At 36.4% G+C, this 143,881-nt stretch overlaps 1 protein-coding gene, 2 long non-coding RNA genes and 1 pseudogene across 4 annotated transcripts in view; 2 read left to right on the top strand and 2 right to left on the bottom strand.

Moving 5' to 3' along the window:
• Nucleotides 1-42,000: 42,000 nt before the first annotated feature.
• LOC125080493 (tubulin beta chain-like) lies at nucleotides 42,001-46,600 on the top strand (annotated as a pseudogene).
• Nucleotides 46,601-60,766: 14,166 nt separating this feature from the next.
• LOC125080854 (uncharacterized) lies at nucleotides 60,767-100,180 on the bottom strand. The gene is made up of 5 exons (XR_007121516.1): nucleotides 100,107-100,180; nucleotides 80,995-81,048; nucleotides 67,468-67,670; nucleotides 60,965-61,050; nucleotides 60,767-60,846 (listed from the first exon to the last, which is right to left on the bottom strand). It is a non-coding gene; the product is annotated as an uncharacterized LOC125080854 (long non-coding RNA).
• A 50-nt stretch (nucleotides 100,181-100,230) lies between these two features.
• Nucleotides 100,231-121,536, top strand: TMEM106B (transmembrane protein 106B). 2 transcript variants are annotated; one of them, XM_047695001.1, is made up of 8 exons: nucleotides 100,231-100,539; nucleotides 104,069-104,290; nucleotides 107,492-107,555; nucleotides 112,133-112,292; nucleotides 116,456-116,596; nucleotides 116,852-116,901; nucleotides 117,863-117,916; nucleotides 118,885-121,536. In XM_047695001.1, the coding sequence occupies exons 2-8, from the start codon at nucleotides 104,071-104,073 to the stop codon at nucleotides 119,021-119,023; spliced, it is 828 nt and encodes a 275-aa protein (XP_047550957.1). In that variant the 5' UTR covers nucleotides 100,231-100,539; nucleotides 104,069-104,070; the 3' UTR covers nucleotides 119,024-121,536. The 2 variants fall into 2 exon arrangements, with proteins under 2 accessions (XP_047550957.1, XP_047550956.1); XM_047695000.1 differs by having other exon boundaries at nucleotides 100,231-100,458.
• An 11,466-nt stretch (nucleotides 121,537-133,002) lies between these two features.
• Nucleotides 133,003-143,881, bottom strand: part of LOC125080855 (uncharacterized) — a 17,897-nt gene continuing 7,018 nt past the window's right edge. The window contains exons 2-3 of the long non-coding RNA XR_007121517.1: nucleotides 139,523-139,620; nucleotides 133,003-133,430 (exon numbers count right to left, since the gene is read on the bottom strand). This is a non-coding gene — a long non-coding RNA (uncharacterized LOC125080855). The remainder of the gene's footprint in view (nucleotides 133,431-139,522; nucleotides 139,621-143,881) is intronic.

A 143,881-nucleotide genomic window follows, 5' to 3' on the forward strand; every position in this document is an offset into this window, starting at 1 on the left:
GAGAAAAAAAATAAAGAAAAAAAGAACCTCAATCCATACCTTGTATCACATATAAAAATTAACTCAAAATAGATCTTAAACCTAAATGTAAAACCTAGAAGTTTAAAACATCTAGAATAAAACAGTAGAAAACCTTTCTGACCTGAGTTAAGCAAAGATTGTTTAAATATAACACCAAGAGCATGATCCGCAAAAGAAGGAATTAAAAAAAAAAAAAAAATAGAGAGGGACACCTGGGTGGCTCAGTTGGTTAAGCATCTGTCTTCAGCTCAGGTTATGATCCCAGGGCCCTCGGATTAAGTTCCACATCAGGCTTCTTGCTCAGCAGGAAGCCTGCTTCTCCCACTGCCTGCTGCTCCCCCTCTTGTGCTCACTTTCTCTCTCCTGACAGATAAATAAAATCTTAAAAAAAAAAAGATAAACTGGATTTCATTAATTTAAGAAATTTTACTTTTCTAAGCACTGTGCCATAAATGGAAAGATCCATTCCAGAGTTAGAGAAAATATCTGCAAAACATATCTGCTAAAAGACATGTATCTAGAATATACAAAGAATTGCTAAAATTCAGTAATAAGAAAATCCAATAGAAAATGGGCAAGTGGCTTAAAGAGACACCTCACCAAAGAAGGTATTCAATAAACCTGGCAAAAACACACATGAAAAGACATTCAATATCATTAGTCATTAGGAAATGCAAATTAAAGCAACAGTGGGATACCACTAAACATGTATTATAATAGTGACAACTAAAAACTGACAGGGCCAAATATTGGTGAAAATGTGGGACTCTTGTCCAAAGATAGTGACATTGTAAAAATGCACATCCACTTTGTAGAACAGTCTGACACTCTTAAAAAAGCGAACACCCATTTACCATATGACCCAGCCATTCTACACCTATTTATACAAGAGAAAGGAAAACTAGGTCCACACAAAGATATATGTTATTACGCATAACAACTTTATTTGTAACAGACAAAAACTGGAAACTACCCAAAGGTTAATAGATGAATTGATAAATTCTGTACTGTGGAATACTACTCGGTAATAAAAGGAAGGAACTCCTGATACACACTGCAACATGAATGGGTCTCAAAACAATCATGCTGTGTGAAAGAAGGCAGACAGAAATGAATGAATACTGTATCGTTCCATTTATAGAACACTCTAGAAATTGCTAACCAATCTATAGCAACAGAAAACTGATCTCTGGTTGGGAGAGAGGTGAATGAGAGATCACAAAGAGGCAAAAGGAAGGTTTTGTGGCTGATGGACATGCTCATTATCTTCATTGTACTGATAGCTTCATAGGTGTATTCATATGTCATCTTAAATGAAAGGTCATCGTGGACTAAAAGATCTGCTTCATGCCTTCAATTATGGCTGCTCAGAACCAGAGATAATCTATTCCACAGTCATTCAGTGCTAGCTAACTTTGCTATGGTTATAGGAGAAGCAACCTTTGATATATTAGCGTTAAAACTACTAACTTAAAAAAAATTAGAAGAAATCACTGGTGTCGTGAAGAACTAATGTTTGGGAAAGATTTTAATAGTGTTTTAAGAACAAGATGTGGATTAGGCAAATTTGAATTTTGTTAGTTTATCTACCATGAACAAGCTGAATGGCTTTATCATAGTCTGGGAACCAGTCCTGTCTCCTCACTAACTACTTCGGGATTTTATTTATTTAGTGGCACCTGGGTGGCTCAGTTGTTAAGTGTCTGCCTTCAGCTTGGGTCATGATCCCGGGATCTTGGGATCGAGCCCCGCATCGGGCTCCTTGCTCAGTAGGAGGCCTGCTTCTCCTTCTCCCACTCCCCCTGCTTGTGTTCCCTCTCTTGCTGTGTCTTACTGTGTCAAATAAATAAAATCTAAAAAAAAAAAAAGATTTTATTTATTTAGTTATTTTGGAGAGAGAGCACGAGCAGGAGGAACAGAGGGAGAGAGAGAATCTCCATGCTGAGCATGGCGTCTGACTCAGTACTAGATCCCAGGACCCTGAAATCATGCCCTGAGCCAAAAGCCAAGAGTGAAACGGAGTGCACCACCCAGGCACCCCTACTCATTATCTACTTCAAAGGATTTTGACATCAACAAGTTAAGATTTCAAGATAGTTTTACTCCCCTTTGGAGTTAAGGGGTGGGGATGGGTGGAGGGGGGCAGGAGGCACATCTTGTCCAGGCTCTGTTATTTATTGAACGGTCTGTCACTATCTTATGTCGAAAGGAATCATGCTGTTTTAAGGATATTTACAAAAGAATGATATTCACACACAGACATCCCTAATGGGTATACCATATTAGAAGATTCTCTTAACACTCTTAGGATGGGGAAGACTTTGGAAAAGAGAATATGAACAAAGATGAACAAATCTATTTCCACACTTTTCATCAAATTTGAAGCTAAAATATGACATGCTAAGGATAATCAAGCCTAGGAGGTAACACTGTGAAAGAAAGCAGCAACTGAATTACCCTGCACATATCGAAGCATGCTCAGACGATGCCCGCAAAGAATGAAAGGGGAAATACAGCTCAATTTATGGCGGCACTCAAATTTACTCAGTAAAGCTCTTCAGAGACTCTTTCTTTGAAAGAGAAGGTTATTAATTTCAAGGTAACATTGAGTCTGGGTCAAACAGAAAAATGTTACTATTCCATAGCAAAATATCCTCCTAGAATGTTGTAAGTGATCATAGAATACCTAAAGTCTTTACAGAGAAGCAAAAAATACCTTGCAGACTGTGGAGCATGCATGATGGTGGTTTTCTTCCTGAAGCAAAAACAACAATCCATCACTCCTACTCTGATGCCTAAGAAATACCGGCGTTTCAAAGAGAATGACTTTTCATTTCAGCTTCGCTATGGCCTTTATAGACACCTTTGCTCCAATTTCAGGCCTGCTATATTGCTTGCTTTTTATAAAACTGCCGAAGTGGTCTTTGAAGATTAATACAAGCTGTAAGCTATTTTCTACGAAAATATGTTTAAAAGAATTTTAAACTCATAAAAAAAGAAATTATGTCAGTAGCTTTTAAACGATATAGCTAAAAAGATGTGACTCTAGATGAGAAAATTAAAATGATATATTTTTAGTATTCGTTGGACTGGGGCTGTTTGAAATTTGTAACTTGGTGTAAAAAAATAATCTTGAGTCACTGCAGCCTTACCCTGATTGACATGTCAAAAGCTCCATTGAATAAAGCCTTGTACGACTATCATCAAAAGATTGTAAAGTGACATGCTTTTCAAAGATGAGATCAAGCTGTCACACTGAGTACTATACTATGTATATAATACACCATGTATTATATGAGGTGGCATTATGGCATCTGTTTATGAAGTGGCACATGAAAAATATGACTTCAGTGAAGGTAGACCAAGATTTCCTACAAACTGTACTAAACCTAAGTGGATTTCACTGAACAGTAATCCTAATGATCTGTTTTTCATTCTGTAAGGAAAAAAAAAAATAAAGGATTGATTCTACAACAGGCCTTTTAAATTTACAGTTAGCTGCCTGAAGTGCATGCAAATGGAAATAAAACTGCAGCCCTGGGACACTCTAAAACATGACACAGAGGTTGCCAAGGTAACCCACCAGGAGGCTGTCTTGGCATCTTCTGGAATAAAATGGGAAGAAAACATTATAGTGAAAAGATGGGGGAGGGGGAATCTTCTGGGCCTGGTTATATAATAAAAGTGTTGCGAAAAACTACAGCCCCATGAAATTAGTTCCAAACAAAAAAGGAAAACCTATCTCTCACAATTCCAGTGTTGAAATTGGGCAAGGCTTATGATCCACAAGAGTGTAATCTTAAAAATTATGCTAAATATTATTTAAATGGTATAGTTACTTTGAAGCCACTGTACAACATTTATCAATTTTTGTACTTACAAAAAAATTCAACTGTGGTCTACAGCCGGGATTCAAGGTGCAAAAGTGATGTTCACTTCCTAGTATTTTACTGTTTCGGCAGGTCTTGGGGAAGCAGCAGAACTTGCCTAATATTCTCAAAATATAACATCCCAAGAGAACAATAAGAAAAAACAGATGACACTAAGAATCATTTCGCTTTAGTTCACTGTTAAATTTTACATTTATCTCCTACCTTCTTCTTTTAGAATTATGGAGTATTCCTTTGATTTAGGAGTTGTTTCCTTTTATTTCACAATGCTGCTGTTTCTTTTAAACACACACAAAAAGCTTTAGTTCCCTCTATTTGAAAAGCTGATTCTCTCTAACAGAAGGTTATTCTATAAATAGTCAGTGAATCTCCTTGGCCTGTCCTTAGGCTTTTTTCATTTCTCCTCTGTCCCTGAAGATTGAACAAGAACTCTGAGATGATGAAGGACAAACATGGAGACAGGCCACTTTTGGGTGGGATATGAGAGTTTTGGCTGTCACAGATGAGTTGCATTTAAGAATTCCACGTACAAACACAAAATTCAAATAGGAAAGAGGAGAATTTTAAAATAACACCACTTTATTCAGATGTTTATATACTTAATAACTGCATTTACTTTATATAATAACTGCTTACTTTATATAAAAACAGAATTTGTGTCATTTGGAACAGAATTTGTGTCATTTGGAACATTCCAAGATAAGTGGAATCTTTGTGTGTCTCAGATAGCGGTTATACAATCAATTCCATTTAAAAAATCAAAGCCGATTATTTTTTATTGTATATTCATTCAGAAAGCCAATGTTGTTTTGCTATTTTGATGCAGTGGAGATATTAAGGCAGACTGCCTTTTAAGAGATCACTTTCCTTTTCATGCATAAGCAGCTATAGCACTCCATCTAATCATATCACCACTTTCCTCAAAATCTTTCAGTACTTCTCATCACCTATAGATAGCAGAGTATCCTTAACTATAAGTCACAGAACCCTTCTCAATTAAGGCCCTGGATTTCTGCTTATGTATAGCAGGCTCCAGGAGAGCTCATTCTTTCTGAGCACACAGGGATATTTATTTTTCCCTGAGATATCTGTTTGCTCTCTGGGAAGTTGCTCCAACTTCCCAGATATGACATATGAGATATGAGATATGACAGCTCACATGTCATATCTTCTGTGAATTAACATACCCTCCTCTTCTCTCCTAAGGCAATTGGCTATTTTTTTCCTTTGTTCCTATTGCACCTTGAATTTATCTAATGCACCACGTTTCACATTGCGATGTGCTTTAGAACTCTATCTCCCATGTATGATATACTTCTTAAAGACAGACATATGTCTTGTTCATTTTGGGCCACTGGAAGGTAACAGTCCCCAGAACATAGTAGACAATCAACAGATGTTAGCTGAATACTGAATGAATATATCTGTCTTCAACTGCCAAGTAAAGAAGTGCTGGGGTGAGGAATGGGTCCACAACTAGCTGACTCCTAAGCTTGGTATTAGAGCAGAGTCACCTTATGAAGTAGGTTGAGGGTTAGACAAAGGCATCTGCTTTTTAAATAAGCATTGCAGGTAATTCTGACACCAAAATTTGGGAATTGAGACATAGACGCCTGAAGAATATTCTACATTCACCACAAAAGTTTTCTAACATAGAAAAGGTAGGTAAGCGGAGGGATAACCTACAACTGGAGACAATTTCCATTCAATAACTGATCTGATTCATTTTAACAAAGTGCAGTATATGGTTAACTCAGTTGGTTAAACAGAGTGCAGTATAATACAGTATAAATGCTTACCATTGAGTCTAAAATGTAATCTGTCTGCAGATTTACTTCCAAAGAGTGAAGCAAAAAAAAGTGGAAGCAAGTTACAAAGTCATAAACCTATAATCTTAATTAAATAGCTTGCTTCATCTTCTCAAGGTCAGAAGAATACCCATTATATCATCCAAATAGTCTCTAAACATGTTAGACCAAGGAACCCTAGAGTTCCTACAGTGAGAATCTTAGTATTCTTTGTATTTGAAAAAAATCAGAGAAGAGTTTACAGAATGAGTATCAAATATAGAAAACCATTGCAGAGCTCACATCATGGACTGGACTCTGCTGCTTGAAAAACAAACTGGACACCAACAGGTTAGCATAATTATTGGCCATATTTCTAATTTGAAATAATTTGATTAATTAAATCAAGCTTATTTGAAGAACTATAAAACTGATGCTTATATATTTCGGCTATCTTTTCCTAAAATTACTCATCTTATTACTGTGTTCCAAGGGTCCCTAAGAATCCCATGAAAGCATAGAAATGAGTTCTATGAAGGAGATGGTGGGTGGGCTTGTCTCCAATCTCCTTGGCTTACCGTTCTATGAGAATTATAACTGATTTCTCAGTGTAAATACATTATATGGTGTCCAGGCCAGCAGAGCCACAGAATGCATCAACTTCTCAGCAGGAATGAGCTAATAATGTATGCAAACCTGTAATTCTAATTCCAGTGCTGATCTGAGTTCCAGCTCTCAAATAGGGAAGGAACATTTACCTGAATCATACCTTCTTTGCTGGGTATTGATGTCCTATCTTCCTTACTTCTTGCTGTCACCTTAAGATGCTGAACAGAACCACTACATACCCCCACCTCAATCCCAATGGTCAGAATTCTTCCACAGTGGACAGATCATCAAGACCAGGAAGACACCGAATCTCACATTGTGCTAGCTAGACTTTCCATATTGCTAAACCTGAGAAAAGCATATGGCTCTATCCTTTGGACACAGTTTCTATATCCATAAATTTTCTGAGCCATTCAGATAATATGCAGAAGATTATTCGCTGCAAGATTTAGCTGTGTAACTGTATTCATATTCCGGCCCCCATCAAGCTACATCTAAATTTCCTCGTTTCATCAGCCTGAGATGTTAAGGCCTCAGTGTGTGTTACTATTAAACCTCTATGTGCTAGGACATGATTAAGTCCTGATTAAGTCATGAACTCACTGGGAAACTAATGCCATTATCTGTTACTAAGAGTCTAAAATCTCTAACTCTTTCTGGGAAATAAACAGTCATATTGTGTAAGCACAGAATCATTGAAGACAAAGCATTGCCCCTGTTAATCCCCTGGCACAAATTCTTTTAAAGGCAATCGTTAAAAACATTCATTCCCTCCTTTAGAAATTCGTAGATTATTTACCAAAAAGAGTATCATAGAGAAGTTTCTCCTCCTAGGGGAAGAAGCATTTTCTAAGAGAAAATATATATAGGAATTGATAGATAAGAGGGAAATTGTCCCAGTTTGGGTTGATTTGGGTTGATGATTGTTATCTTATACTTTTCTAAAACTTTGTTTATGCCATCCCCTTAGGATTTTCTAAGTTGAACTGGTTGGTTGAAGTAAGTTGTAATACTATCAGACTAAATTAGAAACAAGATGAATACAGGGGCAAGAGAAATGGTAGAAACAGAAGAGAGACAAGAAACAATGTCATAACTAAAACTAAAATTCTTCTAACAACTTTCTCCAAAAGCTTTTAAAATGTGAAAAATAAGACTGCCCAGGATCAGAGGACCCCCAGATACTCGAAAGTGTGATATTTCTTTATTTTATGGATTCAGGAAATCATGGGAGAAAAGTAGCCCTGAAAACAACACAGTAGCTTTATTTGCTTCCCTTCCTTGCTTTATTTCTATAGTGCTCTGAAGACTAATAATGCAAAATACTATCTCCTCCCCGTCTGCTTAGCTTCTAGAGCAATGATGCTAAAGGGTAAGCGTGCATATAAATTAACTCTATAGAACATAAATTTCTATTTGTAAATTTCACTAGAATTTGATAATTATTCCGGTAATTTGCTGAGGCCAGAAAAAAGATCTTGAATAACTTTGCCTACCAGAATTAAGTCCAATGTTATAAAATAAACATAGCTTTTGATATTATAACCAAATTACTTCTCCATAATAGCTACTTACATATATATCTAAGTGTTTGTTTAGTAATAAAAATATAAACAAAGGAAAATCAGGTATCTTCAGTTCTTAACTAAAAGCAATGTAAAAATTGCTTTCAAATACAATTACTAAGGAAAAATAAAAAGATGTTTGTGTTCAGTAGCAGTAATAGTAGCAGCAGCAGCTGCAACAGCAGGATGAATGAGCCAGTGACTACAGTTACAGATTTCACATCCTAAATGAAATCTGTTCAGATAAAACCTCAAAACCAAGTATTAATCTTGTATGTCAAACCTTGCAAATAAGAAGTGTTAACAAGTATGTATTAAATATTCTGTGCCATTCACTGTGCTAAACATTATAATTATAGGATTTCACTCAACTCTCATAAAATCCATATGGAGACACTGGAAGGGAAAAGTTAACAGCTGTATCTGTGGCTTTTTCTTTACCTTTAGGGATGCCTGAGGATTTGACCCTTTGGCTGAGTAGGTGAAGTCTCCTACTAATATGGTTCACAAAACTTGTAGAAAAATAGGACACCAGATAGAAGATAAGAGAGAACCAGCCAAGAACTACATGCTAAACCAAGCACTTGCTTTATGTCCAGAGAAAATAATGAATAATCTATATTGATTTAAAAAAAGCAACTTTTTTGAACATTGGGTTTAATTTTGAGCACCTGAGGTGATTGTGTGCCTAATTAAGAAAAAGTGAAAGGGATTACTGTGCTGACTACTCCCCTAAGTCTAGGTTGTCTAGCATCTTACCTCATGATTACATTGTCCCGAGTATGGAATGACTGGCAATCAAAAGCAATGCATGGTAGTCATGCAGAAGAATAGCCTTTGCCATGGTGTTGCTTTGTGTGCTGTGTTATTCCCCTCCTCTTCTTCCTGAAAGCTAAAAAAATTGGTGCTGGTCAAAAGATATTGTGTCTCATGAACGTGATGGCAGAAGACCTATCCACAGAGACCTGGCAGGCCAGAAAGGACTGGCATGATATATTCAGGGTGCTAAATAAGAAAAAATATGCAGCCAAGAATATTTTATCAGCAAGAAGATCATTCCAAACAGGAGAAATAAGAAGTTTCCAGGACAAAGAGAGACTAAAAAAATTTGTGATCGCTAAAGCAGCCCTGCAAGAAATATTAAAGGGGATCCTTAAGTGAAGACAGAGCCCAGAAGTAACATAGATCTGAAAGGAATAGAGTCAATACACAGAAACAGTGACTCTACAGGTAATACAATGGCACTAAATTCATATCTTTCAACAGTTATTCTGAATGTAAATAAGCTAAATGCCCCAATTAAAAGACACTCATACAGGAATGCAGCAGAGTGGAAGGATATAAAATCAATGCACAGAAATCAGTTGCATTCCTATACAGAAGAAAGAGAAATTAAGGAGTTGATTCCATTTACAATTGCTCCCAAAACCTAAGATACCTAGGAATAAACCTAACCAAAGCGGCAAAAGATTTGTACTCAGAAAACTACAGAACACTCATGAAAGAAATTGAGGAAGACACAAAGAAATAGGAAAACATTCCATGCTCATGGATTAGAAGAACAAATATTGTGAAAATGTCTTTGCTACCTAGAGCAATCTATACATTCAATGCAAACCCTATCAAAAAACCATCAACTTTTTTCACAGAGCAAGAACAAATAATCCTAAAATTTGTATGGGACCAGAAAAGACCCCAAATAGCCACAGGAATATTGAACAAGAAAACCAAAACTGGAGGCATCACAATTCTGGACTTCAAGCTCTATTACAAAGCTGTAATCATCAAGACAGTATGGTACTGGCACAAAAACAGACATATACATCAATGGAATTCTCCTTCTCAGAGTAGAGAACCCAGAAATGGACCCTCAACTCTATGGTCAACTAATTTTTGACAATGCAGAAAAGAATAACCAATGGAAAAAAGACAGTCTCTTCAACAAATGGTGCTGGGAAAATTGGACAACTACATGTAGAAGAATGAAACTTGACCACATCCTTACAACATACACAAAAATAAATTCAAAATGGATGAAAGACCTAAATGTGAGACAGGAATCCATCAAAATCCTAGAGGATTTTGTGACCTCTGTGACCTTAGCCATAGCACAAGGAAAACAAGGGCAAAAATGAACTATTGGGACTTCATCAAGATTAAAAGCTTTTGCACAGCAAAGGAAACAGTAGACAAAACCAAAAGACAACAGACAGAATGGGAGAAGATATTTGCAAATGTCTTTTTTTTTAAAGACTTTATTTATTTATTTGACATGCAGAGATCACAAGTAGGCAGAGAGGCAGGTGGGGGGGAGGGAGGATCAGGCTCCCGCTGAGCAGACAGGCAACCCGATATGGGGCTCGATCCTGGGACCCTGAGATCATGACCCGAGCTGAAGGCAGAGGCTTTAACCCACTGAGCCACCCAGGTACCCCAATATTTGCCAATGTTTTATCAAGTAAAGGGCTAGTATCCAAAATCTATTAAGAACTTATCAAACTCAACACCCAAAAAACAAATAATCCAATCAAGAAATGGGCAGAAGACATGAACAGACATTTCTCCATACAAATGGCTAACAGACACTGAAAAAAGTGTTCCACATCACTTAGCAACAGGGAAATACAAATCAAAACCACAATGAGATATCACCTCACATCAGTCAGAATGGCTAAAAATAGCCACTCAGGAAACAACAGATGTTGGCAAGGATGCAGAGAAAGAAGAATCTCTTACATTGTTGGTGGGAATGCAAACTGGTTCAGCCTCTCTGCAAAACAGTATGGAGATTTCTCAGAAAGTTGAAAATAGAGCTACTCTATGACCCAGAAATTGCACTAGCAGGGATCTACCCCACAGATACAAATGTAGTGATTCAAAGGGGCACCTGCACCCCAGTGTTTATAGAAGCAATGTCCACAATAGCCAAACTATGGAAAGAGTCCAGATGTCCATCTACAGATGAATGGATAAAGAAGAGTGAGATATATATATATATATATATATATATATATATATATGAATATCACTCAGCCATCAAAAAATGAAATCTTGCCATTTGCAATGACTGAATAGAACTAGAGGGTATTATGTCAAGCAAATAAGTCAATCAGAGAAAAACAATTACTATATGCTCTCACTCATGTGTAGAATTTAAGAAACAAAACAGGGGATCATAGGGGAAGAGAGGAAAAAATGAAACAAGATGAAACCAGATAGGGAGATTAAACCATTAGAGATTCTTAATCATAGGAAACAAACTGAGGGTTCCTGGAGGGGAGGGGGGTTGAGGGATGGGGTAACTGGGTAATGGACATTAAAAAGGGCATGTAATGTAATGACCACTGGGTATTATATAAGACTGATGAATCACTGACCTCTACCTTTGAAACTAATACTACATTATATGTTAATTAACTGAATTTAAATTAAAAATACACTTAAAAATAAAAATAGATAATAAAAATAAAACTCTTAATATAAAGAAAAAGAATGATATTTTTAAAAATATCAGATGTTGGGGCACCTGGGTGGCTCAGTCGTTAAATGTCTGCCTTCTGCTCAGATCAGGATCCCAGGGTCCTAGGATGGAGCCCTGCATCGGGCTCCCTGCTCAGCAGGAAGCCTGCTTCTCCCTCTCCTACTCCCCCTGCTTGGATTCCCTCTCCCTCTCTTGCTGCCTCAGTCTCTGTCAAATAAATAAATAAATAAAATCTTTTTTAAAAAATCAGATGTTTTATCGATAATGCTTCCTGCCATCTTAACAAGTCAAGTCATAGGACTCTCAATTTTTGGTTACTAATGACTTCATCATATTACTGCGTTTTTAGTTGATATATAATCTAATTATATTCTCAATGGATAAAATTCATCACTGTACTGCAAGAAATCTCTCTGATATCAAGTATATCTATCCCCTGGCTTTTTCTAACCTATTTCCTTTTACTATTTAAATTATCACTAAAGTCATATTTTCCTTGAATTTCTACCTAGGACCATAGAAGTAACAATTTTTAAATTTATTTAAATATGAATAACTATTTTGCTTCTTTCTTCCAAAATGCACCAAAACTTCAGTTTATTATTCTTAAGTTTCTTAGTTGATACTGTTATTATTTGCCCAAATATGCTTTATGTGACTGTTCTTATCCATGTTATCACAAACTACAACTACCTTAAGGGGAAGAACTATGTCTGCCAATATCTTCCTCCATGACCTAGAGATCATAGTTGTTGAATAGTAATAAATACTATAATAAAAGATCGTTAATGCACATGTGTGGTATGTAGAGATTTTTTTGTATAACTAGACATTTACTATACCCAACTTAGATTATCTTTTTATAGAAAGTCCAAACAGAAAGCTGAAATTTATGAATCTGAATTTATATTAGAGGGTACATGAAAGAGAAACTTCATCTGAGTTGCAATTTTATATTAGCCCTAGGTATAGAAAACTTTATTCCCTTTTGCTATTACTTTTAAGGAAGGGATAAATTTTACTATAACACCTACACAAACTTAATTGTGAGAAGAAAAGGAGTTAGTTTATCTTCTAACCTAACCTTAAAATAAAAACAAAAAGACCTGGATCTGCTTTTCATAAAGTCTTATAGGAAAATCCCCACTTTTCATTGTTGTGGGCCCAATTTGTAACTGCTCTTTGCTTTTTATTGTGTTAACCTTTTAAAGTCCTTCTATTCTCCAAATTCCAGAAGCACAATTATCTCTTGAGCATCTCAGTGTATCACATCTGGTTTCTATAGGATACATAAGCATATTTCAATGATGGAAATACTTAAAATGCAGAAAATTTTCAAAGGATATATATTATGGATGATAAAGATTTTCTCCTGTGGCACCTGGGTGGCTCAGTGAATTAAAGCCTCTGCCTTCCGCTCAGGTCATGATCTCGGGGTCCTGAGATCCAGTCCCACATTGGGCTCTCTGATCAGCAGGGAGCCTGCTTCCCCCGTCTCTCCCTGCCTGCCTCTCTGCCTACTTGTGATCTCTCTCTGTCCAATAAATAAATAAAAATCTTTTTTAAAAAAGGAGTAGAATTTAATGATTCATCACTTACATATAATTCCTAGTCATCACAAGTGCCTTCCTTAATAGCCATCACCCAGTTATCCCATCCCCACACCCACCTCCCCTCAGCAACCCTCAGTCTGTTCTCTATAGTTAACAATCTCTTACGGTTTGTCTTCCTCTCTGTTTTAATTTAATTAATCTGTTTAATTTCCCTTCCCTTCCCTTCCCTTATGTTCACCTGTTTTGTTTCTTAAATTCCACGTATTAGTGAAATCATAGGATATTTATCTTTCTCTGACTGACTTACTCTGCTTAATATAATACACTCTAGTTCCACCCATGTCATTGCAAAGGGCAAGATTTCATTATTTTTGATGGCTGAGTAATATTCTAATATATATATTATATATACATATATTATACATATAATATATGTATACATATATACATATATACATTCACACGCACACATACCACTTCTTTATCCATTCATGGGCATTTGGGCTTTTTCCATAAGTTGGGATTTGCAGATACTGCTATTATAAACATAGCTGTGCATGTGCCCTTTTGAATCAACATTTTTGTATCCTTTGGATAAATCCCTCATTGTACAATTTATAACTTTTTGAGGAACCTCCGTACTTTCTCAGAGTGGCTGCATCAGTTTGCATTCCCATCAACAGTGCAAAAGGGTTCCCCTTTGTTCACATCCTTGCCAACATCTGTTGTTTTCTGAGTTGTTGATTTTAGCCATTCTGACAGGTGTGAGGTGGTATCTCATTGTAGTTTTGATTTGTATTTCCCTGGTGATGAGTGATGAGCATCTTTTCATGTGTCTGTTAGCCATCTGGGTGTCTTCTTTGGAAAATGTCTATTCCTGTCTTCTGCCCCCCCCCCTTTTTTTTTTTTTTTTTTTTTTTAAAGATTTTATTTGTGAGAGAGACAGAGCATGAGTTGGGGGACAGATGGGGGTGGTGACAGAGAAAGAGAAAGGGAGAGAGAGACACAGAGAATCCTCAAACTCCCCAATTAGCATGGAGCCTGACACAGGGCTCCATCCCAGGATCCTGAGATTATGACCTGAGCTGAAGGCAAACGCTTAAACAACTGAGCCACCCAGGTGCCACATCTTCTGCCCCTTCTTAACTGGATTATTTGTTTTCTGGGTGTTAAGGTTGATAAGTTCTTAATAGATTTTGGAAAATAACCCTTTATCTTATATGTCATTTGAAAAATCTCTCTCCCAGGGGCACCTGGGTGGCTCAGTGGACTAAGCCTCTGCCTTCAGCTCAGGTCATGATCTCTGGGTCCTGGGATCGAGCCCCACATCAGGCTCTCTGCTCAGCAGGGAGCCTGCCTCCCCCTCTCTGCCAACTTGTGAACTCTCTCTCTGTCGAAAAATAAAAATCTAAAAGAAGAAGAAGAAAGAAAATATCTCTCCCATTCTTTCACTCGCCTTTTAGTTTTCTTGATTGTTTCCTTTGCTATGCAGGAGCTTTTATCTTCATGAGGTGCCAACAGTTCATTTTTGCTTTTGTTTCCCTTGCCGCCAGAGACATATCTAGTAAGAAGCTACTGCAGCTGAGGTCAAAGAGGCTACTACTGCCCGGGTTCTCCTCTAGGATTTTGATGGTTTCCTGTCTCACACTTAGGTCTTTCATACATTTTGAATTTATTTTTGTCTATGTTGTAAGTCAGTGGTCCAGTTTCATTCTCTTACATTGTTGCCCAGTTTTCCCAGCACCATTTGTTGAAGAGACTGTCTTTTTTCCATTGGCTATTCTTTTCTGCTTTGTCAAAGATTAGTTGACCATAGAGTTGAGGGTCCATTCCTGTATTCTCTATTCCATTTACGTGTGTGTCTGTTTATGTGCCAGTACCATACTGTCTTGATGATTACAGTTTTGTAATAGAGCCTAAAGTCTGAAATTATTATGGCTCCTACTTTGGTTTTCTTTTTCAACATTACTTTGGCTATACAGGGTCTTTCCTGATTCCATACAAATTTTAGAAAAGTTTGTTCTAGCTCTGTGAAAAATGCTGGTGTTACTTTGATTGGGATTACATTGAATGTGTAGATTGCTTTGGGTAGCATAGACATTTTAACAATATTTGTCTTGCAATCCATGAGCAAGAAATATTTTTCCTTTTTTTTTGTATTTTGTTCACTTTCTTTCATAAGTGTTCTATACTTCTCAGAGTATAGATCTTTTACCTCTTTGGTTAGGTTTATGCCTAGGTATCTTATGATTTGGGGGGCAATTATAAGTGGGATCAATTCCATAATATATCTGATTTCTCTTTCTGGTGCTTCATTTTTGGTGTATAGAAAGGCAACAGATTTCTATATATTAATTTTACATCTTATGACTTTGCTAAATTCATGTATCACTTCTAGCAATATTTTGGTGGAGTCTTTCAGGTTTTCTACATAGAGTATCACGTTATTTGCAAACAGTGAATGTTTGACTTCTCTCCTGCTGATTTGGAAGACTTTTATTTCTTTTTGTTGTCTGACAGCTAAGGCTAGGACTTCCAGTACTGTCTTGAACAACAGTGGTGAGAGTGGATATCCCTGGGGTGTTACTGACCTTAGGGGAAAACCTCTCAGTTCGTCCCCATTGAACATGATATTAGCTGTATCTCATATATGGCCTTTATTATGTTGAGCCATCCCTACCTTCTTCAGGGTTTTTATAAAGGACGCTGTGCTTTGTCAAGTGCTTTTTCTGCATCTATAGAGAGGATTATATAGTTCTTATCTTTTCTTTTATTAATATAATGTATCATGTTGATTGATTTATGGTTATTGAACCACCCCTGCAGCCCAGAAATAAATCCCACTTGATCATTGTGAATAATCCTTTTAATGTGGTTGGGATTCTATTAGTATCTTATTGAGATTTTTTGTATCCATATTCATCGGGGATATTGGTCTGTATTTCTTTTTAGCGGGGTCTTGGTTTTAGGATCATAGTAATGCTGGCCTTGTAGAATGAGTATGGAAGTTTTCCTTCCATTTCTATTTTTTTGGAACAGCTTCAGAAGAATAGGTATTCATTCTTTAAATGTTTGGTAGAATTCCCTGGGAAGCCATCCAGCCCTGGACTCTTGTTTGTTGGGAGACTTTTCTTTTAAGATTTTATTTATGTATTTGACAGACAGAGGTCACAAGTAGGCAGAGAAACAGGCAGAGAGAGAAGGGGAAGCAGGCTCCCCGCCAAGCAGAGAGCCCGATTCCGGGCTTGATCCCAGGGTCCCGGGATCACGACCTGAGCCGAAGGTGGAGGCCCAACCCACTGAGTCACCCAGGCGCCCTTGTTGGGAGACTTTTGATTACTACTTCAATTTCTTTGCTGATTATTCTGTTCAGGTTTTCTATTTCTTCCTGTTTCAGATTTAGAAGTTTGCATATTTCTAGGAATTTATCCATTCCCAAATTTCTTGGCATATGATTGCTCATAATATTTTTTTATAATTGTATTTCTGCAGTGTTGGTCATGATCTCTCCTTTCTCATTGCGATTTTATTTATTTTGGTCCTTTCTCTTTTCCTTTTGATAATTCTGACTAGGGATTTCTTGATTTTGTTAATTCTTTCAAAGAACCAGATCCTAGTTTCATTGATCTGTTCTGTTTTTTTTTTTAATTTCTGTATCATTTATTTCTGCTCTAATAAATATTTACAACTGTTATATCTTCTTGTTGGATAGACCCTCTTATTATGATGTAGGGTCCTTCTTTATCTCTTAATACAGTCTTTGGCTTAAAATCTAGTTTGTCTGATATAAAGATGGCTACTCCAGCTTTCTTTTGATACCCATTAGCATGAAAAATGGTTTTCCACCCCCTCACTTTCAATCTGGAGGTGTCTTTGTGTCTAAAATGAGTCTCTTGCAGAGACACATTGGGGATCTTACTTTTTTATCCATTCTGATACTCTATGACTTTAGATTGCAGCATTTAGTCCACTTACATTCAGAGTAATTATTGATAGATGTGAATTTAGTGCCATTGTATTACCATAAAGTCACTGTTCCTGCAGTTTGTCTTTGTTCCTTTCTAGTCTTTGTTACATTTTAGTCTCTCTTTCCCACTCAAAGGGTCTCCTTTAATATTTCTTGCCCAGCTGGTTTAGTGTGCACAAACTGCTTTGGTTTCTTCTTGTCTTGGAAACTCTTTATCTCTCCTTCTATTTTGAATGACAGCCTTACTGGATATAGTATTTTTTTTTAAGATTTTATTTATTTATTTGACAGAGAGAGAGAGAGAAAGAGAGGTCACAAGTAGACAGAGCGGGGTGGGGGGGAGCAGGCTCCCTGCCGAGCAGAGAGCCTGATGCAGGCCTTGATCCCAGAACTCTGAGATCATGACCTGAGCCGAAAGCAGAGGCTTAACCCACTGAGCCACCCAGGTGCCCTGGATATAGTATTCTTGACTGTATATTTTTTCCATTCAGCACATTGAATATACCATGCCACTCTCTTCTAGCCTGTCATGTTTCTGTGGACAGGTCTGCTGCTAACCTTATGTATCTACTCTTGTAGGTTAAGGACCTTTTTTTCCCTAGCTGCTTTGAGAAATCTCTTTATCTTTGTATTTTGCAAGTTTCACTATGATATGTCTTGGTTTTGAACTCTTTTCATTTTGAGTGGAGTCCTCTGTGCCTCTTGGACTTGAATGCCTATTTCCTTCCACAGATTAGGGAAATTCATAGTTACAATGTGTTCAAATAGACCTTCTGCCCCTTTTTCTCAATCTTCTTCTTCTGGGACTCCTATGATATGGATATTATTGTGCTTTGTGGAATCACTTAGTTCTCTAAGTCTATACTGATGATCTAATAGTTTTCTTTCCCTCTACTTTTCAGTTTATTTTTCACAATCTTATCTTCTATATCACCTATTCATACCTCTGCTTCTTCCATCCTTATTATGATAATATCCAGTCAATTTTGATTCTCAATTACAGCATTTTTTTTTCAGCCTCACTAGTTTTTAGTCTTTTTTTTTTTTTTTTTAGTCTAGTCTTTTGTCTCTACAGCCAGGGTTTCTCTGGTGTCTTCTATACTTCTTTCAAGCCCAGCCTAGTAGTCTTATGACTGTTGTTCTAAATTCTTGTTTAGATATATTGCTTGTATCTGTTTTGAGCAAATTCCTGGTGGTGATTTCTTCTTGATCTTTCTTTTGGGGAGAATTCCTCCATCTTCTTATTATGTCTGGATTTCTGTCTTTTGTGTACTATACAATTTTGTTATATTTTCTTCTTCTGAGAGTAATACTATATTAAGAAGGGGTCCTGCACTCTCCAGGGCCTGGTGCATCAGGAGATGTTTCTGGTATACGTTGTATGCACTCTGCTGTTATATTTTGGCTGTTCTTTCCCACAGGCCAGTCTTCTGCAGAATTCCTCCCTGCTTGCAGTATTTGGACTTTTAACTAGGTGTGCCTTGATTTGTTAAGCTAAGTCTGATTAAAAAAAAAAAAAAAAGCCACCTGATTCAAGAAAAGAGAAAAGGGAAAGGAACAAAAAAGCAAACAAACAAACTATAAGCCTGGTTCCAAAGAAAAAGAAAAAAAGAAAAAAAGAAAGGAAGAAAAAAAAAAAGCTTCATCCAAAAAATGAGAAAAGGAAACAAACCAACAATTGAACAAAAAACTATAAGCCTTATTTCAAAGATAAAAGGAAAAAAAAGTTTTAAATTAAAAATAAATAAATAATAAATTTAAAAAATAAAGGATAAAAAAATAGAAAAAAAGAAAAAAAACCTGGTCCTATTTCCACCAGAATCTGAAGCTAACAGTTTGGAGCACTCTGTGATTGGTAGTTTTGGTACATGTGGAGGGCCTATGCTGGTCTTCTGAGGGAGAAGCCCGCTATGCTGACTTACAGTCAGGTCTGCCCTTGTAAAGATGCCCCTGAGGGCCCAGGGGTTGGGGTTTGATGTAAGCATCTCCAGCCTCCACCTGAGGTGCTGTGTTTCTCTCTGAAGTCCCACTATGCTTCTGGGTTGGGAGGGAGAGGTGGAAGATGGCATCACTGCACCCTCTCCTCCCCAGGGAGGGGAACTCGCAGCCACCACTATTCAGGAGACTCTCACAGAAAAGTGAACAATATCCTCTTCTTTGTTCCAGGCTTTCCTCAGATCCTTGTCCTCAACCTGTCTGTGACTTGCTGTCAACATGCCTAGCACCACAGTTTTCTTCTGTTTTTAATCTCTGCTGGCAGCTGGATTCAAAACAACAAATCTAAAGTATCCTGCAAGGCTGGGACCCTCTCCCCTCCCTTGAAAGAAAGACTGCCCAGTACCTTTCTGTCCCAGAAAAGCAGCTGCACACATGCACAAGTTCCCGGAGTCTATGTTGAAGCACAGCTAAAAGCTGCGACCAGGTTATCTGCCCTCTGCACAAGCCTCTGTTCCCTGCTGTTGAATGGCTGCTCAATGCCACCCAGCAGATCTTTTGTACTGGAGAGGCAATATACCCTCTTCCAAATGTACTCCAGGAAGGGGAATGTTTTCTCTGGTGTGACGCAGGGGATCCCCACAACATAGCACCTTACATCAACCCTACATGCTGCTCTCTCGCACACTCTCTCTCCCTGACTTCTTCTACAAAAAGGGATCCCACCCCTCCATGGCACTGCAGCTTTTCTCTCCCCCAATTTATGTCTCCAAACCTCACATCTGACATGTTTTCTCCCCCTAATTGTGCAGATTGTTTTCTCAATCCTCAGACTGACTTCCTAGTTGTTCAAAATGATTTGATGTTGATCAAGCTATGTTCCAGGAATGAAGCAAGCCTAGGATCCCTCTACCACTCCACCAATCTTAACTCCCCTGGAAAACTTAAAGGGCTTTTTCATATATCATTAAATAATCTTCTCTCCTATCACTTTTAGAGATAATGTAATACTCTCATTATAATTTATAATGTAAAAATGTTATTAACTTACATCTGGTAGGGCACTTGTGTGGCTCAGTCAGTTAAGTGTCTGACTCTTGATTTCAGCTCAGGTCATGATCTTGGGGTCATGAGATCAAACCCCGCATTAGGCTCCATACTTGGTGAGGAGTTTGCTTGAGATTCTCCCCCTCTCCCTCTGAGCCTCCCCTAGCTCCCACACACTCTCTCTCAAATAAAAAAATAAATCTTTAAAAAAGTAAACATTTTACCACTGGTGTTTTCAATTATTTCCATCATCCAGTAACATGAAATTGGCCACATAAATTGTTTCTGATATTGGCTGTATTCATGGCTTTCTTTTCACTACCATCAGCCTTCATTCCTTACTCAATCCTCAGCAATTTGAATTGAGTACTCTACCACTCAATGGAAACTGCTTTTGCCAAATTAACTTATACCCTTCCTATTACTAAACCTGAGAACTGTGTGTCATTGTTCTTAGCTGGTCTACAAGAGTGACACTTTAGACAACATCCTTTTTTTTTTTTTTTAAGATTTTATTTATTTGTCAGAGAGAGAGGGAGAGAGAGCAAGCACAGGCAGACAAAATGGCAGGCAGAGGCAGAGGGAGAAGCAGGCTCCTGCTGAGCAAGGAGCCCGATGCGGGACTCGATCCCAGAACGCTGGAATCATGACCCGAGCCGAAGGCAGCTGCTTAACCAACTGAGCCACCCAGGCGTCCCTAGACAACATCCTTTTTATTCCTCATATGGCTTCATATAAGCCATGTTCAGTTGTTTACACCTGCCAACTTCTCCATCATATCTTTCAAATCTTAGCATGAAAGCCTTCACAAGAAGACCCTCCAAAAACATCCTCTTAAGTAGTCTGAACATTGTTTTATATCCTGAACACTGTTCATTCACCAACTCAGCACAATTTGTTCTTTAAAAAAAAAAAAAAAAGATTTATTGTTTTGGTGGAATCTTCTGGGTTTTCTATAGAGTATCATGTCATCTGCAAATATTGAAAGTTTGACTTCTTTCTTGCCACTTAGATGCCTTTTATTTCTTTGTGTTGTCTGATTGCTGGGGCTAGGACTTCCAGTACTATGTTGAACAACAGTGGTGAGAGTGGACATCCCAGTCTTGTTCCTGACCATTATTTATTCCATAGATGGAAAACACCAAAGTCCAAGAAACCTTCCTACTTTATTAGCAATACAAAGCTATCATACATCACAATACCTGGCCTTGTGCACTGTGCTGAATAGTGAATGAAACTTTCCTTCCCTACATTCCTCCTGGGATAGAAGGACTTTCTTTGAAACTTTATCAGTGAAGGGCATACTAGTCCTGTTTGACTCAAAGTAATACTGTAAACTTTGAATAATTCATGAAAAAATATTTTAAGGGGGTAGCCTCAAAAAGAAAAGAATGTGAAAAGAACATGCTCATGAAGTCTTTGTTTATACAAACCATTTGCACTCTTTGTCACTAACTGTAGGATCATGAGCTATTTAGTCCACCTGTCTCAGGACAGATTTTGATCTGATATAATAGACTTCTTACTTAGATTAATAGTTTGAGACTCTTCATTAAAAAAATAAATTGATGCTAAGGAAAATCATAAATTCACACATGTCGTTTTCACCTTTAAAAGTAGATGATTCTATGATTCTTGAAATTCAATTATATGTCTCAAAAAAAGACAATTGCTATTACAACACTTTCACTCTTGAAGATTAATTACCTTTTGCTAGCTTCGTTCCTTCAGTGAAGAGTTTGTTAGCAGACATGAACTAGAGATACCACTGTCAGCATTTTTAAACTTTGAACTTAATTATATGTAATTTTTTTGCATACTTCTTTCAAGTTATCATGTGTTAGATATTAAATGAATATTTCTATGAATCCCTGCATATTTAAGTATATTTCTGTATGTTCAGGTTTCAGTTTTCTCTACTGATAAAAAATATGCTTCCCTTTATTCTTAATCTTACAGAATTGATTGCTCATTTCTTGGTTTAAAAACATTTTAAATGACAATTTTTCAATGTTGAATAGTTTCCCCGTGAAATTAAAAAACAAAACTGCAAGCTCTGTGCAACCCCTAATCCATCCGGTTCCCTCCAGATCTCTATGTTCTCTAACCCATACTGCCAGCAATATAGATGGTACTCCAAACACAAACTAACCTCTTTATCAAGCTCAGCACCTGGCAGCACTGCACAAGTTAGAAGCAGTCCCGAATATTTTACTTAACCGAGGTTCCTTCTTTATTGTTGTTCTTGTTTTAATGTAGACATCCTGTTCCTTTCGAAGATAGTGGTAGACTCCTAAAATCACTAAAATTCCTGAGATATTTGCATTAAATCACAAACTGATAGTCTTAAGGTTAAACACAGTGTTGTCATGCATGGGTTTCCTTAAGAGGACAAGTAGATTGCAGCTGCAATAGGTATTTTTCATTATTTTTTTCTGGGAATGCATAATCATTTACATTGCCTGAAATATATTTAGTTAGTAGCAGTATCAATTGTTAAAAAAAAATCTTGTTCCTCAGTAAATAAGAGGAAATAGTTAATCCATAATTAAAATTACAGCTCTGTAAAAAGAGCCATTGTGTTTTCACAAGCAGCCAACATGTATTCAGCATCACACATGTGTTGACAGGGGACGAGGCTTAGTGGAGACTACTGAAGAATGACAAGTCACAGTACTTGTTAAGATTTTGACAATTAGCATGGAGGACAAGGGGAGATGGAGAGGAGAAGGGAGTTGAGGGAAATTGGAAGGGGAGGTGAACCATGAGAGACTATGGACTCTGAAAAACAATCTGAGGGGTTTGAAGGGGCTGGGGGTGGGAGGTTGGGGGAACCAGGTGGTGGGTATTGGAGAGGGCACGGATTGCATGGAGCACTGGGTGCGGTGCAAAAACAATGAATATTGTTACGCCGAAAAGAAGTAAAAAATTAAAAAAAAAAGATTTTGACAATTTAGATTTATAAAATTTACCAAATCAAACAGATTAAGCCCAACTTGGCCACTAGTTTCCACTGAAGTATTTATTATCTTCCTTATGCAGCTTCCCCTCGAGGTAAGTTTTTTTTCTTGAAGTTTTTCTGCCTGAGGAAAACACTCTTAAGCTTCATACATCTTGAACATCACTTTATTGTACACACATTTGCTTGTCTGTCTGTTATTCTAGATGTAAGCTAGAACTATAGGAACTATAAATATAAATATAAATAGGAACTATTTTATTTCTTTTATGAGCAAAGGTTAAGGTTAAAAGGCATAGTAATTACTATGAATTCTTTTTTTTTTAAGATTTTATTTATTTATTTGACAGACAGAGATCACAAGTAGGCAGAGAGGCAGACAGAGAGAGAGGGGGAAGCAGACACCCCGCCGAGCAGAGAGCCTGATGTGGGACTCGATCCCAGGACCCTGAGATCATGACCCGAGCCAAAGGCAGCGGGCTAACCCACTGAGCCACCCACGCGCCCATTACTATGAATTTATATTTGTATAGGCTTTAATTTCAGTCAGACATTCCATTTAAGTTTGAACATATTTCACTTTGCCACAAATTTCAATCTACTTCTATCCAACAAAACTCGTGAATAAATTTCAACATACTTGCCAACAATAGAAATAAATAGTAAGGCAAATTTCTCTTCACAACAATTTCTTTAATATCTGTCCCTCCCTTTCCTTTATTAAAATGAGAGCACCACATCATGAGTAGGTAAAGGGAAATAAAGATACCAACAAGGAAATTTAAGTCATTTTAAACAAAGCTAACTATAGATTTAGACCAAGATTTAATTGTATCATTTCAGACAGTATAATTTATCATGAATTAATGTTTCCTTTCTAAATGTTTTTATCTTGACATCTGAAAACAGTTTTAATTATATATTAGTCTCTTAGTATAACTTTTATAATAAAAGCCTCCAAAAGAGGATTTGTCAAGCAGGAAGAGTCAGCATCATAGTTAATTTACTGTGGTGCATATTTTTATTCTCTTGTATATTAGGTAGATTTTTATACTATCTTTAAGTAAACTTTCCATAAAAAGATAATAAAGGTAATTTGAATATCTACAATTTTATAATTTTTAAATTTATAATCTATAATTTTAACACCTTGGGTTACTTAATATACATAGAATACCAAACTGCCTAATGGTGTGATATTATTTCTTTTAGAGTAGTTTAGTACTTCATATGTTTTAATTCCAACTGTGCTTACTCAGTACATTGCCAAAAAATGTGAATGCTATAATTATTACAGTAAAGGAGACTTTAAAAATGAATATTAAAGTAAAAATAATATTTCTTAGTCATTTAAAAGTCATTTTCTTCTATTTATATTCCTTTCCTAACATGTCATAGACATTGTATCTCTATTTTTATTTAACATAAGAAATCATTTTTTAAAAGATTTTATTTATTTATTCATCAGTGAGACAGAGAGAGTGCAAGCACAAGCAGGGGGAGCAGCAGGCAGAGGGAGAAGCAGGCTCCCCGATGAGCAAGGAGCCTGATGCAGGACTTGATCTCAGGACCCCTGGATCATGACCTGAGCTGAAGGCAGATGCTTACCCGACTGAACCACCCAGGCATCCCTAAGGAATCATTTTAAATAATAATATAGTTTCTATTTTTATAAATCAAAGAAGTTATATAATATTACACATTAAATTCTCTTTATCCTTTGACTGAGGAGGAAACAAAGGGCACCAGGAAAAATATTTATCGAGCATCTACTTTATGAAAGATGTTATACTTTAAGTATAAATATCAGATTTTCATTCTCTTGTTTTAATTATTCCCATTCAATCTTCTGTAACATATTTGAGATGGCCATGTCCTCTACAACTTCCCACTGTTGGCATCATCCCACTGTCTTCCCATCTAGCTCAGATCCCATTACCTATTGCTTCAAATAATCACATCAATATCTTTTCCTGCAATCTTTGACTTTTCCCCCAACTCCTCTGCCAAAATCCCAGTAAGTATCCACTGTCTTTGAGCTTGCTCCTAGGTCGCTGAGGTCTGCTGGGAAAAAATTTACCAACAATAGTGAGGCAGACTAGAATTTATAAATTTCACTGATTCCAATAATGCCTAAGAAATTCCTGATGGCATAACAAGTAAAAAAAAAAAAAAAAAAAAAAAAAAGCTTGGGGGGGAGGGTAGAAAAAAGAAAACTAAACTGCTACATAATATATATATCTCTATGGAAGTTACGAGGTTGCCAAATCTTGAATGCAAAATTTAATTTTATCATGAAAGGCTGAGGTGCTTACTGGAGTTGAGAAATCAATCTATCAAGTGGCAAGATAATAACCACAGATAGACCTTATGATGACTTACTCTCTGTTTGAAATGATAACCATTTGCAGAAACTGCTTTTAAGCAACCCTCAATTTATTTTATTGGTATAAATTGAACATGGTTTTCTCTTATGAATTCAATCTACCAAAAACCAAATCTATCATTTCTCTCACTGTTTTCTTATTTAACCCAAGGGCACCTAATGTCATCATTCTGGCCCTACACATATGTTATACGGTTGAAGATAGACCCTGCCATTTTTTTCTCATTAACCACTTATTGTTTCATTCACCCTACTCTTCTTTGTGAAGCAGTGGAAAGATTTAGCTCGTCTGTCAGATCCTTGTGTAGTAATTCTTTCCTACCCTTATGTTAGAAAACTGAAGTTTTAAAAATTTATCCCTTCATAATTATAATGAATTCCTAAGCTCTTAGGACAGTTGTATCTAAATCTAAACTTCTAAGTTCATGTTTTTATCACTTAGAATAATTCTTTCTTTGAAATCTAAGGTTAAAGGATCTTACTCTGTTTTCAATACATATTTTAAAGTTTATTTAATGTGTAGAACACCAAGCAGAAAATAAAAAGATGTGTTTTTATAGGTGAAGAACAGACAACTAGATGAAAATTAGGAAATTAGTCTTCCACCTGTCATACCCATTGAATGCTTATGGGAAAAACATAAAGAGCCTGGATTGATGATTGACTTTTCTCTCTGATAACTTAAAAAAATTACTTAGAAATTCAGTTCTATCATCTAATTGCCAAAGTCAGGGTTTAAAGACTTAAATTAATACCTTTTCCACTCCTCATTCATGTTGATCATTTTCCTCTCAATCACATGTCCATTCTCCTTGTTCTCTTGTTTTTTAGTTCAAGCTATAAATGTATTTATATATAATATATTTTTAAAGATTTTTTTATTTATTTGACACACAGAGAGATAGCAGAAGTAGGCAGAGAGGCAGGCAGAAAGAGGGAATCAGGCTCCCTGCTGAGCAGAGAGCCCAATGCGGGGCTCCATCCCAGGACCCTGAGACCATGACCTGAGCTGAAGGGAGAGGCTTAACCCACTGAGCCACCCAGGTGCCCCTCAAGCTATATTTTTTCATATCCTCCCCCGACTCCTCTCTCTCCCTCTTCCTCTCCCCCCACCAATCCCTCTCTCCCTCTCTGCCTCTGTTTCTCATTCTGTCAGTAAACACAGACACAGACACACACACACACAGACACACAGACACACAGACACACACACAGACACACACACACTGACCCATCCTCTAACAACCACTTAGTCCACCCACAAACATCTTTACCATCAGTCATCTCTTTTCCGTGTCAACTATCACAAACATGGTTTGGATGTTCAATGACTCTTAAGTGTAATAACCATTAATTGATTTCCTTCTCTAATTTAGTTATCTGTAGCTTTTGGAGAGTTTCTGATTCCTTTCAAAATATGATGATAGCTTTACATGCTCTTGCCTGAAAAATCCTACACACACACAAAATTCACCCTGCAGTCTCTGATGATTAGCAGTTACAGAATCCAGACCACAAGTATAAGTTTGAAAATTGGCTCTTCTTTCTCCAATTTCCAATCTACTCCTACCTCACTGCCACCTGAATACTCTCAATGTATTGATGAATCATATTAATTCCTCCCAAAATTTGTTCTATCCCACTATTTGTTGAATTAAATCTAAATCTTTATTCTTGATTCAAAGTTCTATAAGCCACAGCTCTTCTTCCAGTGAGACTCACCATTCCTGCTCTGTGCAGCCTACAGTCTAGCTCAAATTGATATGCACCGAATTTGCTCCCATATTGTCCTTCCTTTACTGATTTTCTCTAACTGCTCTATCTCTATCTCTAACTCTACCAGTTAAAATATACTAATTCCTAGGCCCCTCAAAAAGAGATTCTGAATTAGTCAGTTTGGGGCACAGCACAGGAATTAGGGGTTTTAAAGCTTTCCATGGGTCTTCAATGTGTAGTAAAGTTTCAAAACCATCGATGCAGATAATGCAATGCCTTGATCCCTCAGTTCTTTCTTCATTCTAACAATTTTAGAAAACACAAGACTAGAAAAAGATGTATACATAATTGATTTGGCAAAGTACCCACATCCATAATATATGAAAATTCCTGCAAATTAATGGGAAAATGGCAGGTAAATTTCTAAATGTGCAAGAGACTTGAATAGGCATTTCACTTAAGAGAATGCATTTATCTAAGTGATCAACAATAAAATAATGGGGTGGACAATATCATGAGTCATAGGGGCATGCAAATACAAACTACAAAAAGATACTACACATTTAATGTTGAATAGTTTGGCCACACAAAGTGGTGGCAAGCAGATACAGAACTTGTATTCTCTTATACTCCTCATACACATGTAAAACCATCTTAAAAACTACTTGGCAATATCTGTTTTTTTTTAACATTATTTTATTTTTTAGTGTTCCAAGATTCATTTTTTATGGATCACACCCAGTGCTCCATGCAATACGTGCCCTCCTTAATACCCAATACCCACCACTAGATCTATTTTTTTTTAAATTTATTTATTTCTTTATTTGATAGAGAGAGAGCGCATTCACAAGCAGGGGGAGTGGGAGAAGCAGGCTCCCCACTGAGCAACGAGCCCAATGAGGGTCTCAATCACAGGACCCTGGAATCATGACCTGACCCTAAGGCAGAGGATTAACTGACTGAGGCACCCAGGCACCCCTTTCGCAGTGTCTATTAAAGCTGAACAAGTCTATGTATGTATGTGTGTGTGTGTGCATGTATTCTTATCTATATCTATATCTATATCTATAGCCATATATCCTATGATATGGGTATATATCTCCATATATTCTATGACCTCTTAGCAATTCTACCCTTAGGTATCATCCCCCAAAATGATATTTATGCAAGCAAAATAGGTAAATACAGCATTATTTTAAATTGCCAAAAAGTGGTAAACATATCAAATTTCCTTGCACATATGTGTGACACCATGGACAGGTCTTTCAGACATAATGCTGAATGACAGAAGTCAGAGAAAAGAATGCACTCTGTGTGGTCTTATTCACATAAATTTAAGCTGGCCAAATTAAACCATGAAAGTGGAAGTCAGCATAGTAGCAACTTTTGTTGGAGGGATGGAGGCAATGACTGAAAGGGACATAAGAAAGGCTCCTGGAATGTTGGATAGTTTTCTATATGTTGACTTGAATAATGGCTACACAAGTGTGTTCACTTTGTAAAAAGTTCATTGAGCTATACACTTAACTAGATGTATGCTATAAAATATACCTCAATTTGATGTTTTTAAAAGGGAAAGACCTGTATATATTTACATGTCACACAGGTAGAACTTTAAGATTACTATATGAAGAAAAAGACATTTTTGTGTAAAAAAGAGAATATTGTTTGGAAAATCAGGGGTCATATTAAAGTAGTGAACAATTATATATTTTTTTTCTAAATATTTAATAGTGGTATAGAGTCCATATTTGGTAACAATGACACCTAAGCCACATTGATTCTGGCATATTGAAAAATGAAAACTACAGAGATGAGTGCTCAGATAGGAGTTGAAGTAGGAAAATATAAACCTTTCCTAAGGAGTAGAGATACATGGTAAATATTGCCCATTCTTCCATAGTTAGAGGTAGTAATAGCCTGCAATAACTAACTTCCTCTCATACATGAGATCTCAGTTCTAGGGTAACACATTTACCTAATGAACTTCCTAACATCCAGGAAATAATTAATTTTTTTCTTAAAACAGCATCCAGACCCTTCAAGTAATTTTATCTTTTTTTTCACTTTCTAGAAAATATGAATGTATCACTATTAAGAGAAAAACATTTTTGACTCTTCTAATTATACAACTTATTCAATATTTTTCAAATAGAAACAAGGCTAGATTAGTTTAGATCATCAAACTTAGCATTTCTGTTAAAATAAAGCTTAAACATTGATTAGATAGCAGATGTTATAGTTATTATGAATTAAAGTTACCAGTTCTATGTAAGTTACCAAAGGAAAAATTATTATTGCCTATTAAAAATTTCTTGTGACATATTTAAAGAGTACTTTCAATCACCAAAAAGCTATTCTCTTTTGTAGACACTCTATTAGGCATACCATATATTAAAGATCTTTTTATTTATGTACTTTCATAAAACAGTTGTTAGCTCTTTATATCTTAGCAACCAAGGGAAATACAAAATCAATTTTTACCTTCCTCCATGCCCCCTGCTTTATTTCTAATGAAGTGCTTTTAATTGCCAGAAGAAACATGCCCAATGTGTCATCATATAATTCATGTGTTAAGGTGCACAAAATTCTAAAGTACAACATTCAGATTTTTCTAGCATCCAAAATTACATTGTTTAATTATGAGCTATGATAATTTTTGTAACTAAAAGCACAAAATTAATTTCAAAATTAATAAAAATTAAAATATGTAAATATATTTCTATTAACTATATTAGAAAACATTTAAAACAGCCAGAAAGTATATCCAATTGACTAACATTATCTGTAATGTTATAAAAAGTATTCATGTTAAGACTTTTATGTTTTCATTAAAAATTTTTTAATCAAAAATTAAATCAAAAAGATAATCTTATAATCAATTTAGTGTGGCCAATTACCTTAAACACATCTCACCAAAGAAGATATACAGATGCCAAATAAGCATCTGTGAAAAGATGTTCCACACTATCATCAGAGAAATGCAAATTAAAACAACGAGATACCACTACACATCTCTTAGAATGGTTAAAACTCAAAACACTGGCAACACCAAATGCTGGATAGCGTGTGGTGTAACATGAACACTCACACAATTGCTGAGGGGAATGCAAAGCAGTATGGTCACTTTGAAAGACAGGTTGGCAGTTTCCTACAAAACAAAACATACTCTTTGCATGTGATCCAGTAGTCATGCTCATTGGCATTTACCAATAGGAGCTGGAAACTTATTATCACACAAAAATCTGCACATGGGTGTTTGCAATAGCTTTATTCATGATTGCCAAAAGTTGGAGGCAACCAAAATGTCCATCAGCCAGTGAATGGATAAGTAAACATTCAGACAATGGAATATAATTCAGTGCTAAAAAGAAATAGCCTAACAAGCTATGAAGGACATTTAAATGTATATTACTAAGTGAAATATGCCAATCTGAAAAGGCTAAAGACTGCATGATTCCAACTATGCAACATTCTGAAGTCAAAACTATAGAGACTGTGAAAAGATCAATGGTAGCTGGGTTTGGGGTCAGAGTGGTGAATAGGATTTTTAGGGTAGTGAAAATAGTCTGTATGATGCTATAATTATGGACACATGTTACTATACAGTTGTGTTATATAAATACATTGGTATAATATATTTGTAGAATGTACAACATCAAGTGTGAACTCTAATGTAAACTATGAACTGTGGGTGATAATGATGTTTCAATGTAGGTTCATTAATTTTAACAAATGTACCACTGTGGGTGGGGGAATGTTAATAATATGGAAAGCTGTATGTATATTTGTGGGAGCAAATGGTATACAGAAAATTTCTGTACCTTCCTCTCAATTTTGGGGTGTACCTAAAACTCTTTTTTTTTTTTTAAAGATCTTATTTATTTATTTGACAGAGAGAGAGCGAGAGCAGGAATATAAGCAGGGGGAGTGAGAGAGGGAGAAGCAGCTTCCTGCTGAGCAGGCAGCCTGATGTGGGGCTTGATCCCAGAACCCTAGGATCATGACTGATCCAAAGGCAGACACTTAATGACTGAGCCACCCAGGTGCCCCTAAAACTCTTCTTAAATAAAATCTCAAAGCAATCAGTTTATGCTGGAAAATGCCTCTCCATTTCACTTTTTCTAAGTGTTTCAACGAATACTTCCTGTGGGAGATATGTAGGTTTCACTGATTTCATGTGTGTGTGCTGACATACTTTGATTCCTGTCACATTTTCTTTTATGTGTGATGTCATGCTTTGATTCCTGTCACATTTTCTTTCATGTATCTTCTGTTGGTATTTTCCTTATGGTTATATAAACATGGGGCTTACATAAAATATCTTTTAAGTTATAACAATCTATTTTAACCTGATAACTTCAATCATATATAAAAACTCTTCTATAAATCCCACCCCCACTTTATATTATTGATGTCACAAATCACATATTGTTAATTTATTAACACGATTTTGCAGCTATAGTTATTTTTAATGCTTTTGTTTCAAATTCTGTCCAAATGTAAAAGTGTTTTACTTTACACCAATACAGTATTATAGTAATCTGTACTTTTTTATGTATTTACCTTTACCAGCAAGCTGTATATTCTTGCATGGTTTCATGTTTCTGTAGGACATCCTTTCATTTCAACTTGCAGGATTCCCTCTAGCATTTCTTATAGGACAGACCTAATGGTGTTGAACTCCCTCAGCTTTTGTTTTATCTTTTTATTTCTCTTTCATCTTTGAAGGACATTTTTACCAGGTAGTGTTCTTGGTTGGCAGGTTTTTCCATCTTTTGGTGCTCTATGTCATCCCTTCCCTTCCAGCCTGAAGGTTTCTGCTAAGAAATATACTGATAATCTTATGGGGGGTTCCCCTGTCCATGACAAGTTGCTTTTCTCTTTCTGATTCAAGATTTTCTCTTTGACAGTTTAATTACAATGTGTCTTTTGGTGTGGGCCTGTTTGGATTCATCCTAGCTGGAATTCTTTGAGCTTCCTGAACTTAGGTGTCCATTTCTTCCCTTAGACTTGAAAATTTTCAGCCATTATTTCTTCAAATATTCTACCCCACCACCCTTTTCTTTCTCAAACTCCCATAAACATATATTGGCTGCTTAATGGTGTTTTTTGAGTTCCTTAAGCTTTCTTCACTTTTCTATATTTTTTTTTCTGACTCAATAATCTCAAATTGCCTGTCATTGAGTTCACTATTTTCTTCTGTTTAGTCAAATTCAATATTAAAGTTCCTCTAGTGAATTTTCCAATTCAGTTGAATTCTGATTCAACGGAATTCAAATTCAGTTATTGAATTTGTTGATTATTCTCTATACTTTCTCTTTGTTGGTGTCCTCATTTTGTTCATGTATTTTCTTTTTTGTTTGTTTATCTGTGTTCTTTTGTAGATCACGGACTTCCCATAAGACAATTACTTTAAATTCTTTGTCAGGTAACTCATAGATCTCCATTTCTTTAGGTTTATTTTGTTCCTTTGACTGGACAATGTTTCTATGTTTCTTTGTGTCCCTGTGATTTTTTTTTTCCGAGTTTTTGCATTTGAAAAAAAAAAAACAGCATTTCTGTCAGTCCTTTTGGCTGGCTTTCAATGGGGGAAAGACTTTCACCAATTAACCCCGCTATAAATCCTAGGGGGCCTCTGAAACCTTTTATGGGATGGGGATATGGTGTCTGTAAGCTCACAAATTTCCCAATTAGAGATTTGCTAGTTTCTTTCTCAGGAGCTCATAATCTCTTGCTCCCTCTGGTGCCTGTGCAATACTGCAAGTTCAAAGATGCTACAGTAGTAAACTGTTCAACTCCCTTTTGTTCTCAGCAACCCTGAGGCATCCAAGTATCCTGATTCCCTCAAGTGAGGCCAGAGAGAAACCACTTTCTCAGGCAGCCCTCTGTAAATCCAAATGAAAGCTCCTCCCTTCTCCCTTCCCCCAAAGAAGCCATGAGTTGGGTGCATTTTCCCAATAACACCAAGTCACATTGGCCTCTCAGCCACCTCAAGTCCTCCAGTGAAAGATGAAGCTACTCCCATTTTCCTTTACTTTTAGTGGCCCCCATGCAAATTATGCTGGTTCCAACTAAGCCAGTGCTTCAAGTCAGATGAGAAAGAATCAAGTCTTCCAGGCAGCCCTCTAAAAATCTTGCACATTGGACACATGCTCCACTTGTCTGTTTCCCCCTAGGGAGAAGGCATGAGCTAGAGTTCTCTCTAATGACACTGACCTGTGTTGGCTTGGGGGTGGGACAATTGGGAGTAAAGTTAAATAATTCTTCCCATTCATTTCAATGTAGCTGTTCTAAATTTTTTTTATCTGCTTGGGATATTACAACTTAAGTGGTTCCTGGAGTTCCCATAAAGATATTTTGGTCATATATTGCTAAGTCCATGTCTCTGTAGGAGAACAAGGCTGGGTCTATTTATTCTGCCACCTTGCACTTAATTCTCATTGATTTCTCCTCTGGTCTTGATTGTTTCTTTTCCCACTTACTTTGGTTTTATTTTGCTCTTTTTTTCTTATGGTGGATACTGAAGTCATTGATTTGAGATCTTTCTTCTTTCTTATATAGGCTTTTGGTGCTATAAATTTCCCCTTCATACTGCTTTAGTACCATTATACAAAACTGATACATTTTCTTTATCAATTCAAAATATTTTTTTTGACTCATGTATGTTATTTAGAAGGATATTACTGAATTTCTAAATTTTGGAGGATTTTTCCAGAGAGCATCCTATGAGTGATTGCTAACTTAATTCCACTGTGGTCAGTAATATACATTGGATGACTTAGATCCCTTTCAATTTCTTGTGATTTGTTTTATGGTCCAATGCAGTCTATTTTGGCAAATGTTTGTTTTTTGAGTACATGAAAAGAATATTTGGTTTTGGGTAGAGCATTTCATAAATGCCAATGGCATGATTCACAATGTTATTTGTGAACGTTATATAAATCATATGTATTTATCTTTTTTATAACGTTATTTTTATAATTGTTATTTGGCAATTCACAATGTTGTTCAAATCTTCTACTTTCTTCATAATCTTTCTTTCTTCTGCTCTATCAGTTATTGAGAGGATCTGTTACTATAATTGTGGGTTAGTCTATTTCTTCTTGTGGTTTTAGCAGTTCTTATCTTATGTATTTTCAAGCTCTGTTACAAGGTACATAAGTCTCAGTAAATTGACCTCTTTATCACTACAAAATAAACTTATTTATCTCTAAGATATTTTGCTCTGAATGCTATTTTGTCTGATATTAAGATGATGACTCAGATTTTGTTTTATAACGTGTTAGGATGGTATAAATTCTTCCATTCTTTTACTTTTAACTTATTTCTATCTATATTTATGTTTGAAATTTGTTTCTCACAGGCAGCCTGCAGGTTTTCTTTTTATCTGAGACTGTTTTGTTGTTGTTGTTTTTTTCCCCATTTGATATTCTTTCCCGCTTTGTTGAAAACTAGTTGACCATATAGTTGTGGGTCCACTTTTGGGTTCTTTTTTTCTCATTGTAGATACTGAAGTCATTGATTTGAGATGTCTCTTCTTTCCTTATATAGATCTAACACTCTTTCCTTTCCTTCCTTTTTCTATAGATCTTTTTTCTTTCCTTTTATACCTCTGACAATCTCTGTATTTTATTTGAAATTTCTACATCATTTAAACTTAATCTTTTATTAATATGGTTAGCTTCAAATCTATTATCTTGTAATTTGTTTCTTATTTTTCCCATCTTTTCCTTGTTTCTATTTTCCTCTTACCACAGTTTTTTAGATTAATGAATTTCTATCATTTTATCACCCTTATGGGCTTTTTAACTTTAACTTTGTCATTTTAAATAGGTGCTTCAGGACTTACAGGACACATGTCTAAGTTTTCACAATCTTTTTTCACCTATTACCACTATGTGGAAAGCATAAGAACCTTAGAGCAGTATAGTTCAATTTCCCTCTCTCAATATATGCTATTATTTTCCATTTCAATTTTATATAATCATACACCTCACACTACATTGTTATTATTTTTGTTTAAACAGTTACTTATCTTTTAGAGAATTAAGTAATATGAAACAAATCTTAAGTATTTACTTATCTAGTTACCATTTCCTGTGAACTTCATGTCTTTTGGGGGATTCATATTTCCACGTGGTATTTTCTTTCTGGCTAAGGAAATTCCTTTAATCTATTTTATAGTGTAGGTATGCAGTTTACAGATGCTTTCTACTTTTGTATGCTAACAAAGTCTTTATTTAGCCTTGATTTGAAAGGAATTTTTTTTTAGGTATAGAATTCTAAGTTAACAGAGTTAGTGCTTTTTTTCCTTTTTTTTTTTCTTCTGGGTTTCATTTAGAATAGTTTTTATTACTGTATCTTCAATTTCACTAATTTTTTCCTTCTGCCAAGGTTTATCTGCCATTGATCCCATCCCATGTATTTTTCACCTCACACATTATAGTATTCATCTTCAGAAGTTATATCTGGGTCATTTTTATATCTTCTATATATCCACTTAAATTTGATCATATGGAGTATCTTTTAGTAACTTTTTTAAAGCCCTTGAGCCCTGTATCAGTTTTGCTTCTTAGATTTATCTTGCCAGTATAAGTCTCATTTTCTTGCTTTAAAAAAAAAAACTGACAAACTTTTATTGTAAATTTTAACTTGTTGGATGCTAAAAAATTTTTTGTCCCTGTAAATATTCTTAAGTATTATTTTTCTGGGAACCAGTTAAATTGCTTGGAAACAATATTACCTTTTCTGGTCTTTTTTGTAACATTTGTTTTATGAGAACAATGCAGTGGTCAATCTGTCATTTGTTCTTTGTTACTGAGGAAAGATTCTCTGTAATCTGCCCAATGCTCCATTACAATTGAGATTTTCCAGAGTGTTTAGTAAACACTATCCCTGGCCCTATGTGAGCACTGAGCATCATTACATCTGGAAGGTTATTTCCCCAGCCTTGCATCCTCACACAGACGTGTTGATTGGTAATCAGCTGAATTCTTGATGGAGGATACTCTGAATGGAGGAAATCTCCGGAGTTTTCTCTCTGTGCTACTCCTTTCTCTCCAAAAATCTATTCTGTGAACTATAGCTGCCTTGGTTTCATTGAACACTCAGTTCCATAGACTCACTATGTCTACTGAACTCCACCTAATTTCCCGTTCCCTCTAAGAGTTTTTTTACTCTTCATCTTAATTGCCTGATGTCCACTGTCTTAAAAACCATCTTGTATAGAATTTTGTTTTTATTCTTCAGACAGGAGGATAAATCCAATCTCTGTCATTCCATCCTGACCCAAAGCTCAAGTTTGCCAAGATATTTTTTCTTAGGAATTTTTAATTGTTTGCATTGAGTGGGTTGTTCTAAATGCTCTGTTGTCTGTATTAACAGAGACTCTGATAATTTCTTTTTTACACTTTAAGATATCTATACTTGATGTTAAGAATTATTTCTCAGCAGCTTCCTTATGCCCATAATGATTCTTATCCAGGGAAGAAGTGTTGTACTCACAATCATATTATGATTAAATGAAATAATGGAAGGGTTTACAAATAAAGCAAATCATCCTTTAGGACCTCAGAAATAAGTCTAAAAACAAGATTACATATGTTAACATATTAAAAAAAACTTATTTGAATCTATTTATTATGATGACCAGTCAATACTGGTCTCTCTAAGCAATGTGATAGATCTTTAATGATGATATATCCTATAGACCTTTCTCTTTTATTGTATGATTTGACATTGAAATTCTATTAAAGATATTTCACAGTTTATTGGTTTTAAGCTATAAGGGATTTTTTTCTCTGTATTTCATATTTGTCTAATGAATGTGTTGAAATAAATATGAAGTAAATATATTTCTGATGTTGCATGAAGAATTTTTCTGAAATTTTTTGTCTCACATATAGATTCTTAAAAATATTTTATAAAAATAAATTATATTCTTTGACACTTCCTTTGCTCAGCTTACAAATATATTTACTTACCTGAAATATATCAGTGCCTAAATTTAAAAGCCAGTAGTGGGCTCCTTCTTTAAAACATCCTAGTTCACCCCATCAAAATACCACCAGAATTTTTCACAAAGCTAACAATCCATCCTAAAATGTGTATGAAATCAGAAAAGACCCTTGGTAGCCAAAGCAATTCTGAAAAAGAAAAAACAAAACTGAAGGCATCATGATTCCAGATTTCAAGCCACATTACAAAGCTGTAGTCATCAAGACAGTATGTTACTGGCACAAAAACAGACACAAAGATCAATGGAACAGAATAGAGAACCCAGAAATCAACCCACCATTGTATGGTCAACTAATCTTCAACAAAGAGGAAAGAATATCCAACAGAGAAAAGATAGTCTCTTCACAAATGTTGCTGGGAAAACTAGATAGCAACATGCAGAAAAATGAAACTGGTCCACCTTCTTACACAATATATGAAAATAAATTCAAAACAGATGAAAGACCTTAATGTGAGACAGGAAACCATCAAAATCCTAGAGAACACAGGCAGCAACCTCTTTGACCCCAGCCATAGCAACTACTTACTAGACACATCACCACAGGCAAGGAAAACAAAAGCAAAAATGAACTACTGGTCTAAGGAATGAACTAGTATTTTATTCAAAAATGAACTATTGAGTTCATCAAGATTAAAAAAACAAAAACAAAAACAACTTCTGCATGGCAAAGGAAACAATCAACAAAACTAAAAGGCAGCCTATGGAATGGGAGAAAATATCTGCAAATGATATATTGGATAAAGGGTTAGCATCCAAAATCTACAAAGAACTTATCAAACTCAACACCCAAAGAACAAATAACCCAGTTAAGGGACTGGCAGAAAATATGTATAGACATTTTTCCAAAGAAGACATCTAGATGGTAAGAGGCACATGAAAAGATGCTCAACATCACTCATCATCAGGGAAATACAAACCAAACCACAATGAGATACCATCTCACACCTGTCAGGATGGCTAAAATTAACAACACAAAAGACAACCAGTGTTGGCAAACATGCAGAGAAAGGAGAACCCTTTTGCACTGCTGGTGGGAATGCAAACTGGTGCAGTAACTCTGGAAAATAGTATGGAGGTCCCTCAAAATGTTAAAAATAGAACTACCCTATGATCCAACAATTGCAATACTAGGTATTTACTGGAAGCATACAAACATAGTGATTTGAAGGGGCACATGCACCCTGATGTTTACAGCAGCATTATCAACAATAGCCAAACTATGGAGAGAGCCCAAATGTCCACTGACTGACAAATGGATAAAGAAGATGTGGTGTGTGTGTGTGTATATATACATATATACACACACAATGGAATATTGCTCAGCCATCAAAAAGAATGAAACCTTGCCATTTGCCACAACGTGGATGGAACTACAGTATACTATGCTAAGTGAAATAAGTCAGTCAGAAAAAGATAAATACATATGATTTCACTCATATGTGGAATTTAAGAAGGAAGCCAGATTAACAACATATGGGAATGGGGAAAAGAAAAAAAGGAGAGAGGGACACAAGCCATAAGAGACTCCTAATGACACAGAATAAATTGAGGGTTGATGGAGGGAGGTGGGTGGAGGATGGGCTAGATGGGTGATGGGTAGTAAAGAGGGCACTTGTTATGATGAGCACTAGGTGTTTTATGTAATGAATCACTGGCTTCTACTCCAGAAACTAATGCATTAATTTTAACTACCTAAATTATATATATATATATATATATTTTTTTTTTTAAGATTTTATTTATTTATTTGACAGACAGAGATCACAAGTAGGCAGAGAGGCAGACAGATAGAGAGAGAGGGGGAAGCAGGCTCCCTGCAGAGCACAGAGCCCGATGTGGGGCTCGATCCCAGGACACTGGGACCATGACCTGAGCCAAAGGCAGAGGCTTTATTTTTTTTTATTTTTTATTTTTTAATTTTATAAACATATATTTTTATCCCCAAAGGCAGAGGCTTTAACCCACTGAGCCACCCAGGTGCCCCCCTAAATTATATTTTATTTGCATTATATTTTAACTACCTAAAATCTAAGTTTGAGAAAAATCTTAATTTATTTTTTTTATTTTTTATTTTTTTTTATTTATTTATTTGACAGAGAGAGATCACAAGTAGACAGAGAGGCAGGCAGAGAGAGAGAGGGAAGCAGGCTCCCCGCTGAGCAGAGAGCCCGATGCGGGACTCGATCCCAGGACCCTGAGATCATGACCTGAGCCGAAGGCAGCGGCTTAACCCACTGAGCCACCCAGGCGCCCCGAGAAAAATCTTAATTTAATAAACAGTGATGAAATATACCACTGAATGACTTCAGATAATCCTTGTGTCATAAGATTTTAATGCACACAATATTTTTCAGAGCTTTTGGCTTGCCAGTTGTGTGTGTGTGTGTGTGTGTGTGTGTGTGTGTTGCATGTGTGTTATATAATTTGGATTATTTAAGTGCACATGAAAATTTTGTAGATGCATACTGGGGCAACTTCCTGAACTCACAGTAATTTCCCCATTCTGTACTAAACTCTCTTTTTCTGATTACCTGGGAACAGGCAGGAAATGCAAGCAGGGCTAATCACAATGCAACCACTTCCTGTAATGTCAGGCCACGGATATTAATTCAGGTCATGTTAGCAAGACTTTTTTCCCAAGATTTGGAAAAGGAAAGTTCTTACTTTTCTTTCTTGCAGATCTATAAGGATGTGAGGAAAGTGTTATCATATGCCATGGTTTCGGTTTTGTAAAGAAAGCAATGTGTGAGAAATCACATGATACCAACACGTAAACTGAGAGATTCGTGGTGCTCATCACAGTTTCCAGCGGGCAGTCACCTTAGCAATTCAGTTTTATTGGCCAATGAATCCTCTCTCATGCTTTAGAGAGTTTGAATAGGGTGTCTATCACTTGCAGTCAAAACTTGTCCTTAGATGTTGATACAAAAATACTGAAACATTTTTAGAAGAATAACTAACTGGAGTTTTAAGAATTCCTTTAATTTCATTTTAATGATGCATAATAAGAAAGTAGAATATATCACTACAGGTATCAGCTTATCTACCTGTGATAATCTTAAGTTGGACTGTCAGTTGATAATAACATCACCTATAACAAACAATTCTAGCAAAATTTTATCATAATTTTTATTTCTTTTGGCAATATTTAGATAAGGAAAATGATTCATATTTTCTTCCATTATTTTCCATGTTTATGTACTGAAAAGAAAAATGTTCACATGGGTTCAATATTCAACCAAAGTTGTTTGACTCAACATGAGTGTTAATTAGATAATAAAATCTTAGAGAAGTAATAGAAATCTTCATGGTCCACAGAAAAGGACTTTTTCTTAGATAAAATAGAGAGACGATGCAAAAGGAAATAGAAAAATGGAACACAATAGCAAAACTGAAGGCTGAGATCAAACATAAAATGAAAACATACCCTGGGAAACATGGTTAATCCTGGGTTTAATACTATATCAGAAACTCAAAACATCATCAAGTAAAAATATTTTTTTCAGTTTTCATTTTTTTCTTCTCTAATGTAACCAGTATTTAATAAAATAAGTAGCGACTATCTCTTCCACATCTTTATTATTTTCTTTCATAAAACAGTCATCTTCCTGTGAATAAGTGGAAAGCAAATCAACCTAAAGATATCAATTGATTTTAAGGCACTATGCAAGGTTCTGCAAGCAGCACTGTAAAGACCAGGGATTTTAACACTTGCTGATGTTCGTTTTAAATGGTTTACACTATGACTAGTATGACTTAAACATTTTTTATCCTCTGATTGGAAGGATTTTGTTAAAAGAAATTGTAATAGATTAGGAAGAAGGAAATACGGAGAGCTGAGGGGAAAAAAGAAGACTCATATTCTCAGGATAGCCCACAATTTCCACTTCCAAATAGCTCCCATATATGAAACCCCTTAAATTATATTGTAACCCTTCCCCCTGGAGTCTTGACCTGCAGTTTGAGAAATACTGGCATTGATATATGAAATCCACACATAATGCAAAAAACTCATTTTACCACATAGTTTCACCTTCTGCCCCCATCAATCATATTACAAACTCTGTCAACAGGAAGCAAATTGCCTCCCATCCCATGGTCACTTTGCAGAGGAAGTGTTAATGACCAACGTAAATGCCAAAAGTCAATAGGAATAAAGATATGGAGACAATACTCTAATTACCTTCAAATTGTAATATGAAACTTTATGGCAAAGTTTGTGTTGAAAGGAAAAAAATGGAAAAGGCCTTCTGGATCTTGTTTTGTTATGTTTAAAGAAGATTTTCTCCAATATGAGTGTTTCTCTCTTACCTTCTCATTGCTTTCTCTCTCTGCAATTCTTCATCCAGTCTTTACATCCAACCTTCTCCCTTTACTTCATCTGCTACCCTGACCAAGCTCAGCATGGTAAGGGATGCAAATAAACTGGGAAGAAAATATTGTAGGTACATAAAACTATATATTAAATTCTAAATTACTTGATCTGTCACTAGGCTAATGAATATTTATTGCATGCCTGCTACCTACCAGACAGTATCATGCTTTTTGTTAACATGGTTAACAAAATAGTTCCCTTCCTTATGGAGTTCACTCTCAACATTTACAAGTGAAGGAAAACTGCACCAGTATTTACTAACTACTGAGAAACTGTTATGAGCAAAATGTTGAAAGTAGATTTTCAAAGTGCTAGGGAAATGTATAATTTGCTTATTTAAATGTATTAGGAAATGTTTATTGCCATAGCAATATTCCTACTGAGATGTGAAGGAGGACTACCATTTAGATAAGTTAAAGAGAAAGGGTAGATTCCAGGAAGATGGAATAGTATGTACAGAAGCAGTTAAACAGTAGAAAGCATCATCTGCTCAAACAGAAAGCCAAAGTGGCTGGCATGAACTCAGCAAATAGTAGGTTTGTGCATATGAGACTGGAAAGGCAACTAAAGGTCAGATTGTTGGAATTTTGGGGGCATTTATTTAAAGACCTGTTGGAAGCTGTTGGAAGATTTTAAGAGAGAAATGACATATTCAGATCTGTATTTTAAAAAGGGCATATACTGGAGAATGGACAAGAGGAGACGGGGTAAGTATGGCTATAATGACTGCAGTCTAGTTGAGGACACTGACAATAAATGCACAAAGAACTGAATGGATTCCAGGGTTATTTTGGTGGTGGAATAAATTAAATTGGGCAGAAGAGTCTAAAATTATGCTTATATTTTTGGATTAAGTATATAATAGATAGTAGAGAGTTTTCCTGAATTTCAGAAAACTAGAAAGCAAATTTCTTAGATAGGAATATATAAAGCTGACCTAAAACTAAACAGCTAGGTGAATATTAAGTATTTAATTATCAAGAATTTTAATTGCCCTTCTTACAGATTATAAGAATTCCGGGTAGATGATTCGGATGGCCCAATTTCTCACTGAAACTTTTCCAATTTGGGGTGAACATCTAAGGCATCTAAAATAAAGCAGAATTATTTTCAATTCTGGGTGTGATCAGTAATTTATTTCTCATGAAGAAAAAAATGCCATGTTTAAAAGAAAGGCTGAACATGTATATCTTACATCTTGCTAAATTCACAATTATAAGAGGAATTTCTAGTTGTGGAAATAATATCAGGAAACAACAAGAGTGTTAAGCCATTTTTTCTCATCTATCCCTTTTGCTACTGACTCCACCACTGTAATTTTCAGTTTTGGCTTAGAATTCTGTGTTCTCTACACAATAGGCTCTGACATTATGTCTCTTCCAGACACATAAACCCAAAAGCTGCCATCTGCTCACCCCAAAATGGTTTTGAATATCCTTTCTCTAAAATAAAGCCCAGGTTAATTACCTCAAAAGGTTTTTTCCATACTATACTACAACCACAGATCTGAATCCAATAATCCAAAAATCAACCACTTATTCAGGTTTAGTATAATACTTATCTTGAGCAAAGCGGTCTGCGAAGTGCTGAGCTGAATCACACAAATGTCACAACGTTTGAAATCTTGCTGGATTGATAGCAGAGGACGCGTACAATTTTGGGAAGACTACACAAGTGTAAAATTATTAGCACCAAGTTTTAAATTAACTTACTGTTACTATTAAGCATTTCTAATATAGGTCTACACAAATCTTACTGGCTTGCACAGTCGTCTCTTCTATTAATAAAGGGGCAAACAATAAGATAAAATCTAAGAGATCTTAGCACTTTAATTTAGTAGTAATACTGAAAACTTACATTAGCTAATAAAATACAGAGCCTGATCTCAACATTTTTATGCATTCGAACACTTACAAGTTAATCAATCTAACACTTAGACGTGGATATGTCTTCACCACCATCACTCTCACTCCCTGCCAGCCTTGAAGGATCATTAGAGATAAGAGGCATTTTAAGATTAGTAACTGTAAAAAAGAGATATGTTATTAACAATTCCCCTAAATGAGGACACCATTTTGTTCTGCCTAACCTTTGAAAGTTGTTTTCTAGTGACTATACAATTCTATTCAGATTTTGGGTGATATACACTAAGTCTTATATACTATATTTTACAAATATATAAATATAAAATATTTGTCAACTTTTTAAAGGGGAATAAAAATGAGATAAAATCTTAGGATGCATTAATGGGTCACATATACTTTATTGCTTCTGTGATATATTTCCTGGCCTGGTGTTTGCAATTAATTTGAATCATGTAAAATTTATAATACTAACATGGGCTTCTGGTTTCAGATGGCAAATCTGGCATAAATATTCACTTCTTCTTACTCATAAGTTCAGAAAATCTTGCAGATTTTACAAAAGCATAGAATGTCAGAACAAATAAAAGTAGAATTTTCTGGAAAAAATTTTTAAAAGCTATCCAGGAAAGGCCCAGTCCAAGTATGATGTAAAGTGTTCAAATCAGAGTAAGAAGTCAGCAGGTGTAAGGAAGAAGAATGCAACAAATATTAAGAAACAGAATGATTAAATAAGGTGCTGAAAATAATAAAGATACGAGGAGGAAGGGAAATACTTTATCTTTCAAAAAGAAAAGATAAAAGATAAGCAATTCTAGAGAAAATAAAGCTATATTAGAAAAGCATGAAAAATGTAGAAAATTAAAACATGATATGATTTTGAGAAGTCAACATATAGTGTATATTACATTTTTCTACATTTACTGGCTATAACTCAGTTATGGCAAGCTGCAGCTAGAAACTTGGATTAGTTGTTTTTTTATTACTAAAAATACAGTTTGATGAGCACCTAAGTCATATCTTACACAGTTACTGTGAAATAGGTAACAGCTAAAACTCATTTTTTATTCCATCATTCTCAGATTTGATTTTTTGATTCCTTACTTTGCCAGATGATAGTGTTATCATTTTTTCCACCTCTTATCACTCTATCATCCAGTTTCTGCCACCAGTACATTATATTTTTATTGCAAAGTTGGTAATATTTACCTTATATTCAATAACAATTAAGCTTGCTGTCTTTTGAATATTAGTTATCATAAAGCTTATATTCCATAACAGCATTTATCTCATTATAACTATATAAATATTGTTCATTACAGAGACACATTGTATTCTATTACTATATTTTTTTCAGTCTTATTTGCACCTCACAGGGGAGAATGTTTAATGGATTTTTTCTTATCTAACCCTTTAATTAGTGTGAACAACAAAGAGAATATACACACCAATAGATGACTGATAGATAGATATTGATAGACAAACCATCAGGAATTTCTGGGACTATAACAAAAGATTTAACATTCTGGCTATCAGAGTCTCAGGGGAAGAGAAGACTTTCTAGCTTCATGGAAGCTGGAAAAGTACTAAATCATGGCTAAATACTTCCCAAATATGACAAGGAACATAAACTTTCATATTCAAGAAGTTGAGTGAACCCTAAACAGGATAAGCCCAAAGAAATCTATGCCAAGACATACCATAATGAAAGCTTAAAAAGTAATGACCAACCTTGGAAATAACTAGAGAAAAAGAATACTTTACCACAGAGGGCAGAAGGGAGTAGTGCAGTATTTTTCTAGTGCAACAACAACAACAAAACTCTGTCAACCTAGAGTCCTATACACAATAAAAAAGTCCTATACACTATAAAAATATCCTTCAACAATGAAGAAAAATTCAAGATATTATCAGATGAAGGAAAACTAAGAAAATGTGTTGCTAAGGAACACAGTAAGGAAAATTACAGTAAATAAAATAGACTTTCCTTCTCTTTAGTTTTTAAAATTACTGATAGTTGAAACAACTAACACTGTTCTAACACTGATATGGTTTTTAATATATGTAAAGGAAATATTTTTAAAAATTATAAATGGGGGAGAATAAAAAGAGATAAAGGGAGATGAGTTTTCTACATTTAACTTAAACTGCTAAAGAAATAACTCCAATAGACTGTAAGACATATCACAGAATGGACAAAGATAAAAAAGATATAACACACAAATATATAGATATCACACACACACACACACACACACACACACAATATAATAGAACAACCAGCAAACAGCCATACAGAAAAATACAGTCAAAGATAATATAGACCTCTGCAACCTGGTAGTCAACATGGTGCCCTTCCCACTTTTCCACTTCTTCATGCCTGGTTCCGCCTGCCCCTCTGACCAGCCATGGAAGCCAGCAGTATCAACCCCTCACTGTACCCAGACTCACCCAGCAGGTCTTTGATGTCAAGAACATGACGACTGCCTGTGACCCCAGTCATTGCCATTACCTCACCACAGCTGCTAACTTTCATGGTCGGATGAGGGAAGTAGATGCTCAATGCACAAAGCAAGAATAGTAGTTATATCGTGGAATGGATCCCCAGCAATGTCAAGACAGCTGTCTGCGACATCCCACCCTGTGGCCTCAAGATGGCAGTCACCTTCACTGCAAATAGCACGGCCACACAGGAGCTCTTCAGGCACATCTCAGAGCAGTTTAGGGCCACATTCTGGCACCAGTACACAGGTGAGAGCATGGATGAGATGGAATTCACTGAAGCTGAGCGCAACATGAACAACCTTCTCTTTAAGTACCAGCAGTACCAGGATGCCACTGCAGAGGAAGAGAAAAAATAAGGCAGAGACCATCACCTCAGCCTTCTCAGTTCCCTCAGTAGTCTTCCTCAACTGCCCCCCAGAATTTGCATTTTCTGCCTCTACCTTGTTTTATTTTGTTTCCTTTTTTGGAGTGTGTGGTCCTAGACTAGTGTTTGGCACATAAAAGAAGCTCAATATTTTGTTGTTTTTTTCAAGGTCCCCCTCCCACTCTTGGGAAACCTACATTTCTGCCAATCTAGGTAACCCTGTATTTCCTTTTGGTGTCCACTTTTCCCATCCTACCAACTGGTATTTTCCTTTGCTTTTTTAAGATAATTCTCCAAGAAGCTGGGTCTCATCAGATCCATTTAGAACCATGTGCTGAAAACTTGGAAAGATGGCCACCATCCTAAGCCCATGTGTTAACTCAGTGAAAAGGAAACCAAACTACCTCACAGCAGGTAGAGGTACGTAGGAGGAAGAGGAAGCGTTTTCTATTTTAGAGGAGTTTTAGAGAGGGATACAGGCTACTGAAATCCTAATTTCTGGGGCATCTGGGTGAGCCTCTGCCTCTGGCTCAGGTCATGACCTCAGGGTCATGAGATCGAGCCCCGCATCAGGCTCTCTGCTGAGCGGGGAGCCTGCTCCACACCCGCCGCCCCCCCCCCCCCCCCCCCCGCCTCCCCGCTTGCTGCTCTGACTACTTGTGATCTTTCTCTCTAATTAATAAATAAAATCTTAAAAAAGAAAGAAAGAAAGAAATCCTCATTTCCAGGGTATCCACCTGCTCCTCTCTCAGCTTCAGGAAAGCTGTTAACAGTAGTATCTCCATTTTCAGTTCCTTCCAAGCTCTGTTCTGAGCTGTTTCCTTTGCAGTGGTGTGCCCCACCCTGTTGAGTGGATTCCTTCCCTCTCCTACTTAACCTTCTTCACATGTTGAATTCCTTCCTTCTCCCCTGGTCAGAGAAGGGGGCCAAGAAAGGGAAGAGGGACTAACCTGGGTCCCTAATGCCTCCAGAAAGGCCCTCTTTATCCCCATCTTTTCTTAACAAAAAACCAGCCCTGCTGTGTACATATAGAAAGGTGTGTATTACCATGTAAATACTTGGGCCATTCCACCAGAGAGGGGACAAGGAGACCCTCTGTCTTTTGGCAACATCTCATCTCTTCCTTTTACTATTCCCTTCCTACCCCCTCCCCGTCCCTATCCTCTCTCTTGGTTTTATCCTGTCTTACACTTCAAATTTCTATTTTGGGTTGAACTTGTTTTTTTTCCATATTGAAAAGATAACATTGCCCCAAGAGCCAAAAACACATGAAAATTGGAAAAAAAAATACATAAATTCAAATGGTAATCTAAAAATGCAAAAAAAAAATCAAGATTTGATGGACACAGCTAAAGCAGTGCTGAGAGAAAAATTTCTAGCATTAAATAAGTATGTGTGTGTAGGTACATATATATATATATATATTTAAAGATTTTATTTATTTATTTATTTATTTGACAGAGAGAGAAATCACAAGTAGGCAGAGAGGCAGGTTGGGAGAGGGGGAAACAGGCTCCCTGCTGAGCAGAGAGCCCGATGCGGGGCTTGATCCCGGGACCCTGAGATCATGACCTAAGCTGAAGGCAGAGGCTTAACCCACTGAGCCACTCAGGCTCCCCTACGTATGTATTTTTTTAAGAGCTAAGTGAATTAAAAATCTTAAGGGTTAAACTTTAAAATATTTTGAAACATTTGTTATATGTATAAGTATATACATAATGCATATACATATATACATAACACATATATATACATATACATACATAAAACTAAGACATATTTCAAAATATTTTAATGTATAATCCTTAAGATTTTTAATCTACTAACTTTCTAAATGACACATTTTAGGTAAAAATAATCTCAATTTTTGATTGGTTGGGAAAACTAAACCTACAGTTACAAAGGTTGAGTGTGTGGCATTAATTGATGTCCTGGATCCTGTTGCCTTGTGAATGTTTAAAAAGTCCTAGGTCTTTTTCTTTTTTTTAAGATTTTATTTATTTATTTGACAGACAGAAATCACAAGTAGGCAGAGAGGCAGGCAGAGAGAGAGAGGAGGAAGCAGGCTCCCTGCCGAGCAGAAAGCCCGATGTGGGGCTCGATCCCAGGACTTTGGGATCATGCCCTGAGCCGAAGGCAGAGGCTTTAACCCACTGAGCCAACCAGGCACCCCTGTCTTAGGTCTTTTCATGACACTGCAATAATGGACATATATTGTAAACTGGGATTTGATGCATGAAAAGGATCTGTCTACTAAAAACAACTTAACTAAACCTCTTTTTCTTTTTTTTTTCTTTTTTTTTTTAAAGATTTTATTTATTTATTTGAGAGAAAGACAGTGAGAGAGAGCATGAGCTAGGAGAAGGTCAGAGGGAGAAGCAGACTCCCCATGGAGCTGGGAGCCTGATGTGGGACTCGATCCCGGGATTCCGGGATCATGACCTGAGCCGAAGGCAGTCGTCCAACCAACTGAGCCACCCAGGCGTCCCTAATCCTCTTTTTCTACATTCTTTTTGTCATCATCTCATTTCTACCATCATTATAGTCATTGATGTCTATGAATTCCACCAAGAACATTAATTCAACAGTTTGGACACAGAAGCTACTAAGACCACGGGGTTCAAATGAGTGTGCAATTGACAAGAGCAGCAGGAACACAAGGACCTTCTCAGGACCATCAAGCAAGCCCAATCACAGCTTACTGTAGAAGGCAATGAATAAAACTCCAATGCCGTGTTGACTGTGTGTCCTGGGATAGAAGTTTGATCCCGGAACAGAAAAAGGACATTCTTGGAAAAAAACGGAAGAATCTGAACAAAGTCTATTGTTTTTCTTTTAATAGTAAAATACCAATGCTAATTGCTTATTTTAACAAATGTGCCTTGGTTATGTAGGATGTTGACATAAAGTGAAAATGGATGAAGGGTATGCAGGAACTCTCTGCTCTTTCTTTGTAACTCTTTTACAAACCTACAAATATTTCATAATGCGAAGATTTATTAATAAAAAATTAGCATTGAAATCTTGTGTACAAAGACTTGACAGTAAGGGCTTTGAAGCATGAAATTGTAATTCTAGCAAAAACTCAAAAACATTGATCAAGAGCAATACAGACTTAAAAGAGATATGCCAGAATAGACTGGAAAAACTTTTTCAATCATATTGCTTAAAGATCACCACTTCTTTGTAAGCAGTAATTCTAGAATGAAATCAGAACACATCACATATTTTAAATAATTTCACATAGATAATAGTGTGCCCTAATTTAGTGTCAGACGAGTTATACTTTGGAGTTACCAGTGCTTGCTTGCTGTATGCATTAGAAATGGCATAAAGAACCTTCAAAGTTTCCATAAAAAGGACATTTATATGCAAATATGAAGGTTAGGGAAAACACTGTAGAATACTCTGACTAAATAAAGACTGTCTTTGGACTCTGAAGTGAAGTATCAAAAGCAAAAAGCCTTTGTGAGGGGGTTTGGATTCTTAAGTTTCACCTGCAATATAAATTTAATTTTCCTCCACACTGAAGAATTAAAGTCCCATAAGGTAAAAATCTCTTCAGGCCACTTTAGTTTTTCCTTTAAACAGATTATAATTCCTTTCAGGAAAAACAATCAGAAGAAGATTAACAATTTTCAAAAAAATTCAGAAAGCTAGCTGTGGTTCTTTGTGCTGATATTTTCCTACAAAATACAAAAAATGGGAGGTGCTGATCACTGTCCAGCCACTGTTATTAAATCTGTTATTGCTTCTCTGTTTTTAGTACATTGTGAGAAAGTACACAGAATTTGATTCAAAAGTTAGAAAACGTGAGAGTTTGGCTAAGTGGTATTTAGTGTCATTCTGCTCCTCCAGGGGATCAGAAGGTGAGAAGATTCATATCAACCTACGACATCCTGTCCCAAATACAGTGTGAATCTGTGGAGGGTTGTTCTGTGTTTTTTGAGGGACCAGCTCTCAAGTGCATAGTTCTAAAAATTGAGTTAACTATTTTTTTTCCTTTTTAAGATTCTGGAACAGTATTGGAAGTAAAAATAACAAGAAAAAGATGACTACAATTTTAAAAAAACATAACTAAGCCTTCAATCCCATTTTCTTCATAGAAGAAAAAAAAACATAACTAAGCCTTCAATCCCATTTTCTTCATAGAACACATAATAAAATGTAAAAGAAATTCCAGAGTAAACGCCATAAATAATAGAACTAATTAAATTGGGCAGATATCATACAAATTGAAATAACAGATTTAGAGATGATAATTTTTCTCCCCTTAATTATAGCAGACTCTTCTGCATAAAGAATGAGTAAAATATCTCAACTATAATGAGCTATCACCTCATTGAGCCCAGGGAATTTGAATTTGCAATATAAAATAACTGCTGGTGTTTCTAAACTTCTATTCTTCAGATAATTCACAATTAAAAGACATTCAAGGGGTCACTTGGGTAGCTCAGCCAGTTAAACATCTGCCTTTAGCTCAGGTCATGATCCCATGGGCCTGAGATTGACCCCAGATGTCAGGCTCCTTGCTCAGTAGGGAGTCTGCTTCTCCCTCTCCCTGTGACCCTCCCCCTGCTCGTGCTCTCTCTCTCAAATAAATAAATAAAATCTTAAAAAAAAAGACATTAAAATTAAAATATTTGAGGGTAATTCATTATCTCATGCTACTGTATTAAGGTAATTTGTAAATTACTAGTCTAAATTATTAGTCAATTTCATTCAGACACAAATCTAAGCGAACTTTCTCATTATAAACTCATAATTTTGTGTCAAAATGCAAAATAACAAAGTGATTCAAAACAGTAGAAGCAATGTCATGAGATAAATGGATACCACCAAAAAAAAAAAAAAGAGAGAGAGAGAGACAGAGAGTTTTTACAAGTTTAAGAGGCTGATATACTCTTCTTTCATTAGGATATGACCACTTACATGGTCAGAAATTTTTACATGTTTTAGCTCAAAATATATGCTTTAGGGGTGCCTGAGTGGTTCAGTGGGTTAAAGCCTCTGCTTTCAGCTCAGGTCATGATCCCAGGGTCCTGGGATCTAGCCCCATATCAGGCTCTCTACTCAGCAGGGAGCCTGCTCCCTGCCCCCTTCCCTACCTCTGCCTACTTGTGATCTCTGTCAAATAAATAAATAAAATCTTGGTCATAACTAACAATTAGAGGGCCCTTGAATTCAGACCATCTGGTTTCTAATCCCAGATCTGACAAATTGTGGTGTGACCTTGGGCAAGTCACTTTAACTTTCTGTGCCTCCTTTTCCTCATTTGTATTTTTATTTATTTATATGACAGAGATCACAAGCAGGCAGAGAGGCAGGCAGAGAGAGAGGAAGAAGCTGAGCAGAGAGCCCGAGGCGGGACTCGATCTCAGGACCCTGGGATCATGACCTGAGCCAAAGGCAGAGGCTTTAACCCACTGAGCCACCCAGGTCCCCCTAAACATTAATGATTTGTCTCTAAACAGTACTATATAAATATAAAAAGAACATAAAATAAACTTAGAGAATGGGAATTACCTTTTTAACTTTATAATTACCTTTTTAAACTCCTGCCTATAGATAAAATCACATGTAAACTAGGGAGACATGACATTTTACTAAAGGTAAAATGGTGTTTTTTCTGGTGTTTCATTAGCTGTCTTCCATAATCTTAATTTGAGTTCTTTCAAACTGAAACTGGTCTATAAGGATATCATATGCCTTAGAAATAATCCTGAATCAGAATGTGTGACAGCACAGGCATAAGTCAGAGTTGTTCATCAGTAGATATAATTGTATTCTCATACAGTCTATAAAATGTGTATTTTATTTATGCTGGAAAAATGGATTAGAGTTTTCTATGAAAAAAAGCTAGTGTAAATTTTGGGTTCTTTCTTTTTAAACTCGAATAATTTGTTTTATCTAAGACTGTTCTTAGTGAGAGGGAAAAAATGTGTTCTTGTCCACCTTTATTTGAATATTAAGTAGAAACACCTTAATGCTAATATTGGGTCAAGAATAACAATACTTAGGTAGAAGAGATATACTAAACCACATCCTACATATAATCTGAACCACAGAAATGAATGCATTATATAGTATGTATTAGTTATAACCGTTCAGCAGGAGCCAAATGTAAAATAAAAAAATTTTAAAAAGGAATCAACTAAAATTTTACTATAAAACATTCCACTATAATTGAGAAACATTTTGTATCATCTTTTTTTTATGCTGAAAAAGTAAATTCATTCTTCAAGCCACAATGCCTTTGTTCCTCTTATAAAGAATATAACCTATTTCTATAATAATTGTGAGAACGATGAATATATTTATTTCTTTCTCTCCTACTCAAAAATACTTCTTTCTTCTTGGATTTCCTTCTTCTTCAGGTTCAAAATTACAGATTTTTCTCTCCTTCCTGTGCACTAACTCAGTTTTTAACTCCTCAGATATTTTAGTCTTTAAAGCAAAAAACTAATGTTTACAAAAAATTATGTCTATCATGCAATGTTAAAGCAGTTGTGACGACAAAGACACTGGCTGACAACTTCCAAGGAAGGAGGAAGGATATGATCTGGATAGAGGACAAGAGAAAACAAACCAAGAAGAATGACAAACTCAGGCAAGCATAAAGAGTTGCAATCAATGATCAGCAGTGGATTGAGGGGTACCTGGGTGGCTCAGTGGGTTGAGCCTCTGCCTTCGGCTAGAGTCATGATCCCAGGGTCCTGGGATGGAGCCCCACATCCCCTCATTGGGCTCTCTGCTCAGAGGGGGGCCTGCTACCCCCCCCTTCTGCCTGCCTCTCTGCCTACTTGTGATCTCTGTCTGTCAAATAAATAAATAAAATCTTTAAAAACAAACAAACAAACAAACAACAAAAGAAGTGGATTTGATCTAGGCAAGCTGGACACAAAGAGAAGCATTGCACAGGATGTGGGTTAGGTGTACAGACTATGGAGTCATACCACATTCACTGACTATATCTCTTAGTGGCCATGTGAGCTACAGCCGTAGTTTCCTTATCAACTAAAAAGAAGTAATACTATCTATCTCATTAGTTTATTGTAGGGATAGAGTGAGATAACCTTTTCAAAGCTTTTAGCACAGCGTTTGTGTGGCACATTCTAAATATCTGATAATGGCCACTAGCCCTGTTAAGGCAAGTAAGAAGTGACCCATTAGGGACACCTGGGTGGCTCAGTCGGTTAAACGTCTGCTTTCTGCTTAGGTAAGGATCCCAGGGTCCTGGGATTGAGTACTACATTGGACTCCCTGCCCTACAGGGGGTCAGCTTCTCCCTCTCCCTCTGCCTGCTGTTTTCCCTGTTTGTGCTATCAAATAAACAAATAAAATCTTTAAAAAAAACAAAGAAACTGACCCATTAAGTATCAAAACTGGCCCAAGAATTATTTTCTGCATCCTTTCTTTTAATCTGACTATAATATTTTGTGTGTCTACTGGAATAAAGTATCTATCATTTCCATATCAACAATGATTATATTTTCATCTAGACCTAAGGCCTTAAGATATCAATACCTTGATAACTCAAATTTATATCTCCAGGCCTGGCATTCCTTCTGGAATGTATATTCAATTTCCGACCCAGTTTATTTACTTTGGTATCTATAGATGTTTTAAGTGGTCCCTATGATCCTGATCTCCCGGCTTTCATTCTCTTGTAGAGTCCCCTCCCCTTGAATATGAGTAGAATCTGTGACTTGAATATGACAAAGATATTAGGATATCACTGTTGTAATCATGTTACATTATATAAGTCTCCATCCTCCTAGCTGACTTGCTCTAGAGTCTTGCTTTCCCTGATGATTTTAAAAAAGCAAGAATCCATAAATCCTAAGGCTGTGAGGAAAGGAAGTTTGCCAACAACCTGAATGAGCCTGGAAGCAGAGCCTTCTCCAGGATCATGTCACGATGAGAAACCCAGCTGGCTGATATGTTGTTTGCAGGCTTGCAGAGAACCCAGCTAAACCATGTCCAGACTCCACCCCCACAAAAACTGTGAAATAATAAATTTGTATTGTTTTAAGTCACTAAATTTGTGCTGATTTTTTTATGCAGCATAGAAAATAAATACAGGGGGGCGCCTGGGTGGCTCAGTGGGTTGAGCCGCTGCCTTCGGCTCAGGTCATGATCCCAGGTTCTGGGTTCGAGCCCCACATCGGGCTTTCTGCTCAGCGGGAGGCCTGCTTCCTCCTCTCTCTCTCTGCCTGCCTATCTGCCTACTTGTGATTTCTCTCTGTCAAATAAATAAATAAAATCTTTAAAAAAAAAAAAAAAAAGAAAAAAGAAAATAAATACAGGGATTTAACAAGCACCTTCTCACAAATTAAGCCTGTCCAAAATAGAGCATCCATCCCCCTAACATTCAAATCTGCCTCCCTTTTAGTGTTTCCTATTGAAGTTAATGGTCCCACCATTCACCCAGCTGATTAGTTAAAACATCTTGGAACTATTCTTGATGCCTTTGTGCCTCTCAAACTGAAAAATCCCATCAGCTATGTCCAGAAAAGTTACACTTTTTATAATCACTTGGTTCTAATCATTTGCCTGGGCTACTGCAATAGCTTCTTTTCCTCGATTCTTGACCCTCTAGAGTCTATTTCCATACAACATCCTTTAACGGGTAAATCATTCCTCAATTCCCTGCTCTCAAGTCTTCCAAACAATCCCATGAGACCTGGAACAAAATCCCAATCTTTTATATGACTTGGGGCCCAAATGATTTGGGCCTTTTTTTTTTAAATCATATCCTACTCTTCCTCCCTTATTAGTTTTTCTGCAACCATACCAATCTTCTGGCCAGTTATTGAACACTCCAAGCAAATTCTCTACTAGAGTTCTTCAATTTGGTCTGCCTTAAATAATTTTCCCTTAAATACTCTCACAACTGGGATTACTTCTTTCCCAAACTTCTACTCACATATTATGTCTTCATACAGGCCTTTTATGAATGACTCATCTAAGAGAGAAAAAATGCATGACACCTATTTGTCATGTTTTATTTTTTTATAGTACTTATTAAAACTATCATTACTATTGGGGCACCTGGGTGGCTCAGTGGGTTAAAGCCTCTGTCTTCGGCTCAGGTCATGATCCAGGGTCCTGGGATTGAGCCCCGCATTGGGCTCTCTGCTCAGCAGGAAGCCTGCTTCCCTTCCTCTCTCTGCCTGCCTCTGTGCCTACTTGTGATCTCTGTCAAATAAATAAAAATCTTTAAAAATTAAAAAAAAAACCTATCATTATTATTGAGATAAGGAAACTGAAGGGACCCCAGGAAGGACTGCTTTTTTGCTGCCTATATTCTTGCTAGGACCAGTACCCCTGCCTTACATGTGTCTCACAGCAGAAATAACGTATGTCCTCCTTGTATGGATCAAGGTGTTAGTAATTTCTTTGGAGACTTCCAGCACAATAGATAACATCTAAGGAATGACCAAGTGAAGCCATGCTGTATGTATTCCAGACCACTGCACTAGATATCTCAACACCAACACCCTGTGGCTGTAAGAAATAAGTGACTTTACAGAGGACCCTGGACCCTTGTTTTTGTTCTGACCAGTTCTTACATGCATGAGAGGACATGTACACCAAAACAGAATCCTCATTGAAAACCCTGGACCCCCAAAAAGAGATAAAACTCTCTCTCCTTTCCTTTCTAAGTCTCCTAGATGCTCTGTCTGTATCTACACTATATATTTTCAATAAAATCTGCTCTCACTTCTTCTCAGCTTGCATTTGATTTCTATCATTCATGAAGCCAAGGATCCTCTTGGCTGGTCTTGTGGAACACCCTCTTTGGGTCCTCAGACCAGGCCTGCCTACATCATTATCATCTGTTTATCCATTTCTATTCTGTCTTCTCAGTAGAATATAAGTTACATAATGCTAGTAATGTCTGGTTTTGTTCATTTCCATAATCTGGAACACTACATGGTAAAAAGTAAGTAGTTGACCAATTTTGCATAAAATTGCTGCTGAAATCATTTTGGAATCCTTCCAGGAAAAAATATTCTGCCATAGTGCTTTAAGAAGTTCAAAATATCTCATAGAAAAGCACAAGAGTACATTTCAAATTTAATGCTAACTAACCACAAAACTATATTCTGTCTTCATCTTTTTGTATTGTCTTAAGAAATTATTTAAGTGAATTATCCTCATGAAGTCATGAGTATCCCTACTATAGCTCTTGATTTCTCTCTCAACTCTATCTCAACAATCATTTTTTACTAACCAAGCTACATCTCAACAATCATTTTTTACTCTCCAATGTATATTTAATGCAAATAAATAGAAAATAGTGCAGCAGAAAAGTAAATAGCTTGTTCTCCAAGAATGCTAATAGTGAGTATAAAAGTCAGGTTTGTAGTGTTATCCAACGGAGGCCAGAGACTGTGTCCATGGGAGATCAGCTTGTGGTGACACTATCCATCATACTGTCACTGTTTGACAGTCACAGACAAGAAGAAATACCTAGGAATTACAAATGAATTTTCTCACTAACAATTTATAGCAATTTGCAGGACATTGTAATTGGCACATTTTCTTCACATATGTTCCATATGTTACAATAAAAAAAGGAAGCTGCTTTTTGTAGCTTATTTTATTCAAGAAGATTTTTTGCCAACAGAGTAGTGTAATGTGTTAATGAATTTAGTCAAATTCTCCCCTCTCTTGTCTGATACAGTGCCTTTCTGCTTGAGGAATGGGTAGCTTAGATGATTGATAACAGAATCCACAACCTTTCACCCGCAAGTCACCAGTTTGAACCCAACCTAGTCCAGCAATGAGAGACATTTGTTTCCGCAGGCAGCTCAGAGGCTTGCATGAAATGAATGGGAAGTCTCTATTTGCTTACTGGACCTGAAATGATAGTTACTTGAATTAGAAATATATTATGCTATGTGTAAAGACCTACATTATCATTATAGTAATATTCTTTTTCAAGGCCCTGAAATTAATATATGATACTGGCTGGTATTCAGTTTCAGACTAGAATTTTACTGAGGCAAATTTACCTTCAGTATTTTCAATGTTCTCAATATTAAAGAAGTACTATTTTAATTTTTTTTAATAATTAAAACTTACAGGTGATACAGTAAGAGAGAGCAGAACTGGCTACCCCAAAATATGTCTCTTTGGCATAAGGATTATTCGAAGCTAATTATTATTTTTTTAAACCACAAAGGAAAAGCTCTGTAAGCCTAGAAGTTACCCTTTTGTAAGAGACATTTTTACATTTATAAGGGAAGTCTCCAGTGTTAGGGTTTCTGCCTCTCTGTACCAGGAAGAGAAGGAAGACTCTAAATCCCTAGAAACTCTTATCAATGGAGAAGACAACAACCAAAGCTGCAGAACATAATGCTTGTTTATTGTTCTTTGCCTGGTAACCTCCCATAACTGACTCTCCCTTCCTCCCAACACCCCCCCCTTTTTGGGGGGGTCTTTAGCTGAAGATATTACTTACGGTAGTGGCTTGGGCCATTTTAGAAAGTTACTTAGTTCTCCTGAGTCTCTCCCATATATACAAGAGGTATACATGCTATTAAAATTGTTTTTCTCCTGTCAATCTATCAGTTATTACAGGGGGTGGGAGTTGGGGATGTCTCAGCCAAGAACCTACAAGGGCAAGGGAAAATTATTTTTTCCTCCCTTATAGAGACAAACCAACTATGTGTATAATAATTAAGGTTTTGCCTCAAATTTATATTCAGTAATCAGAAGTTAGGGTGTCACCTTTTGTAGAGCTTAAATAGCTTTTATAATATTTTTTAAAAAGATTTATTTATTTATTTTAGAAAGGGATAGCAGGAAGAGGGGTAGAGGGAGAAGGAGAGAGAGAATCCTCAAGCAGACTCCCTGTTGAGCTTGGAGCCTGACTTGTGACTCCATCCCGGCAACCCTGAGATCATGACCTGAGCCAAAATCCAAAGTCAGCTGCTTAACAGACTGAGCCACCCAGACACGCCCAGGTTTTATAATATTTTAAATTCATTCATTCATTAATTGAAAAGTAAATTCATAAAAGGATGTTTTCTGAAGACATTTCAAAATAAGGGGAACAGTATCTTTCTCTATTAGACTAACATGTGATCCAATGGGTGACTTAGACGGAAGTAAGTCAGGTTAATTGGGACCTTTTCCTTTTACCTTATTTTTAAAAAGATTTTATTTATTTGACAGAGAGAGATACAGCGAGAGAGGGAATGCAAGCAGGGGGAGTAGGAGAGCGTGAAGCAGGCTTCCTGCAGAGCAGGGAGCTGGATGTGCGGCTTGATCCCAGGATTCTGGGATCATGACCTGAGCCAAAGGCAGATGCTTAATGACTGAGCCACCTAGGCACCTTTTTCCTAGAAGCTTTCAAAATATATGTAATGGAAAAAAAAGTTATTTTCATGATAACTTTTAAAATATATGTTATTTGTAGGAGCCTCCATAGAGTCTCTATGCTCACTCTAGTGGTTAAGGTTGTCATTAGAAGGGACGCCTGGGTGGCTCAGTTGGTTAAGCAGCTGCCTTCGGCTCAGGTCATGATCCCAGCATCCTGGGATCGAGTCCAGCATCGGGCTCCTTGCTCGTCGGGGAACCTGCTTCTCCTTCTGCCTCTGCCTGCCTGTGCTCGCTCTCTCTCCCTCGCTCTCTCTGACAAATAAATAAATAAAATCTTTAAAAAAAAAAAAAAACGTCATTAGAAGTATTTAAAAATATTCCATCTGTCCCTCCTGGCACACAGTAGGGTATTACACTTCCTTGGCCCTACCAAAACTATGTGTGGACATATGACTTGCTTTTTCTAATAACATATGAGTGGAGATAATATGTGTCATCTTTCTTGCTGTTGCCATGATCATGGAAACATAAATCCACCTGATGCAGACCTCCTACCAACTTGCACTGCATATGTCCCATGTTCAAGAAATTTAATTTTAAAATATTAAGCACTTGAGATGCAGGATCTATTCATTACCAGGGAATAACACAGCCTATCTGGACACAGAACACTGATATCATATTTTGTTTCTAAGAACACAAAGGTAGAGAAGCCCAATGCCTGAAAATATATAAGTGTTAGAAATGGTTAGGGCAAAGCAAAAAATGGGAGAATCAAAGGGAGATCTATGCACAGAGAATTATATAAATTATTGCGGGGAGGAAAAAAAATAAAGAGATCTTCATTGTCTGGCAAATGAGAAAAGAAGACATGAGAATTGATTCCTCTGGAGATTTTTAGAGAGGTAAAAATATTATGTGGTTTAATATAGTATATGACCTGTGCCCCCTTAAAGCCTTCTCTTTTGTAGGGGCCAAGGGTACCCACCCCAAGAAGGGGCACTTTGGCATAAACATTATGGTGACTCAAAAGCAATCCAAAGCCAGCATTTTCAGAAAAAGCTCAACTGCTTGCTTTATCAGGGAAAGAGCTATTAACAGAGATGCCTCTTAGTACCTGAGAAACTTATCCGTGTAACAGATCTTTGTTTTTCAAACATCTCCTTTCACTTTCCTGCTAATGGTCTTTCACCTGTTTGATCTTCAGGCCCCTATCCTTCTCCTTAGCTCATATATACATCATGTTGCCTGTCTTTGGGATTTCCATTTCTTGGTGGATTCCCCCATACAGATGCTATTAAATTTTATTTTCTCCTGCTAATCTGTCTCATGTCAATTTGATTCTAAGTCCAGGTAGGACCTTGAAAACTAGAGGAAATTCTTCCTCCCCAGCACCTCTAATGGGTCTTTAGTAAAATCTGTTTTTCTCACTACTCCGTGAGTGTATTCACTTTCAGGGACTGGAAAACAATTTTTTTTCAAGGATACCACTAGAAGAAACCAAAAGCTACCAATGAGAGGCAACATAATTTCTTTCCTAGAAGATAAGCCAAAGTTATATTTATGTGGCTAGAAAATCTACAGGCTTTGTTGTGATTGATATTTAGGTATTGATTCAACCAATGACTGTGAGTATGTGTATTACAACTATAGGAGCAGGAAAAATGTGTGTGATGGGAAGGGAGGAGCCAAAGAGAAAAAATAAAACCTCAACTAAGGAGGAATTCAATAGATATCTGCAATTGAAAATCAGAAATATCACTATGTACTTATTTAGAAACATGGACTAAAGCACCAGAAAAAAGCAATGAAATGACTTAAAGTGTTTGTCTCTGAGTAATAGGATTTGGGAGTAAGGAGCATGGAGAAGTGTACAGAAGAATCAGTCCTTCAAAAAAAGATACAACTATTATTTAACAAAAATTAAATTGTATAAATAAAATTAAAGAAACAAAAGCTTACACTTTCTCATTTTTTTTTTAAGACTTTATTGATCTATTGGACAGAGAGAGATCACAAGTCGGCAGAGAGGCAGGCAGAGAGAGAGAGGAGGAAGCAGGCTCCCCACCAAGGAAAGAGCCCAATGTGGGGCTCGATCCCAGGACCCCGGGATCATGACCTGAGCCGAAGGCAGAGGCTTTAACCCTCTGAGCCACCCAGGCGCCCCTACACTTTCTCATTTAATCATCTAACTTTGTTCTGATGTCTTTAATTTGTTTAATGTTTAATATTATTGTAATTATCAAAGAAAAATAAGTGCTCATTTTTTAAACCTTAGAAATTACAGAAAATTATCATTCTAACTTGGCTACACTTCCCTAGCCAGTGTCCGGAGTTGTTCCTCACACAGGAAATGATGATCTCAAATGAATTAAAGAACCACTTACCTAAAGATCATTGTTCTGCTCGAACCCTGAGACTTTCTTCCACCTCAGTGTCCACAGGACACAAAGTGCCAGCTAAATAACTAATTATAAATGGAAATTTCCAATTGACAAATGTAAGAAGAGTCGATGCAGATTATCAGACCACAGAGCAATGCATGTTATTCAGAAAAGACTTGAAATGATCAAGAAAATCATTACCTGTGATGATTTACACAACTGTATTCTTGTGACAAGAAAGAATGGGCCATTAATCTATTCCATTGAAGGCTTTTTGATCAACCAACCTAGTAAAGAAAATAATCACAAAAGGAAATGGAGGGTGGTAGACTTACTTTCTTCTTTTTTTCCCCCTTGCTTCATTTCTACCTCCCTCTCTACTTCTCTCTCCCCCTTCCTCCCTTCTTCCCACCCCACCTTACCCCCATCCTTTCTTCCTTCCTTTTCTGCAAGGAGCAAGTGAAGGAAAAGTAACTCATAGTAAGTAAAAAGGGTTTCTCCTCAGGAAGCAGAGTTGTTTCAGGTTCAGGATTCAGCACAGAATCAATCTTAGCTGAAGAGCAGAGGGAGGGAAACAGGATTTACCAGGCACTTTTTCCGATGTCTGTGACCTCCAGGGCTTACCATTCTTGTTGATGTTGTTTTTTGACTTGTAGTTTTCTAATGTTTCCCACTAAATCGATTATTGCCTTTAGAAGTAATTTCATGGCTTTTAGAGTACTATAGCTTTATCTTTCTAACCTTCATGCTGCTGTGAAAGATTGGTCTCATTTCTTGTTAATTCTGATTCTTCTTTGAGGTTATGCTTTCCTTCTCCAAGGGAATCATCAGGTATGGTTTTATTAGTCGTACACATCATGCCACCTCTGGGGAATTTGTACGGCTAATTCATCTTTCCTGACAACTGCCTAAATAAATGGTAGCCAGAGCACTTGTTTTATTTCTGTGAACTTATTTTATTGCTCGCCACCTTTCACAGCAGTGAGCAAGCAGTCATAAAGACCAAATAGACAAGGATTTTCTTTTTCCAATATTATATTTAATGGTCAGTTTTAAATCATTTTAGTTGCAAAACTTTTTAAAGAATAGTTTAATCCTACATTTTTTTTAATCTGACATATTCATTTCTTCTTGTATTTGGCAACAAAGGGTAATGGAAGAAACAACTCACTAGTATTAGAGTCTACATTCTGGTCCCAGCCCTATACATGACCTCACACAATTTACTTAAGTCCTCCAAGCCTCGGTTTTATAATCTATAAAATATAAGAACCGACCTCTGAAATTGGCCTAAGTTTTAAGATTGTGTTTCCAGTAAGAAAAGATATCGCCCAATTGTCAAATGTTTAAATACCAACAAGTTCACCCAAGAGTAGATATTACCTTCCATTTATTAAAATAATGTCTAAATGTCTCAGGTTTTTGGTTTTTTGTTTTTTTAAGATTTTATTTATTTATTTGACAGAGATCACAAGTAGGCAGAGAGGCAGGCAGAGAGAGGGGAAAGCAGGCTCCCCGCTGAGCAGAGAGCCCTGATGCAATCTCAGGACCCTGAGATCATGACCTGAGCCCAAGGCAGGCCTATTAACCCACTGAGCCACCCAGGCACCCCTAAATGTCTCAGTTTCTTCAAAGATCTTATTATGAAATACTCTTCTGCAAATACATAATTAACAGTAGACTAACAGAAACCAGAATCACAAAAGGTTACAAAGTTTGGAATAAGGTCTCCAAGTAAGTTAGTAATTAGATATTTTTTCCTTCTTCCTACAAAAATCAGCCTCCAGAGCCTAAAATATTTACTATCTGGCCCTTATCAAAAAAAGTTTTCCAGCTCCTACAATTAATAAACAAATGAGAGAGAAAGGACTAAGGGGGAGAAGAGTACACCACCCCAAAATATGCCACACTGGCACATGGATTGCTTTGAAACAAAGGCAACTAGGACCCAGCAGACTCAGGAAAGTTTGTTGTTGTTTGTTGTTGTTGTTGTTTTTAACCTCTCCTTTAACTGCCTAAGAGAATTTTTATAGAGGCCCCATACCAGGAAGAGCTATTAACCCCAGAGATGACTTTTAATATCAGGAAGACTTATCCGCATGGCAAGACAAACTTTTGCTTACCACACATTTGCATTTCTCATTTTCCTATGAATTGTCTTCCAGGCCTTTGAAGCCCCCCCCACCCCCTTCTCCTTAGCTCAGGATAATACATAAACTTCAATTAGCCTGACTATCCAGGAGTCTCTCATGTCTTTGGTGCTTTTATACTATATGAAATTAAATTTGTTTTTCTTTTCCTTTGTAAATCTGTCTTATGTCAATTTAATTATTAGAGTAGTCAAAGAACCTAGGGAAGATGATAAAAGTTCTCTACCACTGCAGGATAAACCTTCCTTACAGAAGCATTCCAAAGATTACATATAGAAGTGTGAGAAATAGGGGCGCCTGGGTGGCTCAGTGGGTTAAGCGGCTGCCTTCGGCTCAGGTCATGATCTCAGGGTCCTGGGATCGAGTCCCACATCGGGCTCTCTGCTCAGCAGGGAGCCTGCTTCCCTCTCTCTCTCTGCCTGCCTCTCTGTCTACTTGTGATCTCTGTCTGTCAAATAAATAAATAAAATCTTTTAAAAAAAAAAAAAAGAAGTGTGAGAAATAGAAAATCACCATTAGAACACAACAGTGAAAATTACAGCAAACAAGATTCACTGACAGATGGCAAAATTTTAAGGTAAAACAGGATAATTGCATAGTAACAAAATACCCTCCCTATACATATTGTTATGGTCATTTTAACACATACACAAAATTTTGATATTCCTCCCTCCAGAGAATTGAGTTCAATTCTCCTACCTTTTTGTATGGGCCAGATTTAATGACTCAGTTGGAAACATAGGAAAATAATATATAAGAAAAGAAAACTGTGACTTCACAGTGGAGAAAGCTGGTAGATACAATCTCAAACAAGTAATAAGATTGAGTTTACATTGTGCATATTGGTATCATGTACCTTTGGTAGGAGGCAATGAGAAGGGCATTTCATCTGTGTGGTATTCTTCCCCAAGACACAGAATCTCATTGTAATCATGAGAAAATGTCAGATGTGCGCAAATTGGGGAATGTTCTACAAAATATCTAACTAGTAATCCTCAAAACTTTCAAGGTCTTAAAAAATAATATGAGAAAATGCCATAGCTGGTGGAAACTAAGAAATGTGCCTCTTTTGAATGACCTTAAATTACTGGGACCATTCAAACATGTTTTCTGAAAGGGACTCAGAGTGTATATCAAACATTCATGGACGTCTTACTGCTTATGACTGTGGACAATTTCTTTAACAGCTGAAGTGTACAGACATGGGACCATATCTTTATCATAGTACAGGATTATAAAGGTATCAGGTTATAATGTGAGTCTGAGTTGAACATAGCATGCTAAAGCTAATGTATATTAATATATAAACAACATAGATATGACTGTTTCTTTTTCTTTTTATTATTATTATTTTTTAAAGATTTTATTTATTTATTTGACAGAGACACAGCAAGAGAGGGAACACAAGCAGCGAGAGTAGGAGAGGGGCTCAATCCCAGGACCCCGGGACCATGACCTGAGCCGAAGGCAGACGCCCAATGACTGAGCCACCTAGTTGCCCCATGACTATTCCTTTTTAAACAGGAGACAAATTGTGAGTATTAAATGAGTAAAAAGAAACACTGAACTGAGTTCCACCATGAAAAAGAGATAGCTATAAGGATTGGAACTTTGTTGTTTTGCTTTGCTTTTTTTAGTATTTTATTTTTTTTTTTTAAAGTAATCTTTCCATCCAACATGGGGCTTGAACTTACAACCCCAAGATCAATAGTCTCATGTTCTATTGACTGAGTCAGCCAGGCACTCCTGGAAGTTTGTTTCTAATTTTACTGGTTTTTAAAAAAATACATATATCAATTATAAGGAAATGAAAGACAAAGTGTGGACAAAATATTTTATAATAATTACTCTTATATGACAATTCTTGACAAAGTGATGATGTGTCTCAATGCTAAAAATACTGTGAAGTTAAAAAATAAACTCTTGAAATATACATGTGTTTCATTACAATTGCATATACTAGTAAAATAATTTTTCCTAACAGCAGAATATGAGGAGGTATCTCTCTCCTTTCTGTTCTGCCTTAAAGAGAAAGTAGCCCGAACATTACCAAAACATATTCAATTTTTTGTTAATCATTTCTTATTGAATTTGAATCACATAAAAACAAAGGATGCCTTATACCCTGGACAAAGTTTTGTTTTTTTTTTTTTAATTTTTTTTTTAAGATTTTATTTATTTATTTGACAGAGAGAGATCACAAGTAGACGGAGAGGCAGGCCAAGAGAGAGAGAGAGGGAAGCAGGCTTCCTGCTGAGCAGAGAGCCCGATGTGGGACTCGATCCCAGGACCCTGAGATCACGACCTGAGCCGAAGGCAGCGGCTTAACCCACTGAGCCACCCAGGCGCCCCTGGACAAAGTTTTTAACTGTGAATTGTGCATTCACACTGTAACAGATGAAAGAAGTATCTGGTTACTAGGGCAAATTATGTTTCTTTTAGGAAATTTACTCTAAAGCCCCTTCTCAAAAAGCTATAATGACTACCTAACAACCTTCACCCCAGTATGCTCGCTTTGTTTACTGACTTGCATGTTTGCTAATGAGTAACATTAACATTCAACAAGAACTTGGCACCAACCTAACTGGATCTCCATGGGTGCTCATGATTTCAGTCAAGCTAATTCCTGCTCTAGCCATACTGTGACCTCCTTGACAAGAGGACACTTGAATACAAGATCCCTCTTTTTTATAAGGATATTTAAAAAGTGTTGGCAAAGATATGGGAAAAAGGGAACCACTGTGCACTCTTGGTGGGAATGTAAGTTGGTACAGCCACTGTGGAAAACATATAGGGGTTCCTCAAAGAATTAAAAATAGAATTACCATATGACAAGTCCATTTCTGGGCATTTATCAAAAAAAATATTAATTCAAAAACATAAAGCATCCCCATGTTCACTGCAGCATTATTTACAATAGCCAAGATACGTAAACAACTTAAGTGTCCATTGACAAATGATGGATAAAGAAAATGTGATATATTTATACAAAGTAATATTATTCATCCATAAAAATGAATGGAATCTTTCCATGTACAACAACATGGATGGACCTTGACAGTAATATGCTAAGTGAAATAATTCAGAAAGAGACAAATACCATATGATCTCACTTACACGTGGAATCTAAAAGAAAGAAAGAAAGAGAGAAAAAAGCTCATAAATACAGAAATAGATTAGTGGTTTGGTTGCCAAGCTGGTGGGTCAGAGATGGATGAAATAGGTAAAAGGAGTCAAAAGGTACAAACTTCCAGTTACAAAATAATTAAGTTATGGGGATATAATGTATAACACGGTGACTATAGATGATAATATTTATTGCATATTTCAAAGTTACTAAGAGTAAATCTTAAAAAGTTCTTACTCCAAGAAAAATAAATACTTTAGCAACATATGGCAACAGATGTTAACTAAACTTATTATGGTTATCATTTTGCAATATGTACAAATATTGAATCACTATGTTGTACACCTGAAAGGAACATAATATTGCATGTCAATTATACCTCAATTTTAAAAAGTTTTAAAAAACATTAAATAGGGGCTCCTGGGTACTCAGTTGGTTAACTGTCTGACTCTTGATTTTGGCTCTGGTCATAATCTTGGGGTCATGGTATTGAACCCTGCACCAGGCTCCATGCTCAGCATGCAGCCTGCTTGTCCTTCTCCCTCTGCTCCCCCTGCTGCTTGCTCTCTCTCTCGCTCTTTCTCAGAGAAATAAAATCTTTAAAAAATTAAACATGAGAATATTGTGTAATTTGCCATTTTAAAATATATAAGGTTCATAAACATTTATACTTCAGCTAAAAGTTGAAGTATACTACCTACTATGATTTCATCAATTTATAGACTAATGCAAATTTACCATCAAGTATTTTAAAATTCTAGTTCAGACCAATAAAGAAGCAAATTTTGATGGCACAATAACACCTTATTTGATTTTTTTTGTTATTGTTGCCTCTTAATAAATAATCTTTAATTTAAAAAAATATCACAATCCCCCTCAAAAAATGCTAGGAAAGGACAGGGATGTGAATCTCATTGTTGACAAAATAACAGAACAGATTAGGGACTGCGAAGAGTAGCCTAGGTCAAACAGAATGCAGGAAAATGTGGAGAAAGGATGCCCCCAGCTGTGTGTCCTTGACACTGCTGATAGAATACACTTCTCCAAATAAGTGTCTCATTTTGGATAAAGAAACCAAAAGTTATTTCTTTACAATAAGGGGGAAAGAATAAGTAAGCAGGGAAGCAGTGAGAGCCTTCAAATACTTCATTTGGTAGAAGGCAAGGGTGAATGGGGGAAAAAACTGATACATTATTTTTGAACCCTGCTTCTTTTCCTAAATGTGGGTGATTTAGGTATTCATTCGTGATAATTCACTGATCTGTATATTTGTTAGGTACCTTTTCCTAATGATATACCTCCATAAAAATAATTGATGAGGGAACTTCAACTTCTATTTATTGACTTCTGCAACCCAAAGAGAGAGAATGAACTTTCTATTCCAGTTACTATAGCTACATAACAAATTACTCCAAACAACTACTTACTATCTTCAGAGATGTGTACATCAGGAATTCAGACAAAGCATAGCAGAGATGGCTGTGTGCTGCTCCACAGTGTTCCGGTCTTCAGTGAGGAGTCTCCAAATCTGGGGCAGGAATAACCTGATGACATGTTCACTCACGTGTCTGGAAGTTGATGCTGGTTCACAACCAATTAGAGGATATTCGAATGGACATAAGAGCTCCATCTGTCAGAGCAACGAAACACCAAAAAAGAAAAAGGAATATGAAAGATACCTATGAAGAAAAATTTAAAGTTTTAATGTGGATATCAATCAATAGAAAAATATATACTACATTTCTGAGTTTAAAAAAATAGTGAAGAATACAAAGATTTTAATTGTCCCTATGTTAATTTGTAATCTTAATGTGATGTCAATAAAATAAAAACAGGATTCTTTTTTTTTCTGGTAAAGCAAGCTGATTCAAAGGCAAATTGCGTTAGCTGTTCCGCAAGTTTTGACTGGACTCAAATCACATTTGCCACTTTCACAACCGGCCCAAGCGCCCATCAGCTGTCATTTTGGCTACTGAAATAGCCTACCTTGGCTGCCTTTCCATTCCGGCCCTCCTCTCCCTCATTCCCCTGCCCCCCACCCATTAATCAAGTCTCTAAAACAGTGTTTCTTTGATAATATCAGTCAAATCCCAACTTTCATTCACCTGTTCCAAAGGCTTTCTCGTGCACTTAGAACATGATCCAAAATTCTTAACATGGTCTGAAGGCATTCTAGTACCTGGATCTTTCTCTGACCACATTTCCTACCAGTGCCCTACTTATTAACTCCTCCATTTTTTCGGCTTTTCCACTTTTCTCCAGTCACATTCCACAAACAAGCTTTTCAAGCTCCAGCCTATCAGCCTTTACACTCTGTGTTCTATCTGCCAGTTATACTCTATGGAATCACCTTCATTCCTCCTCAAAGACACTGTCACTGAAACTCCTATAAAAACCTGGTTGTGTATACTGTTTTGGTTTCCTCCTATCATAGATTGATCTGTTTGGGGGCTGTTATTTTTCTCTACTAGGAGGTGCATTTCCACAAAAATAGAAACTCCTGACCACTTAAAAACTGGACAGCAAGTGTTCAATATTGAAATGAATGAGTAGAGTCAGAATCATGCTGAAAATTAGCATATCACAAGAACAACAATGTAACCCTAAGCCAGCATGACATAGGTAAAGAGCTCAATCAATGAAACATACTCTAAGGACCAGAAGCTGATCAAATACAATGCCATTTAGTATAAAAAAGAAAAAAAATTCAAATGAGAAGAAAGGTTATTTTGTAATTATTGTCATTTCAATAAAATGAATATCCAATTGGAATAAGAAAATAAAATTAAGCAGAAGTCTTACCTTATAACTTAAACTCCAGATGAATTAAGTATTTAAATATAAAAAAGGACACTCAGAAATACTAAACAATTTCTACCCATGGTAGAATTTAAAAAATCATCTGAAAAATGGGATGAGTTTTATAACTATGGCATGAAGCCCAGAAACCATTTTTATTTTTATTTTTTTTTAAGATTTTATTTATTTATTTGACAGAGAGAGATCACAAGTAGACGGAGAGGAAGGCATAGAGAGAGAGAGAGAGGGAAGCAGGCTTCTTGCTGAGCAGAGAGCCCGATGTGGGACTCGATCCCAGGACCCTGAGATCATGACCTGAGCCGAAGGCAGCGGCTTAACCCACTGAGCCACCCAGGCGCCCCCAGAAACCATTTTTAAATGTTGAAGACTTTGACTACGAAAAAAATTTTAAATATTTAATTTAAAAAATCACTTTTAAAAAAGCAAAGGAGGGAAAAAAACATTTGCAACTGATATCACACACAAATTGCAAATTTTCTCAAAATAGGATCACTTCCTATAAATAAGGAAATGACCAAAAAAACCAGTAGAAAAATTAGCAAGATATGTGAATAGATATCATATTGATTTAAAGAATTCTTAAATAGGGATGCCAGGGTGGCTCAGTCCATTAAGCGTCTGCCTTCAGCTCAGGCTGTATCCCAGGGTCAGGGGACTAAGCACTGCATGGAGGCTAGCATCAAGCAGCCTCCCTCCACCCCTGCTTCTCCCTCAGCCCTCCACCCCTACCCCCCTCCACCCCAGCTTGTGTGCACTCTCTCTCTCTCTCAAATGAGTAAATAAAAATCTTTTTTAAAAAATAATTCTTAAATACATGAAAATACGTTCAATAGCATTCAAAGAATGCAATTCAGCTGACAATGACACGTTATTATTTACCTTTATCAATGGAAAGCATTAAAATAAAAAAAAGATGCCACACTGACTGAAAGGGTAGGTATAAGATATCAGACAAACTCATACACTGCTATTAGAAGCATAAATTGTAATGGCTTCCATGAAGAATGTTTATCAGTTATCTACTGCTGCTTAACAAATTGCCCTAAAACCCAGAGGTTTAAAATAACAATAAACATTTATTTTGTCTGACAACTTCTCTGGGAGCAGTTTAGGCTGGGAAGTTCTGGCGCAGGGTCCCTTGTGAAGCGGCAACCAGGATGTTAGTCAGGGCTGCAGTCATTTCAAGGCTGGATTAGGTAGGGCTGGGTGATCTACTCCTACAGGGATTCGCACAGCTAGCTAGCAAGTTGGTGCTGATTGTTGGTGGGAATCCTCAGATCCTCCATATGCAAGCCTCTCCCTGGGACACTTGAGAGTTCTCATGACATGGCAACTAGAGTCCCCTAGAGCCAGAGATTTAAAAAAAAAAAAAAAAAAAAAAAAGGTAGGGTGGTAACTGCTATGTCTTCTATGCCCCAGCCTCTTGTAGTCACATATCATTTCCCTAATAGCCTATTGGTCACTTGGGTCAGCATTGTTCAATGTGGGAGGGGGCTACACAGGAGCATCTATTTCTGAGAAAAAGATCACTGGGGATCATTTTGGAGACTGACTGCCACAGGAAACAAGTTGAAAAATATTCTTCAAAATGCAAATTTTAAATCAATTCTGAAACCATAGTCCCACTTCTAGTTATCCTTTAGATACGCACTCTAATGTAGAAAAGGATATATTCATCTCAGCACTCTTTAGCAGTCACAGAAAAATGAAATAATCTAAATGTTTATCAATAGGAATCTTATTAAATAAATTATAATGCATCCATACAAGGTGATATACATGTATCTTAAAGGAATTGTAGGCCATGGATAGGATCCACAAAAAGGAAGGGGGGAAAAAAAGTGGCGATTGGGATGACCAGAGAGGGAAATTTATTTTTCAATGAGTTCTCTTTTTTATCTTTAGTATTTTATAACCAAGTACAAGAATTATCTACTTGGAAAAAGTGGGGGAAAAATACATAACTGTTACAGTTTCTATAAAACTAATTCCCCAAACAAATGTGAGTTGGGCTCCACCAAGCCTTCATGGATTTTTATTTTGTCTTTTTGTGATATATTAATCAATTTGCTACCACCATCATCTTTGTTTGGACTTTCAACCCAGTTCTTCTTTGGGATTTCAACTTGAGTGTACTGATTACCTGGCTTATATTGTATCCCTCAACATTCCTAAGCACAATATTAAACACAGAGTAAGTACTCAATACATATCTGCTTACATCAGAGTTTCATTAACATTTTAGGCCAGATAATTCTTTGTTAGAAGGGGATGCCTTGTACACTGTAGGATGTTTTAGCAGCATCGCTGGCCTCCATCTATCAGATGCCAGCAGCACACTCTAAATTATGACCAAAATGTCTCTGAACATTGCCAAATGGTCCCTGAAAGGGAAGAATCATCCCCAGTTGAGAGCCATTGGTTTAAATAATGACATATACAGTCTTGAGGTATAGTTACAGAATTTGAAAACAGATTTTAAAGCAATATTTAGTATATATTTTCTATTACAATATAAAAATTTGATATAAAAGAAATACAATACCTTATATACTATACACTAAACAAAGACTAATATTTTTTTAAGTTTTTTTTTTAAGATTTTATTCATTTATTTGACAGAGAGAGAGAACAAGTAGGCAGAGAGACAGGCAGAGAGAGAGGGGGAAGCAGGCTCCCTGCCAAGTAGAGAGGCTGATGCGGGCCTCGATCCTAGGACCCTGAGATCATGACCTGAGCCGAAGGCAGAGGCTTAACCCACTGAGCCACCCAGGCGCCCCAAAGACTAATATTTAATACTTTTGTCATTATTCATTTATTATTCTTAATTATTCCTTATTTTACATCCAGAATTGACCTTGCATAGGAAAGTAAAGAATTCAGAACTCCTCATTTAGTGAAGCAGTATGATTTGCAACATGATGAGTGATGGCCTATAATGTGAAATACATCATTTTCCTTTCCCTTTCTTCTAGATGACTAAATGATAGAAAAAAATTGATTATCAGTATACCAAGGGTATGATTTGGAGTAAATATTCCATTCTTTGATACAGATCACTTCATCAAATAGGGATTAAAACTATATAAAGATTAATTATTCTAACCAAAGACTTAGTTCTGGATGATTTCTTTTAATTGATAACCAATGGTTTACAAACTAGAAATTATCATCTGTGAAATTGGATAAAGAGCCTCACAGTGAGAATGACAGACAGAGTAACACTGAGGATATCTAAGATAAATCATTGTCATCTTACAAACAGCATTATTGGGGATAAAAGGCCTCCATAACACATGAGTAAAGGAATTGCCAAATCTTTTCCTATCTTTAAGATTATCATTTTGTCACTCAAAGTATCTGTGGCATTAAGAATATTTCCCATCTCTTCTACTCAACTTATTTTCCACCTTTTGTGTTGATTCTACCAAAAGGAGAAAAAAGAAAAGAAGAAAGGGGTGCTTGGGTGGTTCAGTTGCTTAAGCCCGACTTAAAAAAGAAAAAGGAAGGGCACCTGGGTGGCTCACTTGGTTCAGTGACTGCCTTCAGTTCAGGTCATGATCCTGGGGTCCCTGCTCTGCAGGGAGTCTGCTTCTCCCTCTGACCCTCCCCCTTCTCATACTCTCTCTCTCTCTCTCTCTCAAATAAATAAATAAAATCTTAAAAAAAAAAAAGGAAGAAGGGAAGGGAGAGGAGAAAGGGAGCAAAAGAATGGAAGATTTTTCTGTGATAGAATAAAATTGTTACAAATCTCTAGTCTACAAGATAAAATTAAACTAGTGGCTTAATTTTGTATTTTCTTTTCCTTTAACTCCATGAAAACTTAGCCAACATCTATAAAGACCATTTTTGGAAAATACTTAAGAAATTTAGTTCTCTAAAGCTTTTATTTCCATACTGTAGTTTTAAATCTAAAGGTATTTTCAGCTTTTAAAAAATTTTTCTCAAAATAATCTGACTAGAGCACAAAATATGAACAACAGGTACTGTTTTTAATTCTGACTCCATCTTATTTATACCATCACTGAATAATAGTCCATCTAGTTAAAACAAAACATAAGCAAAGATTAAGATTTCTGGTCATTTGTTATTTTATATGAACATAGAAAATAATTACAGCATATGTTTATATATTATTTATTTATTTAAAAGGCTATCAATTTTACATCTTGACTGTTCATAGAGCAAGAAAAAGGCACTACAGAATTATCCTGTCAATGTAGGCCCTTTGTATAATAACTAGAAATTTACACAGAATTCACAATTCGGTAGTATGAAAGGTCATTTATCAAGCTTTAAAGACAAAATAATTAATCAGGAAGGAATATGCTTCGTGTGCTTTCAGGTAGAAATATCACATCTTCTTGGCAAGATGAATAGTATTTCACAGTAAATAATAATGTCTAAAACACGATTAACCTCAGAAAAATTGATCTTAGAACCTTGACAGAATATAATGTTTATATTGATGAAGCTAAATCTGAAGTTTATCTAGTAATTTCAATTCATTTTTTTAAGAAAAAAATTGATGTATAAGATTATTCATTGGCTCTTCAAAGACAAATACTCTCAGTATGATAAACATTCATCCATTTTCTGTTATAATTTCTAATAATTTGAGCCAAATGAAAGAAATCATAGAAATTGCAATTTCACAGAGTTCCACCTAAGTGGATAAGCAAGAAAACTAAGGAATTGAAGAGAAATAAATAAAATGTAAAGAAGAAAGCTTGTTTAGTAAAGTCAGACAACACTCTAATTGTGTCATAATCAAATTATTCTAAAAACAACTGAGGAAAAATCACAAAAAAATTAGCACCCAAATGGCTCTTACACTCTGAAAATTTTACATAAAACATTATGAGGTTTAAACAACCAATGCACATGTGACATGTAAATTTTATACTTTGACTTTGTGTTATAATCAGGTATCTAATGGACAAGAGATTAATAAAACATTCTACTCAACACTGAATAGTTAAGCATAATGAATGGGTAATTCTGGTTATAATTTATAGAAATTAACAATGCATTTGCAAGAAAAGAGATCCTTTATTTTTCTCTAAGAGTTGACAATGGCAGGGCTTTCTCACCCTTTCTGGACTTAAACTGTAAAATCATTTTGTAGGGACTGCAGATGGTCTATGATACCTTACACCTGAAACTGCTCTAGGTAAAAACACAAGGAGCAATTCAGCATAAGTTATTAACAATGTGAATGTTTGTCATGAATTCCAAGTAGTGAACCAATTACATAACTGACGGAGTTTGAGGGTCAACTATTTATAGTAATTTAGGATATTGATACTGATCTGAGAACAAAAATGATAAAAACACTATTGATCTCAGCTTCAGGTTGATAACATAAAATTGGTAGAATGTCAAAACCAAGTGAAATGTAATGAGGCAATTTGGCAAATACTGTCTAGATTAAGACATTTATAGCTCAGAACTAAAATATTCAGAGCCCTTGGTATAGGGTATAAGACGTTATTGCTAATAAGACTTACATAGAGTCACATTAATCCTCAAATAGGACTGGCTGTGGTATGAGCCAGTCCTACTGCTGAATAGATTATCCTTTCTTTGACCCCTTAATTTGTTCAGAGTGTTATTGTGTTTTATCAGTGCTCACCACTTTGGAGGATCAAATGTATTTTATTAAAGGAACTTGATCATTTTTTTTATAGGTCAAGGAGGAAGAAACACAAACAGCTCACCTTCTAGCATGCACACTACAGCAAAATAAAAAATACCACATGGCAGAGAACATTAGGTCTCTGGTACAGATTTTAAAACATGAATGCAAAGTCTCTCCAGTATCCAGTATTATGACAAATGTAGTTTGCTCGTTTTATGAATTTGACTTCCTCAAAAAATAATGTCACATAGTAGAAAAACTGTTATCCAGTATTCCGACCGGTACAGACCCTATGTGAATTAGCTAAGAAATTTTAAAAAACAAAGGAGAAAAAGCATCTTTCTACATTGTTTCTGGTGGACAGATAAGGCTGAAGAATGTGAGGGTGTTGGCTAAGCCCATGGTTTTCTTCTCTCATCACTACACATTCTCTTCCCCTTGTCCACACAGATGTAGCCCTCGCCAATCTGTTTCTTCTAGGCACCCTGAATTCTTCAGGGCTACATGCATTTGGTTTATGGGTAGGCATTTTATCTGAGCTTGTCAAATAAGAAATTTCTTTCCTGAAAACTTGGATTTAGACTTAGTGGCAATAGTTAGAGTCTTTATATACAAAATACACATATATACATATATGTGTGTACATGTATGCATATATGTATATACTTTTTTTTTTCACTAAAAAGCGATCTGTAACTAGTGTTGGATTGTTCATCGGGCATTATAGTCTAAGTGATTTCATCAAGGTCCATGTACTAAGCACCATCTACAGTTGAAGAGAACTGTGTGTTAGTTATGTATTGATGAGTAACAAATTACCACAAATTTAGCAGCTTAGCAGTTTCTGTGTGTCAGCAGTTTAGGTGTAGCTTAGCTGAGTCTTTGGCTTAGTGTCTCACAAGCCTTCCACCAACATGTCTTCCAGGCTGGCTGCGTTCTCAGATATGTTCTTGAGCTATAACTCAACTAGTAAAGTATCTACTTCTAAAACTCTTCCAGGTTTTTGGCAGAATTTCTGTGCAGTTCTCAATCTTAGGGCCCAGCTTCTTACTAGCTGTTGGAGACAGGCTGCTCTCAGGTCTCAAAGGTCACCTTCAGTTGCCTGCCATGTGTCCCTTATCTGTGGGGAGTTTACAACATGACTTTGCTTATTCAAGGCCAGCAAGAGAATCTCTTCAGGCTGCTAAGATACTTATATAACTTAAACATGGGAATGACATTCCATCACCCTTGTCATAGTGTATATATCATAAGTAAGTCATAGGTTCATAGGTTCTGCCTATAGTCCAGAGGAAGGGATTTTGGGAGCCTAACTAATCAAAGGCCTGCCTCGTGTAGGTTTGCCGATACAACCCAATGAATATAGCTTTCTTTGATCTCTCTCCTAGGCTCCAGACTACCCTACGTCTCTACTTGATGTTGAATATAGGCATGCGAAAATGAAAGTGTTAAAAAATTTTGTCTTACTCCATATATAACTCCCAGCCAACCTGTTTCTTCATTTCAGTTGATGATACCAAATTTTATACTTTTCTCAGGGCAAAATCATTGGAGTCATTATGATTTACCTCCACAGCCCACCTACTATATTCAATCCATCAGTAAATGTAGTTGGCTCAACCTTCAAATCCCAAATATAACCACGTATCATATATCACATGTACTATTCACCATCCTAGTCATGAAAAGTCTTCCTGTAAGGCTCCCAACTCTGGTTCCCTATAATTGATTCCTGGCACAGAAAACAGTTATATTTAAAATAAGAATAAGAGAGAACAAAAGAGGGAAAAAACGAAAAGGAAAGATGAGGTAGAAGATAGAGAAGAGCACAAGAGGAGGAGGAATGTGAAGGAAAGAAGAGAAAATTGAGAATGAGGTGTATGTGAGAAAAAGGAGAAAGAAGAAAGGAGAGATGGGGGGCTGAGAAGAAGGCTAGACAACTAGAGAGAGACTTGAGAGAGAACAAGATAAAGACACAATGGAGTTAACCTTCTTTCTCTCTTTACTACCATCCACAAATGATCTATCACTAAATTCTATCAATTCAACTTCATCATATACCTGAAATCTGTCCATTTATTATCACCTCCACCACCACTACTCTAATACAAGCTATTATCTCTTGCCTGGACTACTGTGAAAGCTTCCTAACTGGACAACCTACTTCTGTTCTTGCTGAATCCCACAATCCATTTGTCACATAGCAAGCATAGAGATTCTTTTAAAATGTAAACGTGTGCTATCATTTCCCTACCTACTCTCCTATGGCTTCCCATTATACTGAGCAAATAATAACAATTCTTGATGAGCTGAACCCAGGCTAGTTCTCTGACCTTCATTCTGATTACGGTACCCTTTGCTCATTCTTCTTCAGGCGCACTGGACAACCCCAGGCAGGAATATGCCTCTTACTCTCCTACATCAGAGCCATTGCTATTCCTCTGTGAGATGTTCTTCCTACACATAGCTGGCTCCTTCCCTTTAATCAGCTTCCTGCTGGAACACCAACCTTTCAGAAAGACCTACATAAAACATCACCCCTTTATCTTCTTTTACTTTAATTTATATTTCTCCATTGCACTTACCAGCACTTGACATTTTAGTATATTGATCCATATTGGTTTTTTATCAGTGTTCTTCCACTTCCCCACAGGTATGCCCCTTGAAGACAAGGACTTGTTTTGCTTGCTTTTGTATTTCTATTATCTAGAACAGTGACTAGCATATAAAAGGTATTCAGTACTATTTGCTGAATGAATACAAGGCAACAGTGAATCTAGACTTATTCTTTTTTTTTTCTTTTTTTTTAAAGATTTTATTTATTTATTTGACAGAGAGAGATCACAAGTAGACGGAGAGGCAGGCAGAGAGAGAGAGGGAAGCAGGCTTCTTGCTGAGCAGAGAGCCCGATGTGGGACTCGATCCCAGGACCCTGAGATCATGACCTGAGCCGAAGGCAACGGCTTAACCCACTGAGCCACCCAGGCGCCCCCTAGACTTATTCATAAACCTCTGCCTGTTCATTAGCATGAGAAAATATAAGCTAAATGTCCCTACTATCCAACTTAATTTAAACTGAGACTGACTGAATACCTTCAAAAGTCCCTTTAAGGGGCGCCTGGGTGGCTCAGTGGGTTAAACCTCTGCCTCCGGCTCAGGTCAAAATCTCAGGGTCCTGGGATGGGAGTCCCGCATCTGGGTTCTCTGCTCAGCAGGGAGCCTGCTTCCTCCTTTCTCTCTGCCTGCCTCTTTGCCTACTTGTGATCTCTGTCTGTCAAATAAATAAATAAAATCCTTAAAAAAAAAAAAAAGAACTGCATTAAAAAAAAAAAGTCCCTTTAAGTTATAGTTGATCATTTGGACAACACAATAGATCTTTTAAATGACTGTCTCTATCTCCACCTCTCTCTCTAAAATGGTGACTAGGGACATGGATGACTAGGGAATGAGGCTCCTTGTGGCAATAAGAGACATGTAACTCTTAGGTAATAAATTTATTATGTGTTTTGTCTAGAATATTTTCTTCAATTATCCCATCTTGTTTGATGTTTGCTTTTCATGCTACCTATATTTGACTTGTTTTTGTTACAGAGAGTATCAAAATTATAAATATTTTTATTTGTATAGATAATAAGCTATTTTCTTGATATTTTAGAATTTCTGGTCATAAGTGGTTGTATGTTGCATACTCTTTGTCTTAAAATATTCAATAGAAACGATATTAATTTCTGATCTTAAAAAAGCATGTACTTGAATTGAATATGATCAAAGACACTGATTCCATAGAAACCATTTCTTATACTTTTACTTGTGAATGTCTAAACTTGTTTAAGAAAAAGAAAAGGAGTCAGCTTGTATTTTGAAGATTATCAGCTGATGAATAGTACTGTTTGAATTTTCTTCTTAAAAAAATGGACAGAATACGATAGTATATTTAGATCATAAAACCTGTTTTATAATCAAAAGCATACAGAAAATTCTGTTCTGATCAGCACTGTCTGCCCAAGTAAATGGTTTTATTTCTAATATAATGAAAAGTTTTCTTCTTGAGAAAAAATAATTTATTCTTTGAAGATAAGCTTTCTCCCATATATATTTCAAAAACAAACAAACAAACAAACCCACTTTGCTTTAATGAATCAGAGCTGCATGACGTATATTGACTCACAAACAAGGAATTAGGTTGTTGCATTCTATACCATATTTGCTTAGATGGTGTTTTGAGAACCAACTCAAACCATATCTTTTCCTTCATAACAGCCAGCAAAGCTATAAAGATAGGGGCTCTACAGCAACTAAATCTTGGCCCAGGAAACATAATCCCTGCAAGACCCAAAGGGTGATTGGTGCCATTTCCATGTTTTTGCCTTGTTTCCACTACATCTAATAAATGAATTTTTGTACTTTCTTTCTAAGTGGTGCTAACAAGTTCTTAATTCACATGAACAATGTTGTTGACCCAAAAGGAATTAGAATAGACCTTCTATAATTAACTGCTACAAGTTGCCCACAGCAGATAAATACATAAAAGTAATACAGGAACCATGAGAAGTTTTAAAGAGTAGGGGAGAAAAGAAGAGTGAGAGAGCAAAATGTGATTAAAGAGATGGAATTCAGAGGACATGCCTTGGTTTCCAAAGCTACAAAAAAGTTGTGATACCTTTTACGATTTTAGCAAAACAAACAGAAAGACTTTGGCAAAATAAAGAAACTAGCATAATAGCAGAAACTATAAAGATAATTTGTTTAAGACAGCTGGCACTGAAGAACAAAGACCACCTAAAATAATAATTCTATTTTTTTGTCAATGTCTAAGATAATGTACTAAAAGTATGCATGAGTTCTTCACCTTTGTTCTTATCAATTCCTAAAGTTGTCAGCAAGAACTTCTCAAATGGTGTTTGAAATTGTGTTTATTACTTGACAGTAACTGAATTCCAGAATAAGTCGTCACTTCCCACATAATTCTGTTGTGCAAGGCTGAATTTAAAACAAGTTATATTACAAATAGTCTCCCTTAGCATGGATGCACTAAACTTTCTGGTATATAAAAAATTAAAAATAAAGAGTCAGTAACTCTTAAAATAAATATTTTAAGTGACTAGTGACCCTAGTATATGATTTTCTACCAAATCTATTCATCATTCATTATCTTATTAAGCAAGCCAGTTCTTTAATAATTTGGAACTTTAATTTTCTTTTAATTCTGGGTTTTTAGCAGATTTACCACAACCTTCAAGTATTCAGTTTGGCAGAGAATTTATTAGGCCAGGTCCCATAAATATCAGTTACATGTACGTATCCACATATCAGACACAAAAATATCTCAGATTCTTGATTTTACAATAGAGACCTCCTACGTATACCACAAACACCCAGGAATTCAGCTCCTATACAGAGTTTTTCCACATTGATCTGAACAGATAATTCCAGATAAATAAGGACTTTAAAAGCAGAGGAAAAAGCCAAAAAAAATGTAGAAAATTACATTTCTTTAACATATATTTCACTTGAAATACATGAATTTAAGAAGTTCTAGCAGTTCTCCAAATGACAATGTTTTCTAATATCAGAAAAAATTTTTATAATACATATAAATGCATGCTTTACATTTCCAAAAATTTAAAGTAGTATTCTTAAATACAACTGTATGTATCTTTAGTTTACCAGTTTCTTTTTTTCCGGTTACAAAGAATTCTTTGACGTATACTTTACCTTCAGATAAAAAATATGGCATACTAGTTGCATACTTAATTATTCTTCAATTTCAGCTTATGTTTTTAATATTGAATGGTAACTCCTAATCTTTTTTTTTTTAAGATTTTATTTATTTATTTGACAGACAGAGATCACAAGTAGGCAGAGGCAGGCAGAGAGAGAGGGAAGCAGACTCCCTGCTGAGCAAAGCCCAATGCAAGGCTCAATCCCAGGACTCTGGGATCATGACCTGAGCTGAAGGCAGAGGCTTTAACCCACTGAGCCACCCAGGCACCCCTATAACTCCTAATGTAAGGAGAGAATGAGTTAACTAAGATGTTATACTGATAGGTATATAACTATCTAACATAATTTACATTTTTAGGATAGGAAACCAAACTCCATTCAACAGTCAAATAATCATAAAGAAAAATCCAAGTTATATAATAATACATGATTAGAAATTATCATGTGAAAACTATCACTGTGCTGACTTGACAACTTTTATGTGGTCTCCTCCAGCTTAATGTACATATAAATCATTTAAAAGAATGTGTCAAAACACATTCTGACTCTGGTTTAGATGTAGTCTGAGATTCTAACAAATTCCAGTAATGCTGATGCTTATAGACCATGGAACACGTTAAGTAAGCAAGGGAAGATTTTTGGAAACTCCTTACACACGGTATTTTAAGTGTTATAAATATTATCCTTTTATAAGCCATGCTAACCTCCTAAATATTAATCTAAATAAGCATTTGTATTAGACACAAGCTGAGGTAACTATCCAACTCACCTGGATGCTTCCAGTGGCTTTAGTACTAGTATCATTTCCAGTTGACTTCCACCCCTGTCAAAGGATATTGATCCAGTTAGAAACATTTGATCCATGAAGACAATAAGATTCTTTCTGGGGATGCCTGGGTGGCTCAGATGGTTAAGCAGCTGCCTTCGGCTCAGGTCATGATCCCAGCATCCTGGGATCGAGTCCCGCATCGGGCTCCTTGCTCAGCAGGGAACCTGCTTCTCCCTCTGCCTCTGCCTGCCATTCTGTCTGCCTGCACTCGCTCTCTCTCCCTCTCTCTCTGACAAATAAATAAAATCTTAAAAAAAAAAAAAAGATTCTTTCTGGATGATTGTTAAAGCTTAGTCACGTTAATGGAAGCCCCTCAAAACAAAAATAAATCTCAGGTTCCTGATACTGAGGTCCTGGCAGCTGCCTTTCTGACGTTTGGTTGATCAATGCAATTTAATTCAAGTTAACTTCAATACCTACCCAATAAATCCTCCTCTTAATTTAAGTTAGTCAGAGCTGACATGTGTCTCTTGCAGCCCAACAAACCTCAATAACACAATTTATCAGAGTAAGAATCAAAATATAATTATTATGAACATCCCCTCTACTGAACACCATAAAATGTAAGTGCCAATGTGCTATTCTATAGAATAGCCACTAGGTGCGCGTGACTATTTAAATAAATTAAAATTAAAGAAAATTTAAAATTTAATTCCACTACCACACTAGTCACATTTTAGGTTTTCTATACCTATTTATGACTAATGGGTATTGTATTAGTGCAGGTAAAGGATTTTACATCACTGCAGAAAGTTCTATACGAAAGCACTATCCAGAGACTGGCATCAAATAAATTAATTGGGGTTTGTGACTTAAGTCTGGAAAAAGATGATTTAAACATGCTAAGAAATCCTTCCATTGACCATCATACAAAGAACAAATTCATAAACTATTATCTCTAAGTTCTAATTTCTCTTTTCAGAAGGAAACTTCATAAACTATTCACTCCTCTGGAAATGCTATAATATTCTTGACCCTATTTCTATGACTTTGGTAAGTATCCTTATCCAATCCTTAGGGTCATTAGTAAACCATACAGAGTTACTACCTGATAAAACAAATTTTCATTAACATAATAAAAATGAAGTCTAAACTGGAAATTATAAATAAAAAAAGAAAAAGCACTAAAGTATTGGATTACAAATACTCATTAATTCATTATGCATATTCATATCATGTACAATATGCTAAAATATTCACATAAGCAAAATATCCTAAATTGAGGCCATTCTCAAATAATTTTTTTAAAAAAGATTTTGTTTATTTGACAGAGAGACACAGTGAGAGAAGGAACACAAGCAGGGAAAGTGGGAGAGGGAGAAGCAAACTTCCCACCAAGAAGGAAGCCCAATGTAGGGCTTGATCCCAGAACCCTGGGACCATGACCTGAGCTGAAGACAGAAGCCTAACAACTGAGCCACCCAGACACCCCCATCCTTAAAGAATTTAAAACAAATTAAAACCACATTGAGATACTACCTTACACCAGTTAGAATGGCCAAAATTAGCAAGACAAGAAACAACATGTGTTGGAGGGGATGTGGAGAAAGGGGAACCCTCTTACACTGTTGGTGGGAATGTAAGTTGGTGCAGCCACTTTGGAGAAGAGTGTGGAGATTCCTCAAGAAATTAAAAATAGAGCTTCCCTATGACCCTGCAATTGCACTACTGGGTATTTACCCCAAAGATACAGATGTAGTGAAAAAAAGGGCCTGTACCCCAATGTTTATAGCAGCAATGGCCACGGTCGCCAAACTGTGGAAAGAACCAAGATGCCCTTCAACGGACGAATGGATAAGGAAGATGTGGTCCATATACACTATGGAGTATTATGCCTCCAAGAGAAAGGATGAATATCCAACTTTTGTAGCAACATGGACGGGACTGGAAGAGATTATGCTGAGTGAAATAAGTCAAGCAGAGAGAGTCAATTATCATATGGTTTCACTTATTTGTGGAGCATAACAAATAGCATGGAGGACAAGGGGGAGATGGAGAGGAGAAGGAAGTTGAGGGAAATTGGAAGGGGAGGTGAACCATGAGAGACTATGGACTCTGAAAAACAATCTGAGGGTTTTGAAGGGGCGGGGGGTGGGAGGTTGGGGGAACCAGGTGGTGGGTATTGGAGAGGGCACGGATTGCATGGAGCACTGGGTGTGGTGCAAAAACAATGAATACTGTTACGTTGAAAATAAATTTAAAAAATTAAAAAAAAATCAGCCTCATAGATTCACTGCAGACCGATGAGGAGGGGTTCATTTACTTTCTATTGGTTGGGCAATGATGACTTTCACTGACAGTACAAGATACCACCTTGGTATTTTATTTTACCTAACTCTAAAGTCATATGTCATCATACACCTCTACATTACACAGCTGAAGTAAAATATTACATTCATAATGTTAGATATTAAATATTTATCCTACCATCCCCCTAATATGCACACACTCATTAAAGTGTAACATCAACCTTACAAAGGGAAGATGGGTTACACGCATACATGGATACATATACCATGAAACTGGATTCAGACATTTTTTTGTTTAAATCTTCAGCCCTGTGCCTTCCAGTCATTGTTTTCTCCCTATATGAGAAGTGATAAGCATGAAAGTGGCGACTTTTTTTTTTGTTTTTCTCTTTTTCAAACTATACTGAATCTAAGAGGCAATAATTCTTTAAAAAAAAATCCCCTTATTAATAAAATAACCAAATTATAGTTCTGTACCCAAGTATAAACATGTTTTTATAAGAAAACCCAGAATATTCTGAAATAAACTTACTTTGAAGACAACACTTACAAGTGGATGTGTTCTCTAACAAATAAAGCAACTTCTTTTCTGTATGACCTTTTAAATGCAAGACGGTACCTATAATCTGAGTGTTAGGATGCAAACATATTGACCACTTAATAGATTTTTAAATAGACCATTTAATATCCACACCAAAGTGTGTGTAATACTTAGAACATAAAGAATTCTGACTCTGGAACTTAATTATTTAGGCTTTTGAATAATGCGGAAAGTTTTTAGAGTACAGATGATGAATTAACTAGTTGATAAAAGCAGTATGCTAATGAGACTTTGGTTCCTGTATACATCAGTTAATTTCAGTGTTTTTCATATTTCTTAAATCTTAAAACTGTGTTTTTGTGTGTTACATGTATAATATGTGCGTTTATGAGAGAGAAAAGGAGAGACTGAATACAAATGATCCCTGTATTATGAAGAATTGCTATGAGTATATGTGTTACTCACATTGGATCAATATTATTATTTATTTGAAAATGACACTTAATCATATTGCTTGTTAATTAAGTTACAATATCCTCTAAATCTGGAGTCTATTATGGTTTCCATTATATCAAAAGCAATTCTATAATTGATAAAATAATTTTGGGGGGGGGGCTTCCCAGCAGATTTACCAGTACTGATTCCAGGTATTAAATCAACCTACTCAACTGAATGTTGTTCAATTCCATAAAACTGGCCTGTGCTCTCCTAACTCAAAAAACAACACTCATTAAACTGTAATACATCTGATTACCTTATACAACAAAAGGAACATGCATCTAAGTGATAGAGTAGCTGTAGTGAAAGAAAATACTCTCTTCCCTTTTGGAGACCAAAACTAAAGCTAATAGTTTTGAAAACTAAAGCTAATAGATGAGTCAAATCCACGGGCGAAGCTCTAATAGAACAGTAAAACAATATGGATAGTGCTCCTCTGCAGAATTATGTTCCTGTTAAATTCTCTCTAAAACTGTCCTCAATGACTCCCACACTTGGTCACATTAGAATACTTATAATGTGTGAGAAATGGAAAGTAAATCTGTTTCAAGTATGTGTGGTCCTATTAAAAGATCTGATGCTTTGCCATTATTCAAGTGTTCCATTTCTCTCCTCAAAGTTTAAAACATACGTCATGATGTTACCATTAGCATTTCATGTTTATACTATTCTGCATTTTCCTAATAAAATTATTTATTACTCTCTATACTTTTGACTTACCACTAATACAAATTTTATTTCAAGTTGATGTTAATATAAGTAAGGAAATATTTTTTAGCTGTACTATAATTACTACTGCTTATAATGTTTGCAAACATCCAAGGTAAGTCAGAGAAAGGACACCTTCAAGGCATTTCTATTGCAACAAAATATGAGTTTTGTTAATGTAACTTTTAAATTTTTTGATGTAAATTAACATATGAATATAAACGTGAGTGTTTCAAGAAAATATTTCTGTTCAATCTACAAAAACATGTTGATTTATAGTTGGTGAACTACAGAACAAGAAGATGAGGGTTTTTAGAGAGAAGAGGCTTGTGGGGTGGAAGTACATGGAGAGATGAGTAGAAAACCAAGAAATTTAAATTATAATTACATGAATAAATAAATATATAAATAAGTAACCATTGTATGAATCCTTAACCTTAAAATCTAGGTTTTGTAATAAACACTTTTCCACTGGGAGGTGGAGGAAACAAAGGAGAAAAAATGTTTAACAGATGTTGGGTATTCCCAATAAGAAGAGGAGGATCTCCTTTTCGCTGCCTCTATAGAATGGTACTATCCATCAATATAGCACTATAGTCAGGCATGTGGTTCACTTTAATTAGTGTCCTCCTAACTGGCTATTAATTAGCATGTTGTTATATAATAAGTCTCATTAACATTCCATAGTTTATGGTTGCTTCCTTCCTTTCTTTCCTTTTTAGACTATGCTTCATGAGTCATATGAAGGAGTTTGAATGCTTACAAGAGCTCAGAGCAGTAACATGTTTTTGTTGGGGTCAAAGTATTGATAACTGGCAGGAAGGGAGTAGACAATAAATGAACCAACGTATATGAGGATCATAAGTAATAATGAATGACTACTAATGATGAGTGGAGCTGGCTGGTTAGTTTTCCATATCTCAGGCTTTAGCATCATTTAACTGAGTAAAATATACATGGTTCAAATTATAGTAAGAAATATTCCTCTCTTTGATAAGCATTTATTCATACAACAACTATTTATTGTTCACCTATGATACTTCTGGAAATGTGGTCTGGGATAAAATTACTTTTCAAACTTCCTGATGAATGTGAATTTTAGTTCCCTTGCCTTTTTCACTTACACAAAAGATAGGTATTTTCTGATTTCACCCCATGAAATACTTTCAAAAGGTGAATGAAACACTGTAATTTAAGAAAAACATCCACATAACTTAAAAACACGTGAAGAAATCTTGAATTCAAACACTGTAAATTGGAAAACAGCCATGTATACTTACAAGGCTTATATTTTTGTTTTGAAACAACACATGGTCTGCCCATTGCCACACCTAAGAGATGTCTATGCTACTTATACATCTTGTTAACAATTTCATAGATCTACAACCACATGGTGATCAAAAATTTCCTAAGGTATTTTGCCAAAATGAAATTAAGTTTACTCTTATGTGAGAAAATACTAATTTGGGGTATAGCTGAAAGTATTATTTCTCACCTAGGTCCTATGTGAGGTATCAATACGGAAAACAGGTCAGCGGAACTTTGGAATGCTTTGTGCCAAGAGGGAAAAAAATAATCTTATATAATATTAATTATATAATTAAGTATGCAGGCAATTATTATAAACCATATCATCTATTGGCACCTAGTCTTAATATTTTAAAAGAAATCCTTCAGGTTATTTTTTCTACACTACACTAAAGCCAGTTGTTTTCAGATAATTGTGGACAAAAATTTTGAGGTTCAGTCATCTATATAACTATGTTCAGAACTATCTGTAGGTACTTGATATCTGCATAAAATAATTTAGAATTAATAATCCAGGGATTATTTTTAATACATAAAAGTATCATCCTTAATATATTTCTGTTCTTTTCAGCTACATTCTTTCATTCAAAATCAGTAGAATTCTGTACCTCACTTATGACTAAACCACTTAGGCAGTTACCCAGAGAACACAAGCATTGAGAAACACAGCAGAGTATCTAACATACTTGGAAATCACAAGACACGAATCCAGACTTGATTAAAAAGGTGACATTCTGACAAACAACAGAGTGAATTTTATTGCAATTTCTCAGTGAAAAAGGAATATGGAAATTCATTGTCTATTGCACATAATTATGTTCCCAGTTGATTGCATACTAAATTTTATATAAGTTCTCATTCTATAGTGAGTTCAGTTCAGTGATTCTAAACAGAAACATAAAGTGTTCATAGAATCCTAATAAAAGAATCCTCCCAGGCACATTTGCAACAATGACCTCTATGTAATTAGCCAAGTTCTGGTGCTAGGAGTACAAGAAAACAAGTAAGAACATTCTCACAGATGATTGTTTTTAACAAGGCTTATTTTCGTTTGGGTGTTCTCCTCACTACATATGGATGCCTGATCTCTCACAAAACTAAACCTTATAAGAATGTCAAGGTTAGAAGCGAGGTTCTGTAATTTTCCATTAGTCATCAGGTAGTAGATTTAAACAGCAGATTGTGTCTTTCAATTGGTTTACTTGGCTGGTGCCAAAGTCTATTCAAATGTTTCCTGCCTGTTATTTACTTTTGTTTTTGTGACTCAAAGTATTGCTGCCAAGTATTCTATGACCTCTCCAAAATATTTTAATGCAAATAGGTTTGAAATGTCATCAAGACAATTATATTAAGGAAAATGTTCAAGTAAATCCACAAGCAAAGCGGGTGGGGGGACTTCCATGTAGATCATTAATTCTTAATAATGAGGATAATAAAAGTAAGGCACTGATGATACACTATGTATTTAACATTAGTTGGAAAATAATGATTAAGCAGTAAAAACATAAAACTGTGATTGGAAGGTGATGAGCACGTTCCAAGCAGAAAACAGAGCAGAAATGAAACCACAGGGCAGAAAGAATAAGAAGACAAGAAAGGCAAGAGAGCAAGGACTGCACTGGCAGTGTTTGTACTTCGATTTTTTTGCAGAAGCTGTCTGTATCCTGTTAAATAGCCATTACGGCCAATGGTCAAGCTGATATGCCCAAGGTCAGATACTCAGGGGTGAAATTTTGCAACAAATGTGACCAGATGAATAAAAGGGCACACTTGTGTGGAATTAATCAGCCAGCTCAGCAGGACCCATTTCTCATTCCTTTTTTCTAGTATTTGACAACATTCTCTAACTCCTCTAGATTAGAGTGCAAATGGCATGTTCCTATTATCATCTGATATCAACTCCTTTAAGCCACTGTCAACTTTGCCTTTTGGTTTAGAAGAGTCAAATCGTATTTACTGTCTGTTTCAAAATTCTGAGTATCACATGCGTATTTCATATCTCACTGTAGTCTGTCTAACCAAATCTTAAAAATAAATAAGAAAACTAACTGTAAATAAGAAAGAGAATTTAAGTTATAGAGTAAACAATGATTTTTATGACATTACTATATACTGAATTTAAAAGTTTCATCCAAATTATTTATGATCAGATCAGCCCCATGCACAGGAGAAATTGCATCTATTCAAATACAGTCAAAGCATCAAATCCCATTTATTATTCACCCTCATTATTTTAATGTACTTATAAAATTAATTTATTTCAAGATTATAGTATGCAACGCTAACATTTATTTCAAAACCAACATATGGTTCCTCTATTTCATGGAGTAGCACTGTGGAGACAGTACAGTGAATGATAAAAATACCCAGACACAAGAAGGAACTTTAAAGTTCACACAAGTACTAAAGGTCAGAAGAGGCAACAGGTTCAAAATTCAGGAAAACAGTTTGGGCAACAAAGAAAATGAAGCAAAAAGACCAGGCAACACAGGCCAGACGAAGGCAAACCTTCGTACAACAGGAATTTAGAGTCAAACTCTGAATATTAATGGGAATTATGGGATACCAACATCAAATAGGGCCTCAAACTAATGAACTTACTGTTTGAGGGAAAAAACATGAGGTATTGAGCCTCAAGAAATGAAAAGACAAGACAGGGGCGCATGGGTGGCTCAGTCCATTAAGCATCTAACTCTTGATTTCAGTTCATGATCTCAGGGTCATGAGATCAAGACCCACCTTGGGCTCTGCTTAAAGTCAGCTTGATATTCTCTTTCCCTCTCCCTCTGACCCTTGCCCCACTTGTGTTCTATAAATAAATAAATAAATAAAATCTTGGGTGGGGGAGAAAAAAGACAAAACAAATAGGAACCTCCAGGCTGGAAGAAGGAAAGAAGGCAAAATGTGCCTAATAGTTTGATTTTTTTAAAGCATAAATTTTACATTTTTTATTGAAGTCTAATTTACATATATTAAAAATGAAGATCCTAAGTGCTTCATTAAATATGCAGGGCAACCTTACGTAATCCTTTAACTATTCCCCACAACAATATAAAGAATGTTTATATAATCCCAGAAAGTTCCTTTATGCCCACTTTCCTGTCCATTTCTATCTCCACCTGAGGCAACCACTTTCAGATTTCTAGAACCACATATTAATTTTGCCTTTTCTTAAAATTTATGTAAATGAATCATTGTACGCATTTCTTTTTTCCATGTAGATTCTTTATAACAAATATACCATTGGATATTCAGTGTAGGGTACATGGGAATTCTCTGATACTGTCTTCTTACCAACTTAGGGCAGGGAAAGACTTATGAGAAGATATATTTACTAAATTACATATTAAGTATATTATTTATTAAAAGATTCATGGGCAGGACTATAAAAGTAGCATAATGATATATTGGTCGGTCCTTATCAAAATTAAGTATTTCTTCTTACTAAGTACCCATCAAATAGGCAAGTTATGGACTAGGAAATACAATTATCTGACAAAAGATTGTGAATATATAGAAACTCTCACAAATGAATCATAAACAGACAAAACATCCAATTAAGAATGGGCAAAAGACATGGCAGACATCTTGCAAAAGTATACAGAGTAATGGACAATTGGAAAGTGAAAAGGTAATGAATACCATTAGTCATCAGGAAATACAAATTAAAATTATGATGATACACTGCTGGCCATCCACTTAAAGGGCCAAAAACACAACCAAAAAAACCTGAAAATGCCAAGTTCATCAATATTGGTTTATTAATTATAACAAAGTTTACATACTAATGTAAACTACTAATAATACGTAGGGGTACATACGAACTCTCTATTGGTGAGCATGTGGAGCAACTGAAATGCTTGTAAGCTTGGGGCACATGAGTGGCTCTGTTGGTTAAGTGTCTGCCTCTGGCCCAGGTCATGATCCAAGAGTCCTCTGGAATCAAGCCCCACATAGGGCTCCTCGCTCAGCAAGGTGTCTGTTTCTCCCTTTCCCTCTGCCTATTGCTCCCCCTGCTTATTCTGTCTCTCTCTCTCTCTCTGTCAAATAAATGAATAAATAAAATCTTTAAACAAAACGCTTTTAAGCTGTGGGGTGCCTGAATGGCTCAGTTGCTTGAGTGTCTGACTCTTGGTTTCTCCTCAGGCCATCATCTCATGGGTCCTGGGATTGAGCGCTGTGACAGGCTCTACACTCAGTAGGGAGTATGCTTGAAGATTCTTTCCCTCTGCTCCTTTCCACACTTGCATACTTTCTCTCTAAAATAAATTGGCTCTTGTGTCCCTTTGATACACCACCTCGTTATGGGGTTCCATGACTTGTATGCATGTTTTGTTTATTTCCTTAAGCAATTTCTTATTTTCTATATAATTCCTGATCCAGTTCTAGAATAATCCATTTCTTATTTCCTTAAGCAATTTCTTATTTTCTGTATAATTCCTGATCCAATTCTAGAATAATCCATTTCTCCTAGGAGCTTTAGTTCCTTTTATTAAGAAATGGTATTAGAAACAAGGTCTGACTACTAGGTGTGCTTGTTGCCACTGAAGTGTTATTGCTTCCATGCCCTCTCTACTGATAAGGAAAGGAAATCTATGTGTGTGTACTAACCTGTATATGTACAAGAATCTGTAAACATTTCTGTTATAACTATCTGTATTAAGCTAAATATAAGTTTATACTGACATATCCAATTGTAACCCATATTGCATTGATTATTGTAGCCTTTTCCCCTTGTTCATTTGTAAATTCCCAATCCAGTATTGAAAACCTTGGCTCCACTTGTCTACCATCCCATCATTTAATTGTTCAATTCCCACATATATGTATCCTATAATTGTACGATATCAGAAGTTCTGTAGCTCCACCTGAAACAATTTTATGAATGACAGTACAACGTCTATGTACCTTTTCTTTTCCTTTGCTGACTGAAAGACTTAAAAGCTACAGTTTTTATTTTCCTGAAATATTTAAGTATTTTTTCCTAAATGTTGAATTTAAATTGGCATAATTTTAAAAAAAGTATTCTTAGGTCACTTCAAAAATGTCATTCCATTTTCTATGGCATCCATTGTTTTTGCTATAAAAGTCACTACTTTTTTTTTCCCCCTTATCATTGTTCCCCTGTATTCAGTGTGTATCTTTTTCCTATAACTGGTATTAAGTTTTTTTATATGATTCTCCAGGTTTTCCCTGGATTCCAAGTACATGTATGCTAGGTCATTTGATATTGTCCTGCAGATATCAGACACTTTCTTCCACCTGTCCTTTTTTTTTTTTTTCTCCTTATATTTGGTTTGTATAATTTCTCTTAACCTGTCTTAAGTTTATAGATTCTTTCCTCTGCTGCATCCAGTTTGTTAGAAATACCATCAAGTGGAATTTTTTGTCTGATATTTTACTTAGTCTATTTCCTGCATTTCCTTTTTTTAACAGTTCCCAATGTGTCCAGTTTCTCTACAGACTCTGTACCATATTTATCCATATTTATCATGGTGATTTCAAAGTCCCTTTCATCTAATTACAACAAATGGGAGACTTTTATATTTGCCTCTATTAGCAGTTTTCTCTTTAGACCCAGGCCCATATTTTCTTTTGTCTTCACGCATCTTGTAATTTTTACTGGATGCTAGATATTATAAAAAAAGAGAGAAGAGTAAATAATATTTGCTCTAAAAAATATCTTGCTGCTTTTTCTATCAGCCTTCTTGTTTGGAAGTTTTAGTCTATTGAATCTCTAGAACTGCTGAGTCTAGACTTTGTTTAAGCTCTACCTAGACTCAATTCATTTCCTTAAAATGTTTTTGGGTTCTCAGCACCGGCCAAACTTTGTAGATTTTTGTACCTGATAACTCACGCACTAAACTATCTGCTACTCTGTTAGCTCAAAATCTCAGCTTCCAGTATGTCCAAGGGTTACTCCCTTTATCTCTCAGTCTTGCCATCTTTGTGTCTTAGTATAACTTTCTCCGACCTGCTGCTCCGAAGGCAGCAGCTTAACCCACTGAGCCACCCAGGCGCCCCTGTTTTAAATGATTTTTAAAATCTTCTCTGGCTGGGAGGCTGGGTGGCTCAGTTGTTAAGCGTCTGGCTTTGGTTCAGGTCATGATCCCAGGGTTCTGGGATCAAGTCCTGCATTGGGCTTCCTGCTTGGCCAGAAGCCTGCTTCTCCCTCTCCCCATTTATATTCCCTCTCTTGCTGTGTCTCTTCCTGCCAAATAGGTAAAGTCTTAAAAAACAAACAAACAAACAAACAAAAAACTAAAAATAATCCTCTCTGGCTTGTGCTTGTGAAGTGGAGCAAAAGTCTCCTGTAACTTCATAACTCCTAATTGGGCTCTGTATTTTTCTTGTTTTATAACCCTTTCAGAACACCTCCTCAAGGATTTCTGGATCCAGTTCTCCACCTTGCCACCGGTGGTGATGTTCACTTACTAAAAAACCGAAAATACTTCCTTCTTTTCTTTCCTAACCATTCAATTTTACTGATTATTCTTCCTTGCATTTATGTTGTAAAAAGCTACTTGGTCCCCTGTGACTCATATCTGGCCTTGTTTCTTATTCCCTGAGTCTCTCATTCCAGTCATGTTTCCCTTCTCTTCTATCTATGCATACTTGAGTCTCCCTGTACTTTGAGAAAAAGTCTGACCTTTGGTAGGAAATATATAAGTAGAACTTACCTTAAGCCTTTTAGTTATTATTAAGCTCAATTCTTGGATTAGCACCTACCACAGATGTATTGCCCATTCTGCCTAGATTCTTAACTTGCTTTATGTTGGCTTTCTCACTCTGTTTTAAGGATTGCTTCTTCCTAAAACCTTTTGTTTCTTTATTACTAACCATCTTGTCTATCCCAGCTGCATTCAACTTTTGGACTTGACTAACTGCCCAGCTGAGCACATAAAACTTGCCATCATTCTCTGACTTCCTCTACAGCTGTGGCCACTAGAGAAAAAAAAAATTGTCATTTCCCCTTCCCTCCATCTACCAGAACTCCAACTTGAATAGTCCCAGTGTCTTTCAAATAACTTATTAGATTTGTTGTCTCATTATTTGGATTGATGTTCTGATCATTTGATTTAATATATAACCTCAAAATATGTTATGGGAGATACTAAGATACCAAAACTATGAGAATATATTATTTGAATCTCAAATAATCTTCAATTTGGAAAACATATGGACATATATTTTTAGTACAGTGGGCTTTATCTATTCCTTGATTATCAGTAGCTATTCCTAATTTAAGGACAAACTTGGTCTATCAGCCATCTCACTGATCTCATTCCACCAGTTTGTCAGGAAATAGAATATATAAAACAAATCATGAAATTTCAAGTTATATAACTCTATTCCCCAGCTACATCACTGATTTTGTTTAAACTTAAGAACTCCTTTCTCAGGGTGCCTGGGTGGCTCAGTGGGTTAAAGCCTCTGCCTTTGGCTCATGTCATGATCTCAGGGTCCTGGGCTTGAGCCTGGATTGTTTTTTGCTGACTGAAAGACTTAAAAGCTTGGACCCCCGCCCCCCGCCTGCCTCTGTGCCTATTTGTGATCTCTGTCTGTCAAATAAATAAATAAATAAATCTTAAAACAAAACAACAACAACAAAAAAAACCCTCCTTTCTCTGGGGCACCAGGGTGGCTCCATTTGTTGGGTATCTGACTTGGTTTTGGCTCAGGTCGTGGTCTCAGGGTCATGGGACTGAGAACCAATTTGGGCTCTGCACTCAGTGGGGAGTCTGCTTGAGATTTTCTCTCCCTCTCCCCTTGCCCCTCCTCCTTCTCATAAATAAATAAATCTTCAAAAAAATAAATTACAAAGTTAAAAACTCCTTTTTCCAAATTCTATATTTAACTCCTTCCACAGTCTCTCAGGAAATGCTTAGTGATAACCAAATCATGTTGATTCTATTTTCCAGTTATTCCTCCCTATTCATCTTCTCTGTTCACCAGGCATCATTACGTTTGCTCTGGATTCTTCTCATACTTCCTATCAGGTCTCTCAGCCTCTAATATCCCACCCACCCACTCCCCATTCATTCTCATCAACAATTCCTGAATAATCTTTCTAAATGTATATATGACTTTATTTATTTTTAAAATGGTAACTAGTCCTTAGCAATACTCAATTTGGTAATTCTTTTTTTTTTTTTCTTTGAAGATTTTATTTATTTATTTGACAGAGAGAGAGAGAGAGAGAGATCACAAGTAGGCAGAGAGGCAAGCAGAGAGAGAGAGGGAAGTAGGCTCCCTGCTGAACAGGGAGCCCGATGCTGGGCTTGAGGCTCAATCCCAGGGCCTGGAATCATGACCTGAGACAAAGGCAGCCACCCAACCAACTAAGCCACCCAGGCACCCCTAAAATTTTAAACATAACCTGTCATAGATGTTCTACTTCTGGGTATACACTCTAAAGAAATGTAAGCAACATGTCTTGGAAAGATTTATACATGAATGTTCATAGCAGTTTTGCTTATAACAGACAGAAAGTTGAAAGTAGCCCAAATATTATCAATAAGTGAACAAACTGTGGTATATCCTTATAAGGGAATATTTAGTAATAGAAAGGGAGGGACTATGCCTGAATCAGGCTCTCTGCTCAGCAGGGAGCCTGCTTCCCTCTCTCCCTGCCTGCCTCTCTGCCTACTTGTGATGTTTCTCTGTCAAATAAATAAAATCTTAAAAAAAAAAGGGAGGGACTATGGTACTTGTAACATGTTGGATAAATCTCAAAATAAGCAGAATGAATGAAAAAATCTAGAAAAAGCAGAGTATATATCATTTGATTCCCTTAATGTAAATTTCTAGAAAATGCGAGCTAATCTATGACAGAAGATAGATCAGTGGAAGAATAGCAAGATGGAATTACAAAGGACACAAGGAAATTTTTGTGTTAGTGAATATATTCATTATTTTGATTATGGTTATGGTTTCACAAGTACATGTGTATGTTCAAACTTCTCAGGTGGTACACTTTAAACACGTACAGTTAATGGTATCCAATTATACCCCGATAAAACGTTAAGGAAATAAAAAAATAAATTAAAACTCTCCTACACATTCCTCACCTTCTCCAGGGAATCTTCATCAATCTTTTAGTAGTACTTAGACAGCATTCTTCTATCATTCACATACTTAACATATTTCATTATTCCATTGATTTACCTGTTTACCTCACTAGATTTTAAGCAATAGAGAAGGAAAGACATCATTTTTGAGGTTGATTTCTTAGAGATAAAACAGGTCTTTTCAGAAAACATACATCGTTTCTGCTTAAAGTAGAACACTGACTTGAATGGACATTGTTCTGTACTGATGTCCAATGCCCTCTTCTATATACTAATATTTGTTACTCTTTTAAGGTCATCGTTATTAATTACTAATGTTTAAAATTTGAAGACTAATCTGGAGATCAACAGAACTGAACAGGCAGTATTTCCTACTGATATTTAAAAATTTTGAAAAGTTGAAATTAGAATGTTAGGCACATATATTCTGACACACCTCTTATAGGTATGCCAGTTTCTACATGCCTCGTCTGTCTTAAATATAAAACTAACCTGGTCATCCTATGCATTTCGGTGGTTCATGAAAATTTCCAAAAATCTTTGTTAGGGGTCCCATGTTGGAAAATATAACAAGTAATAAGGTCAATAGGCCAAGCTAGATCAAACTGTCATAATTTAGGAGTCACAGTGTGGAGGAACTTTAGATACCAGTATTTAGAAAGAGGGAACAAGCACAATTAAAGGAAATTAAAGGAAAATTAAAGGAAAGTTTGGGGTTAGCAGAAAAATCTCAACAGATATTAAGAAAAAACATAAGTGATATTTTCTCTCTAAAACTAAAGCTTTTTGGCTCTTCATAATCAAAAAATCCTAGGAACTCTGCTGGTGTTTTGTGTTACTGTATGCAGCTATGTTGTCTAAAAGAGTTGTCCTAGCCACATGCGGCTATTAAGAACTTGAAATGTGGTTACCCTAAATTGAATCAGGCCAATTTCTGACTTCATATGAAAAAAGAATGTAAAATATCTCATTAATTATCTTTATTACACATGTTGAAATAAAAATGTCTTGGACATATTGGGTTATTACAATTAATCCTACCTATTTCTTTTTATTTTTTCTAACACAGCTACTAGGAAATTTTAAATTACATATATGGCTTGCATTTATTGTTGACTTGCGGTATGATGGAAAGGAACCATGTTTAAACACTTGGCAAAGGGTTATAGAGAGAAGCATCATCCAGAAGCGGGGATTAGATAGGACAAAGTGATCAAGACATGAGCCAGGAGCAAAGCCCATAAAATAATCATGGTCAATTATCAACAAAGTTGTAAGCCTCTCTTCTCAGAAATATTTAGAAAAATTGGGGAATGCACTCCCTTGAAGAAGTGGTGTAATGGAACCTAAGTTCTCTCCTTGGTGAGTAGAGATTACACCAGGTGGAATTGTCACAGAGGAAACTTTATTTATAGTAATTAAGATCACTGTGAATAATTTCCAAAGCCATAACTACCTGAGTGGGGTAAGTGAGTTTCTTTTATTTAGGGTGAGGATCAATATTCAGAAATGGGAGTTTTGTCATCACAAGGAAAGGTGGGCATAACACTGCACAGGTATTCTTAAAAAAAAAAAAAAACACCCCTATATACCCAATCCTATGTTATGTTAATAAAGCTTGTGCTACTCCCAGGGTGGAGACTTTAATATAATGAAGCAGAGGTAACTGTTGGACAAGGAGAAGGGGCTATGGGCCTGCTCTAAGAGTAATTAATTATAAGCTGGTGTCTTGGGCTCCTTTTCTCTGGTAAGGAATGCAGCAACTGGCTTACTTTTGAAACAGCACAGGGAGTTGTGGGGGCTTTTACTACTATTTTATTGTCTCTGATATAGTTAGGCTATGTCCTGGCTTGTTAAAGATGTTAGTTATTGCATTCTCTTTATTTCTTTAACTATTGAGGTTTTTGCTGTTATTTGTAATTCTGACACCTTCTGGAAAGCTCTGTTAGAAGTTGTGTTAGGGTGGGCGCCTGGGTGGCTCAGTCATTTAGGTATTTGCCTAAATAACTGCTTGGGTCTTCATCCCAGAAATCTCATATGTGGCTCCTTGCTTGAGAAGCCTGCTTTTCCCTCTGCCTGCTGCTCTGCCTATGTATGCTATCTCTCTATCAAATAAATAACTAAAATCTTTAAAAAAAAAATGTTAAGGCAAGTAGGCAATAAGATCACAGAAATAGATGGGGGACTAAAATGACTTCTCTTTCTCCTCTCTCTACTTACAGAAAGTTCATTTGCCTCTTAATGTAAAGGGTGACTTTAGAAGACTGGAAAACCAGGTGCTGCAGTAATTTTTCCTTGGGTGCCCATGGTTCTTGGTCACACCACTTCAAGGAATCAAGAGGTAGACCAGACAGAGTGGTGGGCAGTAAAGCAAGTTTATTGAGTGATAGCAAAGTAATAATACAAAGCTCCCAAGAAAGGAGCGGACCTGAGAGGGTTGCAACCACAGTTTCTAAGTCTAGGGGTTTTTTATGGGCTTCTTAGTGGGCTGTTTTAATCTGATTAACATCCCCCCCCCAACCAGACCTGACATGCAATCAAGTTGTCATCTATCAATCACAGGGGAAAGGGTGGAGGGCTCCTTCCAGGGTGCTTCCAGGGTGGTGTAAAATCCTCTTAGGGTAGTTTCCTCTTAGGGTGGGACCACATTGTCCCTGCCAGGCTGCCTCCCAGCTATCAGTCCTGGGGAGTCACGTGTGGAATCTCTGCTCAGATATTTTGTTTCTCATCTTCCACTTCCTATTTCAGATTTAATATGCAATGAGAAAATACAACGTTATTTAACTATAGGATTCAGCTAGATTTAAAAAAAAAAAACCATTACTTTCAGGTCAGGGAATACTAGATATGGAAGTGATGAGCTTGATATAGGAGTTCCTTAGGACTTAAAACTTTAAATGTTTAAATAATTTAATTTTTATTCATTCATTCTTACATAAAATTCATTGTTTTATATTAGAGGATTACTTACATGGTTAGGGCATTTGTGTTTTTTACAATGACAATCCCTAAAAGCACCAAATCTACTTGGACATCTTTCCACCATTCCTCACCTTGCTGGCCACTGAAGCAACTCCAAAAAGCCCCTATAGCCAGAATCACGGGTGTCCCATTTCATAAATAAAAATTAAAACCCATTCCTTCAAATGTTAAACTCGATTTAAATAATGAAAATACTTTTTGGGCAGAGGAAGTTTTTAAAACTGCAAAAAGAGGATGAATCTGTTCAGTTTTCTGAAAAGAAATGTGGTGTCACCTAGTATTGATACACAACTGATTCCTGTCTCTGTATCTCTAATTCGTAACGGTCATTTCCCAAAGCCACTTTTGAAACCAAGGAGAAATAATGGCTAGCAGATATAACACCATTGTTGTACTGCTTTAGGTCTAAATACAGTACAGCCATCTTTATCTAATTGGGTTTTATAACCCATTTAGTCCTTATTTTCTTGCCATTTTAGTCCTTATTAATTATTTTCTTGCCATTTTAGTCCTTATTAATTATTTCACAGCCAGGATTTTTACTCTGGTCTTAATGCACAGACTTCAAGAAAATCTGTGAACACTCTGAAAATGTATACAAATACTGTTGTCTATCTGTTTTCCACTGGGACAGTAGAGTCCCCAAGATTCTGATTTGTCAAACCAAGCTATTTATTTTGAAAATTCAAACAATTTTAGGGGAAGATGCCATCCCCTCTCCTCTTCCTCCACCTTTGGAAGATTTAGCTAAAGAGGGGTTGACAATGATTTAATCAGCATCTCATTGTTGGACATTTAGGTTAAATGAACACACTTTGTATAGGAATCTTTCTAGAGTTCTTGTTAGCTTTAGGATAAATTCCAAAGGGTGAGACTGCTGAGCTAGAGGATGAGATAATTAAAATATTTAATACTTTTTGAAAAAGTTCATTTATTTTTAGTAATCTCTACAACCAAGGTGGCACTGGAACTCAGGACCTGGAGATCAAGAGTCCACTCAGCTCCGACTAAGCCAGCCAGGTGCGCCAAAATCGTTAATATTCTTCATACATACTGCCTTATTGTCAGGAAGTTATGAGATTACATTTTCGCCGACATTGTGTGAAGTTTATTATCTCCATGTGGATATAACTTGTATATTATTTTGACTTGTATTTCTTACTTTTACTTATCTTCATGTTTCACGAGCCAAACACACCAATCCGGCCAGAAGAGAAATAAAGTACTACTATTACTTCCTTCCTTGGTTACTATGCATGCTGTGACCGTGATTTTAACAATAGCTAATATTAATCAAACGTAAAATTCTCTGAAGGAATTTGAGCTGGGATCTACTACGGCTGTAACCACTGAGTTAAGGGGACAGGGGTGGAAGATGGTGACCCATGTGCAAAGACAGAAGGAAAACCAAAGCAAAGCATAACAAATTCCCCAAAACACGGCTCCTGCCGCGCTTAGTTTCCTTCTACCCGGCAACAGGTTCTAAATTTTAAACGATTTGAATTTTCAGCTGCCAAACCCGCGTCTACCAACCAGTTCATCCTACTCTCAACATCGCGAGCATGAGCGACGACTCGCACAGCGTGGACTAGACGGCAAATATTTTCCCCCCTTTGCAAAAGGAAAAGGCCTAATAGGGGAGGGGGAAAAAAGGTGGTACTATTGCTTTTAAATTTTCCAGGGCTAGACTTTTACCTTTAAGTCTTGAGAGACCTAGGTAACAAAACCCCTGGAGAGTGCACAGTCACAGCCGCTGCGCTTCCGGGATTCAGCCGAGCGGAGGGAGGACGCATGCGTAGTGCACGCTCCTAGGTCACTCACCTCCTACGAAAGCGCTCTGCGCAGGTGCGGACGCAGGTTGCAGCAGCGCTTGGCCTCAGCGGATGCTGTCGTCCTGCCGCTCCTCCCCCGCCCCGAATCCGCCGTGCTCCGGCGCCTGTAGGCCTGTCGCTCCTGCCCCAGCGATCCGGACGGCAGACCCCGTGACCCTGTCCTCCGGCCTGTGTGCGCCGGAGCAGCTCGGGACTGCACAGCGACCCGAGTGTTGGTGAGCGACCCCGGACGCGCAGCCTCTCGGTCCATATTTTGGAGTGGCGGCGCCTTGGAAAGAGCCGAGAGGGACGGGGAGTTATAGGCGGAGAGGCCGCAGGGGAGCTGGGCCAGTTCGGGCACCGAGGAGGCGCTCAGGGTTGGCTGATGGCGTTGTTGGTTGTTGTGTCACCTCCTACCGGGGTCCAGCCTCTTGCCGGGGGAGCTTTAGGCTTTGGCCCAAGCCCAGAGCATAAGGCTGATCCTGGCCCCCACACCTTGTACAACCAGGTGGCCCCTGGTTTTGCTTTTCTTGAGTTTTCTTGCACGGTTCCCTTGTCTTATGTTTAACCTTTACAGAGTAGGCTGTGTGCCGAGTCTTGTTTATGTAGCTTAGGAATGGTGCTGGCTTTCTTCGTTATCACAGAAGATAGTGACCCATTTAAATTGGATGGAGTGCTGTACTTTTTTTTTTTTTTCTTTTTAATCTCTCCTTGCTGTCTTAGATCCATGTTGGGTTTTCAGTAGGAAATTGTGATAAAAACATTGAATACAGAGAAGAGAAGGGGTTTTAGCACCTAATGATAAACCAGCGAGTGTCCAGGAATAGAAGTGGCTAAATATTTCTACACTGTGAGGAAAATCCAGTAGGGAGGGTGGGGGGTATCTGACGAAGTCTGGTGCTAGTCAGTTAGCCTTGCTGAAACACCTGTTAAAGGCAGACTCATCAACTATTAGATACACATAGAAGACAGGCCCAGACTGAGAGCCACTTGATCTTGCCTTGTGTCTCCCCTCATCCCCCCACCAAAGCATTCTAGTGGGATGCATTTTACCCTCGTGTGTTAACTGAGATCCCAGAAAGGATGCTTCTGTGGCCACACTGCTGAGGCCCTCAATGCCTGTCCAACTGATATTTCACACATAGGTCACTGTGTGGGGAGAGCGATGTTAATTCGCCCCTGAACCACCTGTGACTGGCATGTGTCGGTTTGGCTTGGACTTAATGTCATTAGACAAACCAAGAGAAGATAATGCATTTGCAAAAGTTACAAGCTCATTTGTTTTTAAACCTAACACGTACAATGTATATGGAGATTTTTAATAATAAAATTGTGAAAATAAACATCTTCATCATTCTACACTTTTATATTTGTCTGCTAGTTGTATAATTTTTTTATCCTCCTGTTTACACTATGTTTGAATGATCCCCAACACTTGGATGGCATGCCAGTCTTAAAAAGTGAACTTCTCTTTGTACTCCAGTATGACTTGAATTATTGTCAGTTTTCCTTACTCAAATCACTGAGAATTTCTAAATTTTTAGAAGATTATTTATTTATTTGACAGAGTGAGAGATCACAAGTAGTGGGGAGGGGAGCAGCCGCTCCCCCCCGCCCCCCAGCAGAGAGCCTGATGCTGAGCTTGATCCCAGGAAGGTGGGATCATGACCTGAGCTACCCAGGCGCCCCATTGAGGTTATTTTTTGTTCGTTTGTTTGTTTAAAGATTTTATTTATTTGTCAGAGAGTGAGCGAGTGCACAGTAAGGGGAGCAATAGGTTCCTCACAGAGCAAGGAGCCCCATGTGGAACTCGGAACTCACTGGATCCTAGGGTCCTGGGATCATGACCTGAGCAGAAGGTAGAAGCTTAACCACCTGAGCCACCCAGGCGTCCCTGAGTTAGAATTTTTAAAAGAAATGCTCATCTCTTTGAATGTCTATATAATAATAAATTTTTAGGAACTGATAAAAGATATATGGTCAAATTTGGGAAGAGAAGAAATGTTTTTAAATGTTTAAATGTTTTATTCATTTTCCCTCACAATATCAGCAGGTTGGATTATACGACTTTTAAGTTCTTTTTCATCCTTAAAATTGTATGACTCGGGGCTCCTGGGTGGCTCAGTGGGTTAAAGCGTCTGCCTTCGTCTCAGGTCATGATCCCAGGGTCGTGGGATTGAGCCCAGCATCAGGCTCTCTGCTCAGCAGGGAGCCTGCCTCCTCCTCTCTCTGCCTGCCTCTCTGCCTACTTGTGATCTCTGTCTGTCAAATAAATAAATAAAATCTTTTAAAAAAAATCTAAAATTGTATGACTCAACTGCAGTGCTATTGCATTACCTCCCTGCAGAGGTTATTTTGCTATAGGTATGGTATTTATAGGTACTCCTACTACCTATTCTTACTTGGTTTTAAATTTATATTAAATATAAATTTAAATTTTACCCATGTTATTTTTGATAGCATCATACTAAAATTTTGGAAATTAATGTACTAAGTTTTACTGCTTTGTGTTGGTGAATTATTAAATATCTTTGAGTATTAATTTCATAATTTTAAGTGTGCCAACTGTTGAAAGAAAAAAACGCAGGATTTGGTTTTTGAGTTGTTTATGTTTTAAATGCTAAGGCCAGAAATGTGAGAATGAGAAGAATTGTGGGTTTTACTTATCACCAAGGGGCATGAATTTTAACAGACTGAAACTTCCCACTTTGAACTGGTAAGCAGGGCGTAGGCCCAAGGAAACGTGGCTCCGGGAGTCCCAGACAGACCAGGTTCAGCCTCTCACCACTGACAAAAACCCAAAAGCAGAGAAAGGGGTGTTGGTGAAACAAGAAGGAATTTATTTCAGTGAGGCCACCATGGGGGAGACGGGGGGCTGAGGCCCCAAAATACTGTCTCCAAAGTGCGGAAAACGCTTTTGAGTTTATATAAGGAAAATGTGGGATGAAACTGGATGGGTACGCGCAGGTGGGTGGTAAAGGTCAGATCCACCATCAGTCTTGGCATCGGTCCTGCCGGCCTCTTACTGCTTGAAGGGCTTGTTTGCTTCCCTTTGTGGAATGCTTTGCCCTCAGTATCTTTGGCCTGCGTTGTAGAGATAAGCTGGAAAGTAGAATTTAATCAATTAGAAAGTACAGACTGAGGTTTAATGGGAGGTAACTGAAGTCTCCGAGCTTGCCTGGTGATACATATAATAAGTAATCATAATTTGCCTAAACCAACTTTAGCTTTAGCACTAATTGGTTTAAAGGTAGAATATGTTTTTGTTTTATGTTTTTGTCTTATTCTAAGAAAAGCAAAGCCCACTTTATTTTCAGAGAACTCTAAAAAAGTATAGACTTGTAAAATTTTAATCTTTGAAAGCCCATTCTCATCACAAGTCTGATACATCATTTTATAATATTTTGTTAGAAAAACACTTTGGAGAGGGGTGCCTGGGTACTTCAGTGGGTTAAGCCTCTGCCTTCAGCTCAGGTTATGATCTCAGGGTCCTGGGATCCAGCCCCTTATTGGGCTCTCTACTCAAGCAGGGGGCCTGCTTCCCCTACCCCCTCTGCTTGCCTCTCTGCCTACTTGTGATCTCTCTTTCACTGTCAAATAAATAAATAAAATCTTAAAAAAAAAAAACAAAAAACCACTTTGGACTTTTGGATCCCTTGTTTCAGATGTTACTTTGATTAAATATAATTCTAATCAGAAAGTAATTTGAATATTCCTGTGAAGTTTGCTCTATATTAATTACATTGTTATAAAATCTCATAAAATTAGGTTGTTATAAAAATCTCATAATGTTCTTGAGTATACTTTTTTCCTGAAATTTACTGTAAGATTCTTCTTTTTCTTTAGACATGGGAAAGTCTTTTTCACATTTGCCTTTGCATTCAAATAAAGAAGATGCTTATGATGGAGTCACATCAACCGAAAACATGAGGAATGGACTGCTTAATAATGAAGTCCATAATGAAGATGGAAGAGGTGGAGATGTCTCTCAGTTTCCATATGTGGAATTTACAGGAAGAGATAGTGTCACTTGTCCCACTTGTCAAGGAACAGGAAGAATTCCTAGGGGTATGTGTTACTGTGTTGTTTTTCCTTTAAAGAGTAATTCCAGACATTCACACAAATAATATAAAACCCATAGATAAGCATAACCCTCTGTGTTTCAGAAGTCTTTTAGAATTAAAGTTAAAACTGTATATTAGTTATCTTCAGTTAAAGAGGTACAAAGAAGTAAATATAAACATTAAAAAAAAAAGACCAGAAACATCTTAAGGTTCCTAAAGCAGTAATGAAAACCACCAGTCTACCTCTAGTACTTTTTTCTTTCCCACCTGCAATAGCAGATAGGCAATATCTCTTGACTGAAATTTTTTAGACCTATTGGGAATCAGTAGAGGTGGTAATCACATGTTGGGTTTGGGGAACAATTTCAGTAATTTGGTGACCTAATATTTTTAATTCATTATCTAAAGAATAGTAAGAAGCTAGTCATGCCCTAGTTAGTTAGTTAGTTATTCTTTGGAGGAACTACATGAAGAGGGATGGTAAATGAAGATGGGCCATGTAGGGGGGAAAATCAGTTTGTGGCATATCATAGGAAAATTCAGAAGGGAATAATCTTTATGTGCAGTTTGTAGGCTAGATAGACTTCAGTAGAAGTGGAAACAATAGAAATAATATAAATACTTTAATGTGTTATTGTGTTATTCATATTTACCGGTTGAAGTTGATAGATATTCCTGCAGAAAGTGGAAGGACAAAGTGACAAGGGAAGACGGATCAGTTTATACCAGTTTCTTTTAAAAAATGCCTTGGGTTAGGGAAGTTTATCTATGAGTTGGCCTTTGAATGTGATGGTATTATCTTTTCAGAGAATGAAAGGATTTTTTTTTAGGCAAAAGGATTAGTGCCTCTGGCTCAGAGGAGGGAAAAAAGGACTATTTTAGCAATCTGGATATATTTTTAAGGTATAGCCTATAGGCTTTTTTTGGCAGCCTGGAAATGGACTGTGGTTCGTAGGAAATCAGGATGACCTTGGAAGTATTTTTGTCTGAACGCTGGAAGAATGGAGTAGCTGTTTATTAGGATGGAGAACAGGTTTGTGTGTGTCTGTCTGGTGCGAGATCAGGAATTCTGTTTTAGAGATAAAAGTTTTGGGATGCTGGGGCGCCTGGATGGCTCAGTGGGTTAAAGCCTCTGCCTTCGGCTCAGGTCATGATCCCAGGGTCCTGGGATCGAGCCCCGCATGGGCTCTCTGCTCTGCAGGGAGCCTGCTTCCTCCTCTCTCTCTCTGCCTGCCTCTATGCCTACTTGTGATCTCTGTCTGTCAAATAAGTAAATAAAATCTTTAAAAAAAAAAAAAATAAAAAAAAAAAGTTTTGGGAGGCATATTTGGCATCTAGGTGGATATGTTTAATAAGTAGTTACCGTAAGTGTCTGGAATTCAGGTGCAAGCCCTCAGCTGGAGTCATCCGAATACAGGTGGTTACTTGAAGCTGAGTTGGATGAGAGCACCAAGCTTATCAGTGTGAATAGAAAAAAAAAAAAAAAAAGACACCCTAGTGCCAAACCTGGGGGCACTGGGACATTTCAAAGTCAGTGATTTGGGAAAGACTTAGCCAAGACAATGAAAAACAGTATAGTAGAAGGAAGAAATTTTAGTCTCTGGTGTCCTGGAAATGAATGTAGAAAGTGCACCAAGTAGGAGAGAGGAAGGACCTGTTGGATGCTACTGACAGATCAGGTAATGTAAGGACTGAGAACTGACCATTGGATTTGGTGATGTACATGGAGACCACTGGAGACTTTTAAAAGAACAGCTTGGTGGGTTGCATTAACATGTATAGCATGTACAGAGTGGGATCAAGAGCGTATAGGAGGAGTGAAGTTATATAGTGAGAAAATAGGTATTTTGAGGAGTTTTACTGTATATATAAGGAAGAAGAAAGATGGTAGCTGGAGGGCACTGTGAGGTCAGGAAAGGGATTTTTTTTTTTTTAAGGTAGAGTGAATAATATGTATGCTGATGAGAATAATCCATAGAGAAAAAAAAATGTAGGAGATGGGGGAATTATTAGATGTAGTGCACAAGTGCAGGGGGCTGCTCTCACAGAGGAGCATCTGCAGTTTAGGCTTTGTAGTAGGGAAGTAGAGTATATGGACACAGAAACAGGTAGGTGAGTGGATGTGGTAGTGGGAGCTTGTAGAAGTTCTTTCCTGTTTGCCCCACCATGAGCTAAGAGTGAGGATAGGGAAGAAGGTATTGGAGATTTGAAGCGAGAGTTGGAAGTTATAAAGGTGTGGTTTTGGAGAGTCAGATTGAGAGTGTGAATAGGAAAATTGTATGATGGTTGACATCATTAAAGGCCACTGGAGATTAGTGATCGAAACGAGGCCAGTGAGCACAGTTGCATGTTTTTATGTATCCACATTTAGCTGTATCAGCATGGTAACTGAAAGGTTGCTTTTAATAAGCAGGATTGTAGTTTAGTCAAATGGATACCACCAGACAAGACAGGATACATGTACAGACAGAGAGAGACTTACATACATAACATATATTTACTTGTGGGTGTGGGGAGGTACTGTAAATAAGTGGAGAGTTGTAGAAGGGGCAGGGAGGAATAATGGAAACATTATAGGAAGCTTTAAAAGAGAATTTGACTGTAGTGCTTTAAGAGTTAATACAAAAAGTCAGGTTCTGATAAGATTGCAGAATTGGTTTATTAAAGATCTATGTATCCATTAAAGTATATGGATATAGCCTAACCCAAGAAATGAAAGATGTGTGACCTGAGTTGTGGAAGCCTCATTTTGTATGGGCTTTTGAAGCATGAGCTGTGTTATGTATTGATTTTGGTTTTCAAGGAGTATAGTGCAAAGGATTTCAGGACACAGAGGTAGCAGATATTTCTTTTGCTCTTACCCAGATAACCAAATCAGAATCTAAGCAGGAAATAGTAGTAGAAGAAGTTTTGGTAAATTCAGATCTTCTGAAAGCTGAGCCTCTTGTGATCTTTTTCAGTAAAGTCATTACTCTTTCTCATTCTTTGTATTATTTGTATTCATAACTTGATATCAGGCTATGAAAAATACATTATTTGTTTTGGAATTTAGTGTCTATTAGATAATTTTAGAAGATTTTGAGCAGTTTACCAGAGAGATGAGAGCTAGATGGTATTTTGGTCCTTCTAAACCAGACTTTGATAGAAAGCCACTATATTTTAATTAATCATATTAATAAATTTCTAAACCTATTTTTACTTTTAGGGCAAGAAAACCAGCTGGTGGCATTGATTCCATATAGCGATCAGAGATTAAGGCCAAGAAGGACGTAAGTGATGATAAGAAAATAACAAATTTTTTGGGTATTTTTCTCCTTTTCAAATTACATATAATCACTCTAGTTAACTATTAAAATGAAAAATGTTATCAGGTTCTTAAATTATGCCATTGATGCTTCACGTCATTTAAAAGAAGGATTTCTGATTGGGATAAGGCCTTCAAAGTGGCATAGTGTCTGAATCTTCTCAAATCTATTTACTAAAACAGACAAACCTAGAAAAGCAGTAGGAAACAAACATTTTCATTAAAAATGGGTGTTAAGGTTCTCCTACTCACCCCAGATTAAAAATAGAGCAAGGATCAAAATGTGTTAGCAGCTGTGTGGAATTTGTGAAGGGAAACAAAAAGAACTGCTGAAGGTCCTCAGAGTTCTGAGACAAAGCGAATGTTCTGATACACAAGTCCCAAAAGCAAAAGATCCCACTCAGAACACTTCCAGCAAATACTTCTGGATAACCTGCAAAATGGGAAGACTGTTAGTGTGCTGCACCTTGGAGAAAGTGCAGAAAAGGTCACAGAGATCCACTAAGGGCCCTTATGATCAGAAGGAACTAGACCACCTTGATCCTCAAAGACCTTAAGAAAATTCACCAAAAGCTATTGTAATAGGACAGACATATCCTAAGGAAAAGCCTGTGAGGGACTGAATCCATTTTGTACAGGGAAAGGATAGGGAAAACGGAAGAAAAGTTTCGAAAACTGGAGAGAGAATCTCAGAACCATAGAAGTGTATATACATATAGGCCATCTTACAAAAAAAAAAGAAAGAAAGAAAACAGTTAATTTTGTATTTTAATAGAAGATGGAGTTTTGAGCAGTGAAGCTAGGAAGGCCACCCTGGCTCATCCTCATCACCTAAAATGGAAGCTTCTATTAAAAGTACAAAAACATTTCATTTAAAGATGAGCAACAAAAAAGTATTGCAGTGAAGCATCATACAAAGATAGTGTTAAACTGAAAATGCTAATAGATCATAGAAGCGTATCAGAAAAACATGAAAATAACAGTATTATAAATGTTCTTAAACTGAAACTGTAGAAGCTATGAAAGAACTGCAGGAGTCATAAATTGAAGAGCTCCGAAATGAGATGACTAAACAACATGACGATGTGAAAAGAGACATGAGGACGTGAACCTCTGAAAGAATTAGGAAAAATTAATTTCAGAAATGGAGACAAGACCGGAAGAACAATTGCAAATAGATACCATGAAAAGTATAGCAAAGGGAAGAGAAGTTACAAAGGAGAAAATGAAAACACACACACAAATTAATGAAAAGTAAGGTAACCATAAGCAAAGATTGAACACTCATATAATTGAAGCCCCTGAAGAAAAATCAAAGGAATCAAACTGAACAAATACTAAACATTCAGTTCCAGAACACTTCCTGGGGATGCCTGGGTTGCTCAGTTGATTCAGCATCTGCCTTCGGCTCGTGTCATGATCCCAGGGTGCTGGGGTGGAGTCCCACATCGGGCTTCTTGCTCAGCAGGGAGCCTGCTTCTCCTTCTGCCGGCCACTCCCCATGCTTATGCTCTCTTTCTCTAACAAATTAAAAAAAAATCTTAAAAAAAAAAACACTTCCTCAACTGAAACAAGACACAGACCTACATATTGAAAAGACATGCCATGATCTTCAAAACATTCTATCCATCCTAGTGAAATTACTGGACTTCGAATGTAAAAAGCAAAAAAACCCCAGAAAAACCCTTTGAAAGACCCCAGGCAGAAGGATCAATTAATTTATAAGGGACAGAAAATCAGATCGGCCTGCTTCTTACCCATAGTGCCCCAAGTAAGTAACCAGTAGAGCAGCATATTTAAATATTCATAGAAAAAAAAATGAACAAGATTTTAAAAAGGTTGATCTGACCCTTTATTATAAAACATATAGTAGATGGTTATGAATGTTCAAGATATTAGGCCTAAGTCCTCTATAATTTCAGGATGGAACAACTTTACATAGGATTCAGAATCCAGTGAGGACAGAAAAGATTAATTTGACAAAGCCTAGATTAACTACAAGATGAAAACAAAACCTTAAATGAAGCCAGAATACAAATGGCAAACTGGGAAGTGATGTCTGCACATTACCACAGATACCATGAACGAGTAGTACAGAAAAGAGAAATACACAGTTCCTTTAAACATGTGAGAAGATGTTCAGTCTTGCTCATAAGAGAAAAACAGATTAAAACAATAGTGAAATACCGTTTCTTATCTGTCAGATTAGGCAGAACTCCAAATTTTGACAGTGAGTTGGTTGGCAGTACTGTGTGAAATGAACACACTTTTATCTTGTTAGTGAAGGGGAATTTGTTGTTATCTAGGAAAATTACATATGCATTTACCTTTTGGCTCAGGAATTCTACTTTGAAAATTTTTTTCTAAGGATAATTGTCAAATATAGTAAGTGGCTTTTACATAAGTTACTCACTGTGCCAGTGTCTATAATTGCAGAGGACTAGAAATAATGTAAATGGCCAGTGATAAGGTTCTGGTAGAATAAGTTATGCTACATCTATATATGATAAAATGGAATGAGGAAGAACTCTATATTTTACTAGAGTTGATATCCAGAGTACGTTTTTATCTGAAAACACACGTGAATACAGAGAAGGAGGGAGAAACAGTGGATTGATAAACCAAAGACTAATAAAATGATTACTCTCAGAGTTTGGGAGGGAACTTGAAGAGGGAATAGGTAAGCAAGTGAGATGATCGTGTGTATGTATATTTATTTATATTTGGGGCTTAGAAGTACGTTTTTAAAAAATAGAACTTAAAAGATGAAATCCGAAGTAAAAAAAAAAAAAAAAACAATTCCTAAAATTTGAAACAAACTGAAACAAATGATTCTAATGATTCTGACTATATCTAGTTGGTGGCATAACTACAGATGAAAGAATAACTTTAAGTGACTTGAAAATATTTCATTTTGACTGTCAGTGTCTAGTAAGGTGTTCTAAATGACAAAGACAATGACAACAAAAGTTTGAACTGCACTCAAAAGCTGCATTGTTAGGAGTAATGTTAGTATAATTTTGAAACTTACACGTAAAGCAGGTAAGTAAGTGTATACTAATGCCATTAGGGATAAGATTCTTAGCATAAAAACTAAGGGGTAAAAGTACAAAATCAAATAAATTTGATTTCTCTCTTCCAAGCAAGATGGGATCATCACAGGGACTAGATATATTCTTCCATCTAAAACAGCTAAAAAACTGGACAGATAAAATGAAACAGTATTTCTAGAGGGTGGACATCAGGCAGTACAAGAACAGTGATAACAGAGAAAGGGAAAACAAATGAGGTAAGCCCTGGGATTATACCACCTTACTGTCTAGGAAAAGATACCAGAGCGCAGCCCCATGGAAAGAACCCAGGCAGAGCTTAGCAGTCCCCCTAAACCGAGGAGATGCATGGTATTGGTGATCTAGGAGTCTAAGACTAGAGTTAGTAGGTCAGAGGAGGGTAGAGAGCTACACTGAGTAGGTGTAGGAGGGTAGAGAGCTATACTGGGTACTCCTTGAGTGTTTCACTGAGTACTGATCAGTGTATAATATGTGAGGAAAGTACTGAGGCTGAAGGAAGAACCACACAAAACAGAACAGAGGGGACAGTCCTCAGAGCCCACATGAGGCCGGGGATAGTTTCCACCAGTCATTGTGGAAAATCTCATTATTCACAAGGAATTGTGTGGAGTACTCAAATTATTTCCACAGACCTAGAAAGAAAGAAACAAAGGTGCTGTGGGCTTTGAACTGAGAGTTACTTGTTGGAGAAACGAGGAAAATTTGTATTTTGAAACCCTAGTTTTGAGGGTAAACTTGAGGATAGAGGCAATTTTTGTCTCTGGAGTTTGGAAATAAAGAGGGAAAGATAGAAGAACTACATTTCAAGGGGAGTTAGAAGAGTAGAAAAGCATGGAAAGTTTATTTTTTTCTTGTCTTATATCTGCATACTATTATCCCCTTTTCTGATTTTCAAGAAACAGTTTAGCGACATCATCAAAGCAGAGTTGATTAATGTAAACAATATTTTTAAAACTGAGTACATAAATACTTTGGGATGAGACTCAAAGTCTTAGTGAGACTTCATGAGATTGATGAGGCATGTGGTTATGTCATTATGTTTTAAGGGCTTCACAGGTTCTGATGAGCAGTCACTTCAGGGAATTATATAATGGCAAAACCCACATGTGAGAATTCTGCTTTAGTGAATTTAGAAGGGAGTCTTGAAATCCATATTTTTATAAAGTTCCCCAGCTTTCCCCCACTTCCACTATGTAGCCTGGTTTAGGAACCACTGTAGTAAATGTATGTGCAGTAACCCTGAAACCCCGGTCTCCAAAAAGGTACATACATCTTTTAAGGAGAACATTTTAACACGTAATAGACCAGATCCAACCCAACTAAATACTTTTATAATGTAAAAGGTTGGTAAAATTATACATCTTTTCCTGCTAGTATAACGGGAAAAATTCAAGTTGAACATACCTTCTCTGAATGTTTCATTATGTAATTTTTGATGCATATGTATTTCAATACTCATTTTTCTTTTCAGAAAGCTGTATGTGATGGCTTCTGTGTTTGTCTGTCTGCTCCTTTCTGGATTGGCTGTGTTTTTCCTTTTCCCTCGCTCTATTGACGTGAAATACATTGGCGTAAAATCAGCATACGTCAGTTATGATGTTCAAAAGCGTACAGTATATTTAAATATCACGGTAAGTACAAATTCACATTAAAAATATTTGACTGCATTCCTTTATGATATACACCTTTGTCCCTTTAGAGAATATTAAATGTGACACTGGTCAGTTTGCTTTCTGTATGTCTGCTTTTGATCCTCTATCATTTCTGGTTCTGCTGAAAATGGCAAATAATAATTACTGGCAATTGTACATACAGAATTGTTTAGCATTTGGAGTTGCCTTTAAGATGGTAACACAAACAGTTGCTGGCAAAAAAACAAACAAACATGTACAATCTGTTTACTTTTCAACATTTGACTCCAACTAATTCCTAGCAAAATGTTAAAATAGTTGATTCTATAAATGTGATAAATGTACCGTTTTCTTTTCCTTGTATTTGGTGAAATACAGTTTTTGCCATTTTAACAGACTATTCCTTTATGGCGTTTAAAGTACACGGGACTGATTTCTCTAATAAATTAGTATGTGGGAAAATATCTGCAGTATTTTCCTGGACACTCATTTTTAATACTCTACAGCCTTCCCACTTTTGAAAACAGGAAACAAACAAAACCTCAGAGAAGGTCTACCTGTTTATATGTTAATATTTGTTTGAAAAGAAGCATGGTTTGCAAACCACTGAATTATTAAAAAGGAACATGTATTGGTTGTGCCATTAGGAATTATGTATGGGTTCAGGCCTCAGAGTGCATCTGTGTGGCAGTGGTTTGTTTGGAAGAGTGATGCTGGACTTTAGCTGGTTTTCTTTGCGGAGGTGGTACCGTATGCGTGAGGTAGAGGTAGAGATACAGCTAGTTGTAGTTGGCGGGGAGAGGTTTGGAGGGACAGGAGTGTAGAGAAATGGTATGTTAAAGTGGAATTACTCATTAATTAAAGGAAAGAATGAACTCCCATGGGTCCATTTATTCTCATTGCTTAGCACCAAAAGTTGTTAATCAGATTAAGGGCTTTAAAAAAAAAGTATCTATGGAAAAAACATGTTCATAAAATAACACAGTGCTAATTGTAAATCAATTTCATATGACTAGAGAATTACTGTTGAGTATTTTTTCATTTTAATAGCCATCTGGAATGAGGAATGTATTTTTCTTTGTGTACATTTTTTTAAAAGTGGCCAGATTTTTTTGGCCAATCTCCAGAACTCGTTTTAGTATCAGATATTATAAATGTATAATAAAAGTCATGTGAGGGGCGCCTGGGTGGCTCAGTGGGTTGAGCCTCTGCCTTCAGCTCCAGTCGTGATCTCAGGGTTCTGGGATGGAGCCCCACATCAGGCTCTCTGCTCAGCAGGGAGCCTGCTTCCTCCTCTCTCTCTGCCTGCCTCTCTGCCTGCCTCTCTGCCTACTTGTGATCGCTATCTGTCAAATAAATAAATAAAAATCTTAAAAAAAAATAAAAGTCATGTGATGTTCCCTTTTATAAATCAGTGCATTAAGATGTAAATATCATACTTCAGTAATTATTCAGGAATTCCCACTTTTTTGAGATACACTTAACTGAGAAAGACTGAACATTAAATAAGAAATAGCATTATCATATTAGATAAACATTAAGTTTGACTGGAAAACTGTGAGATAAAAGGTTGAGTTTTTCATAGGTTCTCTGTCAGTATTTTGGAAAATGGAATTATATAATATTACTTTTATTTCTTAAAATGAGAAATAGACATTCTTACTACTTTCTCTATTACAGTAATATTTGTCTTTCTGCTTATGAATATGTTACCATTATACATTTGACACCCTTGATGTCTGTTTTTACGTCTGCTACCTAGACCTATTAATATATACATATATTTGCTAATAATGCATATATACATTTGTATACAAATATATATTTATAAATGTAGTCAGATATTTTCATATACATGTGGATATTTTACCTTGAGAGCTCACTAAATTTTCCCATGGTAAGGGCCCTCATGTAGTCTTCTATATGGCTGTATTGCCATTTACTCAACCATTTCCTAATAGATGTTCAATTTTGCTATTACTAATACTCAGAAAACATCTTTGTACTTAAACTTTGTTTCCATTTTAGGTTATTGCTATAGGATAGATTCCTAAATACAAATTTGCTAACTAAAGATCACAGATCATGTTAAGGTTTTTGATAATAAATCATCATTACTTAAAAGTTAATGATTGTGGTCTCTTGACTTACAGATTAAGTGGATTCTCACTGCTCTCAGCAATAAAATGTCTGATAGTACCATACTTTGTCTTTTTTTTTTTGGTCTGTCTTAATGTTTCTTTGTAATTCTAATGATCAATACATCTTTTCTAATTCTTGTATTTTTGTTGTCAACCAGTTTTGCATTATTGATCCCTTTAATAGCTATGGGCACTTCAGAGAAAGACACATGCCAACGTTATTTGCACGTACAAAGGAGTCCATGACTTTTCTGCATCCCATTCTTTGGCCTGTATCAGAAGGTCCATTGACTTCAAATTAACAATCCCTTTTCTATAGTGTCTAGAAGTTAAATTGACATGGGTATTAAGAGCTAAGTAGATGAAAACTTTTATATATTTAGATAAAGGTTATTTCTACTACATTATGGAATTTTAATTCTCCATATAACTAGATTAATAAATAAATGTGATCATAAAAATCAGATTGCTAGCATATTCTTTTTTTTATCCTTTTTTACTGAGACTGTTTTCTCTCTTTTTCACTTACCCCATAATTGCCATTCTCCATCTTTCTCCATGTTCATATTAATTTATAAGCCCACATTTAGCTTTTCTTAATATTTATTTTCATATGTACATATTTTATGCATCTTGGTTTTCTCACTTGTTAATACCTTGTAGAAATCTCTCCTAATTTTCTGGCTTAGAGTTAATCCATTCTTTTTAATGGGCTACATAATATTCCATGTAATGCTTTAATACTATTCAGTCATTATTTTTATAGCTGGTCATTTGGTTTATTTTCAGTCTTTTTTGTTTGTTTGTTTTTGCCACTGTTGTCATTAACATCCCAGTGTTTTTATTTCTTTAGGATAAATCCTCAAGTACAATTGCTAGGTCACAGGATATACATTATTTTTATATTAATGGCTGTTGCTAGATTCCGTATCAGAATGGCTGCAAGGCTTCACATGTTTTCCAGGAATGTAAAAATAGACCCTTTTGCTCATATCCCGGCCAGGAGTGGAATTTGTTGCTTGCTACAGGTTTACTAGTTTAATGAATAAAACAATATTCCTTTTGTACTAAAACAACTTTTCCCCAACTCTAAATGAATTGGAGAATTTCTAAGTGTTTTCTCATCATTTATATTTGTACTGTTTTGATTTATTTCTTCAATATGCTTTGCTCTTGTTTGCTTTATTTTTTCTTAAGGCTTTGTCTTTTCAGTTTGTAAGGACTCTTTTTGTATAGGTGGTAACCATTACAATCTGCCTTACAAATATTTAAGAATTATCATTTGGTTCCTGTAGATTTTCTTTCATGATGACTGTTTCACATGTTTTATTTTTTATCTGTTGTTTCTTGACTTAACATTTTTTTCTTCATTGGCCGTTTTCTAAAATAATTTGAGATAATTGTTGTGAATTAGAATTGCAAAAGTTCCCCCACTTATTAAGAATAGAAATGATGTAGCTCCATTTCTTTCCAACAAACAGACTTGAATCTATCCTATTTCTTCTTCAAAGGGACCTGGTGGAAATTTCTACTTATATATAAGTTAAAATACCAATTCTTTTTAAACAGAATTTATTTAAAGTACTATTTAATGTTTTAAATGGTCATCTTTGTATTTAATAGAATAAAAAGTAGCTTACTGGTAATGTCTGTAAAGATACCTGTATATTAACATTTAGCAAAAATTTAGATGAAATTTAAAAATTATTGTTATAGAATTTTTGCTAAGGCCACAAATACATTTTCTAACATTCATTTTGTATATTCCTATAATGTACATTTTCTGGGCCTGTTTTTTTAAATTGTATGTTTATTATCAGCATAATATAGCATTCATCATAAAACCAAATAATCAGTTCATTTAATGTCCTATGTTATTTTGGCAATACTTTTCTTCCTCCTAATAACTGAAGCATGGCCAAAGCTGAAGTCTTACTTATTTTTTTTGAAGTCACTTTTTTAAATTAATTTTGAATACATACTTGGTATGCTTATATATTTTCTGTCTGGTTTCTCTTGCAGAACACACTAAATATAACAAACAATAACTATTATTCTGTTGAAGTTGAAAACATCACTGCACAAGTTCAGTTTTCCAAAACAGTTATCGGAAAGGCACGCTTAAACAACATAACCAATATTGGCCCACTGGATATGAAACAAGTAAGCTTCCATCATGAAATACTTCACAGGAGTTCAATGAGTCTTGACTTTGTCTCTCATATTAACTTGAGGGAGGGGAGGATTTCCTCCAAAACTTGACCTTGACATGTGTCCCTTCCATGTGTAAGAGAAAGTCTTAGAAGCAACTTGCAAAGGGAGATATTTCTAAACTCTTTGAAATTGTGAAAGGTGTCTGAAATATTTGATGCTTTGCCCCTCTTTCCAGTTGGCTTACTTTCATTTTTTGCATTTCAGATTGATTATACAGTACCTACTGTCATAGCAGAGGAAATGAGTTACATGTAGTAAGTTTTGATTTTTAATAATTTTCTCTCATTAGATTATAAAGTGAGGAATAAAGTGTATGGATATCTTCTGAATTACCTGCCATCCTAGCAGTCAAGAAACCACATTTGGAATGCTCCCGGCCTCTCACTGATCTTCTCTTTCTGTTCTCCTGTGCCAGCATACATCATATTTATTATGTGCATTATGTACCTATATACCTAGTTTTGTTTTCTACTTATTTTTCAGAATTAAGACAAATATACCATGTCACCTTCTAATTATTCCGAGAACTATATTCTCATACATTTTAGTATGTATTGACTTTTTACTATTGGAAAACTAAAAGTGCTAGTACTTTATAATACTCTGTTGGTTTGAAGTTCTGAAGCTTTTCATTTGAGTCTGATTATTGACTCTCATTAAGTAAAAAAAATGGATAAATTTTTACCATCTTTTGATAATTAGGCTAACAGAATTCTGAGTAACAGACTGTTGACTACAATTTCAAAAGGTGAATAAAAAGTAACAATAATTTGTAGCCTGTGTTAAACAACTCTACAACTGCAGTAGTAGGAAAGCATGTCTGTTTCTAGAATGAAAAGTCATGAAAATATTTATTATTATTTGACGCATAGAAAATGTTCAATCAATAAATGCTTGTATCTTCTTTTTTTTAGATTTATTTATTTTAGAGAGCACATGCACAAGCAGGGGTGGACATGGAGGGGTAGAGGGAGGGAGACAAGAGAATCCGGCTGAGCAGGTATCCTGACTCTGGGCTCGATCCCAGGACCCTGAGATAATGACCTGTGCTGAAATCAAGTCAGATGCTTACCATGTGAGCCACTTAGGTGCCCCACTTATATCTTCATTATAGTATCTCTGTTAGCTCTAATATGGGAGGAATCGTAATTAAATGATTTTAAATTTGTAATATTATAGCCTGCATTTATTCACATTGTTTTTTCTTTTTAACAGTGATTTCTGTACACTGATATCCATCAAAGTGCATAACATAGTACTCATGATGCAGTAAGTATCAGTTTTTCTTGAGATTTTCTTTACTAAACTTTAGATTTATAACATTGGTTTATAGCATATACTTTACAAATATCAGCTTTACAATATCTTTACAAATATCAGTTCATTTGGGCTTTAAACCCTGCAAAAGTGTGATGAGATGAGTAAATATTATTTCACTTGACAAATGAAAAAGTGGGGAGCTCAGAGGTGAAGGATGACATGGCCACTAAGTAGTGAATCTGGACCTTGCAAGAATGCTGGAAAGTGGAAGTGGGTGGATTAGAGAGGAGAACAGAGCGCAGCATCCAATTTTCTGCTGCCTGTGGTAAAAAAATCCTTAAAAGTAATGAGGAGTACTATTACTGGTTTGAAAGTGTGGTGTTACTCAAAGTCATTAAAACATTGTAGGTTATAGGCTTGGTATTTGGGCCATTAACTGACATCTGAATAGATTTTCCTGTGATGAGAGAACTATGATTTTTTTTTTAAGATTTTATTTTTTTATTTATTTGAGATTGAGAGAGTGAGTGAGCAGGAGGGAGAGGGAATCTGAAGTAGACTCTGTGCTGAGCACAGAGCTGGGTGGAGGGCTCGATCCCACAACCATGGGATCATAACCTGAGTCAAGACGAAGAGTCAGACGCTCAACCGACTGAGCTATGCAGCTGCCTGTATATAATTATTTTTAAAAGTGAAATGAACTTACATATTTTTGTCTAATGATAAGTGTCCTGGAAACATTATATTTGTTTTGTATAATTATTTGAGTAGGGCTTGCTAAACCAGCATTTATGTTATCTGTCAGGGAAGTAGTCCCCAAGAGGCTCATGTCCACAATATTAAGTTACCATTAATCAGTCTCTTTCAGGAGAAAATTTTGGTTGTATAAAAGTATTCTCCCTTTGGAAGACTTTTTTAATATAACTGTTGAATGTTTCTCCCCATTTGAGTTTTATTGTTGTTGTTTTCTTTTTTAGAGTTACTGTGACAACAACATACTTTGGACACTCTGAACAGATATCGCAGGAGAGGTACCAGTATGTTGATTGTGGAAGGAACACAACTTACCAGTTGGGGCAGTCTGAGTATTTAAATGTACTTCAGCCACAACAGTAAAAACTGAAAGAGCTGCCACTGGAGAAGAAGAAATCCCTATTAATATTTTCCTGAACTCTGAAGGATGAGGTACTTACTTCCTAATAGGAGATCTTAAATTGAACAAACCTGAAGTTTACATTTCCATTGTAGGGGTACAGTTGAAAGTATGCGGACTTGTACATTATTGCAACACTCTACTCTGTGTTCATGATATCTGTACCAGGATCTTTTACTTGAATCTAAATTTGCCGGTTGATTTCTTCTCTCCCCAAAGGATGACATTGAGACTTCCCATGTGGGACAGTAAATAATTATTTACAATTCACAACTTCAGTCACCACTGGAAACATAATTTTGATGATGAACAGAATTTGAGAACCTTTATTTCTGAATGTTTTTATAGAATATTACTGAGAGCCTGTTATTCATGAAAGACTTTCAAAAAATAACCTTTTTTTGGTTTGTTTTATAAATTTCCATTGCTACATAGTAGTATTTCAAGATATTTTAGCTATTAGCTAGAACATTTGTAGTTTTTCATTTGTTGAAATTCTACTCATTTGCACGTTTCTGTCAGTCTTACTTGAAGCTAGTGCTTGCATAACACTAGAAACCAACATAATCTTCACAAAATTCTGTACCTAAAATTTTTTAAAGCCCCATTTCACATATTTTTCCATATAAGTAAGTTTTGTGAAATTTTTGTGTAGTCCTCAAACATAGTTAATGTACAATACTGTAAATAAACTATGCATGGCTTTTATACAGCTTTAATAAATGTCAAATAAAGTACAGATTCAAAGTGGAGTAAGTTGCTCATAAAAATAAAGAAAACAGGAAAATGAAATTCAGAAACTTATAGAATATGAATATGGTTCCAGTTACATCTGGGATTAGGCATAAAGTAGTTTTGAAATAAAGTATTTTGATGCTCCACTTTTTTTTTAATGCTGCTTTTCATGCTAACAAATTGTGGAGACACTTTTCACAACTCTTAGGTACCCAAGTCACCCCCATCATCCATTTTATGCCTGTTTTAAGGAGGAAATCATGTCTTTGGTAGAAGTTATCCAAGAAATCTTGGTCATTAAATGATGGTGGCAATATCAAAATAAAACCTATATTACCCTTTTTAAAAATTTAGTAACTTTACATATGACATGGATACCATGCCTCTAGCAGTTACATTTAAAAATTTTCAGTTTTTCGTTTGGATTTTATTTAAAATTGTTTTCAAGTGTAAATTACTGACCTTTTCACTTTGGTGTTTTATATTTTCAATACCATTTTCCATTTGGACTTCTTGCCTTTTCACCTGACAAGTTTCTAATTACCTTGTAAATAAATACCACTGAGGGTAGGGGCCAACTGTGATACCAAAAATAAATAAATAAATAATAAGTGGCTTGAGATTAATTTCTTTCTGTTCCCTTGTGACAGAAGTCAGGTTCCTCGTCCCCCAAAGTGCCTAACTTAGGTCTGAAACATACGTATTTATCAGTCGGACTCTCTCAGCTGTAACACACAAACTTTGTTTAACTATTTAGAGCGAATGAAGCCTCCTTTTTGCCTTGAAACACTCAGGTCTCCCTTTAGCTTTCATATCATTTTCTCCATGTTTTCCTGAGTGAATATTTTAAATGGGTGGAATGCACAAATTTCTTTTTTTTTTTAACTGCTTGTCTTACCTCAGTCCATTGCTAGCACATCCATCTTTGCTATTAGAATCACCCCATTACATCTGTTATAGACCTACTAGTCAGACCAATCTTAATGTGTTTTTCTTCTGTGTTTTTTGACTACTCATTCTCCTTGAAGCTGCACACTTCCCTCATATATTGTTTGTTATTTTTCAGATCATTCTCATTTCATTTTCCCTCATTCTCTGTCTTTTGACATCTTTTTATGAGTATTATCTAGATCCTCTTTTCCCTCAAAATTTCTAATCCTGTGACTTTAGCTAACAGTCATTTATCTTAGGGCTTCCGAGTCTTTCTATACACCTGATGGGTCACCTAGAGATAAGAGTATTCCAGTGACTCTCTGTGTAAAATCATAAAATATTTTAAAAATTTTTATCATATTCTGTTCTGTTCTCTCCTTGTCCTCATGTCCCATTTACTTCAGAATTGCCATTCATTTTTTTCAAAATCATCCTTCAGATATGCCTCCTTGAGAAATCAATCCTGATTTATTTTTCTGCTCTGTGTCTTTTAACCTTGGTAAAGTATATAGTGTAAATTAAATGGATTTTTCTATTATTTGTGGTTCTGGTATCCTGTTAGAGTGCATGTATGGAGTCTACTGAGGAGACGAAGTGAGGGAACATTTGCTTTTAGTGACTTAGTTGTGAATATTTTTTTTTCATTTTTTAAATTAAAAACTCTTTATTATACCTACTTTTCCATGAAATATAAGGTAGAAAAGGCTAGAATATAAAAATAAATGAAAACCAGTAGTAGAGGAAAAAAAAGGATCATCTGTGACTACTTCCAGAGACTTGTAAGCAACTTGTCAGAATAAGCCTGGAACAGAACAGGCTGTAAATTAATAAAATTACCAAAATACATTCAGGTGAGATAGAATTATAACCATTGAACAACACACAGGGAAGAACGAATGAGCACTGTCTAGTGAATTTTTCTTACATAGTGATAGGGTAGATAACCAATACATTTTTTAAAACTGCTCTCAGATCTTATTCAAAGGATATGGTAAAGATGTTACATTTTTTTCTGATATTCTCAAGAATAATTTTCTCTAAAATTACACTTTTTTTTTTTTTTTCTAAAATTACACTTTTAATAGACTGGTCATTCTAACCAAATCCAGTATTAGAACAAAGTCCCTGGGTGTTGATATTACATGTATCTAACATGGCCCTTCTCTAGAGCTCTTCCATGTGTTTTTCTTTATATAATTTCCCTAGTCCTGTGAGTCAGACAAAGGTGTGGTAGGATCCTCATCTTTTAGAAGAGGAAGGAGAGGCATGGAGAAGTTAAGGGACTTGTGGAAGATCACATACTTAGTAAATAGTTTTATTGGGGCCAAACCTAGTTTTTCGGTCTCCATGTATGTGCTCTGTTATTTAAAAGAGTCCATTAGGAAGCCCTGTTGACTCAGGTTAGTATGATTAAAACTCAGAGACAACATACACTTAGTTAATAGTGACAATCAAAATAATATGGATGGACTAAGATTTGGGTACCTTTAACTTGGTACCTGATATATTCCTAATGAAAAATGAGTCCTTGTACAATATTTTGGTATAGCATAATTGATAGCTGAATTTCTTCTGTTAAAATTTATACTCCTTGATCATTCCAGTAACAATATGGCTGATAGGTTGTTGGAGTAGTCTATTTATAAATAGTAGAGATTAACGTATGTGAGATTTGAAAGAACAGTGTGAAAAATAGATACCAGGTAAATTGCTTGAAATTGCTCGATGATTATCAAATGATTATTATTAAAGATGGTTATCATCTTTACTATAGTACATAACATGTAAATGTGGTTTTATTTGTGAGCAGTTTTTCTGTGTCTTTTTGTTTGTTTAGGCCAGTGAGATAATTATTTTCTGTAAGAGTTCATGACAAAGTAAAATTAAATTTAGATCTTCTGAACTGTAGTTTGGAAGTGATACAGTACAGTGTTAAATAGAAAATGATTGCCAAAACACAATTAAAAGTATCATTATTGCAATACAGATCTGGGTATTTTGTTGCAGGGCATGTCCCCAACTCTCTTATATACCAATTTTTAAAAAATTCTTAAATAATTCTTTATAATGATTCTATTTCATTTAAGAAAATAGTTTGTTAGGTGCTTGAATCCAAAGTAAGTCACTGTTCAGTATAACTAATATTTATTAGTTACTGTGTCGGATACTGTAGTAATTTCTTATGTACATTATCTGATTATTACTCAGAAGTGCCCTCTAAAGTAGATACTGACAATGCCCCTTGTTTTATATCTGAGGAGATCCAATTCTAGAGAAGTTAAGAAATATGCATAAGCTTGGAAGTAGCAGATTTGAGATTTAAAACCTGTCGAATTGACCCAAACATCACTGCTCTTAGAATTAGCGTATTTTCTTTCCAGCCTTCGAAAATGTTTTGTTTGTAAAAATATGTTGGTTGTTGCACTTAATATATAAGAGTTTGAGGTTTTTGATAGTATTTTTAAAAATACTATTAGGATACTTTATTATTTTGTAGATCTTTGGTATGATACAAATGGTTTATCAATGAATTTTAAGGTTTTTAAAATTCATACTTCTCTGTTACACAGGATTTTTTTCTTTTTAAAAGAGAAAATTTTAAATTTACGAATATACATCAGACTTCATTGGTAAGCAGTATGAATTGAATTTCACAGTATTAGGTTGCAAACCAAAGGTTACTTATCATAGTGTCATGATTTTTAGGTCATAATATCTGGAAGCAGCAACTACTTGACTCAAATACATCTAAGGATAATTAAATTTTATTTCTCTTTTTTATAAAATCAGATTTTAAATGAGATGTTTATCTGAAACTTATTTTAAGGAAAATATATGTGTTTGAGAAGATGGGGTTAAAAGACTGTTAAACATTATTTCTTTAAAAAAATTTATTTTTACATGAAAACAATATATTTGTGATGTGCTTCGATCAAAAATTTTACTTCTGTATCCCAGATCTACTTAATTCAAAGTAAAAATTTTCACTTAGCTGAAATTTCTGATTAGAACTAATATTTGTGTATTTTCGTGCTTAGTGAGAATGTAAATTTCACAGTGGATTTTTGAAATTTATCCTTACTTTGAATTAAAGCAAGTGATATATTTATAAAATTACTATAGGGATGAAAATGGTAATTTCCATTTTTTAAAAAAATGAGTGTGATTATGTTTTTAGTTCTTTTTACACATGTTTAGCACAGGCTCTAAAATAAATACATGTGTTGACCCTAAAAATATTCCATAAATTAATTTAACAAATATTTGGAAAGTTTTTCATAGCTTAATAGCTCTTCTAGAAGGAAATTGTTGCCTTCTGTTTAATTACATTAATTGAAATGTATTTAAGAGAAATGTTTTCAGCATATTTTATATACTAAAAAACAAAAAGGATTAGTATTGGGCCAATGGCCAAGAGGTAATATTACTACCATGTAGACTATTACTGTTCAGATTGTCCCACCTCCCCCAGAATTTTAGAAACTAGAAGTCTGGGAGATACTGTATCAGCTGTGGTCAGGTGATTCTAAGTTCTGTAAGTAAGTACTATTCATCTTTTAATTATTGTGTGAGATGGAACAAATGCAAAGTTACAAAAGATGCATAATTTCATTATGTAATGGTTTGTTTTAGGCATAAAATATCAGCGAGCTATGCCTTATGTTTTGTTGTATATTTCCTTTGTAGAACTAAAGTAAGATTTTGGAAAAGGATTTAAAATGCTTGCTGACTTGATCTGTTTGGTCACATATTTGAATGATGGCATTACCGGGTAGATTCTAATCCATGATTTTAATTGTGGAATAAAGAATAATACAGGAAGACAGACTATGCTTGGGCACTTACTCTTTGCTATTATCATGTGTTAGCTTCCATCGTAACACACTAAATTTCTAAGTTGAGCAGTTCTGTCATTGTAATTATTGTTGCTGTTCATGTAACAAAACATGCTTATATTAGTAAAAGGAATAGAAGTGCCCCCAAATGCTATTTTTTTAATTACTTGTAACTGTTGCTCTTGTAATTGTGTATGACAGAATAAAATTTGTAAACATTTTAGCATGAAAAATAAATTTGTATCAGTCAAGTATCTTGCTTGGTCTTACTTTAAAAATTCCCTTGACATAAACAAATCAGTACAGATATTGAAAGTTGTTTAGCTTAAAGCTGTCAGATCCTTTCAGTTCTTACCTGAATTCCACTTTTGCATCATCTTTAATTTCTTTTTCTTTTATCCACTTAGCTTTCATTCTTTTGTCAAATGCTGTCTGTTCTACCTCTATAATATCTCTGGAACCTGTTTCATACTTGAAATCTCTATTGCTACTACTCTGTCATTATTTTACTGAAAAAGAGCCCAATTCCTTACTGTTGGTGTTAAGAACCTTTCATTGTTTGTCCACACCTAAATTCATATTCTTTTTCCCTGTCATTGCCCCTCACCTGTGTCCCAGCCAAATTGAGATGTTTGCACTTCCTTGGAAATAGTTCCTTCCATTATCCATGATTTGCTCATTGTGTTCCCTTTTTCTGAGAAAATTATTTGACCCTTTCTTTAATCCTCAATCTTATCTATTCTTCAGTGTTCAGCCCAAGTGCTCCACTTGACTTTCCAGCTCTTCCTCCATATTCAGACATTTGGTAACTTATCTTCCGTACGTGTCCCAATTTTTGAAAGAATTATCCAATCACAAGATTTTGGTTTTGTTTTTGAACTTAAAACTTTTTGCTTGAACTGAACTTAAAAAAAAATTTTTTTTTTTTTAAGATTTTATTTATTTATTTGACAGACAGAAGGAGCAGAACATAACCACTTAGTTGGGAACAGAATACATGCAGTCCATGACTGCTTTTCTTCAGTGGCCTCTGAAACCAACGTGCAGCCACTTCTTTAGTGACAATCTAGAGCAACTTAACAAAACTCCTTTCGTGTATGACTAGAACATTTTTAATAACTGGGGAAATACAAGCTTAAATTTATGTATATATTTTTAACGATTTTATTCATTCATTTGATAGCAAGAGAGGGAACACAAGCAGAGAGAGTGAGAGAAAGAGAAGCAGGCTTCCCGCTGAGCAGGGAGCCCATATTGAGCTTGATCTCAGGACTCTGGGGTCACGATCTGAGCCCAAAGCAGTTGCTTAATGACTAAGCCACCCAGGCGCCCCTTAAGTTTATATTTTAACTGTATATTTTATGGATAGCTTTAAAAGTGAAAATGAAGGGGAAAATGGAATTCTTAACTTTCTAATTAGTGATTTTCCATTTTTACATATCTTTCTAATGGTTAGTTTTCAAAAGGAATTTTAAAAAAAGATTTGAGACTTTGGCCAAAGTCTATCAGCTTAAAGTGATTATATAAGGAATTTAGTTTTGTTTAATGAATTCTAGATTCATGAATAGAATATATTGATAATATTTTTTTAATTACCACAAGAGACTAGAACTACAAAGAATTCTAATCCCATATCTGCTTCAGATATTTAATTCTTACATTTTAAAGGGTATACTTTCCAAACAACCGAGTTTTCTGCCTTGTTGATAATTTGTGAGCAATTTCTTCTACTGTATAGAACAAATACAAATGGAGATACCAGGCATATGTAACAACCTGTGTAGAGTTAAGAATAAGGTTAAAGTCAGATTTTTTTTTTTTAATAGAGAGTGTTTACTAGATGTAAATGTTCATGTATGGTGGCTCAGTCATTAAGCGTCATTATGGGTCTGCCTTCAGCTCAGGTCATGATCCTGGGGTCCTGGGATGGAGCCCCATGTGGGCTCCCTGCTCAGCGGGGAGCCTGCTTCTTCATCTCCCACTCCCCCTGCTATGATCTCTCTTGCTGTCTCTTTTTCTGTCAAATCAGTCAGTCTTAAAAAAAAAAAACTGTCTAATTTGAGTGAAAACCTTTTATCCCAAGTTATTTGTTCACATTAATTTTTAAAAATTACATCCCTACTTGTTTATGTTTTAACTTTGTGTCCTTAGCAGATAATTTTTTTTTTTTAGGTTAAGCAATATGGAATTTTCTAAAACTACATTATTGAATAGTCTCATTATTTATCACACTTACTTTAAAAGTAGCACCTTCTTCAGTCAGCATCTTCCTTGTAGAGGCCACTTTGGGGCAAACAGGCTCCAGCAACGGGCCACGGGGATGACCTGGCTGAATAGAGATGGGCCTCTCAGGTTACACAGCTCAAAACCTCAAAATATCCATAGGCCCTAACTGACCAGTGGGCTGCTTAAACCAGGCACAGTTCCCAAAAACGGGAAGATGCCATATGTTGCTAGACCTCCTCATCTTCCCCCTTTATAAACAGTCCCCACCCACTGCCTCCTCTCACACAGCCTCTCCCTTGCTGTCCTGCCTGCTGCTCCTTTGCAGGGTATTCAGTAAACTTTGTTTGCTCAGCTTTAGGTGAATTCTTTCACTTGCTGTGCCCCTATCCCAGACCCCCGGCTTCCGCCTGATCATCGCTCCACATTTGGGGCCCCCCATCTGATCCAGAGACATCCTGTTTAGACACCACATTCCTTCCTAAAATACTAATTAACTTCTTTTATAAGCCTATGCCTGGTTAAAAACAACAACAACAAACAGGGATGCTTTTAACACTCCTGAACCATGGAATCCCCCAATTCTTTCTGTCCCTTTTATTTTTTCCATAGCACCAATCACCATATTCACTGATTTAATTGTTTGTCTGAATACCAATACTAGAGTGTAGTAAACACGAGAATAGGGATTTTTGTCTATTAACTGCTGCAGTATTCAGTGACTTACCTACCACTCACAGTACTCCATCATGGAAGAAAATCTAAAACAATCATTTTAATACAACATCTTTTATTTGTCATAGTCAATATAAAACAGTCTAGATAGAGCGGGTGTTCATCATTACTTTACCGTTAGTGACTTCAGTGGTGGCATCTGTGACCTGATGCAAGAGAGGAGGCCAGACATTGCTGTTGTATCAAAAAGTCAGCTCATTCCTTGTGTATACTTCTACTGTAAGTCACACTGACATTTTACTGTATAAAGATTGTATGAAAGACCACAGTGATTCATTTACCGTAATCTGCATTTTGATACTATTTAAATTGCCAATAATTTCCTGTCACCTACTGTGATTGTGATTTATAGTAAGTCATGGATTTGGTCTTCATCGCATTCCTGGCACTGATATCCTAAAACCTTTGGAATTTCTTAAGTGATAAGAGTGAGTGAAAGTGCCTTCTGTATTTATAACAAGCTCCTTTCCCCACACCACACCGAGTTTACGTTAATGAGGTGGTATTTTGGAAAGTCCCTCATGATGGGGGCTGGTTGTGAGGGAACCAACTATGTGATTAGAGGTTGGAACTGTCACCCAACCTCTGAGATGAGGGGAGGAGAGACTAGAGAAAGAACTCAGTTACCAGTGGCCAGTGATGTGACCAGTCATGTTTGTATAAGGAAGCTTCTATAAACACCCAAATGACACAGCTTGGAAAGCTTCCAGGTTGGTGACGGCATCCAGAATGCTGAGGCGGTGGCAAATCTCCGTCTTATAGGGCACAGAGCACCTGTACTGAGACCTTCTGACCTACACTCCACCCATGTACCATTTATCAGGCTGCTCATCCATATCCTCTATAAAAACTGGTAAATGTAAGTAAATGTTTCCCTGAGTTCTGTGAGCCATTTTAGCAAAATTACTGAATTCAAGGAAGGGGTCATGGGAAGCCCAGGTTTTAGCCAGTAGGTCCAAAGTAGAGCCGACAATCTGAACTTGAAACTGGGTGTCTGAAGTGGGGGCAGTGTTGTGGGACTGAGGCTTTAACCTGCAGGATCTGATGCTATCTTCAAGCAGATTGTCAGAATTGAGTTAAATTTGTAGGATACCCAATTGGTGTTCACTGAAAATTGGAAGAATTGCATGGTGGTATGGGAAAACAAACCACCCACTATTACTTTTTATCCCTCAAGTATTTTGCCTTCTATCCGTATCTCTGATAGGAAACAAAATGCCCTGATAGGAAACAAAACAAACTTTTAACTAGAAGGCATTCTGAAAACTGGGTGACACTATTTCTGCTCTACGTTACCTTAAGTGGGATGATGGCTGCTGGTAGCTCACAAGAGGCAAAGAAAAATGAGCTAATTTTAAAAACCAGAAATGTGATTCTCAGATGCAGAATATTAAAAAGCCAATGATTTTCTGTAAGAGCCATTCAGCACTCTGGAGGAAAGTTGATCTGTAAGAATAATAATAAGCTATAATGATAATAACCAACGTGCACCTCACAGGGTACTAAGCTTTAATGACTCAATATTTGTGGAAACCCTTTGAGTACCCTCCAAAGTTATATAAGCATAAGTGAATAGTAGGGATATCATATACCATAGTTATTTCTGCATTACATCTCTCCTGATAATTTCTTATCTATAATATCTATAAGGTAGGCACTGTATGAGGCTAATATATGAACAAAGTTATGGAAGAAATAAAGCACAAAGTAATACATAGTAGTGATTTCCAATGAAATAATTACACTCTCATATTAGTGGAAGAGAATGGAGTCATTAATTGCACTTCTATTCCTGGGTTGTAAAGTAGGAAAATGAAAATCTGGAATAGACCATATATAAATGACTATAAAGAATTTGAAAGAACTAATTTTTTAATGGAGGAGACAGCTAATTTTTTTTACACTGAAGAAATTAGAATGATAATTATAATTTTCTGTTTATTACTTAATAGACATTGTATATAATTATTTTTATGCATCTTCTTTTCCTCCTTTCCAGTCTTCCCTCCACCACTAACATTGCTTACACAATACACTAGTACTTTTAATGTTCCTAGGTTTTAAAAAAATCTTCAAAACCCTGTGTATCTTACCGTATTTTCCAAGATGCACCACTATGATTGTAGTCTTTCCCTCATTTAAATTTAGGTAGCTAAAGAGAGAGCACATTGGCCCAAACAATCTCTGCAACAAGTTTTGCTGTAATTGCATGATCTCCACCAACGAAAGATGAATTTTTCTCAGTATCATCTTTTTAAAATAAAAAATCCTCTGAGAGTATTCTGTTGAGCCTGCTCTTCCCATCCTTGCATTTTGCCTTTCCCTTAGGTGACATCACTTTCCTTGAGATAAAGGGAATTTCTAGAAGGAAAGGAAAAATAATAAAATAATAATGAACACAGTTAATGGTTCTACATGTTGAACGTCCTAAATTCTGTCTCTCTGGTAGCAGTGTGACTGGTACATTTCTTAGATTTGGACAGAGGGCTCTACCCCAGAAGCTGTTGGAGTTGTCCTTCACCATGACACTCCCTATAGGGCTAGGGCATGTGGTCATCCAGAGACTATGTTCCACCTTCTAGACCATTCCATGGGTACTTAGGACTCTGGATGTGTCTGTTCCTCAAACCCGGAGCCCACTTTTCAGCCCGACTATACATATCCTCACACCTCAGAGGTGAAGAGACAGCTGTTAGCAGGAATGTCTGGTGAATCTTGAATTTGAGGGGTGCCCTCAAAGTGTGGAATGCCCTTGGGGAGGGAAGGAATGAGGAGGAGGAGTGGGGGGTAGAATGGAGAGCTGGAGACAGAGGCAACCAATTTCCTGCCATTACTTACATTTAGTTGTAGAACAAAGAAAACTCTGAAAAGTCTCAAATAGAATATGGTCTTTCAGCCTTAGGCTTCCTGCAAGATTTTTTAAGGAAGAGCCCAGGAGGTAGAGCCTGGGATCACCAAGTGGTCAGAGGAGTCTAGGCCTGGACTGGGTGGGGTAAAGAGAAACCTTAAAGCCTTCAAGAAATTTTCCTCTTCCCTACCTTGCTCTGCAATGTTTTTGGGGAAAAATGAAATTAATTTTGAAATTATGCTATCCATCTTACTGTTCCTTTTCTCACATTAAAAAAATTGTTGTAAAGCTGTAGTTGTTTTTACAAAGGTAGTAAATACTTAACAGTTTGTTGGCCTATTTACTGTATCTTTTATGTTTGGACAGCTGGATCTGATTACCTAACAGGGCATTCATGGCTTTACTCGGTACTACTTTTGGTATATGACTGAGGGGAAATTACTGATTCAGATGAGTATTTTTGTAATACTTTCATGCTACAGTGCAAGAAAAGGGAGAGAGAATGGCGGAATCTCATGCATGCTGTGGAGTTTTCCTAGAACTGTGCTACCACCCATAACAAAATGACTCTTTCTCTCAAAGTTAGCAAAGTACTTATATAGAAAATGGAAAAATGATTAAATTCCGAATCTGCATTTATAAGTGACTATTAATGTAGAAAGTCATGATACAGTGTAATAAAAAGTATTATGGAACTTTCTCTGAGGCAATAGAAGAACTTAAGAAATAACCCTTCATTTTATATATATGAGGGAGCTGAAACCCAAAGCTTCAGCCAAGGCCCCATAATTGAATAGTGTTGGTGCCAGATTCCTAATCTCGGTATCTTTGTGTTATAACCCTCCCAAATAGCTGATCTGTCATTAATACAAAATGCCCCCCAAAGCTACTTTATATCATATGTGGACTATATTTCTGTTCAGACTATCTTAATTTATACATGGGTCATGTTTCTGTTAAATTAGGGTAAACATTCCTCTGTCGAACATCTCTACATTCTTGGTTTGTTACATGATTGCTTACTGATTTAGATGAAATTTACTGACTGTTACTAAGCAAATATTGTGCAAACCTAAAGGAATTCTGTGTATAAAAAGTTAACTGGGTACTCACAGTCCTTAGTTCTTACTTGAGAACTGTCACTAGACAATGAGGGGACTGCTGGAAAGAAAGTGTTTTCTTTTGGGGGCAATATCCAACAGAAACTTTTATTCAGTCCTAAAAATATGTGTGCTTTAAATCTCCGATTAGTATCACACCCAGTTCTCAGTATTTGACAAAAACATTAGGGTAGATGGTTCTGTATATACTTTGGCAAGGAGCTGCTTTAGTTTTTTAGAACATGAACAATTAAAAGGAAGCTTAACATTATTATCATAAAAAATACATTAGCAATTAAATTTTAAAGGAAAATTCATACTCTATTTTGAAGATAATGTTTCCAATTTGTCTGCAGCAGCACTAAAAATTGTTTGTGTGGGGAGGAAAGATTTTAACCTTATATTGATTTCATTTGCATGGGAAAGGACAATGTGTCTTTTAAAAAACTGAGATGCAACTTACACAAAATAAAGTGCTCAAATCTTAAATATACAGATGAAGTTTTTATATGTTGACTTACCCCTTTAACCAGTACCCTAATCAAGATACAGAACATTATAGACCTCCCTGGAGATTCCATTGTGGCCATACCCCAAGTACTCCCCCTGCCACCACCACCACACACAGCATACTCTGATCTTGATCACGACATCAGTTTTGTTACGTTTTGAACCTCATCAATAGGGTCATACAGCAAGTATTCTTTTGCATATGGCTTATTTCACTCAACAGTGAGTCTGTCAGATTCATGCATGTCGTGTGCGTCAGTAATTAGTTATTTTTCATTGCTGTGCATTAATTGGTAGATCAGGGAGTATGTTTAGCATTTGTAGAAACGGCAAAATTTTTTCAAATTGGTGATAATAGTAAAAGTTCCAGTTGCTCCACATCCTATCCCATCTTCTTTTGGTCTTTTTCATTTCAGCTACTGTGGTGGATGTGGAGTGGTTTTAACTTACATTTTTCTGATAACTAATTTTGGGATCTTTTTATATATTTATTGTTCTTTTGATACTTTCTTAGGAAGTGTTTAATTCTTATGCATTAATAATTGAGTGTTCTTTTTCTCATTTAATAGTAGGAGTTCTTTAGGAGGTTTGGATGTGAACCTGTTGATATATATGTATTGGAATATTTTCTCTGTTTTGGCTTACCTTTCAGTCTCTTAATTTTAATAAACAGAAGTTCTTAATTTTAACAAATGTCAATAGTTTTATGGTTTACTGCATGCATATATTTGACTTCGTATCTTGTAGAGGTTTGGTTGTTTCAGCTTTTACATTTAACTCTGTGACCAACCTTGAAATAATTTTGTATGTGGTATAAAATAAGGGTCTAGGTCCTATATTTTTTCAGATATTATTTATTATTTGAGAGAGAAAGTGAGTGATCATGAGCAAGAGGGAAGAGTAGAGGGAGAAGCAGGCTTCCCCCTGAGTAGGGAGCCCGATGGGGGGGCTCAGTCCCAGGACCCTGGAATCAAGACCTGAGCCAAAGGCAGATGCTTAACTGACTGAGCCACACAAGCACCTGGGTTTAGGTTCTCTATTTAAAAACAAAAATATGCATAAAACAGTTGACCCAACACCATTATGGAAATCCTCATGTCTCTCCCAAATTGTAGTTGAGATACATGCAAGAAACAAGGACAGATAACAGCATTTCCTTTGGAGGAAACTTATCTATAAACAAACAAAATAACAAACAACAAAAACCAAAGAGAGAGAGAAGAGAAAGAAGGCAGGGGGAGAAAAGAAAACCAAAAAGGGACACTCTGAAAAATGTCTGTTTGATACTAGGGCACATGTTAGTTTTGAATTAACAGATGAACTCTGAAAAGTATATATAAATGTTCTAAAATAAAAAGTTTATTTAAAAATGTATGCAGACTTTCAGTTTCAACTCTGACATGTAAGGAACTCAGAAACTGTCACTCAGATTCTTGCAACAAGAAAAATGCTGAAAAAAAAAATCATGATTTATCTTGGGCTTGTCAGAGAATTGAGGTGCAGAGCAAACCACCATGCAAAATCTGTAGAGAGGCAAATCCAGGTAATCCCAGATGAAATCAGCGTACCTGCAACAGAAGCTGAGTTGCAAACTGGTAAGAACACTTAAATGTCACTTTGAAGAATTGTGGAATGCAGAACATGAACTACTTTTCTGGGGTTTTATCTACAAGTTTTATCTCCATGCTTGCTAATTTTGTCTTCTCCCTGGCTTAGTCTGCTGCTAAAACTCTTCAATGTGATTAATTCCAGATACTATGTTTGCTGTTCTTTTTTTTTTTTTAAGTATTTTTATTTATTTTTGAGAGAGAGAGAGAAAGAGAATAAGCACCGGGGTGTGGGCAGGGGATGGGCAGAGAGAGAATCAGACTCCCCCCATAGGCAGGGAACCCAATGTGGGACTCAATCCCAGGACCCTGGGATCATGACCCGAGCCAAAGGCAGACGCTTAACTGACTGAGCCACCCAGGTACCCTGTTTTGCTCTTCTGTTGTCCTAAAATATCCATTCAATTTTTTATAGATTGCAAAGTTCTACAGAAATGATTAATTTTCCACCCATTTCCTCATTTTCCTCTCTTATGTTTAATATATTAATCATAGTTATTTTGCAGTCTTTTTCTTCAACTTCATTTCCTTAGTTATCTCTGGGTCTGAATCTGTTGACTGTTTTACGTCTTGAAGATCTGCCTTAGCTGTCTTCTTCCTCCTAGTTTTTTGTCCTCATAAGGCACAGTTCTGGGAGCTTCCAATATCTCTACTCAACTCCAGCTCTTCTCTGCTAGAACTCCCAGTGCTGCTTACTACACATGCAAAGCTTGAGTTGGCCAAAGATTAGAGGGAAATTTTTATGCAGATTTTTGGGGCTTAGTGCAGTTACCCTGATTCTCAAATCCCAACTGACTGTGTAACTCTGAACTTTGATCTTTGTTTTCTTTCACTCCGTGAAACTGTAGTCTCTAGTTGGGCTGTGTTTTCCTGAATTATTGTGAGGAAAATGCCTCAGTCAGAAAGCCAGTGAATGTGGGGCTCACCTTACCTTCCTTCCTTTGCTCACGGATCAGAGGTAACCCCGTGTGATAGCTCTTCATTGCCTGCAAATTGTTTTCTAAATTTAGAAGTTTTTTCCAGTTTTTATTATAGTCACAATGGGAGTTTAAACCTGTTCCCAGCTGTTCCTTAGTAGCCTGAACCAGTCATTAAATTTTGAACACTAATTTATAAGGAAAAAAATAATTTTTATATGTATTTACAATCACATAATAGATTTTAGCTATTTTTGAAATATTGTGTTTTATTTCCCAAACTTTTTTCCTCCTTTAAATAAAGACCATAAGTTATAATGAAATAGAGAACAAGGACCCAAATTTTTAATGATAGTGCAAAGTGTTTTCTCTGAAATACAAAACAATTAGGGTAAATGTCATTTTAAAATTAGGTCTCCTTATGAAAGATTAATTGTATGTGCTGAATACTTGGTCCTAAACCACTGAAGTTTTTCAGAAGATAAATGACTAAGCTAGTCAGGGGCCTACCAGGGAAGAAAAGATGATACATTCAAATTGGGTAATTTGAGGAGGGCACCTGGGTGGCTCAGTTGGCTGGGCGTCAGACTCTGGATTTCAGCTCAGGTCATGATCTCAGGGTTGTAAATTGAGCCCCACTGTCAGGCTCTGCACTCAGCCAGGGTAGGGGGGCAAGAGAGGGGGATGTCTGCTTGAGATTCTCTCTTCCTCCCCCTTTCTCCTCTCTTCCCCTCCACACTCTCCCCCCCACCCCTGGAATAAATAAATAAATCTTTCTTTAAAAATAAGGTAATTTGAGGAATGTTTAACAAAATGACCTGCTTTTTAAAAGTATGTGGATAAGTATAGGGAAACCACAAGAAATAGTGCTATACCTTGGGCCTAGTAAATCCTGGCCCAAATACTACCCTTAGGACAGAAGTGGAAAGGATAAAAAGGGCTGTTTAGAGAGGAATTCTTTTTTTTTTTTTTTTTTTTAAGATTTTATTTATTTACTTGACAGACTGAGATCACATGTAGGCAGAGAGAGAGGGGGAAGCAGGCTCCCTTCTGAGCAGAGGGCCCGACGTGGGGCTCAATCCCAGGACCCTGAGACCATGACCTGAGCCGAAGGCAGAGGCTCAACCCACTGAGCCACCCAGGTGCCCTAACTTTTTTTTTTTTTTTAACAGAGAGAGAGAGATCACAAGTAGGCAGAGAGGCAGGTAGAGAGGAGGAAGCAGGCTCCCCACTGAGCAGAGCCAGGTGCCCCATTTTGAGAGGAATTATTGACAGGTGCTAAGATCTAGTCAAGGGACTCCATCAATTCCTGTCATCCCACAGGAAGGAGGTCAGGGAGAAAACATATTCAGACTTCATTTTCCTCCCTTCCTCTAACCTCCCGCTGGGGCTTACCCAATTGACTAGGATGTCCTACAAACAAGGGATCTTGTTGACATAATCCATACAAGTCCAGTTTTCCCAGAATACAGATTGCGGTGAACACAGTGTTTCTAGTTGAGGAATAAAACTGTCTAGCACACCAATGATAGGGTTTCTTTTTCCCTATTAATAATCTCAGCCTAGACTTATTTTTTCTCAAATGAGATAATAAATCATGACACACACAATGCATACATGCACACAACACAGCAAACCATATCAAAGTGACAATGAATAAGTTTCCAAAAAATGGACAGGGTCTTTGTTTTTGTTATCTGTTGAATTCTCAAGTCTTGAACAAAGTGTGATACATAGTAAGATAATGAGTATTTGTGTGACTGAATCTTTGATTGGAATGTAAGGACAGAATAGCAAGTTGGAGTGTCCTTTGGAGAGATACCCTCAAATTTATCATATAGACCAATCCTTATTTTTCTATCCAATAGGCTGATCCTACTGTTACAGAATTTCTGTCTCATTATATAATGAAATTTTATTGAAATATGGCAATTTAAAATTTGAGCTGCTGCTAAGAACTTTTGAATACTTTTTAAAGTTTAAGAGGTAATGTCTTAACTGACTGGTTATTTATTCAGAGTAACGAAATAGGAATTACTTTATACTAAAAAATTATGTCCTTAAATTATTTTAATGGACTGGATCATTTGATTATTTATAAGGTAAATTACTACATGTTTTCATTACATCTAAGCTTTTATTACCAAACTACAAAAATTAGCAGGCTGTTGACTACAAATTTAATTTATTTCATTCTGTAATAAAATGATATGAAAATTCACCCACATGAGACATGCTTATTTTATTTTAATTGGGCATAAAACATGTTTAAACTAGGAAGACAAATGCCTTTATAGGTCATTAAAGAGCAATGAATTTTCAGGGCTTCATTCAAATTTAATAAGTTAGTTAAAGGATTTTTTAAGAAAAAAAATGGCAAAATATAGCCTATATTGTGAAAATATATTTTCCTAAGGATGCTATCAGTGGAAGGGAGGTTAAAGCAATTCTGTCTTTCCTTTTATTATCTGTGTGATACAGTTAACATTTCACCGGTGGTTTCATAAGTTGGTTTTTTCTAGTAAATGATATTAAATGAGAGATTTCTTACAGCATTTGTGAGAAATTAACTTTTGATTGTATTAGGGTACTGAGATTTTCCATGGTTTATTCCCACAGGATTACCAAGTCTACTTTGACTCCTATGGGGTTATATTACCTACTCTGTTAGGTTATATTATGTACTATAACAGTTGTGAAAGGCTTGGCCTACAAGAAACCCCATAACCATTACCAGTCACTCCCCATTTTTTCCTCCTCACATGCAGCCATTACTAATATATTTTTGACTCTATGGATATGCCTATTTTGGACATTTTATATAAACAGAATCATACAAAATGTGTCCTTTTGTGAGTGGCTTATTTTGCTTAGAATGATGTTTTTAAGGTTCTTCCACATTGTACTTCATTCCTACTATGGCTGAAACATCCCACTGCATGCATACATCACATTTGTTTATCCATTCATTAACTGGTGGTCATTTAGGTTGTTTCTGCTTCTTGACTATTATGAATAATGCTGCTATGAACATTTGTGACCATGTATTTTCAGGTCTCTTGGGTCTACTGTGAGAAGTGGAATTGCTGGGTAAAATGGTAACTTTAGGTTTAATTTTTTTAAAAGATGACAGACTGTTTCCAAAGCATCTTGCCCCATTTTATACTGCCACCAGCAATGCATGAAGATTCCAGAATTTCCACATTATTGCTAACAGTTGTTACTGCCCATCCTTTTGAATATAAGCAATCATAGTGAGTGTGAAATGATATCTCACTGTGGTTTTGATTTGCATAACGCCAGTAAACTAGTGATGTTGATTTTATTTGCATGTGCTTATTGGCCATAATTATATTGTCGTCAGAGAAATGTCTCTTCAAATCTTATGACCATGATATAATTGGGTCATTTCTCTTTTGTTGTTGACTTGTAAGGGTTCTTTTATATTTTGGATACTAGCCCCTTATCAGATATATGATTTACAGATATTCCCACTGATTGGGAGGAATGAGGATGGAAGAAGGAAGAACATTACTAACATTGGGGTAAGTCAAGAAGAGGAATGGTGAGGGGCGCCTGAGTGGCTCAGTGGGTTAAAGCCTCTGCTTTCGGCTCAGGTCATGATCTCAGGGTCCTGGGATTGAGCCCTGCATCAGGCTCCTCTGCTCGGCAGGGAGCCTGCTTCCCTTCCTCTCTCTCTGCCTGCCTCTGCCTACTTGTGATCTCTGTCAAATAAATAAAATCCTAAAAACAACAACAAAAAAAAGATGAATGGTGAGACAGTAGTGATGGAAATACAGAGAAAATAGGGAAAATTTAAAGAGTTGTTTTCTATATTTGATAATAACAGAACAGATGGAATTGGGCTTTGCTCTGAGACAGAGTAAGCTGTAATCCTCGCTTCTCCTTTTGCTAGCGGGATAACCAAATATTGGTGTTTTTTAAAACATAACTGTACAATTTTTATTAAAAAATGGTCCAGGGGGAGCTGGGAATCTCAGTCAATTAAGTGACTGACTCTTGGTTTTGGCTCAGGCATGACCTCAGGGTCATAAGATGGAGCCCAGAGTCCAACTCTGAGTTTAGTGAGGAGTCTGCTTCCCTGCTTCCTCTCCCTCCTCGTCTGCCCCTCCTCTCACTCGTTGTCATGCATGCTCACTCTCTCTCAAATAAATAAATCTTAACAAAATTTTTTAAATGGTCCATAAATACAATTTTTTGTTGGGTTCGGCAAGCAAACCCTGAGACAGCAAATGAAAAAATTACTCCAGGGGCGCCTGGGTGGCTTAGTTGGTTAAGTGGCTGCCTTTGGCTCAGGTCCTGATACCAGACTCCTGGGATCCAGTCCCTGCATCAGGCTCTGCTCAGCAGGGAACCTGCTTTCCCTCTCCCTTTGCCCCTCCTCCCTGCTTATTATCTCTCTCTTTCAAATAAATAAATAAAATATAAAAAAAAAAAAAAAAAAAGAAAGAAAGAAAGAAAAGATTGGACACCTTAGTAGAATAAAGGAAAGGGCCTGGCACCCAGACAGATGTTTTAGTGGCAAAAGGCCTGAAGCCAAACTCTGTCTCCACCTTTACTGTGAGTTTAATCAATGCACCACGTGCAAGGCAAGGAGTTAATGAAGTACGCGCCCACTACAGGTACCTGTATTTTAAATATTTACTCGCTAGATGAGAACCTGGAGCCGCAGTAGGAATCTGGCTGCTTTCAGCCAAGAAACTTGATTGTTTATTTATTTATTTATTTATTTTCAGCCAAGAAACTTTAAAGGAGGTCTAGGGTTCTGGGCGTTCCTCTTTTGGTTTTCAGTTAGTCTCATCCAGGGAGACATATGCAAGTCAGATTTTACCTCTCCAGGTACTGTGATTGCTCACAATTTTTCAATCCAGATTTGTTCAAATGCTAAGGGGAGACATTTGGACATTTTAGAAGAAAACTTCTCTGTAAAACCTATGAGCAAATTCTAATGAAAGTTAAGTTTCTGGGAATTTTGAAGAAAAAACTGTGTCTTGTACCTGTGTTCCTCTCCAACTGACTGTATAATCTTGGACAGATTTATTAAGCATCTTCAGAAATCCATTCTCCCATCTGTGAGACTGGGATAATAGTTCTCCTATATGGAGTAAGAGGAAAAAAAAAAAGTAGTGGTTAATAGCATGTTTTTGAACTTCAAACTACCTGCATTCACGTCATGACAGCTATGATGTGTGTAACTTTGGGAAATTATATAACTTACTGTGCTTCAGTATCATCTGGGAAGACAAAGATAATATTTAACATCAAAATGATGTTATGAAAATTGAGCTAATACAAATTAAACTCAACATGGTATCTGATAAATATAATCTCCCAATAAATATTAGCTATTATTGTAAATGTTACATAAGATAATTTATGTGGAGTACTGATTTTAGAGCCTGGATAGAAAGGGTAATTAATGCATGTTTGGTGCTATCATTATAATAAGCATTATTACTTGATATCAGAGAAGGAAAAAAGTGTAAAGTGGAGAATGAACATGGTTTTCTTGTTTGGTAAGGATGATGCTACCATTTATTATACAAGGAAAGTGGCAGACCAGATAGAAAATAAAGATAATATTGGAGCATATTAAAACAGAGGTGCTTGAGAACATGGTAGAAATGTCCAGCAGATAACTGATCATATTCATTTGGACATTGGTTAAAGGAAGGACTTGAAAACTACTTCAGATGTTTCCAAACTGAGAAACTGTTATTCTAGGCTTTAGTTGGAGAGGGGCTGACACACTATAGATCCCTGGTTCACATGGAGGAAGAAGAGAATAGGAGGAGAGAAGCACAAGCTAAACCGATCACAAAACTGATTTGAGAAAATTGGAAGAAAGGCGTTGCATCTGTAAAGGAAGAACTTCAGTCACCCATTTGGATTTATAAACTCAGGAGAGTGTGTCTAAGGAGATGAAGTGTAGGGTTTATGGGTCATGAATTCTAAAGTAATTATCGCCTTCTATAACTTTTCTAGCTTTTTGTGTGGGGAAGAGAAATATACTTAGAGTAATCTTATCAGTCAAGGTCCTGGTAAGAAACACAGGTACACTCAAGTCTGGTCATGAAGGAGAGCTTTTCGTCAAAGGACTTTACAATGGTGAAAGCATGGTTTAGAAAGAGCATCATGGCATAAAGCACCATGCCTGTGCAACTAACCACAACTAACCAGGGAGGAAAGTTGTATAGACAAGCTGGCCTCAGCAGATCACGGACAGCCAGGTACTGAAGATAAAAGAATGCCTGTCTTGACATTACTCTCCCCATGCTTTCCAATCTCCTGGCATTGTCCTATTGGCTGAAGCCAAAACCTGTGAGCCAGGGATCACTGATACCTCCTGGGCTTAGCATCCTGAGGCCCAATGCAGGGCAGGCAAGATGGCAAAGACTCAGCAGGGATATGGGCAGGTAGTCAGCATAGCCATGGAAGGAAACAAAAAGGAACTTCTGAAAACATAACTCTCTCAGGAGTAAATTAGTTAAATGTGTTAAAATAGCATATAGTTGGTTTTTTTTTTAAAGATTTTATTTATTTATTTGACACAGAGAGAGATCACAAGCAGGCAGAGAAGCAGGCAGAGAGAGGGGGGGAAGCAGGCTCCCGCTGAGCAGAGAGCCCAATGAGGGTCTCAATCCCAGGACCCCAGGATCATGACCTGAGCCGAAGGCAGAGGCTTTAACCCACTGAGCCACCCAGGTGCCCCATAATATCATATAGTGGTTTAAGTGAGGTTTCAATTTGGGCTCAATTTACTCTATCAGACATCACTGATGTGTCCCAAAACTTTTTAAGTAAGTCCATGGAAAGGTTTAATCAGAAATATGAAAATTACTTTAGAAAGAAAATCAATCTTATACATGATTACATAATAAGCCAACAGGCTTTAAAATGATGCTGCACGATAGCTGGCTTGCCATGACTGTCCAAGCCTCGTGGGGATCAACATGAAAGTTCTGAAGTGGAATGAGAGGTGGAGGCAAAGCAGGGTTTCTCAATTGATTTTAATAATCTTTGAAATTAGAAATAGATGTTCTCTGACAAATAGCTTAACCGTCTCAATTTTCAGCTGAAGTCTTATTACACTGTAGCTTTTCAAACATGTCCTGGTATTAAAGAAAAGTCGATTTTGTATATAAAACCTCCTCCCCTTTTAATTGTACATTATCCATAACCCATTTTCTAATTTAAAAAATCACATTCTGTAATGATAATGGATACTGAAAAATAATAAGAATAACAAGTAAGGTTTTTTACATTTCAAGTGAATTTAGAAACTTTTTTTCCTCGGTCTCTTAACATTTGTTCTATCATTTGTTCTATCAATATAGCATCAAAATGCTGTTCTTTCCTCACCAATGTGATAACTGATAGTGTATGGTTTGTTGTCCACTCCTGGTTATCACTGGGGACAAAACAGCAGGAGGCCTTCAACACAACCATCTAAATTTCTAACTTAGTCTTTCCTGCCTCTATTACTAGCAGTAGCTTTACCTCTTTGTGATAATCAGGTCCCTTACCCCTCCCACTATAGTAACTCTTTGCCTGCTTGTCTTTGGGTATTAGGAATCCAAAATATCCAGGTGGCAACCACAACTGCAGGTTTAGTAGCCAAGCCTTGCTGTGTCTCCTGACAGAAGCACTCCCTGCCCTACTCTTCCCTAAACCAGTATTTCAAATCCTACAAAGCCTAAAGTTGGGGCAAAGTTAAGCACATATTCCTCAAGTGGGTCAGTAGGAGTGATGATCAGAGAGTTACCTGTGCTCTCTTGCCTGGGACTCAGCCTCATGCATTTCTAGTTTTTGAGAAAATATCACCATACAATGGCTTTTGGTTTAACATATATACTACATCTTCAAGAATGATATCCCAACCCCCAACCACTCAGGGTAGCATCCAAAGGCTGAAGCATCAGCTGGGTATTTAAGAGGCCATTCCACAATTTTACTACCCTGGCAGCTTTTGGGTGATAAGTTTAGTAGAACCAGTGGGGTCCATGGACATATGCTGTCTATTGTACCTCCTATGCCACAGAATGGGTCATCAGTATCAGTCACAACTCAACTCTGTGTCCAATAGTCTTGAGGAATCTCAGTATTCTTCTTCCCTGGATGTAGAGTTACATGGATACATGTCATGGATCCCTCTGGGGACAGAGTAGGAACAGTAGGAATACCTACTATACCTGCCATATTGTTACAGGATCTTTCCATAACAGCACTCAACCTCCCTTTCAACTGGGAAAGAGAAATGGGTTAGGTCTAGAAACTAGGCAATGGATCCATGATTTTTCCATTGTAGCAGGCTTCTACTTGTCTACTCTTGATATTTCTGAGTCATATAAAATGAGAAATGATTTTGTTGGTTACTCCTCAATCTCGCTTCTAGAACAAGCCTGATATAGAGATCTTACTTCTAATTGTTAACATGTGTATTTCTTTGCCGGAGGAATTTTTCTAGCTGTTCCTCTTTGCCCATGCCACTGGAATGGCACTTAACGAATGCCTGCCTTCTAGTCTCCCATAACACCCTTCAAACAATGACTACTGGAATTTGTAGATAAATACTACTACTACTTCAGTGAATGAGTTTGAGATATGAAGCCATCACTGTGTGTGAGACCAAGCTTCAGCTGACCACAATAAAAAATCTCTTAATCGACTTTCTTTCCTTCTTTCTCTCATTTTTCCACGACCCTACAAATCACCTTCCAATAAACTACTCGAACTCAAATCCTTGTTTTAAGGTCGACTTGGGGTAGGAAGAAGCAAAATTAAGACAGTACCAAAAGTAAAACCTTGGGACACAATAATGGAATTGAATCACACATCAGGTAAATGTCAGCAGGATCCCACTGCCAGTAGCAAATAGGATGTGATTGTCCCCGGGATACTGTAGCAACAGTAAAACCTTCACCTGAACGGGGGTGACATACAAGTGGAAAGTGACGCATAGGCTTATGTAGTATCACTAGCACTTGAGAGAAATGGGATATGAGATGAGGATTGTGGGGTTGGTTGGTTGGTGATAATTGCCATTAAGGTATGGAAAGAAGAGTATAATGGCCTATGTCATCCAATTCTTAAATCAGCACATATTGAAGAAGCCCAAAAGTCCTTAGGAGATCTGTACCTCCTGTAGATTCCCTGTGTGCTGTCTCTTTCCATCTTGACACAGGAAGTGCTTTAAAAACTGCCAATGGGGGCGCCTGGGTGGCTCAGTTGGTTGGGCCACTGCCTTCGGCTCGGGTCATGATCCCAGGGTCCTGGGATCAAGTCCCACATCGGGCTCCTTGCTCGGCGGGGAGCCTGCTTCTCTCTCTGCCTGCTTGTGCTCTCTCTCTCTCTCT

Source organism: Lutra lutra, chromosome 11, assembly GCF_902655055.1.
Source record: "Lutra lutra chromosome 11, mLutLut1.2, whole genome shotgun sequence".
Taxonomy (NCBI): domain Eukaryota; kingdom Metazoa; phylum Chordata; class Mammalia; order Carnivora; family Mustelidae; genus Lutra; species Lutra lutra.

What these genes read in the sequence shown, in the direction of transcription:
- TMEM106B (XM_047695001.1), top strand. Translation starts at nt 104,071, where the DNA reads ATGGGAAAGTCTTTTTCACATTTGCCTTTGCATTCAAATAAAGAAGAT. An exon ending in AGATTAAGGCCAAGAAGGAC is followed by an intron (nt 107,556 to 112,132) that starts GTAAGTGATGAT and finishes TTTTCTTTTCAG; the next exon opens with AAAGCTGTATGTGATGGCTT. An exon ending in CAGTATATTTAAATATCACG is followed by an intron (nt 112,293 to 116,455) that starts GTAAGTACAAAT and finishes TTTCTCTTGCAG; the next exon opens with AACACACTAAATATAACAAA.